The sequence below is a fragment of the Vipera ursinii genome, assembly GCF_947247035.1.
Source record: "Vipera ursinii genome assembly, chromosome: 4".
Lineage (NCBI taxonomy): Eukaryota > Metazoa > Chordata > Lepidosauria > Squamata > Viperidae > Vipera > Vipera ursinii.
In genome coordinates, this window is record NC_139514.1 from 50,119,486 (window position 1) to 50,263,664 (window position 144,179).

Here is a 144,179-nt window from a genome sequence, read left to right on the forward strand (position 1 = left end):
TATAAAAGTTAACATATGTGAAAGAATAATTATCCAGTATTTGGTTCCACTCTACTAGTAAATCCATAATCTAAAATAAGAGTTTAATTTTAATCAAAATCCAAATAGTCTTCCTCTTTTTATAAATAAGTAGAGAGCTGCACATTTATTTCTGAGGGAGGAATGCCATCTTCTGGCGGAAAAAGATGAAGTCTCATTGAAGCAATTTTTCTAACATAAATTATTGCATAGCAAGAAATTGGAGAATTTAGATAAATTCAGTTACCGAGCTACAATGTCTACTATACAGGCATAATATCGCTAGAATTACTTCATATATTCACATTTATTGTTTCAACCAATTAAAATATATCTTTATTTTATTAATTCTGTATTTCCAATATATAGGTACATTTTATTCCTATATTCAGATTTAATGCAACCGATGACACAAGAAGTGTGATGCTAATGAAAACCTGTTGCATAACCACACTTAAAATTCATTTGTGTGCAATCCAATAAATATTTCTCAATCTTACACATATGGTTAGAATGAAATTTTCATGCCTCACAAATATAGAATGCTTCCTCAACCCTTGGATACTGTGATTATCACACCTGAGCATGTTGTGAAATTAAATGTAAATGTCAACGCTGTTAACATCAGATGTTCTTGCTTTGACAACAGATGGAAATGCAGCCATTTTTCTCATAATGTGATTTATGAATGTTTATTGGAGGAGGGAATTGTGCTTTGTTACTTTGTATCCAGGGGGGGGAATTTAGTTTTTGGTTTTGACTATATAGTGCCGATACTTTGTTTCTGGAATAAAAAAATTCTTTAGGATAAACAATGCCTTGAAGTTCTTTTGAAGAGTTTCATCTGTCAGAACCATGACATTAAACCAAAAACTCCAATTTTTACCTAACTGTTGGGGTCCCGAGCCCCAGTTGCTGTCGCTGTCCCTAGAATTGAGGGATAGACCGACAAAGATCCGGGGAAGATCTCAACATGGAAAAGGAAGGAGTGCCTGAAACCAGCACCCAGGCAGTGGATGCTACCTCAGAGGAGGGAGCGCAGGCCAGCGCGCCAGTGGAGAAGGAACTTTTTCAGGTCTCTCAGATGAGGGCAAGACCCAAGCCACGAGGACATCTGATCTGGTCATCAGGATGGACCTTACCCAGTGGAGACTCTAGACACCTTGAAACGGCCTTGCCACAATCAAGTGCTTTGAAGGTGGACGAGGTCAAGCTTCAAGGAGGGGCTTCCTACGAGTCACGTTCCCCGGACCGGTGGAGAATCACAAAATTGACTACTACCGAGTACTTGGGTGAGTGGAAGTACCTGTCTGCAGTCTGCAGTCAATCAGTGGAGAAGTTGGTGGAAAGATTTGAGGAGCTAGAGATGAAAAGTGGAGAACAACTCTCCCGTTCTCCATATGTGAGCGATCATGATGACCAGTGAGACAGCCACCAACTCATGTCAAGGGGAAGTCCCAGCCCTACCTGCGAAGGTCAAGCAGCTTCCCCATCCTTGAAGCCACCTACCATGGCCTCCAGCCCCACGGGGAGAGACAGCTCCAGTCGTCGACCCTCCAAAAGCCCAGATCGCCGCCGGTAAGAGCCTGAGCCATCACTGGGACAGCCGAAGCCTGGATCGATATGCTTACTGGCCACCCAGCCCGGGGCTCATACAGCAATGGGAGATGTCACAGCCCCCACAGATGGGAGGCCAGCAGTCACTGGTGGTGCAGCAACCAAACTGCGGGTGGCCACAGCCCCTGAATGTGCAGCAGCAGATGGGGGTCTTGCACCAACCGGGGATGATGCAGCTGCCAGGGGGGGTCAGCAACCACTGGGAGTACAGCAGCAGCAGTGAGGCTGGCCGCCATCTCTGAACATGCAAAACTGCTGAGGGGCCCGCAACCAATGGGGATCCAGCAACAACCACCTCCAGGGCTGCAGAGGGGCCTACAACAAATGGGGATGCCACAACCGCTCATAGGTCAGCAGCAGTGGGGGTGGCAACAGCCCCAGCACATGTAGCAACCACTGGGAGGCCCGCAGCAACTGGGGATGTAGCAGCCATCATGGGGAGGCTAGCAACCATTGGGAATGCAGGCTCTCTAAGGAGTGCAGCAACCACTGATGGCGCCACCTCTTAGAGCAACCTTTGATGGAGACCCAGAGAAGCTGATGCTTTATCCAGACTGCCCCAGTACAAAAGCCAGCATGAAGAGGTTAATGAAGCAATAATTTCCACTCCACAAACTGCTTCTTAACTCACACCATGCCCAAGACTCTCCACCTTAATGCCCTCCATCAGGGCCATGATGTAAAACAGGCTGGGCTCTTTGAATATTTAAAAACACTTCACCTCATCTGTCAACAATTTTGGTTGCCGGGGTTGAAATGGGACATAGAAAACTATATCCGGAGTTGTGCTGTATGTGCCACCATGAAAAGAATTCTAGGGAAACCCTTGGGTTATTACAACCAGTGGCGGACCCTTCCTAACCATGGGAAGAAATTGCTATGGATTTTATAGTAGATCTATCTTAAAGTAAGGGAAATATGGTCATCTGGACTGTGATAGATCTGTTTTCAATTCAATCCTCCCCCCACCACAACTAAAAAATTGCAATTCCAATTTGCTTATGACTTCTTAGAGAGTAATCATCTACAGAAGGAAAAGAATCTACTCTATGGTATTAGCTAATCTTGTCTAATTTTGTGTCATCTGGATATTTAGGAAGCATTCCTTTCATCTCTTAATGCAAGCTACATATTGAAAAGTTGATGATCCAAGACAAGCACTTGTGGTTTATCAATATATTAGCCCATTGATAAACCCTCTGTGATTTTCAAGCTAATTAATTCCTTTGCTGTCAGTACTTAATTTAGTAATCTGAATGATATTGAGTCATTTGTGAAATGTTTTACTAAATTATCTTTTTTTAAAAAAGAAAAGAAAAGAAAGATTACTCTGATAAGACTTATTTTTTAACAAATATGTGCTGTATAAGTATTGGTAAACAATTAAGCATTGTTTTTAGTGTGCTTACAAATCAATCTGTTTAAGAATTAATGTACAATCTATCTTATCCTCCACTCACCTGGTACTTCAGAGGCCTGTAAATGCACTTTTATAAACCAGGTGCCCTAGTATCTAGCAATTCAGCCTGGATTACTTTTAGTTTAGTTACTCCTAATTTAAGATATAGAAAGATGTTAAATTTTCTTGGGTTGTGTCTGTTGTCCTTTTCATTAGGCATATACAATACTCTACTACAAGCTCTTTGCAGCCTAGGGTACTCAAGATAAATTGCTATTAATTCTGCAAATCTCCACCACAGCTTTAGAACGAACACAGTCCCAACATCTGAGATGCATTTTGGGTGTAGATCCAAGAACATCTGCTGCAGCAGTTAGAGCTGAATTGGGAATTCATACAATTCAGGCATTATCTAAAATTAGAGCTTATAACTACTGGTGCAAAGTTAATGAAATGGAGACTGATAGACTCCCCAAATTATGCCTACTAGAGCAAATAAAACTGCAATCACAAATCTCCTGGATCACCAAACTAACAAATTTTGTAAGAAGCTGTGGCCTTCCTGTTTCTTGCGTAACAGGAGAACAATCTAAAAAAAGAGTTGCCCAAAGAATTAAGGATATAGAAGCACAAACTGATATAGCTATCCTTAGTAAGGTGGGTAACTTGAAATGGCTGAGTAAATACAAATGTACTTTTCAAGTGGACAGTTATTTGAAGTTACAACTCCCAAAACATCTTAGGGAGATATTTACGAGAGCGAGATTCGAACAGCTTGATACAATGGTCAGATATGGGAGATTTCATGCTATACCGTACAATGAGCGTCTCTGCATTTGCGGAGCGGCAGAGGTAGAGGACCTGGCTCACATCCTATTTGACTGTTGTTTGTATAAGAGGGTGAGAGACAGGTATCTTGGTCTATATACCAAACGAATGACCCATTGGGATCCCCATATCAAAATAACTTACCTTATGTCCGGCCAGAACTTGAAAATAACATCCAACGTAGCACAGTATTTGAACAAAATGATCCAGTTAAGATCTGCATATGTGGGACTGATTGGGGTAGATTGTAAGGGCGACTCCGAAATATAATGTTTCCATATTTTATCTATATCTTAAATTTGCATTTTATTACTATTTTAACTTAAATTGTATTTTAATTCCATTTTAAATTGTATTTTATCAAATTCCATTTCGGATTGCTTTTATCTAGTTTTGGTGACGGTTTGTTGCTGGAACTTTGTATTTTGATATGGCCCAAGGGCTAATCAATAAACTTGTTGTTGCAAATCTCCAGCCAGTATAACTAAAATGTTTTATACTGAAATAAAATAAGAAAAAAGAACATGTTCCCCCAACATTTTTCAGCATTATTTTATTTGACAGGCATTTACAACGTTCCATTCATATGCCTAAAAACATAAAAATAGACTTTCTTTTAGCTTATAAAAGAAATATATAAGAACCTTTGACATTGACAGTTCATTATATTATGTACAAGAACAATGGCACCCTCCAAGCACAGGACGTCCAGCATTTCACAGGCTTATTGTATTCCACTAGGGACAGCAAAAGCATTGTAATGTCTAATAAGTTGGTACACAACTGATTTAATTTTAATATGATGAGATACACAGGGCTTAGAAAGCTTTTTAATAAAACGGTTAAAAAATAGTAAAAGTTGAGAGAATAAAACTATCAAAATACTGAATATAGTGCACTGAGAATCAAACAGGTGACACTCCAATACTGGTTGGGACATGAAACAGCAGATGGTACTGGGTAATATTTCCTGTTCATGTCACCAAACATAGCCATAGCTAATTATACAAAAGTATCCCCTAAAGCTACTACAAAATTTTAGATTTCTAATATACCTACTAATGTGTCAAACATCAGTAGGTCTGAAAATAATCCCACTTGAAAAACAAAAACCCCCAAATCCTCCCATTTTTGCAGAGCAAAACTAAAATGGGGAAGCCATATAAATATTTAAAAAGAAAAAAGTGCTTTAAAAATTATTTGGAAATCTTTGATTTGTACCCTGTTGTAGATGTTTAAATAGGAAGTTTTAAATGTAATTGAAAGTTGCCTGTTTAGTATATTGTATTATTTAATAGTGTGGAGAGGGAATCAAGTAATAATGTACACTAATCTCACATGGATGAGGTCAGCTTTTCTGGCCATAAAATATTTAATTTTTCCTGAGCCTAACTTGATCAGGCAGGGAGGATCAAACTCACCCAAGGTGAAATCCTACCAACTGCAACAAAATCACAACAGGGATTAACTCAACCTCCTTGGATGTTCAGCTCGCTGACATTGCTAACTTAATTCCAGTCTTAAATATGTGTAGCTGCCCACTGATATTTTACAGAAATGAGATTTTGTCCATAAAAGTTTGCAGTTCAGACTATAAAACCAACACCTTCAAACCCTTTCTGAAAAGTTTGTGGTTTTACAGCCCAAACGTGGAACTGAACAGCACAGTCCTTGGCATGTCTACTTGAAAGTCAGTCTTACTTTTCAGTAATTGCAGTTTAACACCATCAAATCTCCATTCATTTGTGCCTTTGCATTTTAGGTAACATAGAGAAAACTATTTTCAAGTGTTGAATTTTGATCTCTAAAGTTGGGGGAAAAAGATTTTGCATTGTTATATTTTTATGTAAAATTAGAAATTCCAACATTGACATTAAACTAAGCACAGACCAAAAAGAACTCAGCACAACATAAATTCCAGATTTTCCCTCACACATCCCTAAAATACACATTGCATCACCAAATCAAGAGATTTTCACTTCGCAACAGGAAGCTTTGTGAATGCTACTGCATGCAGCTACCTCAGCTACTAGAGATGTTTGGCACTATAAAGGCTATAACTTGTTAAAGAAGAAAAGAAAGGGAAGGCCGGTTCTAATTCCTGCAAATAAGCAACTGGACTACTCAGTGGGTGGTGATGTCAAACACCTAGTTAGCAGTGCATGTGCAGTGCAGATCATCCCTTCTATGTCCGTGAGTGTTGAATGCAAGTTATTCCCTCCATTCAACACCATTCCCACTTGTGGTACCTCAGAAAGAAGGAAATTCCATGTGCAGAATAGATTGCCCTTGCTGGATAAAGGTGAACAGCTTTGAGTTGAAGAGTGAAATCTGCTGCAGTCATGGACAATTGTTCCTTGTTCGCTGCAACTTTTTAAAGATGAACCTATGATTTTACTTATCACATATAAAATTAATTTGCTGTTGTGCTATCACTTAAGCTAACTTGCTGCACGCATATATTTCAAGAAAAACACCCACAGCATTGTGTTTTTTAGCAATATCTATGCAGCCCATTATATTATGCAGCCCCTGATTTGTTTTTAATAAATAAAGCCCTTGGTACTATATAGAGAAGGACTCGAGCTCATTCCATTTTCAAATTTTACTTCACTTCTCCTTTTTATACTATTTTAAAGGAGAAAAAAGAAGAGGCTGTAGTTTCAACCAGTTTAGCTGCCATTACTATATGTGCAAGTATGCATTCTAAGGGATGGTTCTCCACAATATATAAAGGATACATTTGGGGTTCACCTATACCTAGCATCTAACAAGAAAGTATTGGATCTAAAGCTCCGTGTTTAGTTTTCTTGATGGTACAAAGTCTTGACGGCGAACCCAGATGATTTCTTCACCATTGCCTTCCAGGCCACCATTAATTCCAGACAGAGCAGCTTGCTTCTTTAATTGAGCCATTCTGGATGCATGTGAGCCCATAGTGTACCGTGTTTTGTTTCCCCGATATGATTGGTTGTTTGTAATAGAGACTGACTGCAATTGCTCCTGGAGTTCTTTTTCAACCACAGTGCTCTTCAAAGGCTCACAACAGTCCTCCTCATCACTGAGAATATCTGTTTCTTTTATGTCCTCTTGTTCTTCATACTGACCAAGATCAAACTGCTCTTCTACCCAGCGGTCAGTGTCCTTGTTGTTGGATGTCTGATGGATCTCTTTCTCAGGACTGTTGGCAAAGACGGCATCTGAATCAATGGTAAATCTGTTTCGAGCTAGGCGGCGCCTTCTCCTCCCGAGTGACTTGCTTGGGGCGGACACTGCGCACACACAAAAATAAAATCCCAGATGCTTTTATACAGAGAAGTTTGAACATTTTAAAAATTAGCCTTTACATTCTTTTTTTCCCACAATAAAAGTAAAGGTAAAGGTTTCCACTATTATATCTGGTGATTATTTCCGTTTCTTGCCAAGGAAGCCAGCTTTGTCTGAAGACATTTCCATGGTCATGTGGCCACCATGACTATACACCAAAGGTGCATGGAATGCTGTTACCTTCCCAACAGATTGCTACTTATTTATCTACTTGCATTTGCATGCTTTCAAACTGCTAGGTGGGCAGGAGCTGGGGCAAGTAACAAGAGCTCACCCCGTTGCACGGTGCTCGGGTCTTACACCCAGGATATCAGCTTTCCAGCTGACAAGCTCAGCATATTTAAACCACTCAGCCATCATGCCCCAATGAAGCAAGTAAAATCTGACAAGATATGACTTGGGGAATTGATAAACATGAAGAAAGGCTAATAAATCTCCATGATGGAGATGGACAGTTTAGAAAAACAACATATAAGTATATTTATATAAGAAATACAAAATAAATTAAAAAATGAGTGCTTTGAATGTGGTAAATGTGTTAAAATCTATTTGTGCTGTATGTGTGCATGTGTGTCTGTGTACCTGTATGCCTGAAATAAATAATAATCATTGAAATTTTTTATACCTAAATTTTCTATGCAGACAAATGAAGTTGCATACAAGGTTAAAATCAGCCTTGTAATTTTTAAACTATGCTGTAGTTAACCACTTAGATATTATAATGGAAAATGAAGCTAGTACTTTTTCTTCCTCCAATAGATAGAATTGTCTCAGTTAGCTTTAACATCTGGACCACTGAAACTGAAACACATGAGCTCAGTCATCCTCTGTTACTTCTCACTTCATGGTTTTAAGATATGCTAATAGATAAGGCATCAGGGACGCGGTGGCTCAGTGGGTTAGGATGCTGAGCTTGTCGATCAGATGGTCGGCAGTTTGGTGGGTCGAATCCCGAGTGCCGCGTAACAGAGTGAGCGCCTGTTACTCATCCCAGCTTCTGCCAACCTAGCAGTTCGAAAGCATGTAAAAATGCAAGTAGAAAAATAGGGACCACTATGGTGGGAAGGTAACAGCGTTCCGTGTGCCTTTGGCGTCTAGTCATGCCGGCCACATGACCACAGAGATGTCGTCGGACAAGCGCTGGCTCTTCGGCTTTGAAACGGAGATGAGCACCGGCCCCTAGAGTCGGAAACGACTAGCACGCATGTGCGGGGGAACCTTTACCTTTACCTTTAATAGATAAGGCAATTCAGTAGGGCTTTAATAGCACTGCATGTCAGACATTTGAAGAGACGCAAAAGTAGCAGTGATGGGGCAAAATACAGACAGATGATATTTAATGTGATATCCTGACCTATGGAGGGACACGTGGGGTTTTTTGAATTCAGTTTCCTTTCACACGTCACAACATTCATCAAGTAAATACCGTAAGTCTGCTGCTATGGGAGTTAATTAATAGATACAATCTTATTACACACTTCTGAAGCTACAATAAGTGGGATAAAAATATTAATGAGGAAAAGCATTCTTTGTGTGGCGGAGCTTTGCTTTGTTTTGTTTTATAAATTCTCTCAAGGCTAATCTGTTCCAGGTACGTAATGTGAGAGGACAAAGTAATCAGTGAGTGGGGCATTGGGTAGGATCATCCTTCCTTGAACTCCTTCCCCCTCCCCCCTTTCTGGAGTGCTTTAACAAATTTTAACCAGGAGTACCTGTCCTGTTCATAGTTGGCCTTGCACCTTTCAGTGCACTTAGCCTTTTTCCTCCAAATGGGACATAGTGCTGTGCTGAGGGCAAACTTTCAGTTTTAAGAAGTTGTCTTCTGTGTTTGTCACGCAAAATTGAGTGCACAGCTTTCAGGAAATCTTTCCTGTGTTCTGAGGAACTGAAAAGAAGAAAGAAAGAGCACATACCAGTTAGATGCTGGTCTGGCAGCAGAATATTGACACTTATTTATTTAGTGCAGGGGTAGGCAACCTCGGCTCTTTTATGACTCATGGACTTCAACTCCCAGAATTCCTGAGTCAGCTAGTGCAAATGGTAATATAATTTTGCAAACCATCACTGCTTACCTACAACAAAGATGGAATGACCTCTCTGGCCTGCCTTCAGACTCAGATTTCACGTGAACTATCTCACAGACAGAACTGGTCTCCGTGTCTAGAGAAAGAGAAAGAGAAATTTAAAAACATAATTTTGGTTTATTTACTGAAAGCATTCTGTAGATTTCAAAAACAATCTCATCAGAAATTTAAAGACTGCTATGATGATTAGCTTTTAAAAGATGCTTGCTCCTCGGGAGGAAAGCCATGGCAAATCTAGACAGCACACTAAAAAGCAGAGACATCACCCTGTCAGCAAAAGTGCGTATAGTCGAGGCTATGGTCTTCCCAGTTGCAATGTATGGCTGTGAAAGTTGGACCATAAAAAAGGCTGAGCGCCAAAGAATTGAGGCCTTTGAACTGTGGTGCTGGAGAAGACTCCTGCGAGTCCCTTGGACTGCAAGGCGATCAAACCGGTCAGTCCTAGAGGAGATCAACCCTGACTGCTCTTTAGAAGGCCAGATCCTGAAGCTAAAACTCAAATACTTTGGCCACCTAATGAGAAGGAAGGACTCACTGGAGAAGAGCCTAATGCTGGGAAAGATTGAGGGCAAGAGAAGAAGGGGACGACAGAGAATGATGTGGCTGGATGGAGTCACTGAAGCAGTAGGCGTGAGCTTAAATGGACTCCAGAAGAAGGTAGAGGACAGGAAGGCCTGGAGGAATGTTGTCCATAGGGTCACGATGGGTCGGACACTACTTCGCAGCTAACAACAACATGATGATTAGCTTAGTGAACTAAATATCTAAGATTAATTGGTTCAAGAATTATAGCCCCAGGAGTGCTGATGTGAAATGATGGATTATTTCCATGTCATGCTGAATACACAGAATGACCATAACATGTAAAAGCTTCTTAATATGGTTGCAATCCATCACATCAAGCATCTTCCCATTAGCAATGTCCAATACTGGTACTACTTTTTTTTCCACTCTGACTTTTCTTACGTGGTGAATGATTCTAAAAACCATCACAATCAAACATTCCCAAGTAAACAATATTCCTTCCACAAAGATGTCTCTGCCTCTGTAGCACCATAAGGAGCTGCAGCCGGTTGCAGCATTGCGTGCACATCCTCCGTTCATTTCAGAGTGGACTGTATATGACCCCCATTCAAACCATTTTGTTAATAATCAAATGTGAACAATTTGAAGGGATCTTTTTAAGCAACTGCCATTGTATTTGGTCAATACATTTTTGCTCCTATGCTGTAGTTGAGTATACCATTACCAATGCTATTTTCTTTAAAGCCAAACAATGAAAATCTAAAAAGTAAAGTCAAGGAAGCTTATATAAGCAAGAATAGACAACTTTCACATTATCTACTGAAACTCTACAATAGTGAATTCTTCTATGCTCAGCATAAATCTAAACAGAGTCCTAAAAGTAGAGCAAGAGCTACCATTAGCCATAGCCAAAAAAAAAATATATACACACACATACATACATACACACACACACACACACACACACACACACACACACACACACACACATATATGCTGTTGTATTTCCAAAGAAAATATTGTCCATATACCTACAATGTCATCCCATGGTACAACATGAAAACAAACTACAATCTCATCGGCCATGAAACCTTTCAGTGTCTTAATTAAGGTACCTTGCTGTTTCCTTGCTTGATCCAGCTCTCATCACAATTAAAACTCTCAGTAGTGAATCTAAAAACTCCTACAGGCACACCACAGGGAGTGCACATCACCAACTCATATTAGGAATACATATTAGGAATTGAAAAGCATCTGCAAATTGCTCTATATTTTGAGACTACAAATTTTATATCAGAAAACAGAATTTGTGTCAGCTGATGCAGATACATACACACATACAGAGAGAAAGAAAGACATGACAAAAAGAACTACATGAGCATTAAGGACAATTTCAAATCTATTTTCATGTTAGAAGGATAATCTGACAGGTGAGACTCAACGTCCTTTATATTTTTAAAGATTAAATGTATCTGCATAAACAAGAGTCGTTGGGAAGGCTATGTTAACCCTGCTAATGGCCTGTTATCCCTCATGGGTAAAGGAGGCTGAGAAATAGTGACTGAGGCAAATTCCAGAAGAGATAAGGGCTGTGGGAGAGGGATAAAGAGGTTTTCTGGCCAGTTAGAAATAATGATGCTATGGATACTAATAAGCAATGTAAACAAAGAAAGGGGGGACCAGCAGAAACAGCACCCTGAAGCTGTGTTTAGCAAGCATTAGTTCAAACACTAAAATAATGGTGCCCCCCCCCACTCCTTTAAGTAACTTTGTTGACTATCAGAATTATTGTAAAGTTAAATGTTCATGTTGTGATTCAGGGTCAGCCTGTGGGTTCGAAATTTGGGTCGGACGATTCAGAGGAGGAGGAGGGGGGTGTTGGAGAGGTTGCTGAGGGGGTTGGAGAGCTTGCTGATGAGAGCCCTCAGCCAGGCCCCTCCCACCTGGTTACGACGCAGACCCAGCTGTGTGAGCCTGACAGCGTGGATGAAGATGAACCACAGCTGGCCCTGTTCAAGGACGCCCGACGCAGGAGGCAGTCAATCAGGAGTAAACAGAGGAAGGCAATGGGGCACCTCGGAAGGAGGCAGAGAGAAGCCACGCCCTGAACTGTTTAAAAGGGGAGTGCGTGGGAGGGCTGGTTTGCTGCAGGCAACCGTTTGAATAGTTCCTGTTTCATGGTTTGTGTCTTGTTTTGCTCTATTTGCTTTTGTGTTCATAAATTTGGCAGGCTTAGTTCCAGCCTCTTACCTTCTTGTAAAAGGGGTTGTCCCTGCCTTATCTGCAGGGCCAGTAGTAGGCTGGTACTGCAGGGCCAGTAGTAGGCTGGTACAGTTCAATCACTAAGAGTTTAACTCTCTTTAAAAGAAGAAAGTGTGAAAGCAACCGTGCTACACAATTCCTGCTCTCTTTAGGTTCCTGTGGTGAAATTCAGGAAATAGGAAACCAACAAGAATTTGAGCTAACACCCACATTTACCAAATAAAAGACCCCATTTGGGCAGTTAAAACTGTTATCAAATATAATCTGAATGGGACATCCTGCTATTTTTTTCTGCTATCTTTTTTTTTGTAATTCTTATTTTGATAAATTGGCTTTCCTGCTGGATTATATACTTACCAAACATGTAGTTTGGTAACTACCTGGGATATAGTTTTTCAAAAGAGAAGTTGTACAGTAACCAAATGAAAAAAATCGTAAACAAACCATTTAACCCTACCTGCACTTGCCAATGCTCGAACTTGCAAAGCTTCCAAGGGAATCATGTGTCGGAAACGAAATGGGTCTGAGTCGTCATAAATGGAAGCTCTATGTGATCCACCCTATGTAGGGAAAAACAATTCTTATTAATGGTATTATGAAAACTGCTTTATTTTACATCAAATGTTTAAAATATTTGCAAAAGCCTTCAATCTTGATCAATACACAGTGAACGAAAGTAATGGAATTAAGGAAGTTGATAGGAGCTTTCCTTAAGGGCTGCTTCATTGTTTCATCCCCTCATGATAATTTCTGAAAATTATTTCATGATAATTTCATGAAAAAATAACTTTATATTGTCATTCCATTATTCCCTTAATTCGATTGTCACAGCAACCATTATCGGTATACAAATAAAATTAATAATAATAATAATAATAATAATAATCATCATCATCATCATCATCATCATCATCATCATCATCATCATCATCATCATCATCATCTTCCTGAATGGTTTTTTCTGTCTCAGGCAGAAAAAAAGGTTAAGATCATACCAAATGTCACAGGGGTATAATAGAAGATCTCTGTTTCATTTCAAGAGTATTGCCTTGTGAATTATATTTGTACCGAAATTAGAGAACTGATAATGATTATATCTGACACAGCAAACAACTAAAAGTTTTCTGCATTAAATATAAGTTGGCAGGGTATTATCGCTGCAAAAAAAGGCAAGTGCAGCTTTTACATCAGCAGAACTATACTTTCATAATTATAGGAAGACACAATTTTACTTTATTTTACTTTGGTCAAACTTCTCTTAGAACATTATAACTATTTCAAGAACAATTCACAGATATTAGAACAAGTTCAGAAAAGGTCAGCAGGCATAATTAGAAGAAATCAAATCCTACGATGAGACAATGAAAAAAATAAAAATACTTTGGGTGAGGGGAGCATAGGTTAACCATCTAAAAATGTGAAGTTCTATTCTGCATTACCCCAAATAGCAGGGCAAAGAATAATATATTTAATTTACAAAACACCAAATTCTGGTTGGATGTTAGAAAGGTATCAATTGCCCAGAGAAGTGATTGGTTGTTCTTCACCAGATATTGATATTGATATTGATATTATTATTATTATTATTATTATTATTATTATTATTATTATTATTATTATTATTATTATTATTTCTATCCATCTGTTAATGCAGCCTAACACTGTGTTGGCTTTTTTAGCAGTTGCAGCACACTGCTGGCTCATATTTAAGTGATTTCAACTAGGCCTCCAAGATCCCTCTCACAGTTACTACTATTGAACAAGGTACCACCTATACTGTACCTGTGCATTTGGTTTTTCTTCCCTAAATGGAGAACCTTACTTTTTTCACCATTGAATTTCATTTTGTTAGTTAAACCCCAATGTTAAGGCCTGTCAAGATCCTTCTGTATCTTAAGCCTATCTTCTGGAGTGTTGGCTATTCCTGCCAGCTTGGTGTCATCTGCAAATTTGATGAGTTCTCCCTCTATCCCCTCATCTAAATCATTGATGAAGATTTATGAATCATTTGATATCATGGATTTTTACTATTTTAAAAATTTAGATTATCATATAGAGTGGCCCTAATAGCTCTTTCCAGTTCTATTAGATACAATTCTATCTCAAGCACAGGAGATTAAGATCTGTATGAGCATACATTAGGAAATTAGTTACAAAGAATGAAACAGAATAGGTATATCCGAGGTGTTTGCTTTTGAACAAACTAATAGTAATAATAAATCACTCTATTAAAAAAGGAAAACTTTGACTGTTCTTTCCAAGCATTAAATTTACAACTAAAAATAGTTTAGTGTAATTATTGCTAAAATGACCTATCTAATTATCCCAATCTATCTAATAGGAAATTTTATTTTTGTTGCTTAATGTTATTTACGGTTGATAAACTTACCAACTTTTTCTTCTGTTTCACTCCTTCTTTATATACAAGTACCACAGCAGTTTTGAATACTATAAGGTAAGAAACCAAAGATAGGAAGTCAGCAGTTTGCCAATGCACAACCAGGAAAAAATATCCGCTACTAATTCTGTGGAAAATGTTCAAAGTTTCTTCCTCTGCACCCAAAAAGTTAAGGCCTAGAGAAATATAGTAGTTTTCTTCATATGCCAAAAAGAAAGAGCATAATTTTCTAAACACATGATGGCCCAATGAAGAGAACTACATCTATCGTTCTGGCCAAAAAAATAATGCTCAGTGTTTTTAACAGACAATAGCATTTATTTCATTGATAAAGAATTATAAATTGTAATCACATATTTACTGGGATTTGAGGATCTTCCCAACAGAATCAGTTCATTCATTTAACACAATTTCTCTAGAGTAAGCCCTTTAATAAGCATCATTTAATATTTGTACCTGTAAATGGTCCATATAAACAATTAAAAATGTTCTAAAATATAAAACTTTCATTTAATGATTTTTCAAAACTATGAAGAAAAAGTTAAAAATTATATAGTGCAAAAAATTACACAAATTATCATGCACACTCCTAGATTTTTCACAGGGAATTTCTCTGATATAGCATTATGCATGGAAAGAACCGAAATCAGCATTTACATACAAGCAGCATTTCAGCAAATCTCCCTGAAGGATGAACTCTGAAGATGGAAGCAAAAATAAGAGCTACTGCCTTCAGCCATTTATTTTACATTTCACGGCTTTTCTATATTTCCTGACTTACTGAGCTTTGCAATATTACTAAGCTTGTAAGGCAGGGGTGTCAAACTCAATTTCATTGAGGGCCGCATCAGCATTGCGGTTGCCCTCAGGGGGACGGGTGGGCGTGGCCTACTGGGTGGGCATGGCTAGAATACGTATGGCCTACTGGGTGGGCGTGGCCAGCTCTACATCATTCACATCAAGGGTGCCTATGGGGGCCTGGGCAGGCGTGGGACAGATCTGAAGGTCTCTGGCAGAAGGAGGGTCTCTGGGCCAGGGCCAAGGCAGTGGGGGCCATTCCCTCCCTGTTTCCAGGATGGCTTCACGGGCCACATGAAACCACTTTGCAGGCCGGATCCGGCCCCCGGGCCTTGTGTTTGACATGTCTGTTGTAAGGCATAAAAACAGACTCCAAAGCCCAAAATTGCTTCTAAAAACATATTTAAAAAAACAGCTTAAAATGATTTCCCCCAATCTAATATGTTTTGGTTCTCATCCTTTCCAATATAAAGCATGCCACAGGAGGAGGGAGTGACCTAAAATACCTGACTGCAAAGTCAAATTTTGCTCAGTTATTTTCCAATGTTTTCGCATATTTAATCAAGCTTTCCTGTGACTCTAGGAATTATTTTGATGCTTTGAAATCCAATGTCATAACGGACAATCTGCCGCAAATATTAACACATTTTGTGCCAGAAACAGGGTTGTTTGCTGTGACACACATAAAACGGGGGGGGGGGGGGAGAGCTAAACAGTTGTGATTGCCATCTTGATATTCCCCCCCCCCGCAAGCACTCCCTTCAGTGGTGTCATTGGGAATTACATGTGCATGTTTTATTTAATTTTTATATGAAACACTCTCATTTGCTTTTTCTCTGAAAAGAAGCCCGTACCGAATGCTGCCAGTTCAGGTTCCTTCTTCCACTTTCCAAGTGACGCAGGAGGATTAAGCCAGATGACTGTGGTGTGCAATAGCAAGTCTCCCATAGAAAGATCTGCCACCTGCCAGTCACACGCCCATGCAAAAGAAAATGGAGAGTTTTTAAAAGGCATTATTTAATAAAGTGACTAAAAATAAATTTGAGCCTCCTTTTCCCGGCATTCTCTGACTTTGGCCGCACAAGTCTCAAGAAAGAACAGAGCAGCTCTGGGGTGTTGCAGTCGTATGCTAAGTTCATACATTTCAGAATGTGAAACAGCTTCATTGGATTCCCAATGAAGAAGTAAACAGGACCAGTCCTGCTTTGCTTTGTGAGATGGCAGGAATGGGCCAGGAGCTCACACACACACACACACACACACACACACACACACACACACACACTCCCAATTTTTTCCCTTTCTCCCTTTTTTCTCTAATCTTTTCTTCATTTTTCTTTTTCTTTTTGTTCCTTTTTCATGTTTTATCCAAATTATCTAAATATTTATCTAAATAAAACATGAAAAGGGAACAAAAAGAAAACAAAAAAAGGAAATAAAAAAAGACTAAAAGCCAAAGGAAGAAAGTCTTGCTTTTTCTCTTGCATCATCTCTTCAAACAAAAGAAAAAAGCAGATTAATAACAGCTTCCTATTGTATACCTTTTAATTTTAAATCAATTGTCCTAATAATTTCCAGGTACATTATGCCGTAGGTATTAAAACTGTTTCAAATGTGCCTAAAAAAATTCTAGCTGTTAATCATATCATTTCCTTATAGAATGTCTATCAAAAGGAAACTAAACCCCAAACCCAGTTATTTCACTGTGTAATTTTTTGCTACACTATGTATAACACACAAAGCAGATATTCACCAATGTGACCTAAATATGCCTATCGTGATTGAAGAAATGAGATTACACATGCAGTAATAAACGCAAAAAATACCGAGTCTGAAAATTAAGTTATGGCAACTGGATTTATTTTTGTTGACAGGTTTTGCTGCTCATCCAAGCCGCTTCCTCAGTCTGAGCATTTTAGTTTGGCAGAGTGTTGTTGGAACGCATCAAATTCGGGGTTTCTTCCCCAAAATGCGTGGCAATATGTCAGTGAAGACTCTCAGTCACCTGGGTAGAGTTGTCTAAAAATTGAGTCATGGCAACTGGACTTACTTTTTGTTAACTTGAGATGTTTTGCTGCTCAACCACGTAACTTCCTCAGTCTAATTACCTAGATGACTGAGAATCTTCATCGAAATATTAATACTGAGATTTTTATTTAAGCAACACACGTATATGGTAACAATGAGAATTCTTTCCAATTAATTTTCCCTTTCCTTATAATATATGAGCCCAGCTCCCTACAACATCCAGGTGGCAATATCTAATACAATCAAAGAAAGGTGTAAGCATCATTATTTACATCACTGTGAGAGAGGATTTTCATAGCTGGGTACCTCTTTCTTATCTCCTGTTTGTTCCGCAATGAGCTGATCAAACACAGCTCCATATTCTTCATGGATTTTCTGCATTTCATTGATATGGCTAGCAACCTTGTTCATTGTTTTTATGGCCACTAGAAAGCAAGCAAAGATATAAACAGATTGCAGCAGAGTTGACCTGATTATATTACCAAACGTGGAAAGCTCTTCTCTGAAATAGTCTTAAAATCGTAATTTTAACACTTCAGTATGGTCCTAGGCTGATGATATTATATTATGCTATGTTGGTCAGCAAGAACTTTATTTTCCCTTGCATTATTGGCTCAGTCATTTTTAGTGTTCTGATCATCAACTCAATGGAAATGTCTCCAGAGTCTCATCTAGCAAGCAAAAGAGCAGCAGTTAAAGTGAACAAACTGCCTTTTCAACCACAGTCTCATAAAATCTAAGGGCTACAGATATTAACAATGGTTCAAAGTTACAACAGCCTTGGGAAAACTTATTTCCATCCTGTTCTCACACTTATGATGGTCATACCAAGTCACAGTCACGTGATCACAATGTAGGTGCTTAGCAACTGACCCGCATTTATGACCAGCTACAGCATCCTTGTAGGTTGCAGTCAGTTTCTTGACAAAAAAAATTAACTGGGAAAGCTGGATTCATTTAACAAACATGGTTCGCTTAACCACCACAGCACAACTGTTTCTAAAATTGGGCTCAGTCACATGATTCGTGTTACAACTGCACTGACTTAATGAAATTCTTGTCTCAATTTATGAGCACAACTGAGCCCAAAATTTCCGTTGCTAATTAAGTTGTTAAATGAGTTCTGCCCCATTTTATGACTTTTCTTGACAGAGGTGTTGTTAAGTGAATTACTGTTAAGTTAGTAACATGGTGTCACGGTTCTGAAAGATGAAACTCTTCAAAGAACTTCGAGGCATTGTTTACCTTAAAGAATCTTTATTCAAGTAGCATGGCATCTGCACGTACATGGTCGAAGCCAAAATCTGAATTCTCCTCTGCTAAACATATAGTATCAAAGCACAATTCCCTCCTCTAATTAACAGTCATAAATCACATTCTCTAATTAGTTTGAAATGCAGACCTTCCCTCCAGTTCTCCAACCCAACATTTCTTATCATCTCTTATTTCAAACAACCTTGAAAAACACTCTAGTATGATGTTGTTATGTCTAACTCAGGGGTCAGCAACCTGAAACAGTGAAAGAGCCACTCAGAACCAGTTCCCTCACAAAAGGAAAAACTGGGAGCTGCAAAAAATGTGTACACATGCACGTACATGCGCGCATGCGCAGAACAGGGTTTGACTGAAGAGTGGAGCCTAGACAAGATATGCACCTACCCTGCATATTTGAATTGATTGGTTGAACTTTTTTAGTCCCACTTTTTTTTTTTTGGACTGCACATGGCAGAGGACTGGGAGCCGCAGGAGACGGCTAAAAGAGCCGCATGCGGCTCCGGAGCCGTGGGTTGCAGACCTGTGGTCTAACTAATTCCCATACACATTCTTTCTCCTCCCCCCCCCCCAGCATCATCTAATTCTAACTCTAAAAGTAACACACAAGTTAAGGGGAAAATGGCTGCATCTTCATATATTGTCAAAGCAAGAACATCTGATGTTAGCAGCATTGGGAAATGGTTGTTAAGTGAAGCTGGCTTCCTCACTGACTGTGCTTGTCAGAAGGTCAAAAAAGGTCATTACATGACCCCGGGACACTGCAACTGTTATAAATAGATGCCATTTGGCAAGCATCTGAATTTTGATCATGTGAACACGAGGATGTTGCAATGTCTGTAAGTGTCAAAAATAGTTAAAAGCTACTTTTTTCAGGGCTTTTGTAACTCCAAATGGTCACTAAACGAATGGTTGTACATCGAGGACTATCTAGCTATCTAGCTATATCTATATTTATATATCTATCTGTATCTATCTATATCTGTATCTATCTACTGTATATCTATCTCTATATCTGTATCTGTATCTATCTATCTGTCTCTGTGTGTGTGTGTGCACGTGTGTGTGCGTGTGTGTGTGTATACATTCTTCTGTGTTAAGAAACTATCAGAAACAATGGCAAAACCAAAAGTACAAATGAAAGAGAAGTTAGAATAATAGTTTACCATCAAGATGATAATGTTCTTCACTATCAGCATCCGTGAGAGTAAATAGTTCTTTCAGCAGAAGAGGGTACTTCAGTATCCTCTGGATTGGTTTGATGAGGTAAGACTCTAATGTTGATGAATGTTGTCTTCTGGGATTCTGGGCATCTAAGAATGCTTTAAATGCTGTGTCTGTCTTAGCTGTGTTTTGAAAATAAAAAAGATATCTCAAGAAATAATTTAATTACTCTCTCTATTACAGAATATTTCTACCATATTATTTTAACTGTTCTCTTTTTTTAAAGAGGTTGTCAAAATAGCATTGAGAAGTATTTTTTAAACTATGGTCCTAGGATGTCCAGGAGTACTCCACCCGAGAAGCTCTTATGAGGTCCACAAAATCAAAATTATTTGCCAGCTTAGAATATCTTAGAAAATAATACATTAAAATCCCATCAAACAATTGTGTCAAGCCACAGATGCATCAATTTCAATTTTTAATATGATAAATATTAATAAATATAATCCATACAAACAAACAAAAAACTCGTGATAGGCATTGACAGTCCCATTCATTGAGACTGAAAACACATTGGAGTAAAATGCTCTCCATGTTCACTTTATGTGTGATATTGTGTGAGTTTTCAACTGAGGAAGTCCTTAATTTCAAGTTCATTTCATATATGAAACAGGGTTTGGCTTACACACGCAAGTCAGAGTCAAAATGAGTCACTGTTTCTGCATTTTGAGTAATTGTTCATACTGAAATAAAAACATTCAAGATGATATTTTTTTGTGATATACCCTCAGAAGATACTAATTATAGATCAAACTTATTCCAGCTTTCATCTTTAAAATGTGATCTTTCCAGAGTACATTATATAAGATTGAAGAAATGGCCATTGGACATTCAAAACACAAAAATGATGTAGTTTAAGTTTGATCTACCACTTGTGTATGAATGATATAAAGAGACCAACTAGTAGTTTAATAATCATATGGGAAGGAATAGTGCATAGAAATTTATGTTACACTTACTCTCTTCCTTATATTTTTCAACAGAAAAGAAATCAGGCTCTCACATTTCATATTGCTAAAAAGATCTAGAGCTGAAATGTCTTCCATTTCAAAATATTTTTCAACCAACCTTACCTAATATAACCTTACTTATATGAATCTGTAATGTTTGCCGAAGTGTAGAATCTGAAGATAGCTCAGCTGCCATGAAGTACAGCTCTCTACTACACTTAAAGCTTGCAATAAAGAACTATTGACAAAAGGATGCCTCATCAACTCTCCAGAAAAGTAGAATTCCCCTTTCCCATTTGTCTTTTGAAGTTCCAACATCACTTAGATCTTCACACTCTGAGACAATTCTGTATTTTGAGAAACACTGTACTATCTGGGACAGAAAAAGTTGGGCATATCCCACTCTTACCTTTCACTAGGACTTTTGGAACCTTTGTGTGGCTCGCACAGAAGGCACTATATAGCTTGAAACGGTCAGCATAATATAGGAAGGATCCACCCAAGGAAAACAACACTTTCTAGGATCAAGAATATATAAATTAGAATGTTGAAATAGATTTGGGAGGGACAGCCTGCTGACCTTAACAGCATAAAAGAATATAAATATTCTCCAACTAGTAACTGACAACTTTTGACTTCGTATTTACTAAAGCAAAGTTTTTTGTTTATAAATTCTAAGAGACAAGGGGCAAGAGAGATCTCTTAAAACATTAAATACAAATCAAACACTAAGATATATATTCTGTTGCTAAAATCAGGCAATATTGCATAGAATTGGGTCACTAGGAAGTCCCCTCTTTATTAAACTAATCTTTATATTATTGATATGGAATTTTTGGCCATGCTCATTCCCACACATGGGAGAATTTTAATTCTACATGGAAAGAGGAAGCTTTTCTGGGTGGCTGCATTGTGACAAGCATCAGCTCCCAGATTAAAAATCTTACACAAAGAAAGTGATGACTGCAGCTAAGCTGGTCTTATTATTTATTTAATGCATAGTCCTACAAGAAACCCATACCTGGGGATCAAATATCATTCAAACATGTCACCTTATTGAGATCAGATGAACATTTTAAAAGCTAAACGAATTCAACTGCATTGAAATCATAATCACATTGAATTATAGAATATGTACCCATTGTCCTATTGTAAATTACTGCCTACAGTAATACCTAATGCTATTTTTCAATGCCTCCGATGTTTTTTCAGCCTATTTTTTACTATTTTTGTTTAGTTACCTTTTCCTTCATTTTAAATGATAGACAATTCCTGACGGAGAAAAAACAAGTGTCAAAGGCTAATAGCTTTCACCACCACTGTTTCAGCAGGCACTTTAACTACTTTTCTCCTGCTTCAGTGAGCATTCAAGCTACAATTATAATTCAGAGACGTTGTCTGAATTATTTTGTAGGCAATGATATGTTAGGGTTGCTGAACTAGGACTTTAGGCAGCAATGTTTCTGCTGCTAACTCTTCCTAATCAAAAATTGACATATGGAATTAAATATATAATTAGGTATGCCTTTACAGGCTTCGCAATTATCCGTTATTCTTTCAGTACTAATGTATTTTATTTTTTTAAGATATCATTCTCATCAAAGTTATTTCTTAGCAAATGATTTGCAAAAACACAAAAACTGTGAAAAAATGTTCATTTGACTACTGTGGTAATATTTCTGATTACTAGTAAAAGAATTGCAATTAAAGGCTTACTTTAAACTGGTCAACTTTTTCAAGCTTTTCCAGATCTGGCACCAAACTTACTCCATCTTCAAGTGTTTTCAAGAACTCCACTTGAAATGCCACCATTTCAGTCAGATTCCCAAAAAGAACATCAAGCTGGTAAGGCATAAAATTTTAAAAAATCATATTTTTCATAAAAACAATAACATTTAAGTGTTATGTTAGTCACATTTGGCTTTCTTAGCCATTGTTTTAAAAGAATACTTAGAAGTATACACATAAATCTATAGTACCTTTTTTATTATTATTTTGACCAACAAACAATAGATACTATACCTCTTCCTGAGTAAGGAAAATTTCTTTTTGTAGTGGTTTCAAGTATCTCTCCATTAGACAATTTAAATCCTGAAAATGAAAGACCATCGTTTTAGGAGTTTTCAATGGCAAAATTTAAAAACTTCAAATTCCAAATGCCTCTGCAGGGTTTTCAATCATTTAATATCCAACATTAATGCTGTGTTTGGAACTTTCTTGATCTATCTATTGGCTACTGTCAAATAAATTCTCTATTAGATAAAATATATTGCTTTGATTAGTCGTGGAATCCTCATTGTATTTTCTTTATTGGAGCATTAATCTAATGCATAGGTTCTTTTCCCTGCTGCATCTAATTCCTAATTCAATGTTGCATGATATAATGTCCCAAATACTCATCTATATAATTTGAAAAATAAGATGACAAATACTGACCTAAAAGTATGCTGGGTCATCAAAGGTGAAAAGGAAAAGCATCACTATTGAAAACATGACTTAAAGGCCTTAAATCAGCCTTCACCAATGTAAAACTAAATACTTTGGAACTGCAACTCCCAGAATTTCCAGCCAACTTGGAAGATGTCTAGTTGGGGAAGGCTGAAGCATTTAACTTATTGCATTTATCACAGTAAAGTACATTTTGTGGAAACACTAAAGTAGATTTAGAAAGTCAATATTATATTAATCTTATCAAGATTTATACTAGTTGTCTTAAAATTGTCTCCACTAAATAAAGATGATAAAAGCAAGACCCATGGGCAATATTTTTCCAGTTCAAAACTGTATATACCATTGTTTTAAAGGGAATAGTATATTTATTTATCTATAATTTATTTATAAAATTTATTGGCCACCCATCATACCCGCAGGGTAACTTTAGTTTAGGTCAGGGGTCTTCAAACTCGGCCCTTTTATGACTCATGGACTTCAATTCCCAGAATTCCTCAGCCAGTGTACCTGGCTGAGGAATTCTGGGAGTTGAAGTCCATGAGTCATAAAAGGGCCGAGTTTGAAGACCTCTGGTTTAGTTGGTTAGAGGCTTTGTGTTTACATTTTTAGGGCAAGATGGACTTTGAACTTAGTGTTATGGACTTGCCAAGTCATAGGGAAAAATCTGTCATGAGAAATATGTATTCCTGATATGCATTAAGAAACACAAGTGGTTCCCGCTTAATGACCACTTATTTAGCAACCATTCAAACTTACAACAGCACTGAATGAGTAGTATTTATGACTGGCCCACATAGTTGCAATCGCAGTGTTGCCACAGTCACATGGCTATAATCTGGGAGCTGGGCAACCAGCTCCCGATTATGACATTACAGCAGGCATGTCAAATTTGCGATGTCACATGATGTCGTGCAATGTATCGTGACTATTTCCCCATTTCCGGCAATGGGTGGGTACGGTTTCAGTATGATGCATCCGGCCCGCGGGCTGGCAGTTTGACCTGCCTGCATTACAGCTCCCACGGTCATGTGACTGCCATTTGCAACCTTGACTGATAGCTTCCCACAAGAAAGTCAGGGGGAAACCCGTCAGGAGGTTGCAAAATGTGATGTTGCATTTAATAATGGCATGGGATTCGTTTAAGGAGTACAACTGGAAAGTATCAGAACTGCAATTTCTCAGTGGCATGGTCATAGGAAATCATACTTTATGACTGTCACTTAGCAACAGAAACTCCAGTCCCAATTTCTGTTTTTAAATGAGGAATATCTGTGGTATTTAACTTTTTTTGTCTTATATTTGAGATCTGCAACTTACTCCCTTTTCTTCTGCAGCTGCTAACTCTACTCCAATACACCCTGATCATCTGGTTATTATAAACACAACTGCACTGGATGCATCTAACTTTAGATCTATTAGCAGAGTAAAGGACAGAAAACCTAACAAAGGCTAATTCTAAAGAGAGGAAATGGTGAACTGCTTTGATTTTTCTACCGCTAACAAAGAGACACTCCGATTGTACTCCAAAGGGCTTTTCCATAGAGCTGATGGCAGCAGAGGAAAGAGAGAACAGGAAAGAGATATAGCAAAGGACTCAGTCTTTTTTCTTTGAAGATATGACATTTAAAGAGTCAATGTTATCTTACTTCTGCTTGAGCTAAAGTTAGAAAAACAGGTTAGAGGAAGAGAACAGCAGATATGATACTCATGAGCATTATGGGTTAACTCTAGTAGAATGCTGGAACGGGTCAGGTTTGTGACTCTAGCCTACACTTCTTGACATGCAAATTAACACATACTATAACTGTGTGTTACCTTGACATACGTGCATTCTGTTTCAAGAAGTTCACAAATAACTTTGCGCAGTTTATCCGCATCAGTTAGCTGTCTTGTAACGGATTGCTGAGGTCCAGTAGATTCCTGAAGAGTAACACTGGAGTCGGATGGATTCATTTCACGAAGACTGCGACAAAAAGCAGCAACCTGCTCTGTACTCTATAAAATTAATACAAATGATTATTTCCAGAATTCAATAATATGGTAATTATAATTCTTTTGAATGAGCCATCTTAAAGTACACTTTCCTGTTCCAAGAAATGTAAATTAAAGCAGACCGTGACAGACTGTATCAAAACTTAAAAAATATAAATCATCAAAACGTAGAAAGCAAAAGGAAAGTAATTAAATTTGTTTACATAAACACAACTAATTATACATCTCCTATTTCTATACTTGCTTCCAGAATGTCTACAAATTGTAATTTGTTCTTTAAACTTCTCATCTCTGTTTTTCTGAGAATCTCTTCAAAACAATCCAAACTACCATTGTTTTCAGCGTTTTCCTTCCTTTCAATCCATTCACGCTTTCCCACTCCATATATTAGTTTTATAATTTAATCCTAATTCCTTCTCTATATATCATAAATGGCCAAATAATATACTTCTTTCATACTGGTCACTCACATTTGCATTTAATTCTTATTCAATTAGCACCCATTCATTCATGATGGTATACCTTCTGGTTTCACTATTCTCATTTTAAAGAAACCTATTTTTACTGCACACAATTTATTGTTTGTTTTCCTTGATCCACAATCTCTTGCTTCCACAAAACAAACAGAAGCATATTTTACAGATATACAGATTTAATAAAATCCAGAAATGATTTAACATTCTATATCTCCCATTTAAAAGAACAAGAAAAACCAAATATGCATTTCAACATATGAGAATACACGAAAAAGTATTCTTCATTTATACAAAGTATTTCTCAACTGCTAAATCTTGAATTAATTTCCTATTCCTAAATGCATCATTCTCCCTGAGATTACAAGGGGTGGTATAATTAAGCCAAGTGATTTATTAATGACCCAACTACTTAAAGGAAATTGGTCATAAATCATTTACTAAAGTTTTGAATTTTTTTCCTAATTTGCTATTTATGGAGCTTGAAATGAAACCTTATATAAGAAAAACTAAAAAGAAAGGAAACTAGATTCTTGAGAAATACTCCAAACAGTCCCTATGAAAGACAAGCATTTTTAAAAAGCACAATAGCACTAGATAATTTAGAAACTGTTCCAATTAATAAATCACTTTAAAAGTAAGTAACATCAAAGAAACAATGGTATGCTGCTCAAGCTCACACTAATACAACACAGGCATGTCTTAAGAAAAGTTAATATTTCTCTTCTTCCCTTTTAAACTTAAAACATTCAGCATCACTTACCTACAATTGGTTTTCCAAAAAACCAAGGACAAACTCACTGTCTTTTGCAAGACGAAGCATTTCAGCTTTAGCAGCTGGAATGAGTGCTGCAGCTGCTTCAAACTTGAGTTTGCCTTCTGCTAGCTCATTTCCACTGTCTAATACTAACTATCGGAAGAAAGGCTACAGGCTTATATGTCAAAGTGTAAGGAAGTCAGAGGCCAAGTGTGTTTTCCTTCCTTTCCACTCTGATACAATGGCAACAGTATTAGTGCATTACTTCATAGGTCAGACCCAACTCTCACAGGGTAAATTCATTACACTATTGTGTTTTCAAGTAGATATTCCCTCTCTCTAACAGGAATGATTTACACATACCAATGAATTTATTTTTGTTGCCATTTGTTCAGGCTTTGGAATATTAGCAAATATTTTTTCCTGCCTCATAGTAATATGCATTAATGTGTTCATCCCATATGGCAGCATACATATATGAGATGAGGCAGAAGAATGATGTTTATGTAAGGGATGAATATTGCATAAAGCTACTTGGGGTTGCATCACTTCCAAGTATCAGGACTGTGTATAGATTGAGGGCTCCAAGCAAGCAAAACCAGGTCCCAAATGAAAAGACCAATGGACAAAAAGTGTGAAATTTAAATTAAATTAAATGACTGAACTTTACTTTATTTAATCTGAATGTAAACAGAATAAGCTTTAGCCTTGATGAACATTCAATACTAATTACATTCCTAATAAAAATCCACCAAAGGTGGCACTTTATAATAAATATCACTACAAGATTAACCCAATGATGGTATTTGTGATACCAATGCAACAACACTATTGTTATACTATTCCAACTCTAAAAAATAAAGAGTAAACTCTCTGGAAGTAATGGAAGTGCTTAGTTGTAGCCATGCACATGCAAATGCCTATAAATTCATTCAAACTGAACCTGCTCTGGCCACTGAGCATGTTGGAGATTAGATGAAGTGGGTGTTTTTTTGCATGACCCCCCCCCCATAGATTAGAAAAATGCTTGAACATAGCAAAGAATTCTGTGAAAGTTGGATTCATCATGAAAAACACCTTTCACATATAATTCAGGGTGTCTTTCTAAAATTATATTTCACACACATGTACCTTTAGAAGAATTTCAAGATAAGAAACTTCACAGTAAGGTATTAGATAAGAAAATGAAATTGGCAAGCTCATACGCTAATGGTTAGCAATTAGAAATCCATTTGTTCAGTCACTTTAATATAATTGTGTTCTGCTTCAGTCAAAGGTAGATAGCCCTGAAATAACTTTCCAATTAGTGTTTCCATGAAAACTGTTGTTACATACAGACACAGACACACACGTCCCATATATTAAAAATGGAGGCATACGTACAGATGTGTCTAAAATTGTGCCAAATAAGCAGTGATACGCTAAAAAGGGGCAATATCAATATTTGAAACTCATGGTAGTTATTAGGACTTCATAGCTCTTGCACTTATTATGGGCAAGACAGAAACATTTGGATTTAGCAGGTGATAATGAGCTATAATGAAGGCACTAATTGGTTTTATTTCATATTAGTTGTAAACAGGGGGAAAAAAAGAACAATATTCTCCTGAAAGCAATACTCTAATCACAGTCTTGTGAATCGGCATTACAAGTATGAGCCAGCAGAGATTTTGCTATTTAAAATGTGAAAATGAAAGTTTCACACCTTGCTTCTTTTATCACTCTCATCAGAGGATTCCAAGATGTTCACTTCTGCCTCTTCTAGAGATATCTCAACACAGCTGTCTTGATCATTGCTGACCAAGGGTCCTCCTGCCAGGATGCAAAACAAGGGTGAAATAATGGGATTGGTAACATTTCAGTACCAACACACACACAAAAAGAGTTTATAAGTAAAAAAAAGAAAGAAAAAGAAAAGAAAAATCTCCTTGTCTCTTCTCTGATGTTGGCAAGACTCTTTAAAAAAAATGGATTTTTTTACTGGATCATAGCATCATGTCAATAGGATAGTCTCAGATCAAAATAAAACTGCCAGATATTTTACCATACAGAACTGGATATCTGGCATATTTCTCTCTCCCTCTGTGTGTGTGTGTGTGTGTGTTTGTGTGCGCGCGTGCGTGTATATACACAATATATCAAAATACTCAGCTTTCAAATAACAATGGGCTCCTTTCTAAAAAAAAAAGTATAAAGCATCTACAAAAATAGCTAAAACAATGTCATGTATCCTAGCTGTAATAGCTTCATTTGATATGGAGAAGTGACTTTAAGTCAAGTCAATATTAACTTTCTTAGCTGATGCTAATGAACTTTTTATAACTATCTGCACTTTCTTCCTGTTACACAAAAAAATATACCATACAGTAATCTGCTTCCTGCAACAGAAACATTATTCCCCCAAAGTGAGCTATTTTAATCTTGAATTATAAAGAACAACCAATAGTGGCTTCCATTCTAAAAACATAAATTCTTTACTTCAATTATTCACTAGCAATGATTAATGCTATTATTTCAAAATGCAAGCTATTCATACAATTTCTACCAACGGTAGTGGAACACTTGCCCAATTTTGTTGTATTTATTTTGTATTTATGGTTCATTTTTATTTATCTGTTCATGCTATAGAAGATGTAGTGTATACTTCAGACTATGAGCTTTCTTGCTTGATCATTAAAAAATAAATTATCTTTGGATTATATTAAAGGAATGAAGACTGGGTGAGAATTGGCAATGATGAAAAATTAGATAAAATAGTGGCAAGTGAAGATGGCAAACATAGGTCTTCTAATGTTTTACCTTCTAATATTAACTATAGATACAAGCCTCAATAGTTAGTCTTTTCATAAAATAAAAATATTGTCTGTGGTACTATAAGCTGAATAAGTTCCATTGTGTTAGGGTTGATTTGGGCTGCAGAATTTCAGAGAAGATTCTTTATATTAAATGTTATTAGTATAGTGAACCATGTTCTTGGAAAGCAATTGAGATTTAAAAATATTAACGTTTGATTAAACCTTATCACCCAAATTGAAAAACAGGATTTACCAATCTTGGATTGTTGTATAAAAATTGTTTATGTACTCATGGAAGAATATGAACATTACAAATCTAAGATTTTGCTGAGTGAAGTTGTCAATTCTCATCCTTCAAATTAGTGAATTCTCATCCTTCAAATTTTGAACTGAAAGAGACAAGACTGGGCAACGTGGTCTAGATATAATTCATGGTTGAAACTAAATAAAGTATGTAATTTTAAGTTTAATATATGTTTTCTTCTTTAAAGTAAGTGTGCTTATTATGTTATGTATGTGTATATGTAGATATAAATACATTAAAAAGTACATTAAAAACACTGCCATATCTAAACTAAATTTCAGGTAGCCCAAATAAGGCAGTGAGATAGTCCAATTCAAAATGAGTTTAACTTTCCAAGTCTTGAAGACTTGCAGTCAGGTTATTTGAATGAGTTCCTTTTCCCCAAGGAAATTTCTCTGAAGATTTCTCCAATTTATCTTATCAGAAAAAGCAAGGCAAATGGCTTCAATAGAAAAGTCCTTTCAGTGTGGAAGAATCTCTAAAAAAACATGTACACTACTAGAATTTATTAATTTTCCCACATCAAAAATACAGTAAAGGAAGATGAATAGCACAAGAACAAGTGATAGAAAAAGTCTGGCTTCCCAAAACGCATACCCATGACGGTGTGTGTTCTGAGGTCATAGGACCGGCAGTACTTTTGGTCTCTACAAGGAGTATATTTGACTGTTGTCTGGCTTCACCAAAGGCATGACTAGTGAATTCTGCTGCTAAGATAATACATGCTGTTCACATTTAAACATTGGTTTTATCCATGCACTTGCAATGTCCTCTTAGTGTGTTATATAACACAGGTACACTCAGAATTTATGTTGCCAAACTGTTCTGAGCCCAAGTTGCTTTATTGCTATGCAACAAACGTATGCAACTTGCTGTCATTCAAACGTGAGGGGCCCTTTGTAGCTTTAAATGTTTTTGGCCCTCAATAAAAAGTTCTATGCAGTGTATATTCTGTGAATACAAAGGGACTTGCTTCCCAAGTTGTATAAAAGGTCTATTTTGAAGGTCTATTTTCACTGCATTGTTAATAACCTTTTAGCTTTCTTTTGTTATTGTCAAGTATACTTAATGTAACAAATAATGCCTACAGTGAATGAATTTCCATATAGGTCGGTACTGACATCTTGTGGCCAAATATATTTTGATGTATGTTTTTGTTGGTATATATGAGACAGAGACCAAGCAGTGGTATCCTAAAATTCTATATTTTTATCAAGTTTCTTTAGATATAGATATAGAACAAAAATAACTGTGTAAAAGATAAAATGTCCTCAAGTCAAGATTGATTCCTAGTGACTTCCATATCCACGTTGAATTGCCTTTGCTGTCTTCTGTGTCCCAAGTACAAAATAGATGAGACCTTCTTAGTTTTTCAAGGCTGCTAGGTGCTGCCACCTAGCTGGGAGATAGATATATTGTTATCCACCTGTATTTTTATTATTTTATAAATATGGCCACTTCCGTTTTCAAAACCACAAGCCTTTTCTTTTCATACTTCTTTTACAGACATACTCTACATTTTTACACTCAGATTTATACGTTGTATAATTAAATTATTTTTAATTATGCAGAAAAATTCCCCACTCTTCACCATCCAATTGTGAATATCAATACACGTGAAGGATGAATCTCTTCAGAGAAAAGAATTTAAAAATTTGAATCTGTTCTTAACATTCTGTAGTCCAGCATATAAACAGAAAGTCCCTGTTCTTTTTAATCCAGCACTACGATTGATTATACTGAAACAACTAATATCATATATGACAAATCACTGTAGTTACTTCCAACTGTAGATCCCTTATTTTGAACTACTAAATAATGCTGATATCTAGCACTTTTACATGGTGAAACAACAAGCATAACCTGGAATTTGCTTACACAAAGGTCTAGAGTACTTTTTACTCTTAAGTGGTTACATACGGCATGCTTCAGTAGAGAAAAATCCTAATGTAAGCTAATCTCATGGCAATAAACATGGGTACCTTGGGCACTGCATACAGATTTCAATGGACTGTCAGTCAAGTCAAAAGAACCATCTGCCCGCCGAGGTGGTAAGTGCATTCGATGCTGCCCTGCCTCTCTCTCAGGATAAGTCTGTACAATAAGGCACAGAGAAGGCCGAACAAGAACATCTCTTAGCATGGCTGAGTTCAGGTCTTCAGCAGCCTTCTTATTAATTTCAACTATTTCATCACCTGCTTTCAGACCTGAAAAGGAAAAGGGACATATTAAAGCTCAACAAGGGTTGCTCTGTACCTAAATGTTAGGATTTTTATTTTCCTTAAGTCATAGACACCAAAGAACAAATCCTTTCATTTCCTGTACATTCTGTATTTTGAGATAAAAAGCATTTTACTGATCATTAATGAAACAGTTCCAGACAACATTCACAGATGCATTCTACTGTACTAATCTAGTCCAACAGTACCTGAATCGCAATAAACCTTGGCATATATGACAGCCAAATACTAAGCACAGTTTGCAAAGAAGTCACTGCAGCTATTCTATTCCTATACAAATACTTTGAAATTATAGAAGCACAGTGTCTCTGTGATTTAATGATGCTAGAGATGGTCTTTGCTACGGAGATTCGAGTTCTAGCACTGAGTGGTGGGGTGAACTCCCATCACTTGCCTCAGCTTCTGCCCACCTAGCAGTTCAAAAGCATGTTATACGAGAGTAGATAAATAAGTACCATTTGCAAGGTGACTTTTGTGAATAAGTATTCAATATTTTCCACATATAGGGATATAGGGTGAATAAATGAGGGGAGAGTATATAGTTTGGTCTCATTCTTTTTGGAATCAGTCTATTTCACAGATTTATTCATGTTGTTGTTGTTGTTGTTGTTAAAATTTAATGGAGCTTCCCACTCACATACACAATTGTTCAGTACTCTAGGAATGTTAAATTGCATAAGTCTGGATAGAGAATTTGTAAGATTATATATATTGTAATGTTTGACCAGAAACTCAGCAACTTCATGTACATAACTCAGAATTCAATGAACCATAGCTTTGTTACCTGTTAAATTAGGAAAGATGTTTAAAGGTACAATAAATTTAAGATCATGAATTTTCAATGGAAAAAAAGTATACACTAACCTGTTATTATATATAAAATAACTAAAATATGATGAATACATATATAATTTTAAAAGAATCGCTATTTCTTATAGAGATTCACAAATTATTTTTACACAGTAAAAATGGTATAAGGTATATGGTATATTCTTGAATACCAGAGGAGGGAAATCCTTGAATGCTGAAGATATTTTAGAGAAGAATGTATGACACAGGTTCTAGTATCATACCTTTTTTAAAAGCCAGACCTGTTTCTTTGACACTATTGACATGGAGACGACGAATCCCTTCTTCTTCTATAGAGGATAGAGAAAAACCTGTTAAAATATAAAAAAATAAGAATATTTGTTAATATTTTAAGCAACACATTTAAAATGAAGCATTTGATTCTCTGCAAGCAAACTATTTTTATTTGCTGATTCCCACACAAAAATGAAAAATCTTATTCAAGTAATAACAGAATAACACAATAAATAATATGAGTTATACAACCATTTCTTCAGATTATAACACTTCTCCCAGCAGTAATGTTTTTTTTTGCTTAAATGTTATGATTCTCTTCTTCAGACTTTGCATACATACAAAACACATATATGTTGGGAACATTGGGTATGTTAAATAGCATGTACACTCACTTGCAGTCATATGCGTATACATTATATAATAAATGCTGTAAAATAAGACTCAGATGTTGTATTTTTTTAATTAATGACACAAAACTTTCAAGTTTATGTAGAATCTTGGAAACAATAGCGTGCAAATTGGTTGACTTTGGTTTTAAAAGTTCACTATTAAAATCTGGCAGTCATCAGGAAAATCAACAGTATGTATGAGATAAAAACAGCTTTGCTATATTGGATGCTAGTTTGGAGATTTGGGTATAAAAATATTTATAGTATAAAAATGGAGAAACAGATATTAAAGTGGATCACTCATGGGATTATCGGTCTCAGGATTCATAGCAGAGGCTGTGATGCGATATCTAGAAGCTATACATACAATTCAAAGTATGGGTCCATTATGTAGATGACACCTTCATCCAGTGGTGGGATTCAAATATGTGAACAACCAGTTCTCTGTGTGGATGCTGCTTCTGGAAGTCCATTCTGGGCTTGGGCAACAAAAAATTAGCTACCGGTTCTGCCGAAGTGGTACAAACCGGCTGAATCCCACCACTGCCTTCATGGTAATAAAAAACGAACAATTACAACAGGTACATGAGACAGTGAACAAAATCTGCCAAGGAATAACATTGACAAGAAAAGATGAAAAAGAGCATATTACTCTTCCTGGATATCCTCACCAGAACAGAAAATGACGGCAAATTAGAAACCCACGTCTATCAGAAAATAACACAAAGCAACCTAGTGCTCAGCCACCAAAGCAACAACCCAACTTCTCATAAAAGAAGCTATGAAAGAACATTATTCAGATGAGTCCAAACACACTGCAGCAACCCAGTATGCCAGAAACAAAAAACAGACCTATAAAACATATACCAACAAAATAGATAACACAACTTTATCAAAAAGTGCATAGCCACATAATCTGCTTTAACACAACTAATACAACCTATGAAAAGGATTACACACCCATAAATCAAAAGGATTTCAGAAATAACCAAGAGACTACAACTACACAGTATCACTGTAGCACACAGCCAACTAAATTCCTCTAAAACATCTTAAGCAAACCAAAAATCCCAAGGAAAAAAAATCAAGAATCATTTTCAGTTTACAATGCAAGGACACTGTCACTGAAGACAAAGGAAGGAATTGGCCAGATGTATTATCTATATTATTCTACAGTAATATAACCTGAATTAGGCCTACCATTGACCATCTGCTGGTTTATAAAAGTGTGCAGGAAACTTAATTGACTTTATTAAAGATATCATTGATAGCATCATTACTTTCAAAGCTACAGTAGTGATTCATTTGCAGGATGCAGCTTTCCCTGGACTGTTAAATAAGATTATTCTTTCAGACAGACTATAAAGAGGGTGAAGAGTTGCAAACAAAATTTCATTTTTTAAAATTAAGGACGTACTATGAAAGTAAATTCTCTGAACATTGTTGTAAGGTCTGGAGTCAGCTATGTGTGAGCTGGGCAGCTATATAAATTTGTTTAATAAATAAATGAATAAAATAATCTAAATTATGCCTAAATATGCACCAAGCCATGACAAAATAGAGGAAAAAATGTTTTGGAGCTGACTTAGTGTAAAAACAAGTGGGATTCCTCAGAACACCATGATGTTGATAAAGAAATACAGCTAGAGGTCAATAACCCTAACTCTTTGCCAGCTGCAAAGAATATCATCTTGAAAGAATAAATGGTTAATGGTCCAAAAGAAAGCTTTAATAGATTGGTATCTTTTTCTTAAGGAACTTCCAAAGAAAGGTCAACTAGTGAAAAAAATGTTCTTCTTAGCATTTGAAATGCTACTTAGAGCTGCCACATGACATTTAAGAATGGAGAATACCCTGCTATATGATTGTACTTGTGCAAAGTTTATGGAATAATAGTTGACATAATTGTAGTGATGAAGCTGCACAGGAAGCAAAGGCAATTTTTGGCTGCATCAAGTGACATCAAGTATTAAATCATAAAAAGTAGTTATTCCATTTCACTCTGTTTTGATCAGCTACCATCTTAAGTGCTACAATTTGGGACAGATTCAGAACAACTAATACAGGCTCAGAGAACAACAAGGATGACGGGACTAGATATGAGGTCTCATAGAGAGAGACTGAAGGAGTTAAGTAAGTTTAACTTTGAGAAATGCTAGGTAAGATGGACTATAACACTTTTCTAATACTTGAAAATATATCACACCAAAAAAAATCAAGACCTTCACACACTCGAGTGCACAACAGGAATAGTAAATTTAAGTTAGCCAGACTGAAAAAAATATGTATGAAAAGGTTTCTTGAAAAGTGTTAAAAACTCCTGAAAGTTTGACAGTAAAATCAATTATAGAGAGAGATTGTGAATTAACCTTCACTAACTGGCTGAATAGCAATCTTTTGGGAATGCTTTAATTTGGAAGACCATAGGGAATGAACTCAGTGGCCTTTTATGATTTCATGAAATTGTTACATTTTCTGAAAGTTTCAACATTGAAGATTAATGTTTTTATACTTAGCAGTGCACAGTTTTATCCCCTACCTTCAGTATGAAAAGTTACTTTCTTTCTCCCCTGAAAAGTGGATTATTTTTCAGCAGCGCCTCTTTCTGTATTTTATAAATGGAAAGATGGCCAGTATAATCACAGTTAGCCACCTAAAATGATCATCCTCAGATCTGGCTACAGACTAGATTCAATAAGGCTTTTAAAGATTTCAGCTTCATAATTCACAACCCCCATTACCTGTTCAGAATGCCATGGCTTGCAGTCAACACTTCTAGAAACTACTAGATAGAAGAAAGTTGCTGTTGTGAATATTAAAGTATTTTATGATACATGTGTAAGGGAAAACCTGATATACAAATGTATACAAATATAAACTCACCATAGTTATCCAATGTGTCAGATTTTTCAAGCTGAATTTTCTGTGTAATTTTCTCACAGATTTCAATTTCTTTATATAACTGAAAAGCCAACACATTTTTAGAAAGAGTTAGTTACAGAGAATTATACTACTCCTTGCCATTTTTCATGCATCATCCTTTTTGAATGTAGAAAAAACACAGAGATGAGAAGAAAAAAAATCACAGTATGGTAAAGTTCTAATTGGGTTATGTGGACCTCAGCTCCTGATAACTACCATGTAATTTTCAGCTAATAAACTGAATTTGCACAATATTCCTTCTTTATCACATAATCTCAATCATTTCCTCTATGGATCAGTGTGTGTGTGTGTACACACACTGAGAGATAGATAGATAGATAGATAGATAGATAGATGATAGATAGATAGATAGATAGATAGATAGATAGATAGATAGATAGATGATAGATAGATAGATAGATAGATAGATAGATAGATAGATGATAGAGAGATAGATAGAGAGATAGAGATAGAGATAGAGATAGAGATAGATACATACTGCTCAAAAAAATAAAGGGAACACAAGATAAGACATCCTACTATTAAATACAGTACATTGTGTTGTTTAAGTGTTCCCTTTATTTTTTTGAGATATATGTGTGTGTATGTAACAAAGAATTAAAGGGAGAATTAAAGCAATCCAAAAAAATTACACAAATATGAGCTGTCACTGCTGTGACTACTGCCTGTTGATTGCCTTGGGTTAGGCTGAAACAGGAAATAAGATTTGTCCCATGTTTGGGGCCTAGCAAGGTAATCTAAATACTTAACAAACATTTAACACACACACACACACACACACACACACACACACACACACACACGTATATGTATATTTATATGTATATGTATATGTATATATGTATATATATCCCAGTCACATTACTTCAGAGCGCTGTAAGATTATAAAATGTAAATCTAACAATATTTTGAAGCATATCCTCCTACTTTAATTTATGCTCCCTAATGCAAGATATATTTTTTCTTCATCTTTAATGTCTACTTTCACTTCTTTCTTCCATCAATATCTATTTATTTTCCTCCTTTTCATATAGCCCATTTTTCTTCCCTCTCTCAATATAAGAAATTAGTGAATAAGAGTGACAGTAATGTCAGCATGTCCTGAAGTAGCTTATTTCTTAAATTTAATGTCATGTATTAAAACTACAATTCTCCAAACAGAGGGGTTGCCTTAGCTGGGAATTCTGGGTATTATAGCCGAAATACATCTGAAGGGCTTAGATTTGCTTATTATTATAAGCAAGGGGACTTGAATTCAAATCCCATGCTCTCTAGTGATATTAGCTCAGCTAATATTTATCTACTAGAGCAGAGCAGCCTATCTACTTCTGTGAACTCTCTGAAAGATGGAACAATATACTAAAACTAAGGATGCTCCTTTGTTCTACTATACACAAGCTCAATTTATCTTGCTCTATATTTAGAGTTCTTAATATCAAAAGGACACAAGATACGGTGATAGTAATCTCTTTTTTTCCTAAGTTCTATTTGAAACAATATATATAGGACATCTATATAAGTTCCACATTACCAATTCATAAATATCTTCTTCTGCCTTTGGTATGTACCATTCCATTTGTTTTCCTATTAGGAACTTGAGACGCAGATAGTGAGCTGAGTAATCCAACTGATGTGCCTGAAAGAAAAAAGAAAATAAATGTCCATATCAATAAATATTTTCTTTTAGTGCAGTGCATCTTTTAATGGAGGGAAAACTCTGCTCTAGTTAAAAGGAAAAGTTTACAATTATTGTCTAAACAACTCAAGAAAAATACTTTATTGATGCTCAAAAGAGAACTGGTCACATTTGACTCCCTAATTTGAAAAGGCAACAACATTATTCTGAACAGAAACATCACCATCTGGGTGGAAATACATGTACTAAACTTAATACTAAAATTAACCAGTTTCTTTCTCTTATTTCCCAATAAAAACCTCATGTTACATATAATACAACCTAGTTTGCTACTAAATGTATCCATTGTCTCTAAATAGGTCATTAAATATATTATAATTCTGAGTGTAAAGGGGAACATTAGTAACATAAATTCCATTTATTATGAAAACATTGTTCTGAAACAAACCATACTTGATGAATTCCCAAAATCTTTTCTCATCTAAAATAATTTATATAAATAAAAATTAATTAGTTATAATTAGCCATAAGTTATGGTATTTCCAAGTTAATTGCCCATTACTGATTAAAGTAGACTAAAAATAGAGTTGATCAATGATGACCAAAGGTACCATTCCAAAGTTATTTCTTAATGGGCTGAAAAAATTACAAAACCAAATCAAACAAGTGTATTTTCTTCTCATTGAAAACATTATAAGCCTAAATCTGCTATAATGTTCATTTAACCAATTATAGCAGCCAATGTCCTTATTATTGTACCGCTAACTTGCATATTTCTCTTTCCTATTCTTGAATGCCCTCAAACATTCTTTCCTTCAAATGAAAAAATATGAATCCTTTCTTTAAAGAATTGCCCACTGTGATTCAGCTATAATAATGCAATAGGAGGTTCTGTGCTGAAAAAAAAGCCACTTATTTTTCTTCTGGAATTAAAGGCCCAAGAAACATAACCAAGGGTAGCACTGCCATATTCTTGCTGAGATCAAAAGCCACATAACAGGAGCTGTAAGGCTGCATTTACAATATCTTGGCATTAAAAGGATGTTTGATAACTTACACACACACATTTTTCATTTTCTTGATTGGGCACAAAGAAAACGACAGTGTCTTGGATAAAAAAATCTGGGCAAATTAGGACTGCTATTTACCCACACTCCTAAAGACACAATAGTTATTCACATTAGGTAGGCCTGCACAAATTCTATTCTGATTCACACAAATCAACAGCAAACAACAACAGAAGTCTTATAGCATTTTTCTAACAGGTTTTAGTAAAAGGTTGCAAGTCATGAAAACGTATGCTTTTAGTATTTTGTTAGAGAAGGTGTAGTGGACTCCTATTTCTATACTACCATAGGTTAACACAGCACTTCTCCTACAACATTTTCTAATTAATAGTATCTTATGACATGAGTTCCAGTGTGACTTATTACATTTATACCAGGGGTAGGCAACCTCGGCTCTTTTATGACTCATGGACTTTGACTCCCAGAATTCCTGAGTCAGCTGACTCAGGAATTCTGGGAGCTGAAATCCATGAGTCATAAAAGAGCCGAGGTTGCCTACCCCTGATTTATACCAAACAGAAGATATTGTCTTGCCCAGAAGTACTCTTGATTACAATTTTCATTTGTAATCAATTCAGAGAATTCTAGGCTATATTCCATTATGATTGCAAGCACAACTGGAAGCCTATGTATCTTCTGGAATGCAGCACCCAAGACAGATGAAGATTTCTTCCTCTAAGTATAAAAAAAAAATCATATTTCCTCTATGTACTGAGCCTGAAATTTGCTCTCTGCTTTGTAAACCTCTACAGTAGACCGAAGAAAGAAAGCCATCTCATTGTGTGCAAGCAACAGTTCATACATGCAATATCAGGTGTTATCTTCTGCTTTATTGTTCTTAATGTCCATCCCTTCCAAAATAAATCCAGATAAATTCAAGCTACCAATAAGAAAGCAGATTAGATACAACATGTAATTGATGAAGACAATGTTTGAGAAACCTGAATATTTCTCAAACACATTAAAACAGAACTTCAGAGGCTAGGACAAGAACAAAGAAATAAAACCACATAAATGGAATTGATGACCTCCCAATAGCCTTTTGGGAGTTACTGATCCATGGGAAGCTTGTGTACATTCTGCACCTCATTCAACTTCTAAATGCAGAAGCCAAAAAGACATGGCAGGAAAATTCAATCTAAAGTGGACAGACTAATTAATGTCTTGGGAACATCATACTAAATACTGATATCTATCATATGCTGATTAAAGGCAGTTTTTGGACACCTTCTTATTGGAGGGTGGGGAATTTATAGTTCACTTTGTATGAGGGAGACATATGGGAAGAAAGTTAAGGTATTTCTTTTCCCTAGCACTTTAAACTTTAGGACTGATATTGTTAACATGGAATAGTCTCTTTTTTTGGTCTTGAAGCAGTAGACTTGTTATTAGTGGTTACAGGATTAAACTGCTTTCCAATGACTGAATTCACACATTCATTAAGCTAAGCTCATGCTTTGTTTAAACTTCGTCTATAGAATACCACAATCAGCTGGGTTCTCACAAGACAATAACATAGCATGATACAAAAACCAGATCAGAGTGACAGATCTGTTAAACTCTGCATTCTCTGGATTGAATAGTGGTAGGTTCAATTTTAGACAGTAATCTTATCCACACCTGCTTGGAAATGAGAGGGGTGGAATCCACTTCTTTTTATATAAAACTACATGGTGTTAAATTGAGTATTGGGTCTCCTTTTGTACGTGAATGGATAGTACATACCATCAAAATCAAAGCATATTTACTGCTAGCAGTAATTACAGTCCTGAACATTTAGCAAAGGTTAGAATTTTCATCTTTAGTTCCCATGATCCAGGTAAAAATTACAATATGGGAGTCTTTACAACATCTAGAGCATGAAGAAGCTATATGAACTGTAGAGCGTGAAATGTTTACTATACCAGAACTCGACTGATTCTCAGATGGCAGATGGCAAACTGATGTGAAATGATGTGGTTCAGAGAATTAAAGGAAAAAGAATGAGCTGAATGCAAGAGACAGAAGAGAAAGATTCATTAGTAGATGTTACAGGGAAGACAGAACCATCAGCATTTTCATGCATAGATAATTCAGAAAGAAAGAGACAGATACATAGTGTGAATCACAAACCAGTTTAGCCAGTGAATTCATTTAAAACAATTTAACACTGGTCTCATATAAAGTATGTGCTTACATTTTACATACTGTGAACTAAAGAAGGGGGGGGGAACTTCTCATGTTCTATGTTTGCTATGTATGCAAGTTACTACCTGTACAAAATTACTATTTATATAAAAGTTCTAAAAATAAAATTATTTCTAAGATCACTGTTAAATGTTTTCTATTGTGTACATTTTTTAAAAAAATATCATTTGATTTTTATAAATAAGTGTTAATGAAATATTTTTCTTCAAGAATATCCATTTATAGAAATCTATTTACTAAATGATATATGATTTAACTAAATTAGACCTTTTGCACACAGTATATGCAAATCTGCCTTAAGATATAATTTGAATACAGAAAATACAGAATATCATGTACATTGTACAATACTTTATGTTATTGGGGATGAACACCATGGATAACAGTGATGATTTTCTAAATTATAACTGTACATCCATTCCTCCTATACTTTTTGAATTACAATGCACATCATTTTCTAATTATTCTTTTCTCAAGTGTAAAAATTTAATTTGGAGAAAAATTATTAGTTCAATTTGTTGCAATACAGCAAATAGTCTTTACATTACATTAATCTTGAATTCTACTAGTAGAAATAACCTAGGGGTAAAGCTTGAGAATAAATTGTTAATGTGAAGGAACAGTATTGAAAAAGTTCAACAATTAAAAACCTGCCCATCAAGATTTATTTCCACATCTGTATACATCAGATCCCGCCTGAGAATCCAGAACAATTTTGGACATATAGATTCATGGGTTAATCAAAAACAGTATGCATAGTATATTGAATATACATATACATATCATACCGAATATTTGTTCTGTCAATACCATCTTGGAACAAGAGGTGAGTTGAAAGATACTTGCTGCTTAGAGAAACTGACATTTCACAGCCTGATGAAAAGAATGTTGACATATATGCACAGGTATACTTCACACAGTGAACATATTGACAGAAAATGATAGCCTGAAATTATTATTGACTTATATAGCTATAAACTATCTGAGGGCATGTTTGACTTTTTCCAACAGCAGAACTTGCTACAAAGAGCTTATGTTGTTTCCAAACTGCTATATCTAAACAGAGACTTCTGATTGCTGTTCGTATATAAAGCCAGGGACTGAACTAAGTTTCTGAATCTTGGTTTGTTTTGTATGAACAGAGCCACGTCATTTTCAAATATAACATTATTTAGTATCTACATGAATGAGTAATTCCTGCAGTCTCCACTGTTGTCATTAAGCGAGGATTGTGGATCATTGAACAAGCACCTTCTTGGAACTTCCGCAAAGTCAGTCGGAAAGCTGACAGGAAGTTGCAAGTCCGCTGCTGCCGGGCAGAAGAAGGAGTGAGAGGGTGCACAACTGGTGGGAAAGGTGTGACAGGGGCATGGCGTGAGGAGGGCAGGGCTTCAGGTGCTAATGGCGTGAGGAGGGCAGGCCTCCTCAGGGTGTCTCCGATCAAAGAATGTCGATTGGTGGCCCCTAGGGGGAGGGTGTTCTCTGTGGGCGCGCCAGACCTTTGGAACCGCTTGCCGGTCGAGCTCCGGATGGCCCGACCTTCGCTCCTTCCGGCGGGATCTAAAAACTTATTTATTTGAGCAATCCGGCCTGGTTTGATGGGTTGGGGGGTTGGGGTTTAACATGGTTTTTAATTACTGTATATACCGGGCATAATATTTAATTGTTTTTTAACTTTTGTATTTTGTTTTTAATATTTATTGCCCTGTACACCACCCTGGGTCCCTCGGGAGAAGGGCGGTATAAAAATTTAATAAATTAAATTAAATTAAATCAAATTAATGCCAGGTGTTGGGGAGGTTGCTGCAGGCAGGGGAGGTCCAGTACAAGCATAGTGAGGTTCAAGGAGGGTACATAAAAGTGCACAGGTAGCCGGGGAGGGTGCATGAGCAGAGGGGTTGAGGGAGGAGGCAGGGTTGGGGAAGATTTACCTGAGCAACTTGCAACTTTCCTTGCCATCTTCCCCATTGACTTTGATTTTGGGAAACTGGCAGGGAAGGTCACAAATGGGACACGTGACAGCAGAATGATGCAAACATTGTGTGAGCCAGTTTTCAAGCACCTAGATCATGATCACATGACCATAAGGGTGCTGGGATAGCTAAAACTTTGAGAACTGGTCAAAGCTACCAGTTGTTCTTAACTTCAAACAGTTGCTGAATAAGAGGTTGTTGACCAAAGACTATCTGCAGGCAGACATAATTAATATGAATGTCTCACACAATTAATTCCCTGCATGCAAAGAGATAGATTACAGGAAGCTGTGAAATGCAAGTATATCAGAGCAACTATTTTCTCCAATATTTATTGCCTTTAGAAATGTTTTCCACTAAATCATCTAAATTCAGATTATACTGACATTGAATTTAATTGCATTAAATCTAGTTGAAAAGATAAGAGTATAATGAATTACAGCTGAAGCATTTCTCCTTTTCCCATCTTTCAGCAATATATTAGGAAGGAAAGCAGATTTCAGTGTGATTTTCAAGCTCAAAATCTTCAAGTGTACACTTTCCATGCATTTATTAAAATACAGATCATTCAGATATGGAAAATGCACTGCTTTTTTATCCAATGTATTTGCATATAAGCGAAAAATTCACAGAACTGCTGGCTTTAGTGGAAATGCTTTGAAATTGGAGCCATCTATCAATAATTTCTTATCATTTCAAATAATACCATTTGAATAACCAATTGGATACCAATTCTATAAAGTTCCCCACACACAAACACACAATTGTATTTATTTATGTATAGTTTATTACTTTACCTTGCAAATAATTTCCAGGACATCTCTTGCTGTGTCTCCTGGGTGGATCACAGTCAAAGCCGACTGGTTATTTGGCAGGCAATACCATGATGGTGTAAAATACTCATGAACCCAGATGTCAGAGTCAGGATTATGAGGATGGACAGTAGTGAGGGCTACTTCTTTTTCTCTCTGAAAAAAGGAATGAAAAAATTTCTGATTAAATGTAACTCAGCTTTTCCAATTAAGAACAAGCTTATTGAGGTAGAGTTATTTTCTATCAAATTAAATTATAAAATCTAATGTATTTTATTACACATGGGGAATTAGTCACCTGGTGCTGAAAAGAAAAACCTAAGGACTGTCAGCAAATCGTCCAGGTGTCAGTTTTGTTAGCAATTTCCCAACATTTGGGGAAAGGATCACTTTCTTTGATGGAACAATTCCATACATGCATTGGATTCCCAATGGGAAGCCTGTTTCTCCTGAATTTCTTGCATGTGTTGGAGTTGGGCCCCTGAAGTTAAAGCTAACATTTTCTTGTATTAATACGACAGAAATAAATCAAGGTGATAAATTCACTATGGAATTGGCTGATTTAGAATTACGAATGTCCTGTGGCAAACTATAGCATTCATTTCAAATGTTTGCTGCTTTTGTAAGTTTAAACTAGACCCTGAGGTTACCATTTCTATCAAGTGATAGATGTATGGAATTTCCATTAGTTTTAAATGGTATCACACTGTTAAATCCCATTTGCTCAATTAAAAATATGCCCACTGGCCCTAAGTAATAATGTTTCAAAATTCAGTTTCAGTTATGTACATACAATACAAAAAAGATAAAACAGAACTGTATTTACCAAAAATGAAGTCTCACTAAACTATACATACTAATCAACTATAGAGAAAAATTAATTAGCTGAGGTCTCTATGAAGGTTCTTCAATATGAAATGGAACTATTCCACTTATGTTTAGACTTTATGATTGCATATCATATTACCTGATATTTTCTGGAAAAAAGTGTTATATGTTCAACTATATTTAATGTTAGCATTGAAAAATTCAGTATTGTCCTATTTAAGAAAGGAAAAGTATATTACTGGTGCACAAACAGACATAAAACCACATGTAATGACACAGATAGAAAGTTAATAAATGTTCTGTTGTGTGCAGTAGGAAAAGTAAATGCAATGAGGCTCTTAACATGAAGGAACACAAGTGGAATTCAGAAGTGTCCAGGCAGCAAAGTAATATGTGAAAGAGAATTATATTTACTATTGATGAAAGTCTCTGCATTTGGCTTTGCATGCATATCATTAATAATATAGTTTATTAATAAGGAATAGAGCCCTAGTGACTGTAATATGGTATTTTTTTCTTCTGAATTCTCTAGAAAATATTACAAATAGGGCTTTTTTTCTCATAGAACACTCAGAACAACGTTCCGGCACCTTTTTTTTTTTTTTTTGCAAAAAAAAGCTCCCTCTATTGGGTTTAGGAGTAGGCAATCTTGGCTCTTTTTTATGACTCATGGACTTCCAGAAATCCTGAGCCAGCCACACTGAAGGGAAAAAGAGAGGTTTCCAAGCTGAGCCATGCTGGCTTAGGAATTCTAGGAGTTGAAGTCCTTGAGTCATAAAAGAGCCAAGGTTGCTTACCCTGCACTAGAGAAGGACATTAAAATTATTTACAAGGTTACTTCTTTAGGAACTAAACTTTTAGAATCTAAAACAACTAATTCAAAAAAGCCAACAGGAAAGAACCTCACATTTTTCATCTGCTTCTGTCTTTTGGAAGGTAAAATTAGATAACAAAATAATCTATTTCCTATGTTAACATCTCTCCAATGAAATCAATAAAGGTAACAGGAAAGAAATGAGAAACATTTTTCTCAATGTAATATGTCTAATTTAGTTGATGCTAGAAAAAATAGTATCTTTTGTAAACTCTTGAAAATATTTTGAATCTATAACCATCTATTACAACTAAACCACTTTAAATTAAACAATTCTTAAGAATGAAATATTTTTAATTTGGACTTTACTTTTACTGTTTGGACTGTTGTGTGTTTTGAAAAATAGATTATTTAGAATCTAGTTATGTTGCACTTCAGTCTTTAAATAATTAACCTAGTATATACATAACAATATATGATGTTTTCCATGGTGAGCTTAACATCAATAACAACATTTATTAAAATGGCTAAAATAATTTCTGGTGGTATTATCTGTACATTAAAATTTTGTTTAGTCACAATCTTTCACTTTTCACATTCTGGACAAGCAGTGGTCATGTATCCTAGCAAAAGATGTTACATAAGTGTAGTCAGTAGTATATGCCTTTTAAAAAATATCAAATATGCAAAGAAACAAAAAATAAGTCCAAAATATCTGTATCACATCCAGAAATGCCAACTTTGCAACCAATATTTCTCATCCATAACTATGGCACCCTAAGGATACCTGCATACATGCAAATGCTTCTCTGGGATCAGTAACGCAGCAGGGATTGCTTTTTCCTTCCAGTAACAGATTGCTGGGAAATACCAAACATGGCCTTGAGAATTCCAATGTTTGTTACAAATTTTTCTGGATGTGGTTGGAAAGAGGCTGTTTGGCACCGGAGACCACTGCCACAAGGAACACAGCTCTGGGTTGGGGTTCGGAGCAGCTCTGGGTGGGGGCTCAGGATGGGCCGCAGTGTGACAACTGCGGGGAAGGGAATCCCCATGGTGGCTGTGGGGAGGGCAATCCCCGTGGCATATGGCTCCGAGCTGCAGGGGCGGGGGTGCAAAGGACGGGTGGCAACGCCATAGCAAGACACCGGTGTCGCTCCCAGTGACAGCACCTCTGAGTTCCGGCACCTTTTTTTGTGTTTTTTTTTTTAGAAAAAAAGCACTGATTACAAAAATTGGTTCTTTCTAGTAGCTGTAAGGCTGAGGGGTTTTTTTTTTGTAAAGTAAAAATAGTGCAGTATAAAAGCTCTTCACAGTTTAGAAAAGGTCTTGAAAAGTACCAAAGCATGTTGGATAAATAATGATATATACCGTGATGAAGAAAAATATCTTAACAACAAAAGTCAGTTCAACAAAAAATAAAATCAGCCTTATAAAATGAAGGTATATATTTATCCAGAGAGGAGAAAGCTGATCAGCAGAATACTTTGTCTCAAAAACATATATTCACCGGAACACATGGAGAATGCGAGGTAAAATGAGAACATAAGCACATGAAAAAGTCTTGTCTGTTTTAGGTCAGTTTCCATAATATTCAGGCCATACTCGTGAAGGAAAAGTGGATTCGACTCTTTTGAATGCAAATACAATTGCCACTGTAACTGAGCTTAACAGTGGAGAGCTGTATTCTTGTTTAAGTGTACACCCATTCAGCTTCACTTCAGGGTCCTTTCTGAACATGTGAATGCAGGAGAGGTGTGGGAACAGGACTGCAAAACCAGTCCATTTTCTATCCACATATTCAATAAAAGTCAAAATGGGACATAAAGTTCCTCTATGCTAGTTAAATGCTTGTTAAATCTGAGCTGAGATCTGATCTAGCAGAGTAAATACCCAAGTCTTTATGTTCTTATATAATCTGAAGGGGAAATATTTAGTTTCATATCTCTTCATGTAAAAGGAGGTGTCACCATAGATTTGAAAGCAGAATTCAATTCAACTTCAGCTAATTTCAACCTAATATGCATGAAAACCTGTAGGCTTCTCAAAATAGCAAGTTCTTGGATAAATATTTTTCATGGGAAGAAGTTTCTATCAATGATAGTCATGCTGTCATTTTTAAAATAAACAAAATTCTGATTACTTCTGTGTTCACCAACTACTAATTTAAATGCCAGCGAATATTTAGAAACTTTCATATCACTAGCAAATAGACTTTGAACTGAGCTGTCATCATGTTTCGAGCTTTGCTTCTTCTTCCCCTTCGCTTCAGATCTTCATTTCATATCATTTCACTCGGCTTCACTGTACTGGGTCACAAGCTAATTGAACTTCTTTTATGTGAATTAATTATATTCTTTTTTTTACCTTATTTTCTTGCACCGTGTCATCAAATATTCCTTCTAAAGATTTCTTTACAGAATCAGTTCCTTCGCCAAAAACCTTCAAAAGACAAAGAAATTGTGCTATTTTAAATACAATAAGATGATGCAAATAATTGCTAAATCTGGGAACACTTCATGTTGATAGAAGAAACGAAGAAGGGCTCAGGAGGAAAATTTGCATATCAATTATATTTGGATAAAATTAGTTTCTAAGTACAAAAATAGCTAAATTATGCTCATTACCTGGTCTTTTCAAACAAAATCCAAATTGTACTCATTCTAAACTGCAACTATTTGGAAAAAACGAGTTATGAGCAAAAGAAAAACTTTTTTTCAAGCCAGAAGTGAGGATGCTAATAGGCAGAACTTATAAATTGCAGCCAAATATTCACTATAGTTTATAAAGTAGTGTCTCTAAGCTAATCCCAGTCCCAAAGAGACTCTGTATGGACAACATGTTAAATCATTCATTAATACTTGCAACACATTATTCTTCTGTTGTGTTAAAATGCAGGAACTGTAAATTGATGAAATTATATTAGAGCCAAGTCATACATAATTTTATTAATCTCACCCAGGCTGTTCAGCACACAGAATGTGAATTCTGAAAAAGTATCTACAAGATGACATGTCCTTTCTTAGAAAAGCTAAGATATAGACTTGCTAGCAGTTCAAAGGCCCAGATTTCAACTTGCCTCCCTTTGCAAATTTAGATTTTATGGATAAAAGATGGATAAGAAAATCTTGTCATATTTTGTTGACATGTGTTTATTATAAAGTTAAGCAAGTTGGATACACTGCTAAGAACATAGCTTATTTTTAATAAACCTCAGACACTTGATTAACAATTAATCATACTTTTTCCTGCAGGAAAGATTACAAAATTACATGACCCAGGAATGGGAAATAGCTTGCATCAAGTAGATCACAGACAACAAATTTTCATCTGTTACATTTAATAAATCTTGGTGATGCAGAAAGCAGACATATATTCCAAGTTTTAAAAATTGTGGAGAAGATTGAAAGACAGAATACATACAATAATGGATTATGTTACTTTTGTTTAATATTATAGTTCATATCTGCCCTACATCCCGACAGAAAAGAAAAGAATGTAATAATAAAAAGACCATCTTCAAAGCCTCCAATTAATTATTAAGCCATGTGGGCTACCTGATTAATGCTTGGTCTCCCTTGCTTTTTCTTTGAAGCAGTGTCCAAGCCCCAAAGAGAAGAAAATCGACTTCTTCGTTTGCTTGCTGATCTTGACATTACCTGTGTTCGTCTTCTGACACCAGATTCACCTGTGCGAGCTGCCACCTATCAGCCATCAAAAAAAAATCCCTTAATTAAGAGATTCACAATAATGCCAAGAAATACACATCTACACATATGTATTACACAAACGATTATTTAGGACGAGATAGATGTGCTCAATCCATACTTGGGTTTCACATACATTGCACCTGTCCAGAAAACAATTGCACATGTGCCATAATAGCAGTGCATCGGTTTAAAATAAAAAGTTACATTTTTCAAAGATCCAAATCAGAGACAACAGAAGGCCTCTTAGTTCAACAGGTCAATTAAAACTGTTTATATGTGAGTTTTACTGACTCTGCCACTCATACTGTTGATCTTAATGGTTCTTTCCTTTTCTGCAATAGACATTTTTTTTCTTTGATTAAACTTCCAGAAACAGGAGCAGAATGTTTTTTTTTACTGTTTTCCCTTTCCTCCCCATTTCTCCAACTTCTCTTCATGCAGCCTTGGAATTATAAATTTATAATACAGAAGAAAAACACCTATTAAGGTAAATCTATGTTAGTCAGGAGTTTGGAAGAGAAAGAGAAACATTTGTCACAAAGAATACATTTGGCTTTTTATGGCTAGGGGAGCAGAAACCAGATGTTGCATAGCAACAGCATTCACTCTGCACTCTGCACCAGGTAATACGTAGTTTAACAAAAATAACCTTCAGGTTAAACTCACCAGTGCATGAAAAGAGGACACTGAAAAGATTCCAAGACGACCCATTGCATCTTTAGTTGGGCGACTTGCAAATGCAAGTAATGTTTTTGGATTTGGCAGTTCTCCTCCCTGAAGACTAGCTAAATAACAACGATATCGAAAGAGGTCCATCTGGAACTGTTCTAAGTTTTGTTCCCAAACAAAGATCTACAAGAAGACAAAATAAATTAAGGAGAAAAAGTATACCTTATTATCAGGGGTCTTCAAACTTGGCCTTTTTATGACTTGTGGACTTCAACTCCTAGAATTACTCAGCCAGCATGCCTGGCTGAGGAATTCTGGGAGTTGAAGTCCAAAAGTCATAAAAGGGCCAAGTCTGAAGAACCCTGTCTTATATCATACAAACAGATCACATTTTCCATGAAGAAGGAAGAATCTGATGTTCTAAATGAGAACAACGTAAATATACTTATTTTGAAAAAGCAAGTGACAGAGATCCTGAAACAGCTGTTACTTGGATGTTAATAAGATTACAATTTTAAAAAGCAGAAGTGTCTTGTCATGCTTTCCATAGATGTCCAGTTTCAATTTCTTCTTTATTGTGGCTAGATTCTTCACTCAAAGATCCAAAATCACTTAGAAACAGTTGTCATGCAACATCATAGGGATAGGAAGACAGCACTTCAATAGAAAAACTCTCTAGACAAGGGATAGGCAACCTTGGCTCTTTTATGACTCGTGGACTGGCTCAGGAATTCTGGGAGTTGAAGTCCACGAGTCATAAAAGAGCCAAGGTTGCCTACCCCTGCTCTAGACCTTAGGTGTCAAACTCGCCACGTCACATGATGTGTCGTGATGTATCACAATGTTTTTTACATTGCTGGAGCTGGGGTGGGGGCCGTCTCCATATGATGCAACCAGCCCGCGGGCCGGCAGTTTGACACCCCTGCTCTAGACTGTTGACACCATCAGTTTAAAGCCAATGTTTATTTATATAAAATAAATAAAATACTCTGGGGAGTAATAAATTTCACCAGCTGTATCATCATTTGTGTTCTTCACCTTGCTAATGGAAAATATTTCCAATAGCCTGGAAATTCCCATAATGTAGGTGGTCCTCATTTAATAACCAGTCATTCAACAACCATTCAAACTTACGATGGCGCTGAACAAATAGAACTTGCAATTGGCCCTCATATAACAGCAGAGTCATGCAGTCCCCTGCCAGCTTCTGTCAGTGGGAAAGCTGCCAAAAAGTTGCAAATCATGGTCATGTGAAGTCCTCCTCTAATGACCTCAAATTTAACAACAGCAACCAGAACTACCATCACTAAGCAGCACTCATGTGATTTTTTAAACTTATGCTCTTATCATTTAATGATGGTGTTTCTGATTCTGATAAGTGCTAAATGAGGACTATCTCTGTATGATACAGTTTTCTTCTGGATAATCTATACACATTTAGTAGTCCAAGATAACTCAGCACAGGAGGTCAAATCTGTTTACTGAATACATATTTGAATAGAATAGAGTTGGAAGGGACCTTGGAGGTCTTCTAGTCCAGTCCCCTGCTCAAGCTGGAGAACCTATACCAGGGGTGTCAAACTCAATTTCATTGAGGGCCGCATCAGCATTGCGGTTGCCCTCAGGGGGCCGGGTGGGTATGGCCAGGGTGGGCATGGCCTACTGGGTGGGCATGGCTAGTGTGTCTGGCCTACTGGGTGGGCGTGGCCAGCTCTACATCGTTCGCATCAAGGGTGCCTATGGGGGCCTGGGCAGGAGTGGGACAGATCTGAGGGTCTCTGGCAGAAGGAGGGTCTCTGGGCCAGGGCCAAGGCAGTGGAGGCCGTTCCCTCACTGTTTCCAGGATGGCTTCGTGGGCTGTATGAAACCACTTCGTGGGCCGGATCCGGCCCCCGGGCCTTGTGTTTGACATGTCTGACCTATACCATCTCAGACAGGTGATTGTCTGAAATTTGGTTGTTTATTTTTGTCGATGTTCCTTCAGGAGGTCAATATGGCATATGTTGCAATTTTAAACAGTCTCAAAAAAGACTGTGCTCTATGAATTTACGTATGATTTTAATCCTTAGCAAAGTCAATCAAAAGTGATCCCTTTCATGTGGGAAGCCTGTGTTTCAAAACAGAAACCAGACTGTTTCTTATTTACAAAATTCTGACATAACAAATTTTGAGAAAGAAAGTAGAAAAGACAAGTCTAACAACTTTTCAGTATTGCATAAGAAGTACTTTAGGTCACCTGAATTTAGTTTAGAGTTGCATATTGAATACATTAAAGTAAAACTACCTGATCGAGAATCGTTTTCTTTTTCTTAGAGTCTCTAACTGAAGACAAGCTCAGGAAATGCATTTCTCCCATTTTCTTCATCTTCTCATCCATATCAATCTTCTGCTCCAGTTTTTTAATTTCAGTTTTCAACAGTTTCACAGTATCTTCTTTGTGGTGTTGTCGTGCTACTGCTGTGGCACAAGCAGAATGAACTGCTGTGATCCAATTCTCTAATTCTGTTTGGCTAGAAGTCTATAAAATAGAGAGGCCAGAAGCATCTTGTTTAATATAAGCTGTTTTAAAAGATTCTGCTTCAGTAAACTGTCTAGACATTGTTTTATCACCTTGTATTTAGCATTAGAACCAAAACTAACAACTGCAGAATGTGTCATTAAAACTAAAGAATCATTGTGTTAAGAAAAGCTTCCTAGAACATCCCCAAAGGAATATTCAGTTATTTAGACTAGCGTTTTAGAGGCAACAAGTAAATATTTATAGTATAACTATTTGTTTATAATAATAAAAAACTACATATAGCTTCATTAATATTAGTATCATTTAGCAACTTTATAAATGATCATAATTATTCTATAATATCTCTATCAGCTTTGTAATTAAATTATGAAACAACTGACAGAATAACCCACATCAGAGAATAAGTGACATGAAGAGTTTTATTAGATCTATATGACTTTATTATATAATAGGCATTTATCTCCACCATTGCTACCACGATAGTTAGTAATAAATATGAAGAAGCAGGAAAAAAAGAAGAAATCAATAGAAGCACAATAGAAATTAGATTTATAAAAAGAAATGCTTATGTTCCTGACACAGCGATAAAACGATTTACCTGTTTTATTTCCTGGGAAGGTTGAGAAATGAACAAAATTTGATTTTAAATGCCCTTAAAATATAGCTCAGGACTGAACAACCACTTCTGGCTAGCTAGATTATTATTTTTCCAGAATATTATTTATCTATTATATAAATCCTGCAAAGTGAGGTGGGTGGAAAATAAAGAATAAATAAATAAGTTGCAGTTAAAATGAAGAACCAATTGCTTGGTTAATAAATTTTCATAAATTTATCCCCTGGCTACTGTTTTCCAGCATTATATCACTGCCATTTAAAAAAAATAAAAAGATGTATGAGATCTGAAACCCCTTTCTAAAACTTCAGTTAAGAGTAAGTTCTTATAATCCTTAACCAAATTAATTAATTTGTGTGCAGACATAACTTGAAGATGCATGAGAAAACTTGTAATTAGACCATGCGGGTAAAAAAGGGAACAGAGGGTCTATTTTGAAGATCTCACACACAAAATGTTACAAATAACTAAGATTCAAATTCCTACCCAGAAATCTGTTAACTACATACTAATATTTATTAACCCTTTCATCATTTTTCTTTCACCTGTTTTATATCTTAAAGAATATTTCACTGAATAATGTTTCTATTTCTATGTTGCCCACATACTTCCTTATTCATAGCTAAATATGTAATAACCTTCAGTAAACAAGCTAAATAATGGGGAAATAATAATAACAATATGACAAGCCAAGTTCTTGGGAAGGACTTGATAGTTGGATAAAAATGCCAAGTTCAGTCTAAACATCTGGCTGACTGTGTGGCCAACTATAATAACAATAGCTGTTTAAAGTGAATTGATATGGAATAACTATGGAAGGAGCACATAATAAGCTTCATTAGCTGGAAAAAGCCAGAACAATTCTGGTTGACATTGGCTAAAGACAGGGCTTTTTTTCTCATAGAACGCTCAGAACGGAGTTCCGGCACCTTTTTTGGATGGAACCTTGTAGGGTAGGCAAGGCGGGTTGTATGACATGTGTGAGTTCCGGCACCTTTTTCTTTTACAAAAAAAGCACTGGCTATAGACAACTGTAAGTGAAGTTTAAATTACAATGCTTTACTGCAGCAAAGAATTCACTTATCAGTTATGTCAGTGTTTTGACTGGTCAGTGACAGAAAGGGAATGTAACTATTATTTAAGTTGTCTCAGAATTAAGTGAAGTAGAGGAGGGCTGAGCTATTACAAACTAAGCAGAATTTAGTTTTCTCCAAAAGAAATGTAAAACCTTATAAAGAAATGTATGTACGTGAAACATGAGCATGCCATTTTAAGATGTCACAGGCATCTGATTAACACCAGATGTCTTTCAAATTTAATGGATCCACACAGGTATCCATGGTAGCTGCCTACCTAAAGAGGAAATCAGTAGGAGTATATTTGGAGGCAAGGCAGCACAAATTGTGACAGTTCTTTGAGGTAGGTCAGAAAATAGACACCAGAAGAACTGTACAAGCTCAGTGTTATTGTCATGTAATATAACAACAGAATCTTGACAGTGTTTTTTTTTTCCTTCCTTCTTACGCTAAAGAGAGTCAAGGAAGGACAAGCTTAAGCGTCTTCCTCATTTCCTCCTGTCTTTCCTTCTTTGATGCTTTTTCTAACTACTATTATGTGCCTTCTTCAAAGTTATCTCTGAACCCACAATAACAGCTATTCTTCGCTTATGCTAAGTAGCAATATTTTTACAGTTTTGTTTTGCACTTAGTTTCATCAGCAGTTTCTGCTACATATTGAAGTCCTGAATGAGATGAAAATGGCCAAGGAACTTTATATCTGAAATTATAAACAATAACATCTCATAAATAAGACCTTTCTATTAACTTTATACGCTACTTGACACCATGTATATGCTATTGTAAATATTCATGAATTATGTGGGCAAAGGTAGATTATTACATTTAAATTATAATGCATATTTTTATAAAATTTTACAAATCAAAATTGGGGAGGTATAATAATATGCAGATTAAGTCTACCATAATACGTTATATTTATATATTTCTTTCTACAGTTTCTCTCCTAAATCTTAGGAGAAAGAGAGGGAAGGAAGGCCTGATAGATATATCAGTGACAGAAATTACTTTATAATTAAAACAAAACATTATAATCGGCTTAGCACTAGGAGGGCCCCTATGTATTTAGCAGCTATCTGGCCCATTGCTTTCTAACTTTCTTTTTGAAAACATCTGGTTCACTTCTAACAAGTGACTTTGAATTTTGGGCTGCCCAGATTTGGGGATATTTCATCTCTAACCTTGCACTTCACCATTCAAGGATAGAGTGCCATTTGAACTGAACTCACGAGCTCCTGCTCAATGAGCAAGTGGCAACTGTGGCCAGGTAGAACTTTGCAAGGCTTCATCTGGTATGCCAGTTGTACCGTTTCCTAGATCAAGGGAGCCTTTAGTCAGTTACGACTTACTTACTACTACAATGTATTCTACATGAGGCTGCCCTTGAAGATCACCCAGAAGTGTCAACTGATCCACAAGGTAACAGTGAGGGCAGTGATGGGCATGTCTTGGGATATTCATGTAACCCTTTGCTTTACAAGCTGCGCTAGTTGCCAGCTAGCTTGCAGATATGATTCAAGGTGCTTTGTCATTACCCTACAGGGCATAGGGCTTAGTTACTTGAGAGACTGCCTGCCTTCTGTAATATCTGCCAGGCTGCTTCAATCTGGCAGGGCTGGCATGCTCAAGGTGTCTTTAACTATTATCATCTATCAAGACCACAGAAGTGGGCTTATCTGTAGCAGTGCCTACCCTCTGGAATGAGATTTGAATCACCCCCACCCTACTGGTGCCTTGAAGAGCTTGAAAGCCCAGTTGTTCATCCAGGCCTTTGGCAAGGATGGGGAAGGATGAGTAAAGTCCCCTTTGGATTGCATGGTTTCATTATGTTTCTGTCTGCTTTTCACCATCTTTACTTTTCTTTTCTTCCTCTTGTTTTTCTTATTTTTGATTTGTAAATTATCAGGATACTGTCAGTCATATGGTATATACAAGTATTTAATAGATTACTGTTAGTAATTATTTTTATTATTATATTGCTAAGGAAGATTAGTGGTGAAGGGCAAAGTATCCTTCAGAGAGTTTGCCTCTTTTGTTTCAGTGAATTTGCCTTTTATGTACCAATCTTATTCCTAATAAGTCTGTAAAGATACAAAATGTTTTCAAAAAGAAAGTTAGAAAACAATGGGCCAGATAGCTGCTAAATAAATAAATCAATCAATTACCGGTTGAGCTCCCGATGGCTCCTGACCTTCGCTCTTTCCGCCGTGATCTGAAAACTTACCTATTTGAACAAGCTGGCCTGGTCTAATGGGTTTGGGGTATTTTATTTAGTATTTTTAATTATTTATTGTAATGGGCTAGCTCTATTTAATCTTATTTTTAACTTTTGTATATTGTATTTTTATTGTATTTTTATTGCCCTGTACACTGCCCTGAGTCCTTCGGGAGAAGGGCGGTATCGAAATTAAATTAAATAAATAAATACATAGGGGCCCTCTTAGTGCTAAGCCGATTATAACGTTTAATTTCAGGGACTGTAATTTAATTATAGTTTTTAACTGCTTTTAATTTTTGTATGCTATGTATTTTAATTCTCCCTGTAAACCGCCCTGAGTCCTACGGGAATAGGGCGGTATATAAATTTAAATTTAAATTTAAATTTAAATTTAAATTTAAATTTAAATTTAAATTATAATAATAATAATAATAATAATAATAATAATAATAATAATAATAATAATAATAATAATAATAATAATAATAACGACAGTATCACAGTATAAGGGTCAAAAGATATAAATTGGTGTCATCAGCATACTGATGATACCAAACCCCAAATCAGCAAAGTGATTTAATGTAGATAGTGAAAAGGCAGAGAGAGAAAACAGGACCTGAAGCATCCCATAAAGGAGGATTCTAGGGAGCAATGTCTCCCTCACCCTCATGACTAGAACTGATCCCAGAGATAGGACGAGAACTATTATAAAACAGTTCATACAATCCCCAACCTGTGGAGCCAGCTCAGAAGGACATACTGGTCAGCAGAGTTGAAAACTGCCAAGACATGCCTAAGCACAAGTATAAATATGCAAAAAATGAAGAATGTCAGCTCTAGGATGCTCCTCAATTCATGCAGGCTATGCAAAAATCAAATAGGGTGAAACCCACATGAATTAGTACCCCAACTCAGTATTTCAGAATCTTCAGCAATATCCAGAGATTTTTGGCAGATGCACACACTGAAATTGCTTACTGGTTGGAAAAACAGTGCTATACCTATTCTTTAACAAAAGAGTATCTCTCCATCTAAAAAAGTAAACCTTTACAAAAAAATATTTTGTGATGTCTTTAGGCAATTTTTTCCCCTTTGATGCAAAAGATATATGCATACTTGAAAGCAGAGCAGGGAAGAGTTATAAACAATATCCCAAGTAGTGTTTATAGAACTGCAGTAAAATATTTTATGGGTTCTAATGTTATGTTAGGGACGCGGTGGCTCAGTGGGTTAGGACGCTGAGCTTGTCGATCAGAAGGTCGGCAGTTTAGCGGGTCAAATCCTAAGTGCCGCGTAACAGAGTGAGCACCTGTTACTCGTCCCAGCTTCTGCAAACCTAGCAGTTCGAAAGCACGTAAAAATGCAAGTAGAAAAATAGGGACCACTACGGTGGGAAGGTAACAGCGTTCCGTGTGCCTTTGGCGTCTAGTCATACCAGCCACATGACCACAGAGACGTCCTCAGAAAAGCGCTGGCTCTTCGGCTTTGAAACGGAGATGAGCACCGGCCCCTAGAGTCGGAAACGACTAGCACGCATGTGTGGGGGAATCTTTACCTTTACCTTTAATGTTATGTTTCCCCATATATTAAATGTAGGTATTAAAAACATGTTTTCTACACCTTTGAGGTCCAACATTATTATTATTGATCATCACACATTCAGCCAGATGTTCAGACTGGGTTTGGCATTTTTGTCCACCTATTGAATCCTTACCAAGGACCTAGGATAGGTAGAACTGGATATTTTATGGTGTTACAGATGTTGTTGCAGGATCGTTGACTGATGGCGAATTTGTCAATGCCAGTGGTGTCCAAGTGGTGCTCCAGTTGTCTTGGCACTGCACCCAAGGAACCTATTCCTATTGGTACTATCCTTGCTTGCCTTTCCCACAGTTGTTCTATTTCTACCGTATTTTCCGGCGTATAAGACGACTGGGCGTATAAGACGACCCCCTACATTTCCTGTTAAATTATAGGGTTTGGGCTATACTCGCCGTATAAGACTACCCCTCTTCCAACGCACACCAAATAAAAATTAAAAAAACATCAGATTTGATTTTGATATGGTAATTTTAATTTAAATGCTTATGACATGCAGGAACTTAGTAGGAAAACTGTCACTTATAAACATAAGGCTGTTTGTCATCAAACATGTAAACATAAAACAGTGCAAGTGGATTAAACTTTTCGTAATTCACTCTAAAGCTTTCCCTGCGCAGTAACACCAGCTGCCTGCAATTAGTGCAGGTTCGCATCCCACCAGGCTCAAGGTTGACTCAGCCTTCCATCCTTCCGAGGTAGGTAAAATGAGGACCCAGATTGTTGGGGGCAATAAGCTGACTTTGTAATAATGCTGCTTGGGGGGGGCGAAAGCCCTAATAAGCAGGCATATACACAGAATGAAGGCTATTGCTAAGCACATTGATTTGTGCTTTAAATTGTAAGCCGCCCTGAGTCTTCGGAGAAGGGCGGGATATAAATGGGATTAAAAAAAAGACCAAATGGGAGATCCGCTCCAGGTTTTCCAGCCAGCCCGCCCAGTTCCTGAGTCAAATGTGTCCTTAGAGCTAAGCAGCTGCTCTGACTGCTGCATTCCCCACCTGCCTTTCAAGTTGGGATAGACTACAGCTGCTCTTCAACTTTAGAAGGAAAGACGCCCAGACCCCAGCCTGTAAAAAATCACAGACTGCAGCTTCTTCTCCAATTGGTCCCGCTTTCCCTGCGCAGACAAAATGGGAGATCCGCTCCAGGTTTTCCAGCCAGCCCTGTCCCTAAAGTTTCAGCACCCGGCGTATAAGACGACCCCTGACTTTTGAGAAGATTTTCATGGGTTAAAAAGTCATCTTATACGCCGGAAAATACGGTATTTGTAGGTCTTTGTATTTTGTTATTGTCTCCAGTTCTTTCTCTTCTATTCTGTTTTCTCCAGGCACTGCCATATCTACTATCCAGACTTTTTTTGTCATTCTTATCAACAATTGTTACATCTGGAGTGTTATGTGGCAGATGCCTGTCTGTTTGAATTCTAAACTCCCAGAGCAATTTAATTTCTTCATTTTCTATGACTTTCTTTAGTTTATGGTCCCGCCAGTTCTTGCTTGCAGGCAAATTATATTTCTTGCAGATCTTCCAATATACCATTGTTGCTACTTTGTCATGCCACTGCTTGCAGTTGGTCTGTGCGATCTTTTTGCAGCAGCTTACCAGTGGTCCACTATTTCTTTATCTTCTTTGCATAGGAGTCACTTTACTGTCTGTTGCTGTCTTCTCAATTCTGGCTTTGTATACATTTGTCCTTAAGGCTTGGTCTTGTGCAGCCAGAATTAGTCCCTCAGTCTCTTTCTTCAATTTTCCTGCTCTTAGCCATTGCCAGGTCTTGTTATTATCTGCTTTCCCAGCAATTTTTTTTAGTGTATTGGCCATGTAATGTCTCTTCCCATGCTTCCATTCTGTTCTGCATTTAGTCTTTTTTGTAGCCCAGTTTGGTCTCTTAAGTAGTCAGTAAGCCTTCCTGATGTCCTAACTTCAGTGCATTTTCATCATTGTCCTTCAGATATTCTTCCAAAGACATTTTTTCTTCTTCAAGCATCTGATGTACTTGCAATCTTCCATGCTCGCCTATTTGCCTTGGTAGGTAAAGTCTGTCAGTGTCGCTGCAAGGATGAAGGCATGATTTATTTTTCTGGTCTTCCTATCTATTGCTTTTAGTTTCTGCTTGAGTCCAGTCCAGTCCAGTATCTTCCTTAAGATCTTTTTCACTCTCTTGATGTATTATTATTATTATTATTATTATTATTATTATTATTATTATTATTATTATTATTATTATTATTATTATTATTATTACTGTTGTTGTTGTTGTTATTGTTATTGTTGTTGTTGTTAGTACAGATAATCCCCTAGATACGAGCATTTATTTAGTGAGATTTCACAAAAACGAGGTTATTCAGAAACAGTACTTACATTAGAAATTCAAAATTGCGATCAAAAACAGGCCTCTGTAGCCATGTGACTTGGATTCAGTCTTGGCTGCCGCGGTGGCCATTTTAACTCTGTGACTTGCCTGGGCTGGTTCAGGCCTATGAGAAACCGGAAGTGAGGGTTTGGGGGGTATGTTTGTGCCTGGTCACATGGCAAAACAAGATCCAGTGATTATTGCAGGCCGACACAACTGTTTGTTTTTGTTTTCCTGGAGCCGCATGGAAGATCTGCTGCTTGCTGGGCTTGAGGACTACTGTAGAGTTAGAATTACTTCTGTAAGTATTTTAAAATATTCTACTGTATAGTATTGTATTGTAGTGTAGTGTATTGTTTGTAATCACTTTGGAAACTGCTCTGCTTTTTATTGTGCTTGTAAGTACAGTACTTAGCAAGATTGTTTGTTTGCATTTGCTTGAAACTTATAGCATGTGGCTGCTGCTGCCTCCTCTCCCTAGCACACACCAACCATAAATTCTGCCCCTAGAGGCTTGTGCTGATCAGGGGCAATGTTGTTCTTGTTTTTAAGGTTTTAAATTTAAATTGCCTCCAGAAGTTGCGGGTGTTCCTTCACTGGAGGCTTTTAATAAGAGACTGGATAGGCATTTATCAGAAATATAGTACAGTACTGTGCTCTCTTGTGAGAGCAGTGGGTTAGACTACATGACCCCAAGGTCCCTTCCATCTCAGTTACTATTGCAAGCCAACAGATCTGTAAACTCCACCTCCATTTCCTTGCATGCCTGCCTCCAGACGCTAAAGCTAATTACTTTAGTGGCAGCTGCAATCGTAGAGTTCTCCACCACACACACCCTCTGAAGAAGCTTGAGCTGCCTAGTAACAAATGGGGTATTTTTTAAGCCTACTGCCTGCTTGGGAGGCAGTTTACAGTATTGTAGTTACTGAAACCGGAAACAGCTGTTTGGCGGCTGGAAACAGCCTGCAGCTGCAGTGGGAAAAGTCTCTCAGTTCAGGCAGCCATTGGAGGAAATAGTAAGTCAAATCTTTTCATTTAACGACCCATTTGATTCAATTAATAAGTTTGATTTGAAAATGTTGTAATATTGAGTCTGATTCATTTGGCGATTATGAGCCTAATGGGCAGGCTCTATTAGGCTCGTACCTTGGGGACTCCCTATATTTAGTCTTCAATTCGATTCACAGTCTGGGACTGGTAAAAACTTAACAGTTCAAGTCCTAATCAAGGACCGTCCTAAGAAGTTAAAAGGGATGCAGTGGCTCAGTGGCTTAGGACGCTGAGCTTGTCGATCAGAAGGTCGGCAGTTTGGCGGGTCGAATCCCACGTGCCGCATAACAGAGTGAGCGCCTGTTACTCGTCCCAGCTTCTGCCAACCTAGCAGTTTGAAAGCACGTAAAAATGCAAGTAGAAAAATAGGGACCACTACGGTGGGAAGGTAACAGTGTTCCGTGAGCCTTTGGCGTCTAGTCATGCCGGTCACATGACCACGGAGACGTCCTCGGACAAGAGCTGGCTCTTTGGCTTTGAAACGGAGATGAGCACTGGCCCCTAGAGTCGGAAACGACTAGCACGCATGTGCGGGGGAACCTTTACCTTTACCTTTACCTAAGAAGTTAAAGTAATGTCTGAGTATATAGGCAGTTCTGAGTATGGAATGGAAGATATGAGCCCCAAATATATCACAGGATAACCATGGAATGATATGATGTAGACTGGTCTTGCCAAACAAACAACAACCTGGGAACAAATTCCTATCAGCTCTAAATTGCATAAAGTTCCCCAGCATTTGTTTACATCCTATCACTATGTATTTTGGATCAGCCCAATTTATAAAATGAGCCCACATTTATCTATGATATCTATCTATCTACAACACTTAGCTATGCAATGAAACTCTGGGTAGTGAATAAAGGAAAAACCCTAAATATCAATAGTGATTATAATTTATACAGTTATAAGTAATTAAGCAGGTCAATAATTAGGAGCCCTCTTCAACTGCTGATGTATCATCCAGGGCTTTCTCTGAAGGATAAGATCAAGAAGGAAATCAGCATCAGCAGCCACAACAACATGGATGGAACTAACCTGAAAGAGAAATGCATCTCCAAGAGAATTGCTGAGGCAAAAGACATAATCTTTCTTTGGATGTTCAGGTACTGCTTGCACTATGCTGTTTTCCACCCAGACTGCATGCTTTGGGGTGCTGTTGTGGTCTATCCCAGATCTGCCATCACTTTCATAGAAGAATAAAGTACAACCTTGAGAAAAACAGCAACTTATTAGCAACTTATGTATCTAACAAGACAACACAGCTAGCAGAATATAATCTTATGTAATGCCAGCATTCAGAATGATGAAACAATAGAAATAATAGCCCGTAGAAGCTCTAATAAATAAATAAGCAAGCAAGTATATTCTGCTGTGGAATGTGTATATCTACACTTAGCCATGTCCTCCTTTAGTATGTTCCATTTCATGCATTATAATATATATACAATATTTGCCATTCCTATTCAATCATTAAATTAGCATTCCATGTTCACCAAGCATGTTGCGCCTTCTATGGACTGAGAGTGTTTCCCCTAAAAACTTGAATTTTTGACAAACTTAAAAATCAATATCTTCATTCCCCACCTTTTGTTCAGAGCTGATGCCAGATTGACAATATAATGACCAGTATTAACAGAATTTTCTGCATACATGGTAATAATAATCATATTTCACATAGCACTTTTAGTAATACAGAGATGCATAAAGTATAATACAGAAACTATGTTACCAGTTTCAATAACTGGGCCATATGTAGCATTCTTTCAGAATAGTAAGGACAATGGTAATGGCATATTTTGGGCAGTAGGAAAAGGTTCAAACAAAGCCCAATTTTACACTGAGCATCCTAATACTACAGTATATTATGCAAGCTTAAATCTAATTTAGAGACAGTCTTTTTCTCTACATCTCAACAGCTTGAGATACATGCAACGCATTTGTTTAAAGAAATCTTTGTGGGAACCCTGCATTTGAGTTAAAAACAATTGCCATGAGCTTGACATGTCCATGACTTTCTTGATTACTTCACAAATTTATAAATAAAAGAATGCTATGACTGCATTGCATTTTTGTATGCAGATGATGCTGTATTAAGATAGAAAATTTTAATTTTTTTTAAGATTTAATAGATAGCAATGTGGTTTGTTGTAAGAAATGACTGTCCATAAGAAGTAAAGAGGGCCTTGCATAACAGTGCACCTCTGTCCACTTTATTATATTAAAGTAATGTGGACTGTATAAAAGTGAGTGACCAGCATGAAATACAGTAAGTACATTGAAATGGCTTGGTCATACAGAGTATATGAATGAGGACTTAACTGCAAAACAAGTATATGAAAGAAAAACAAGGAAATGGATGGATAGGAAGTAGAAGACTGAGAAAGTCATATTGGATGGAGTGGATGAAATCCTCAAAAGGAAGAGGAGAAATATAAAGAACAAAGTTCTTCCATGAAACAATTATTCAAGATTTCTCATGAGTTCTTTTTTTCTTTGGAAATAAATTAACTTGATACAGTTCTGGTCCTCAAAGGAGTATCTAATTGCAAAGGAATGCATAAAAGGGATTGCCACTACTAAGCAAAGATAAGACCACTTCATGTGAGGAAAGGAATCTGAGTCAGACTTGTTATCATAATTTAAAAATCTACATTACACTGGCAGATAGAATAGATGAAAATAGATGAAAAACATATGTGCATAATTCTGAAGGAGTCCTATATCTCTTTAATACACCTCTTGATTGTCATTAAATTTTTGGGACTAGAGCCCATTTGGTCAGTTAGCAAGGGGAAATAGAATGTATTTTCATAAGTTAAACAACTTTTTTTTGTTTTTACCCATCTGCACAAGTAATATTGTCCTGCCTTTCTATAAATGAAATCAAATAATGGAAGAACCAGCAGATATAACCACTGGTTCCTAAAACAAAATCATTTGGGGGTAATTAGACATGCAAAAGAAGATACACACCCTTGAAACATATATTCCAAGCTGATTTAAAGTAAATAATGAGAATTTTCTGGGGGGGAAATGTTGTGGCCTGATCTAGCCTCACTGAAAGGGAACAAAAACTAGCATAATCTTTTAGCTAATGATAAGTTTCAAGTTTTTTTTTAAAAAAACCCAATTTTTCAGTTAAGCTAATAGCTTGGAAGGATGCAATTAAAATTTATATTAGTTTCAGAGTTTCAGATCATTTTTTTCAATTTACCGTAATGTATATTTTCTACTTTCAAGTTATACGGTTACCAGGTTAACCCAAGACCTCAGAAAATTGTCAGCAAGAGACAGCAGTTGTTAATTTCAAAGCTTAAATACTAACTTTACTAAACCTCAGTAATCCAATCTGAGTCATCCTTTAATACCTCTTTTCTAATCATCTTTTCCCTTTTCTTTCTCTCCAGATGGCTGGGTTTATTTGTGTCACACTATCACATTCTTCCTGCACACTGCTTGGGTTAACCGAATCACTGCTCTCTCCAATCCTTAACTGGCCATAGCTGATCAGTTTTTCTGGACTCAGCTGTAATGCAAGCAAAGCTATTACAGATAGGCCTCAACATTACTACAGCTTAAAGTTACAATGACACTGAAAAAAGTGACTTATGACTGTTTTTCACACTTACAACTGCTGCAGCATCCCATGGACATATGATCACTTTTTGAGACCTTCTAACAAGCAAAGTCAATTGGAAAACCAGATTCACTTAACCACCATGTTACTAGCTTAACACCTGCAGAGATTCACTTAACAACTGTGGCAAAAAGGTTGTAAAACAAGACAAAACTCACTCAACATTTGTCTTTCTTAGAAATGTTGGGTTCAATTGTGGTTGTAAGTCAAGGGCTATCTGTACATACATTCAGTTTCTATAGGCTTCAGGCTGTCCTTGCTATGAAATAATGGACCCACCATCCATCCCTTGGATCTGGCTATTAACTAGCATTTCAATGCTGATTTTTTTAGAATAATTCCATAGAGAAAATAGCTGCGGTGTCCCTTGTTCTTTGATCTGCCTTGAGCCATATTCCATTCTGATGCTCTCACTACCAGCATCACCACCTCCTAATATTACAAATACCATATGGGAATCCTCTCATTTAGGGCAAGGTGATATGAGCTTCACCTAGAGCTTACTCAGTCTTCAGAGGGAAATAATAAGCATCGTTTGGTTCAAAACTGTGGATCCTATTCTGTTTCTTTGAAGCTCTTATGGTTCCTATTATCTGCTGCATCTTAAGTTGTAGCTGAAAAGGTGCTCTTGGGAAGGAAAAGCAATGGAACCAAAACTGCAATTACGCACATATTGCCCATGTGAACAAAATATTTATACTACACTTGCTTAAGATAGTAGTAAAACTGTGAGAGTTATGTAGCTAGTCTTATTCAGCAATCCGAGGGGAAAAACAACTGTAATCACAAGGAAAATCAGAAAAAAAAAATCAAGGCTAGGCATATGTATTCCAAAACAATCACCACAGGTTATTGTAAGTATAATGAGTAGGAGGTTATTTCCAAATAAATGTACTTTGGATTGGGATCTAATGTTAATTCACACTATTTATCATTCATCACAATCTCATACTGTTTCTGCTAAGAGCCTAGGTGGAGCAGTGGGCTGATGCCTCCTTAAGTAACACCAGCTGCCTGCAATTAGTGCAGGTTCGCATCCCACCAGGCTCAAGGTTGACTCAGCCTTCCATCCTTCCGAGGTAGGTAAAATGAGGACCCAGATTGTTGGGGGCAATTAAGCTGACTTTGTAATAATGCCGCTTGGGGTGTGTGTGAAAGCCCTAATAAGCAGGCATATACATAGAATGAAGGCTACTGCTAAGCTTGTAAGCCGCCCTGAGTCTTCGGAGAAGGGCGGGATATAAATGGAATTAAAATAAAAAAAATAAAGCAAAGGAGTTTTTCCCAATACAAAAATACATTTTAATCCATGGATAAAGGTACTTTAAAACCTTTGATTGAAATTACTACTATCAAATATCAGCTTGTAACACTTGCTTTTTTACAGATAAAGGAATTGAATTTAAAATATTGCTGATTTTGAGATAGTGTTTACCCAGTGAAAAACCAGCAACTGAGGCCATCATTAAAATCATTGGTATCCAATTATCCCCATTTGCATTAATTTCTACTGAATGTTTATGACTTATGATCAGTGTCTTAATGACATGCAAAGTTCTGACAGACCTCTCCCTAAAGTTACTCATGACCTACTTTTGAAGTTACAACAGTGTTCATACATTCATGCAAACACACAAACATGTGACTGCATTTTGGGCACTTAGCAACTGGCTCACTTTTATGGGCCTTTGCAGTAGCCCATGGTCACTTTACTACAATTTGCAACATTTTTTGCTGGTGGCATTTACTTCCAGTTTTCTAGCAAAAAATACCCATTGGAGAAAATGGATTTGTTTAACAACCATGGTGTTTGCTTAACAACTGCCACAAAAAATGTTGAAAAATTGGGTCTGGCCATGTGATGTCTTAATTTGCAACTGCAATGACTTACAGCTGTAATTCTGGCCTTAATTATGGTCATAAAGTTGAAGACTACCTGTACTAACATATTATGTTACCTCCAAACATGTTAAGAAAGAAAAACCCAGACAACAAAAGACTCTTGCTTGCATTTACTATACTTAACAGTGCTTGACAAATTAGTCATACTGCCTTTGACCAAGCCTCCCTCCAAGCCTCTATGCTTCAGTTGCAATCTTGGTGGAACTGTTGTCTCACCAAGCAAGGTGGAAATACCTTCAAAACAGACATGTACTAAGCCTTCAAGAGTGTGTAGCCTTTCAACACCTCAGTATGTTCAGAAAAGAATATTGATCGTTTCACAAAATGAACCTGCAAAAGGTATACACGGTTTGCAATAGTGGTGAATATCTGTACATTGGGGTGTAGGATAAGGGTGAAGGTTCGTTTTCCAAGCTTGTGGGTTGGTTTCTGAACATTTCCTTACCAGGCTAGGTAACATCTTCAGCAGAGTTTAGGGCAGGGGTGTCAAACTGCCAGCCTGTGGGCCGGATGCATCATAGCGAAACTGCGCCTACCCCATTGCCAGCAATGGCAAAAAAAGTCACGATATGTCGTGACACGTCACATGATGTTGCGAGTTTGACACCCCTGGTTTAGGGGATGTCAGTGTTCACTTCCCAATGACCCTGACTTGATGTAACCTCCCCATCACAAGATCCATCAGAGGACTCACTGATGACTCACACCTGACTCATCAGAAGACCCATCACAAACCCTCACTTCACACACCCACATCTGAAGCCCTTATAAGCAGAAGAACATTAACATCCCCCTAAACTCTGCTGAAGATACTACCTAGCCTGTTAACAAAACGTTTGGAAACCAACCCACAAGCTCAGAGAACGAACCTTCACACTCAGGTATACACAAGTTTGATATCTGTTTACAAATAGCATGCGACACACAATATTTCTCACAAACACACACACACATAAAACTTCCAAGCAAGCCTTCCTTAATTCTATGTAATTTTTAGGCACTCCTATATTTTTGTAATGTGCAGATAAACAAAACATATCCATTGTACCTTTCAGGGAAACCCAATACTGTTTCCATTTCCTCCGTGTGGCCAATTCCACCTTCTTGTTCTTTTTATGGACAAGGAAGTTTTTCACGGCAAGAGTTCCAGCCTTCCTTACGGTTCCCTGCCCAGCTGTAAGAAGAATATCCGACTGTCCTGGGGAACTCAAAGTCCCACTGCTCTGTTCATCACTCAGGGTAGAGCCAGCCTCGTCCAAATTGTCATTGGTGCTGCTCAACTCCAACTCTCGCCGAAAGTTCTCATAGACTCCCTGACGTGCCCCGTCTCCAGTTGAAGAACTGCCACTGTCACTGCCAGCAAAGGCTCGGCTGGTGGTTGGTGAGTAGCTGGAGTTTGTCGCATTGGAACGTCTAGAAAGGAGGTCTGTGTCTGTCGCTGCACCCTCAATTCCACTGTCAGCAAATTCACTCCCATCTCCCGTATTAACATCCTATTTAAAATAAATAAATAAAAGCAACATGAAGAAGTTCTCCAACTCGGTCTAGTTACTAAAAGCTTCATTTTTTGCAGTTAAAGTCTATTCTTTGTTGTCTACATAGAGTAGTTTCATCTAAATTAGCACTCATAATGACCACCTAGTAGAGGAACCTTCATTCAGAAATCAGTGAGCATATCATTTATAGTTCTACATAAACTATATTTATCTTAATTGCTAGTTTTTTTTTTTGTTTTTTAAAAAAACATTCCTTGGGTCCTAAAAAAACCTGTTTATAAAAAAAATTAACAATCAAATAGTTTAATAGATTTATTGGAAACAAGTGCATTTTAAAAGTTTAACTTTTTTAAGTCTTGTGGATTTTCAGAAGGAGAGATAAAAACCATTTGTCCTTAAGTTTCAAGCTATTCATTCAGCATTTTAAATTGATCTGAAATGGTAATATAAGCACAGAAAATGAAAATCGAAGCTCCTCTGGTCTTTGGTGATGCTGAATTTTACGGTTGTTTTCTTGCAGTTGCTGATGATACTCACAATCCAGAGGTGGCATTGTCTAAATAACAGTAGTCATTGTATACTAAATTAAAACAGTATTTTTAAAGGATAGACAAATTCATCAAATTTAAGTACTCTAAAATCATATTTTGTATTATTTAAATATATTTATGCTTCTTCTATGTCATCAGGTAAAAGAAAAGAAAATTATTAAAACAAGTAAAATACAGTCAAGTGATACAAAATTCAAAATTACTATAAACATGAAATGAAAGGAAGGAAGGATTTATAACATACATCAAATATTTAAGATCCTTAGCCAAGCAGGCATCTAAAAACTAAATGCAGAATATTCATTTTTTGGCATCAGAACATTTTTTTACAGTTTATTGCAATTAAAGCTCATCAGTTGGTCATATATTTAAGATCACAGCAGCAAAAAAATCCATACACTGGGAAGTCTGGATAACACAAGTGATAACAAGAAAAACATGTCTTTTAGAATATATATGACATATATATGTACAAATAATTTGTTTAGAGATCTTATGTTCCCTTGCAGAGATAATTATAAAGGACAATAAAACAAATAATGATTTTTAGACTGGAATTGGCTCAAGTAGACTGTCTCTTCCTGCCAGAAGGATTTGATGGTTATCCCATCAGTCACTGCCACTAACAAAGATTGCTTTTACGGTTAAAAAGGTAAAGGTTCCCCCGCACATGCGTGCTAGTTGTTTCCAACTCTAGGGGCCGGTGCTCATCTCCATTTCAAAGCCGAAGAGCCAGCGCTTGTCCGAGGACGTCTCCGTGGTCATGTGGCCGGCATGACTTGACGCCAAAGGCGCACAGAACGCTGTTACCTTCCCACCACAGTGGTCCCTATTTTTCTACTTGCATTTTTACGTGCTTTTGAACTGCTAGGTTGGCAGAAGCTGGGACGAGTAACAGGCGCTCACTCTGTTACGCGGCACTCAGGATTCGACCCGCCAAACTGCCGACCTTCCGATCGACAAGCTCAGTGTCCTAACCCACTAAGCCACTGCGTCCCTTTTATGGTTATATTTATTTAAATAACAGGCCATCTGGTACAGTAATCTATTTTCCACCACCTGTACCATGTAGCAAATTCAAAAATTAGTATAGTTTGCCTTAATATGCATGTATTATAACAATACCCCCACTATACACATATAGACATCAGCATGTAGGGGTTAAGGTTTAGATTTAGATTTAGATTTATTTGATTTTTATACTGCCCTTCTCCCGAAGGACTCAGGGCGGTGTACAGGGCAATAAATATCAAAAATACAAGATACAAAAGTTAAAAAACATTAAATAATTGTGCCTGATACAGTACATTAGTTAAAATCAATGTTAAAACCCCAAACCCATCAGACCAGGCCGGCTTGTTCAAATAAATAAGTTTTTAGATCACGTCGGAAGGAGCGAAGGTCGGGAGCCATCCGGAGCTCAACCGGTAAGCGGTTCCAAAGGTCTGGCGTGCCCACAGAGAACGGCCTCCCCCTGGGGGTCACCAGTCGACATTCTCTGACCGGTGGCAGCCTGAGGAGGCCCTCTCTGTGGGAGCGCACTGGACGGAGGGAAGTTGACGCCGGCAGCAGGTGTTCCTGTAGGTAATCTGGACTCATGCCATGTAGGGCTTTATAGGTCATCACCAGCACCTTGAATCTCACCCGGAGGGCAACTGGAAGCCAATGCAGCTCACGAAGCAGAGGTGTAACATGGGAGTATCAGGAGACCCCCAACACAACTCACGCGGCTGCATTCTGCACCAGCTGAAGCCTCCGAGTGGTACTCACGGGCAGCCCCATGTAGAGAGCATTGCAGTAGTCTAAATGAGAGGTCACGAGCACATGAGTGACTGCACGCAAGGCATCCCGGGCCACAACTGGCGCACTAGGCAAACCTGGGCGAAGGCCCCCCTAGTCACAGCTCCTATATGATCTTTTAAGGAGAACTGTGAATCTAGGAGGACACCAAGTTGCGAGCCCTATCTACAGGGGCTAATAACTCACCCCCCATAGTAAGAGGTGGAATAATCTGAATTTCCCGAGATGCCGGCACGTACAACCACTCAGTCTTGTCAGGGTTGAGCCGAAGCCTGTTCCTCCCCATCCAGACCCAGACCGCCTCCAGGCAACGGGACATCACGTCGAGGGCATCATTGGGGTGGTTTGGGGTCGAAATGAAAATGGACTAAAGGCTGTAGTTCTTCCTTATGAGTAGAAGCCAGCTGGGTGATTTTCAACCAGTTAGTCTCTCCCAACTTTAAGCTGAGAAATAAAAAAAGGCTACCTAACAACCCTGATTGGGCCAGAGAGATAAATTATGGTCTACAAATTTCAATTAACAGGCATTCATCCTGAAATGGAGTTATTTGGAATGATAATAATGATGGTGATTGACACATGCACACATGAGTGTATGTACAAATGGACTACTTAAAGTGAATCAGCAGAGAATTATTCTTTCTCTGTCTTAAATCTCCATCCATGCTAATTTCCAAATTTAGAAAGCAATTCACAGATACAAACTTAAACCAGAAGTGTAAAGAGTTTAAAACATTTCTTAAGGAACTTTGTACTGAACTTGTTTGTTCTTTATTTCATGAATACAAATTACTAGAATATAAAACCGATAAAATATTTTATTTTGAAATAATTTTTGGATTTTATTAATATTCAACAACTGTAACATATTGCTAATCATCTTTAAATTAAAAATCACCCTCATAAGAGCACATTTTTTTTGAGGTGGGGTTGAAATCAACCTTAATATAGCAAGGATACCTGATATATGCTACACATTTTAGATGCATGTGTAAAAGCTGCAGAATTTCGGTATACATTTTCATATGGCTAATTTTGTTGGTGAATTATATATTCTTACAATATGACCATAGTAATGGAGCACTTGGGTTCAAAAATAAAAGAAGCAAATTCCCCAACAAAAGGATCAAAGTTAATTTCTTTCCAATATGACTGAATGCTGTGAATAAACCAAGTGCTTGAAGTAATCCTTAGACAGAATTCCATTTGAAGTAGTGAGGAATAAAGACATAAATTGCAACCAAGACATTTCTGAATGCCTGCAAAACAGTGAATCCTGTCTGGCTGATTAGGAATGTTTTCAAGAACAAATGCTCCCCTTGCATATCCTGAAAACATTTTGGAAATCTGATATAAACAAAATAACTCAGACCCTTGGGATTATCATACAAATGATTCTCACAAAGAGGCACAGAAACAGCAAATATGAACTTTCAGGGCAAATTTCCATAAATAGCAGTGGATAACTGTGGGAGTGTGCTACATTCAGTGAAATTAGAGCAATCAGCTGTTCCCAGACAGTCTGAATGACCTTCAGATAGACTGTTAGGGACTAAGTCTGGAAATGCAAACTGCTGCATTGTCATACTTTTTCCATGCATCTAAACAGGAACAGGCACTTGAAGAATTGGAGCTTTGTTCTGTTCAGTTCTGGTCACTGAACAGCAAAAATTACAGTTGTATAAAAACAATTTCTCGGTTCCTGGAAATAAATTATTTTAAATTTTTGTTCCCTGTCAGATACAGATTGAAATTATAACAAAAGTTTTTAAAAGAGGCAAATAGGAGGTGGTGAATTTATTTTAACTATTTTGTGGTATCAGGATCAGAGGATTCCAATTCTGGGACTGGACAAGTGGCTGGTGATTAGCCATGAATATTCTATCAGCTTTATTTCAATGTTGGATTTATGTTCAGCTTTTGAGCAACACAAATCCTGGAGCTTAGATTAGGCCAAACTGTCAAAATTGATTAAAAATGAGAATCTCTCTGTGGATTATATATTTCTTGTGGTTAGTTCTAAGGAAAAATGTGTCGACTTTATAAGTAATTAATTTATGATTTTATCACTACAGTATATAACCTTTACTTGAATGATTTAAACATTTCCGGCTAAATATAGATACGTTAATAACATGTCTCTTCTTATTTTGATAAAGTTTTTCAGATGTTGATTTTTTTTTTCATTTTTCTAATAATCCAGAATATTATCTAGAGAATAGGCTACTAGAGTTAGGCTATAAATATTCAAAATATTAATTAGAAATTTTAAATGTAATGTTATAATGGAAATAGCAATTCAAAATGAATTGCGTTAGCTTACAAATTTGAAAATTGTGTTAGCATCAGTTTTTAGTTCTCCCTCCGGAATTCAAAACATAGTTTAGTATTGGATCATACTGTTTTAGAAACACGTTTTTATATTGAACTAGTAAGCAGAAGTCCTACTTGTTATTCATAAAGAATTATTTTGTTCTGCTTTAAGATTTTAACTTCTATTTTGTAATAATGTTAAAAATGAAAAAAAGTAGAATGAGGAATGTCTATAAAAATACCAATCAAGTAAACATTGTTCATTAACTGTGACTCACTTTAGAATGTCCAGATGTAGTGTTTGGAGAACTTAATCTCTTTTATGAGAAAAGTGGTCTAGCACAGTGTTTCCAAGTTTGTGATGCATAGATCATAATGCAGAGTTACAGCAGACTGTCTCCAGTGCAGCTATCAAAATAAACTCAGGTCTATATTTTTAAAATAGCCAAAAATCTCACAAGATTGCTCATTATCAATTCTAAATATTTAATTTTGGAATCTAATGGAAACTTCTTGTGCCAGGATACCTATGTCATTATGTTGCTGATTCCTGGTTTATGTAATAACCCTTGACAAGTTTTCAATGATAATGTAGTGATCTATCTAAAGAAAAAAGTTGGAATTACTAGTCTAGAGATTTAAAGAAAATGTACTTGACCCATTTAAAAAAAGTGGCATTGGTTAATGGACACAGATGTTTTTAAAAATGTGAATCTATAACTTGCTCCTCAGCTGTGAAGCCATAATTCATTCATACCTTTCCAGTTTGAATAACAGATGTAGATAAAACTACATCAAAGGCTGTTTCAGCTGCATCTTATTCCAACTCAGATGCTTCAAGTAAGCTGTCAATCACTGCTTCTCTTTCTATTCATTTTCATGAGTTGCCTCATTTTTTTAAAAAATGGCCTTCAAAAAAAGTGTATTGCAGCTTCAGGCACCAAGTAACTTTGATGTGATACTGTACTCCATAACATTGTTTAAACATTATATTAAAATTAAGAAAACAATTACATATTTCCACTGGCATTTCAATATGTTATGATTAATTATGTTGAATTGAAAGGGGTTCATTAGAAGGTCACATAAAACATTACACTTTAAAATATATGTATAGTTCATTTATTCTCCACCAGCCCCAGCTGCTATGACCAATAAATCACTCCATCCAACAAAGAGCCTTGGTGGAGCAGTGGGCTAATGCCTCCTTAAGTAACACCAGCTGCCTGCAATTAGTGCAGGTTCGCATCCCACCAGGCTCAAGGTTGACTCAGCCTTCCATCCTTCTGAGGTAGGTAAAATGAGGACCCAGATTGTTGGGGGCAATTAAGCTGACTTTGTAATAATGTCACTTGGGGTGTGTGTGAAAGCCCTAATAAGCAGGCATATACATAGAATGAAGGCTACTGGTAAGCTTGTAAGCCGCCCTGAGTTTTCGGAGAAGGGTGGGATATAAATGGAATTAAAATAAAAATAAAAAATAGTGGTGGTTTTCTATTTCAGCTTGAATGGGAAACTCTGGCTTGTTCTTTATTCAAGCAAGCAAGAAAGAAAGTAAAACTTATTTAAGACAAGGTAGAATTAATTAGCTACTAAACAATCTCTGATCCCTTACCAGATTCCTCAATGCCTTCAACAATGATAGAACTTCTAATGTACCAACTTTACTGGAAAAGCTGGGATACATTTAGAGATGTTCATGTCTTAAATAAATAGTCCATGTTGATCTGTATCAGCAGATGTCAGCACAGGAAATGTTTTATGACATTTTATATTATGTCATAAAGTGTTTAATGACAATTTTTAGCTACTACAGTTTATTTTTGCTCTGATGTACAGTATATTACTTCACTGGTAGTAAATATCCAAAATACAGGATGGAAGCACATGTTTTCAAAACTCACATATTTCAATCCTTGCCAAATAGGGAAAAGTTACCAGGTATTTTATAGTTTTGGGAAAGGAATTTCAAGCCATGGCCTTTAAAAAAATATAACCACATAAATATACCATCTCTACTGCCCTGTGTGAAATTTAACAGGTTCTAGTTCCTCATTGCATTATTGGAGGAATTTCTAAAATAGAAAGTTAATACAAGATTATCTTGCTCAAGTCATTTCGTTAAAAATAGCAAAATTGGAATATTTTTAAAAAAATATTTACAAAATGAATGACGGCTCTAGGCTCTTATTCCAACATTTGTGCCCTTGTTTGCTGTTAATACATTAGTCAATTGTGCAAACAATTTCATCACTGAAGCACGTTACATGGTTTATGTTCTCTGTGACCAAATCCATAAAATGTATAGAAATATCCAGCATGTAAAAATGGTAAATATAGCTACAATTGAATCACAGGTTTACATGAAATGTTAACTCAGAAATAAAAGTATACTGCTCAAAAAAAATAAAGGGAACACTTAAACAACACAATGTACTGTATTTAATAGTAGGGTGTCTTACTTTCTGTTCCCTTTATTTTTTGAGCTCAAGGTTGACTCAGCCTTCCATCCTTCCGAGGTAGGTAAAATGAGGACCCAGATTGTTGGGGGCAATTTTTTTTATTTTATTTTTTTTATTTTAATTCTATTTATATCCCGCCCTTCTCCGAAGACTCAGGGCGGCTTACAAGCTTAGCAGTAGCCTTCATTCTATGTATATGCCTGCTTATTAGGGCTTTCACACACACACCCAAGTGGCATTATTACAAAGTCAGCTGAATTGCCCCCAACAATCTGGGTCCTCATTTTACCTACCTCGGAAGGATGGAAGGCTGAGTCAACCTTGAGCCTGGTGGGATGCGAACCTGCACTAATTGCAGGCAGCTGGTGTTACTTAAGGAGGCATTAGCCCACTGCTCCACAAAGGCTCCAATTAAGCTGACTTTGTAATAATGCCGCTTGGGGTGTGTGTGAAAGCCCTAATAAGCAAGCATATACATAGAATGAAGGCTACTGCTAAGCTTGTAAGCCGCCCTGAGTCTTCGGAGAAGGGCGAGATATAAATGGAATTAAAATAAATAAAATAAATAAATATTTCATATTGAAATGTAACTATAGTCTGTGTAAGAATCATTAATAAAAAAAGAAAGGATAATTAAATATTGTCCAGATTGTACATGCTTATGCAGTCAGCCAGAAGTGGCAAATTTCCCATCAAGTTCTTTTCTTTCCCTTGAAATCAAAACCAGTGCTTTCCTTCCAAGTGCATATTTGGACTAAATGCCAACAAGTGAATGACCACATAGACCTTCTCCAAGATGATCTGTACTCAATCTGGCAGTTCCATTCATTCATTCATTCATTCATTCATTCATTCATTTATTAAATTTGTATACCGCCCTTCTCCCGAAGGACTCAGGGCGGTGAACAGGGCACATATAAATAGAAAATACAAAAATTAAAAGAGAATTAAATAATTGCCCAGATAAAACAGTAACAATATAAAAACCCATTAAAAACCCTAACATCCCCCATCAGGCCAGGCCAGCTTGTTCAAATAAATGGGTCTTCAGACCGCGCCAGAAGGAGCGAAGGTCCGGTGCCATCCGGAGCTCAACCGGCAGCTGGTTCCATAAAGCCGGAGCGCCCACAGAGAAGGCCCTCCCCCTGGGGGCCACCAGCCGACATTCTCTGACCAGAGGCACCCTGAGGAGGCCCTCTCTGTGGGAACGCACAGGGCGGAGGGAAGTTGACGCCAGCAGCAGGTGATCCCCGAGGTACTCCGGACCCATGCCATGTAGGGACTTAAAGACCATTACCAGAACCTTGAATCTCACCCGGAAGACAACTGGTAACCAATGCAGCTCGCGGAGCAAAGGTGTAACATGGGAGTACCGGGAAACTCCCAAGACAACTCTCGCGGCCGCATTCTGTACCAGTTGGAGCCTCCGAGTGGTCTTCAAGGGAAGCCCCATGTAAAGAGCATTACAGTAGTCCAGCCGAGAGGACTGAAAGCTTTATTATGCTTCTTTATAATTACCGTACCTCACTGCTTAGAATTTCAAACTTGTTATTTACATTATTCCAGCAAACCATACTAAACCAGTACTAAGACTGGTTTTCAACCATGAAAACTTCCAATTCTGTTGTGAGTAAATGAATTAAATCAGCTCTTTTTTGCATAAACCTTAGCTTAGAAACATCAGTACTAACTCACTGCTTACTCCAGGAGTTCGATACTGACAGGGCTCAGGGTTGACTCAGCCTTCCATCCTCTCAAGGTCAGTAAAATGAGGACCCAGATTGTTGGGGGCAACAAGCTGATTCTCTAAACCACTTAGAGAGGGCTGTAAAACACTATGAAGCAGTATGTAAGTCTTAAGTGCTATTTTTGGAAATTTAAGATATATAATAAAATAATAAATAATAAAACCTTTATTGTCAAAGTACAACATGTATACATTGAGATTAGCTGAGCCTCCCCCCATGCTCTCTCCCCCCAACACACAGTGACAACAAACCCTCCATCCTACCACACCATGTGAACCAACTACACCACACACCGGCCTCCCAAGTCAATATGGCATCAAGATAGTCAGTAGAGGCCTTAATACAAAATATAAGCAATTGCAGGCAGCTGGTGTTACTTAAGGAGGCATTAGCCCACTGCTCCACCAAGCCTTATGTTTATTTATTCAAGCCTTATGTTTATTTATTCAATATGTTTATTGAACTAGTTGAAATCATTTATTTTGTATTACAATATCAAGCCTTTAAAATCAAAGCTCTTTTGACCATCCCAATAATTTGGAAACACTACCCAGGCTGACAGCCATGGCTCTTGGTAAAAAAAAAAAAAAAGCCTTTGGGGTTAGCTGCTTATAGGCTGGCCATTACTTTCTTCTGAGAAAGAAAAAAATATAAGAGTGCATATAAGAGTTCTTCCCAGTGGAACTCTGCTCAGGCAAGAAAATCTTGCGATACTCTTATGAGCATATAAAATTTCTGGTGTTTTGTACGATAATTCTGGTTTCTTCCTCTGGTTTGTTCTCTGACATCTATCATTCTTATTCTGAACTTCCAGTTTCCAGCTTCTGAGTTATGCAGCTCTGTCAATCATCCTACTTACTTACTTGGTTTATTGTATGTCTCCAGACTTTAAACCATTACCACTTATTGATTTTTGTTACATGTGCAATGGTACTCACACTTGAGCATTAGAAATAGAAAATACGATGAAACTCCAATCATTTCAAAATATTCTACTATTAAGATAACCGAAAAGGTTTTCAGGTATCAAATGATGTTTATGAGCAATAACTTTTAACACTCCTCTCTTCACTTCCTCCCTTTTTTCTCTTCAGGTCTTTGAAACCTCTTTTTCTCTTTAGTTCTTTGGTGGTAGAGAAAAAAGCCAACCTACCATTTGTTTCACAAGAGCAGCAACAACGATATTTCTATATTCCCCAGGTGAAAATTTTTAACATCTAGCCTAGCAAAAGTGCAGATTCCTGCTGAATCTTCACAGGATTTTTTTTTAAAAAAAAAGGGAACACTGCTGCCTAGTAAATCTGAACACCAGCTACCTGGCCAATATATGATTTACACACCATTTTTAACTTTAGCCATAATTTACATTCCTGCTAACATATTTATTGCATTTGGAGAGGAAAGGTATTTTAAATAAGTCCTTGAACTTTCAGTTCAGTTGAATAATGTATCCAAACATAGTACAATGAGCAATTTGCACAATACAGTAGAATTTCATGTTAAATTAATGAAGGAAAATGGTATTACTGTTGTTAATTTAATATTTTATATTGTGGTCTTTTAGATCTAGGTTAAATGCCCAAAAATTAAATGTCAGAGAGTGATAAATATATGGTTTATAATAGCCACTAGGCAACCTGTGTCTCGCTGAGTCGTCATATCAGATGAGACATTTCCTTACCAGATTCTTCAATGCCTTCAGCAATGACAGAACTTCTAATGCAAAGGTCCTCAACTTTCTCCGTTGGCGGACTGGAGGGAAAGGATTTTATGCGCACACATGCGCAAACAGGGCCATGAGCTTGCACGCAACACAAATGGGGTAGTGGTAGTGCCCACGTGACACTTGTTAGCCCTGCCCTGTTTTTGCTGCACGGGTGCTAGCTCCATCCCGTTTATACCGCATGATGCCCCATTTTCACTGTGCGGTGCCCCGTTTTCACTGTGCTGAGCCTCATTTAGGCTGCTTGGTGCCCCATTTAAGCCATGCGGCACCCCGTTTCCCTGTGAAGAGCCACATTTTTGCCGTGTGGTGCCCCATTTAGGCAGTGCTTGCCATTTAGGCCACGTGACCACGGCACTAGCGCGAATGGGGGTGAATGCATGCAAACACATGTGTGCACTGGCCAGCCTGTCCTGTGGCCTGGTGGCCAGCAGGCCATGGCCTGGTAGTGGACCAGGGCCTACAGGTTGGGGACCCCTGTTCTAATCTGTTACTTTCACTAGAAATGTGGAGATACATTCAAAGATGTATCTGCTTTAAAAATAGTCCATGTTGATATGTGCAGCACAAACATCAGCACAGGAAATGACGTTTTGTGTTGTTTTATGCTAAGTTTTATAAAATGTTTTATAAAATTTGCCAAATTTCAATTCCAGGGAAGTCACAGATTGTGAATTTTGGACATATTTTCTAAGTTAGCCCATTTGAGGTACCTTGATTTTTTTTAAAAAAAAGAAGAAAAAGAAAAGCTTTCTTCTTTCTAGATATATTGCATTTCAGTTTCCATAGTCTCTATCCTGAAAAGCCAGTGACTGAACAGCCTAAGGATTATGGAAGTTGAGACTTTATTTTAAAACCATATAACACAAATTTTGAAGCAATAATTGGGCCTTGTTTCTAAATTGTTGATGAAATATGACTCTCTACTTTGTCTGCTGTAAATTCCAACAAAGCAAGGATACGGTTAAATGAAGAACTTGCAACAATAATTAATAGTTGTTGTGAATGTTCCAACACTGCAAGTTTTTAAGAAGAGACTGGACAACCATTTGTCTGAAATGGTATAGGGTTTCCTGCCTGAGCAGGGGGTTGGACTAGAAGACCTCCAAGGTCCCTTCCAACTCTGTTATTCTATTTCTATTTCTATTCTATATGCAACAATGGATATTTCAATGGGAGAAAAATATTTACTGCGAATATTAGAGAAAACTGATGTAACATGTTTTAGCGCTGGTATAACAATCCAGTCTGATCACTAAAAAGGGCAGTTCTCTTAATATGGTTTGAAATATAATGAACAAATCTGAGGATTTTTCCAATTTGATCACAATGTTGGAACACTCAATAATTTTGAAAAAAGCTTTTATTGAATTTTTTTTCAACTTTTTTTTTAAATTAAATTTTACCAAACCCTATATGCCTACAATTATATATTTTTATTTTTTACCAAAAAAATTGGTAAAAAAATAATTTTTGTAATGTAACAATTATGGTTTACACCTGTTTGAAAGTACACAGAGTTCTTTCTCAGAAGAAAGGTTAATAAACTGGGGGTATGCCTTATTGTCCATAATAATTTTATGGTTCACAAATAAATCTGACACAGAATTTACTTCAACCTGAAACCATTTCTGGAGAGGAACTCTATAAATGAACTTGTATTACATCTAATTGTATTGTATTAGGTTTCTATTAACATAAAATCAATCCCATATTTTATTATGTTCCAGTTACGTTTAATAAAATATAATAAAAAACTCTAAATTTCAATCTTGACTTCCTGAAAACTTGTCCAAGAAACCCTAAGTACAATATATGGACCTGGGATGCACATGGCTATATGTTTATTGCTATGGACTTTCTTCCTTTGGTTGATAATTCACTGGGGGCTACTACTAGTCTTGTCTGATTGTTTCCTAGACTAATGAAATGTGGGAATGACTTTAGGAAAAGAAGAGAAGAGATGCTGTCTAGACAGTAATCAGACAACAGAGGCAGGAGCCTCTAGTGACTTAACAATTAGAGAAAGAGAAAAGATTCACCCTAATGAATCAAGCATTAGTAGTGGGAAATTTTATACTTTCAGACTTGCAAGTTACCATTACAGTAATGTAGCCATACAATCAAGTAGATTTAACTCATCAAGCTATGTTTCCTCCTTCGTATATCCAGAGGTAAACACCTTTACTGAGATCTTTGCAGCACCTCTTTCCCTTCTCCTCCAAGGTCATCTACATATTCCATTACAGCCCAGGACATAATACAGAAACATCATTGTTCATGCTTGTGGATGACCTTTGGATGGCTCAGCAATAGTGATGGTGCAACTGGCAGGCATGGCTAGGGGGCCTTTGCACAGATATGTCTTGTATGCCAATTACTCCCATTCCTAGAATGGGAAGCCTTGCACTCACTCACACTTTGGTCGCATTCCAGTTGGACTCTTGCAACATGCCCCACCTAAGGTTGCCCTCAAAGATCATCTGGGAATTATAGCTGCTCTAGAGTACAACTGCTTGTACTGTATGGAGTGCTTCTTGATTCACCTATTTTATACTATTGCTGTGTGAGATGCCCTGGCTCTGAGTTTCTTTCTGGATACAATTCAAGGTACTGGTCATTGCCTTTAAAGCCCTATATGACATAGGAACAGGTTAACTGCAGCACCAACTCTCTCTGAGGGTATATGCTCATCCCACTATGTCAGATAAAGTAGCATGCTCCAGGTCCCTTCCCTCAAATGTTGCCATCTAGTGGGACTCAGGAAGCATGTTTTTTTTCTATGACAGACCCTGTTTTGTGGAATACTTTCCCCTTTGGCAGTCTCCCATCCTCTTAGCTTTCCAGAAAATCATTAAGAATTGGCTTTTCCATCAGGCATTGGAATAGCAAAGTTGGAACTCAAGGGACTCTATAGTTGGATAGATGCCTTTGACTGAGTAAGTGCCATGTTTTTCTTGTTTGTTTGCTGGATTGTTTTATTCTTGTGCTATTATGCTATTAGCTGCCCAGGGATATGTTTCACATGATGGGCAGGCATACAAATCTTATAAAAACTAAATCTTTGCCTGCTTCAATGCCTAATAAGAATACTTAAAATATAGACTTCCGGTTCCTGTTTCCAGTGGAGCAGTCGGAAGATTCGGAATGCCGAACTCTTCAGCTGAAATTTCTTTTTGTTAGGGACCCTAAGGGGCCAGAACCAACCCTGAAGGGGTGGAATGAAGGAAGGAAATCCCAGGGACTTAGGAGAGATGGCGGTCTCCCTGAATGGTCCAGGAGAAGCCTCCCAGAAACCAACAGAAGAAAAGGCTGGCTAACTCCATTGTCCAGTCATAGCTGAAAACAATGGAAGTCATAAGCTTTAAACTAAGCGGATTTTAAACAGCATGCTTGAATCTGGGTAAGAATATTGATTTTCTCTATCCTACCTATTTTCCTGAAGAAGAAAGTCCCCAAAATAAGAGATCTCCGGGGGAAAAAAGGAGGGGGATTCTACTTCCTCCTTTTGGTTACCGGAAGCGGCAAAACTTACCCTTTAGAGAGAGAGAAAAAAGACTAGAAAGATCTGAAAAATGAGCAAACGCTGACACCTACTGGTGGGTGAGGATTTTTTTTCTCTGACCCGCAAAGCTCTTAAAGAATGCAGCTGTGTAAACAAAGTGAGAGTAACAAATCTGAAGCAATGAATACTTTACAAAAGGAAACATATGATAAGCAGCAACAATTTCAAAGGACAATGATTTTAAACCACAAAGAAATACAGAACAACCTTGAGAGTATGAATCAACTTATCTCCAACTTAATTTCACTCCAAGAAATTTCCCAGGAAAATACAGTAGAGATGACTGAACATAATTCCGAGAATAGAGACTTAAAGATGGAACCGTATAAAATAAAATGATTTAATTCAAATGGGAAATATTTCAACATGTCCAAGCAACTTTGAAGATAAGGAAAAGAATGAGAAAAAATACTTTACAGGTAAACGAATGATGCAACAAAACATACTGATTAAGAAAGGCAATGGCCAGAGAAAAAAGATTAAAATGGAAATCTAGAAAATAGATGATGGGACTTATCAGAGAGAATACTTAAAAAAGAAACATTTGTTTGAATATGGCTAAAAATGGAAAAACATTGGAATATATTACTCTTAGAGAGATGTTTTTTTGTTGTTGTTAACTAACACAATAAGAAACATTTGTCTGAATATGGCTAAAGAAATGGAAAAACTTTGGAATACATTACTTTTAGAGGGATGATTTTTTTTAACTAATACAATATGTTTTTTCTTTTTCCTTTCTGTAAAAAAAAAGTTGAAATGATTTAAACAAAGCAAACATTTTAGTTATTTAATTGTGATGATAAGAAAAGCATAAAAATGTGTTTTGAATGAGAGTTAAAGGATTAGATGATTAGATCTATTGAATGGAATGCTTAAAGTTTAAATAGATTAAATACATTCTCAGCTATGGTCAAAAAGAATAAGAAATTGAGGGAATAAATATATATTAAATTAGGAGGGATACATATTTTAAGTAGTATGTTATTTTTTGTATCTCAGTGCTTTTGTCTTTTTTTCTCTTCTTTTTCTCCTCTTTTTTGTCTCTCTCCTCTTTTCTCTTTCTACTTTTTTACCTATTGATTAAGAAATATAAAAGTATGAGAGGGCTTATATGGAAAAAATAGAATTAAATCCACCAATATAAATGTAGTTAATTGTTGAGAAAATTGTCACTAGTAAGAATATTTAGAATTTGGGGGGAGAAATAAGCTGAAATAAGCACGGTAACAGGATTTACGATAAGGCAACTAAAATGATAAATAGGAATATTGGAAAAATTTACATACTTAATCGTTGTTTATCAGAATAATGAGAATTGTTTTAATCTAATGTTTGCAAAGAAAGATACTTTGGGGAAAGGGGAAATCAACTGAAATTAACATATGGAATATAAATTATAGAAATCAGTTGTTAAAGATTATCTTATAAATGTTACCCAGACAACATACTGTTTACAAATTACTGAATGATTTATGTTATGTTAAAAAATACCAATAAAATATATACAAAAAATAAAATAAAATAAAGACCAGCCAAACCAGGCCCAGGACAAAAAGAAGAATGCTTAAAATATAATCTTTCAACCTCATTCAATTAACCCTAATTTGGAAATAAATGTCACTGGTTTCAATAGATCTTTCACCTTCCTTTGGAATCCCAATGTGGCTTTATGCTCTAATATTTATATCTCAATGTTCAAGCTCTAATTAGTGCTGCTAAATACACATTAATTACCATTATTGCAAACCCAGAGGGATTAGGGTACAAAATCTCTTATGAGGCAAGTCACTAGAAGCACAGACAAATCCCTTTCCATGTAGGTTATATCAGGAAGGTTCAAAAACCTGTCAAGGGACATTTCAGATTGTATTCTTCTAATCTTTATTATTTTTAATAAGATTGGAGTTGGGTCTACTAAGTTAAAAGCAGATTTGTCAACAACTGATGGCTATCTCACATATCCAATTTACAATTTGTCCTTTTCACAGCTGAAAAACTAAGGCTATGGATATCTCGTTCAGAAATGTGGATAGTATACACTTACTTAAAAACATTTTTAACATTCTTCTATGCTGTGTGACAATTTGTTCCTACTCCCAGTAGGAGGGAGGGGAGGGGGGGAGATAGGGGGGAGGTAGGGAGGGGAGGAGGGAGGGGGAAGGGGGGTTTTTTTAAAGGAAAATTGTATTTTATAAAACTTTTCAATAAAAAAAAAAACAATTTAATTTTTTATTTTTTTAAGACCAGTAGAAATCTATGGAACTTCCACAAAATATTTATAGTTAAGTGGTAGTTGTGTTTTTTTTTTAAAAAAAAAGTTTTGGGATGCTATGTATGGTAATAGATTTTTTTTTTAATTTGGAATTAATGGACAACTTACTACAGAGGAAGAGGAAGAAAGTTTTGTGGGTTAATGTGGGTTAATTTGTGTAAGAACTATTTATTAATGTGCAAATGAGAATATGTTAAGGTAATAGTGAATTGTGGAAGAACATAGATGGGAATGATGCTAGTTTTCTTTTATTTTAGTTTTTTATATATATTTAGTATTATTAAGGATTGGTTTACTATATACAAGCTAGAGAGTGATGGATTTTAGAGTTTATAATTGTTAGTATATGATTGTTTATGATTGCCTTTTAGATATATACCTTGTATTTTGCTCTGGGAAGTCGGGGGGGGGGGGGAGGGGGGAGGAGGGGAAGTGGAGGGGGGGAGGTAGGGGAGGGAGGAGGGGGAGGGGGAGGGGGGGAGATAGGGGGGAGGTAGGGAGGGGAGGAGGGAGGGGGAAGGGGGGTTTTTTTAAAGGAAAATTGTATTTTATAAAACTTTTCAATAAAAAAAAACAATTTAATTTTTTATTTTGAAATATAGCTATTTATCTTGTAATCACAATAACAACTTAGATATCTGCTCCCATTATAAGCAGTTATTGCACATGGACAATTCATGAGTGTCAGTAATGAGCAATTGATTGCAGAACAGCAATGCCAGCTAAAAATGCATTGATGGTAATTGTTAAAAAGAATGCAATCATCTAAATAATTTTTTTCAGGAGATACATGTAACTATCATGTTTTTGCACACCCACATACATACACACACCCAACAAGCTTAGTAATAGCTGCTAAAAATGAAAAACAACTAACTCCATTCTATAACTACAGACCTCTAATTTTCCTTTCCTTTTTAATGAGAAGAAATGGTTGTGGACCCAATCTGAGTCTTTCAGAAAAGAAAGGAAGGCAACAGAGGTCAATCAGTCTTTCTCTCTCATCTTCAAGGTCAGTCCTTGGGGTAGTTTGCATAGGCAGCAGTTCTTAAGTGGTATGAAAGGACAGCAAAGGGTCTAGAGATCACTCTGGAATAATAAAAGTTTTGTTTGAAAAGGAAAGGATCAGAAAGAAGCTCAGAACCGTGGCTATCTAAAAGGAATATTTATGTTAAAGCAAAGAATGCTACCGAAAAGCTGGCTTCCTTCAGAGCTTTTATGCCAACATAAGCTGCAAAATCGAAGCGATATTTCCTCCCCCTCTCCAGGGGATCTTTGTCAGTTAGGCTGAATTCTTAAGTGCTTTGTAGTTACCCTTACCCCAATATTTTAGATGTTAATCACTTGCATCCATTCACATTCAGAGCACTCAAAAAGCACTCCAGTTCTCAGAAGCTATACTCCTGCTTAATCTAAATTAAATAAAGGAAACTAAAAACTTTTTTATTTGAACCACAAAGCAATTTTCATATGCCTGTTCATACTTTCGGTGAAATTAGGAACAAGGTTTGTATAATTAAGTTATAAAAGTTATTTGCAGCATTTCAGCTGGATTTTGTATTTCAGAAGCAAATTTGACTCATGGATCATCTACCACAGAGATTCGGTATACGATGGATCGGTTTTCTCCACATCTGAAGAAAATATGAAAACAATATGTAGAGCTAATCATTCTGAGGAAAGCTATGTCTTTAAATCATCCCTTTATTTATTACTTTTCTATAGCTTAAAGCAAAGAGAAATGTCAGTGCATTCAGATTTGTAGCTGTTTTCTCTTTTCTAGAATAAACTTCTGGAAAGTATCAGCAGAACAGTATATTAGAACAGCCCAGAATTGAAAGACAAGCCTAGGAATAAAAAATCTTCTGAAAGCACATCACAGAGTAAGTCCCTACTGATATTAGACTTAATTTTCATAGATATTATCTTAGTCAATACAAAGAAAAAAATCTGCTTTGAACTTTTCCATATTATTCCCAACGGATAACCTTACAAAGCTAAAAAAGAAACTCAGACGTTATTCTGTGTTCTTTGTTTTATAAAGACTGAATTATATATGCTTCAAGACAAAACTTTTTTTTTAATTTTTATGTTCTGTGTTGAACATTTGTTTGATAGTAGTAACAAAGCATCTATTTCAGAAATAAGCTTTTGGAGTTCTGAGATTGTTCTGTCAATGCCAACAAAATGGCTGCTATTAGGAAACTTGGTGACTGAGTGTGGCCCATCATACATTTATCAGAAGGCAAACTGCCAATCATTATTATTATTTTAAAAAATGCCCACGGGGCATACAGTGTGTGGATTTAAGGCAATTCCGATTTTATTTTTATTTTTTTGGAAAAGTGTTAAAAGCTGGCACCATGTTTTGCAGTATGTTCCCTTTCTATTTTTAAGTAAAAGTATTTTAAAAATTAAAAGGGACGTGGTGGCTCAGTGGGTTAGGACGCTGAGCTTGTCGATCGGAAGGTCGGCAGTTTGGCGGGTCGAATCCCGAGTGCCGCGTAGCAGAGTGAGCGCCTGTTACTCGTCCCAGCTTCTGCAAACCTAGCAGTTCGAAAGCACGTGAAAATGCAAGTAGAAAAATAGGGACCACTACGGTGGGAAGGTAACAGCGCTCCGTGCGCCTTTGGCGTCTAGTCATGCCGGCCACATGACCACGGAGACGTCCTCGGACAAGCGCTGGCTCTTCGGCTTTGAAACGGAGATGAGCACCGGCCCCTAGAGTTGGAAACGACTAGCACATATGTGCGGGGGAACCTTTACCTTTACCTTTACCTTTATTTTAAAAATTACTCCAAGGGGAAGATAACCTAGCAGACACCAAGGTAGATATCTATAAGGACTTTTCTGTTTGTTTCTGATCTTTAACCAGACCTTTGATCTGTCCTGGATAAAAAACCTCAAAAAGGAAAGAAAGGTTAGTATGATTTTTTTTAAGCTTATAGAGCTTCTGCTGTGAAAACAGCAGCATCTGTTTCAAAATGTCACAGTTATATATAGAAGCAGCATATCTTTTCAGACAAAGCACAGGCAGCAAATCCAGAAACCCACCTCCAGCTGCCTGAGTGTCAATGGAGACATGTGTTCCCTGCCTCCTGCCCAAATTCTCTGTTTGTTGAGACTTATTTTCATTACTCAGTGGGCTTCTCTATCTAATGCATTCTCTTCGCAGATTCCAAGCACTTTGCAGGATGTTTAAAACTCTTAAATCGAACAGCATTTAGGAGAGCTGCATCGCCAAAGGCATCTGGGTTGCCAATCCAGAGATCTCTCTCACCCCACTACCCCACCACCATATTATATTTATATTCAGAATGTTTCTTTTCTGGGTCATAAGATGCAGTCTGCATTCCCTGTCACATACGGTTAGTTTGGTGCTACCAAGATGAAGCAGATAACTTGATAACTGTATGGGCAAATGTCATCTCAACGTGTCTCCAGTAATAATCCACAGCCCTTCTAAGAATATTTCAGTAACCTCTATAATTCCATATGTCCACAGTCTTACCTTTCCCTCTCCTATGCCAAACACAGATAGTTTTCCAAATGGACAGGAGACAAAGCATGGGAATTTCTGCTTACTGATAGTTGCCTCGAGAAACAATTGGCATTTATTTTGCTTCAGGTTGGTTCTTCTTTCAGGCATGGTACTCTTACTATCCTTAGCAAATTGCTGGAATAACTGAATAACTGAAAGGTATCACTTTGGTCTAGTTTTCTCAATATCCAGCTTTTACAACCATATAATCAGTGGAGTTCAAACTTTAACTCTTCTGAACTTTGTTGTAATAGAAGTATCCTTATCCTTCATGGTCTTGTCTAAGTTATGATTATCTTCCTCTCTAGCATTATATAATCTTCTACCGACTTTCCCAGATTGTTGTGCTCAGGATAAAAAAAAATTTCTATACTTTCACTTGTTTCCTATAAATTGTAAGTTCGCTAAGTGTCAGACATCATGCCCGGTTCAGCAATAAATTTCCACCCTAAAAGACTAATGAATTCACTAATGGTAAAGCGCTGGCTCTTCGGCTTTGAAACGGAGATGAGCACCGGCCCCTAGAGTCGGAAACGACTAGCACGCATGTGCGGGGGAACCTTTACCTTTACCTTTACCTTTAAAGCCCACAGGAACAACATGACTAAACAAGTGGCTTTATTGCCAACAAAAGAGAAACCATACTGTATGCTGTTAATATCAACATTATCTTCTTAATATTTAATGCTAAACAAGATTTCTCCTCTTCACTTTTACTTTAATAATGAGAATCTCTTAGCTCTCTAAGCTTTCAGTTAACAAAGTGGTAACATTTGCAGACCTCAGTTGTTAGTGTTTTGGCGTCTAATTTTGATAATTCCCCTGAGGATACAGATAGAGCCCTCTCTCCTAGTGTTCTGGAAAGCACTTAAGACCTGGCCTTGGTCTTAGGACTGGGATTATGATGTTCGTGAGGATTCTGGTTTGGTTTGTTATTGTTGATCGTTTTAGTCTGGGTTGCCAATGGGTTGTATGTTTTTAATGCATTCTATTATTTGTAAGCTACCCAGAGTCTGGACTATAATAAATTTATAATACATGTAAATAATAACAATGAGGACATTATTACTGGAAGAAAGTAAACCAATGTTGCGTTGTTGCCAGGAGAATAGAATAATGGTTTGCTTTCTTCCAGGTTGATTCTGGAGCTCCATTTCCTAAGTTTGTTGGCTTCCCTCATACTGTATAGTCCCATCTGCACTCATCTGATTGTTAATTCCTTTAGCTTCGTACCTCTCCTTTTTTACCATGCTTGCATGACCCCACCAGGGTACTATCAGCTCATGTACCCGCCACTGTTATTCACAGGACCATTGAAGTCCTCCCACTATATCAAGGTTGAAAATATAAGAAAATCAGAATACTAGGAAACTATACCGAGCCTTGACCTATTTGTTCAAGTTGTTTTCCTGGACTATTGTATCCTGTTTCACACTGCTGGCTACATTTCACATCAAATGTTGAATGAAAGCAATTAGAGATTACTCAAAAACATTTTACTAAGATTATCTTAGCACTTATTTCTTAAATCTGTACTCTGCAAAGAATATTTACTGAAAACATTCCAATTGGAAGAGTTGCATCTTGAGCATCAATTGCATGGGATATCAATTTCATTTTTTTTAACCTTGACTCATATACCATTTCAGCCCAGAACATTGAAAAATGTTAATCCAAAGCAAAACTTACAATACAGATGCTTTTGAAATGACTATTTCTAAAAATGTTAACCTGTCAAGCTAAAAGGAATTAATAAATATTATTAAAAATGGAACACAGATCTACGTTTTTCTTCTTTTCTAGGTTTCCAATATTGTTTGCAAAAGCTTCTGAAAACTTTTTTTTTTACATTTGGCTATTAATTCATATTGCATGTCTAGTATGAGAATAAATTCCCAGAGTGCTTCCATTGATCAAATACAAATAGTTTAAAAGTAAGATTACTGAAAGCTTAATAGCTTGCAAGGAGAAACAGAAGTTCATCAGGAAGTGGCTGCTGGAAATCTTATCAGGTAATCATCATATAGTACTTCTCATAAAAAAAAAGATTCATTTTTGTAATCAGCTTTGTTGACTGTGACTTCCAGGGCTTTTTTTGTCATAGAACACCCAGAACGGAGTTCCGGCACCTTTTTTGGATGGAACCTTGTAGGCTAGGCAAGGCGGGTTGTATGACATGTGTGAGTTCCGGCACCTTTTTCTTTTAGAAAAAAAGCACTGGTGACTTCTATATTGTTTCATTCACCATCAAGCATATTTATTTTTAAATAAATTTTAAAAAACACAACAGGAAGCATGGACAACAGCACTATTTCACTCCACTGAACCATTACTGTATATAATAGAGTAAATTCTTTTTCAGTACAGGACAAAAAATTTCTTCTTCCAAGATTAGTAGTAAAATGCAAACATCATGGACTGTGTATAAATTGATAACTAAGCAGGTAATTTTTTTCACCATTCATGAATTTTTCATGGGGCAAAAATGCAGTTCTTTGAACTATAAGAGTTATGGCTATTCCAATCTTAGCCAACATAAATGCCTTCTACATTTGTTGGGACATACCTTTGGCAAGCCCAGCTGTAAAATTTGGGACTTCATTGCAAGGTATCTGACAAATTCTAGTTTGGGAAATGCTGTTCTCTACTATTCGGCTTAAATTCAGTTACCATCAGGGATGTTTTGAGAGTCTTATTCTCGGAAAAGTTTTCATGTAAGATAAGTGTTGGAAAACAAAGTTCTCTTTAAAACATAGCAATTGCTTCAGTTCTGTCAATAACTATATTGCCCTTTTATCGCCTGTAAAGGTTCTGAAACTAAACATAACTTATCTGAAGTTATCTACGGTAAGTAAAAGTGTTATCAGCCAACCTGGTATTTGTCTATGTTGAAAGGCCTCTTACCTGAGTTGTTTTTGCTCGTCTGCCATGCATAGTGTTGCTGTGGTTCATTTTGATGCGAGTGATTCCTTCAGAAAGGCAATGAGATTTCCGACAGGGAAGTGTGTTGTAATTACTATAAGAGGACACATTATCCACTGTGTTTGGTGATATTTTGTGGTTTTCCATATCTGGGATATGAGACCCTATATTCCGACAATACCCTCCTAGCATGTTACGTGGTCCACCATTTATTGTAACAGTTGAACTTTTAGGAGAATACAAGTCACTCATGGAATTGGCACGCTGGCATGTGACCAACGCTGGACGACTATTACTAGGTTCTCTCCCTGGAGTCTCCTCACCATCCTTTTCCTCAGGAGAGCCTAGGATCTCTTCATTGCTTGTCAAATGTTCTTGACTAAGATCAGATAGAGAAAATTCCAAACTGTCCTCCCGCCAGATATCTGCAGACTTTGAACGTTTTTTCTTGAAAGTCATAGGCTCCAAAAATGTGGTCCCATTTGTTGAATAAGAATGTTGCCTACCACCTACTTCAGTCAAATATGTTGATTCATCTCTGTAGAGTCTTCCACCTTCGGTATCCGGCATGCTTTGTACCGAGGCTGCCATAAGGGCTGAACTGCTATCCATGCTAGGAGTGACAGAAGAATCAGTGTGGTAAGAAACTGGCCTCAAGCCCATATCCATTCTGTCCATCCAAATTGGGTTTCCAAAATCCCCTAAACTGGATTCTTGAGTAAAAGACTCCAGACAATTGTCTGCTAATGATTGAGGGATGCTGGGAGTACTGCTAGATCTTGTGCTTACTTCTGAGTTTCTGTGAATAATTTTTCCTGAGGATGCATGTCTGGCCCGGCGAGCTGTTTTGTTTGAAAGGCGAAGAGAACGTGATGTATGCTTTCGTCCCAAACTAGCATGTTTCTCTCCATAAAATTGGTGTTCTACACTTTGGCTCTCTGCATTTCCCATTGTTTTAATACCTGCAAGAATGCAAAATGTCATGGTTAGAAACTGAATATACAGTGGTGTTTGATCTACACTCTATAAACTTGAAAATATTACTTTTTCCTTTTTTTGTAAGCCTGGAATATGTTATTGTGTATCACTAGCAAATAGGTAACTTACATAACTTTGTCTGCATAGATATAATTATAAGCTCTCTTTTTTCTTCCTGGAAAGTAATTATTACTTTGACCAAACTGATTGTAATTATTAATCATTTGGATAATGCATGTTCTTACAATATTTCTTAATATCCTTTTGCATGTTAGTATGGTTCCATATGATGTACCTTCTTATTATTCCTATTTATTTCAAACAAGTTTGGAGTTATATGTGACATTTTTACATTACATCTTAGCACATAATCAATAGTTATTTAATTTGCACCTTAAATAAAAGCTGCAAAATTTAGCTTAATTGAACAAAAATGTGGGCTATATTGGTTCCATTTTTTATGTTTAAAAGCATGGTATAAACACAATTGTTGGAAAATCTGAAATAATAAAAAACAATAGCCTTATCAGAAGTAACCCAAATATTATGTACAAGCTACAAGCATCTTTTGGGCAGTAAAGTTTATCTATATACCCTACCTAAAAAAGTGAGGTTTTATACCATCCAAAGTCCATTAGGATAATTCACCCTGCCAGAAGGCAAAACTAACCTGATTGAGTGAGACTTTGGCCTCAGGCAACAGATTTCAGTAGTGTCTGAGCACAGCTTGCTTCTTCTCACCCTTGTCTATTCGCTCCATGCTTGACAGAATCATAGGTCCCTCCTCTCCTGGTGTGTCTCTATTGCTTGGCCTATTGCTTGACCTATCAAACTTTTCAAGATCAAGTTGGATAATTATGTAACACAGTAGGTCACCTGCACACTGGCCTGTGCTGCTTGACTGACTTCTCATTTTTGTATTTCTCCTTTTGGCATAGACTCTAGCCTGAAACTAGTTGTTGATTCATTTAGTTGAAATAGTTTGCAGTTGGTTGGGGAGCACCATCTTCTCTTCAAGCGGTAAAATATCTTCTGCTATCCCTGATAAAATTATATGCCAAGTTTTCCCAAACTAGTACTGTGTTTCCCTGAAAATAAGCCCCTCCCCTAAATTGCCCTGATTTGGGGGGGCTAATATAAGCCCTACCCAAAAATAAGCCCTAGTTAGGAGCCTGCCCACTCCGTCCCACCTCGCTGCTGCAATGGGGCAGGAGGCCGCGTGGCACATCGCGCTGCTGCCACCACAACGAGGCAAGGCAGGTGGGGGAGGAGGTGGAGCTGCCTCACATGCCCAGCACCTGCTTACCAGTACTTCAGCCCCCCCCCCCCCCGCTTCCAGGCCATTCCTTGATCATCAACCTTTCATTCCCTTCCCGAGCCAGACTGCTACTGCAGATGAGATGGGTGAGGTAGGCCTGGTTCCCCTCTGCTGTTTTGGAGCCAATGAGGTGTGATGGCAAATCTTTTTTTTTCAGCGAGAATTTGGAAGATCTGACTGACCTTTGTTTAGTTCCACAAACTCCGTTTCCCTGCAGCAGAAGAGAAACATGCCAGAGCTGGAAAGCATGTTAGCGAAGAAATACTTTTGGGAAGAGGGAGGAGCTCGCCGGGAGGAGAAACGGCAGGAAAGGGGGCTGTCATTTCCAGAAGAGAGAAGGGAGAAGGAAGACGTGGGGCAATGCAGGCAGCAATCAAGTGCTGTTCTCTGCTCTGCATCCCTGCACAGAGCTGCTGCATTCTCTGTTCTCCATGAGACAGGTGACAAAGGACTGGTGGAGGCAGGTGGCCAGGAGAGTTGATGGAGAACAAAGCGCAGGTGATCTGTGGGGTGAAGCTTAAAGAAAGGCCCTCCAGCAGCGCACAGCAGCAGCGGAGCCATTTGCCGTCACTCCCCCTGGCTCTGAAATGGCGGAGGGGGACCGGGCCTACCCCGCCCATCCCATTTGCCGTAGCATGGCAGTCTGGCTCGGAAGGGGAGTGAAAGGTCACCGATAAAGGAATGGCCTGGCGGGGGGGCTGAAGTACCAGTAAGAAGGTGCAGGGCACATGGGGCAGCTCCATCCCCCTCCTCCACCTGCTTTGCTTCATGGCAGCAATGGCGCAATGTGCTGCGTGGCCTCCTGCCGTGAGTGGAAGCAGCAGAAGTGGGCCGGTAGCCATGCAGGCTGCTGGCCGAGGCAGTTGGTGCCACTGCCGCGAGGCGAGGCAGGTGTCACAAAAAATATAAGACATCCCCAAAATTAAGACCTATGCCTCTTTTGGAGGCAAAAATAATTTAAGACAGTGTTTTACTTTCAGGGAAATAAGGTATCCCCCAAATGTATTGATTACAGTCAGTATGGTAAACTTCTGAGGAAAGCTGCCCCATGTTCTTCTTTCCGACAAAGTTTATGAATGATGCTCAGAATAGTTCTTTTACATGTTTCACACTTTTAAATGTTTACTGGAAAATGTTATTCTCTTTCCAACCTCCAAAAGTTCAAAAAACAAAGAATATATGCATCGCTATTTAACAATCCTAAACAGAAGCACACAAGTTTAGTTTTAAAGATTTAAGATAACTAATTTGAATCAAAGGATGTTAAGTGTGTATTTCTTAGCTGCAATTATTAGATTTGAGACATAATCCTCGGTCTCCTTTTCAGAAATTCCACAATATTCAATTGATTCTATCCCAAGGTTAGTATCTTTAGAGGATTAGTCTTCACTCATTTTTTATCTTGAATTAGGGAAGAAGCAGAGATAAAATTTGAGAACTACCAGGCATTGTTTTTCAATAGCAACCATATTTCATCTTAGTTTTTTAAAGCTGTAAAATCTGTTCTGTGATAGATCACCCTCAAGAATATGAGATCACCGTGTGAGAAAAAGTTTTCGAAATTACTCATTCTAGACTGAATAAATACAGAAGCTCCATCCCTAGACATGTCAAAACTTGTTCTCAGAAAGGCAACTGGAGACAATGTGCTGTTCAATTAAGGCCTACCATTTATTTATTTATTTTATTTTAATTCCATTTATATCCCGCCCTTCTCCGAAGACTCAGGGCCTTCATTCTATGTATATGCCTGCTTATTAGGGCTTTCACACACACACCAAGCGGCATTATTACAAAGTCAGCCTAATTGCCCCCAACAATCTGGGTCCTCATTTTACCATGAACCATGCATAAAATATAAATAATGGACATAAATGTACAAAATATAAAAAGGTTCTTTATCCCCCCTCCACACAAAGTAATCCTAGAGTAATCTATGCTGGGTGAAAAGCAGCTAAGAGAAAAGTGTACTAATGCAAGCAGAAATAGATTTGCTACCACATAGAATCTCAGATAATAGTTCCCTAAGTACTACTATATTTGGGAATACAAACAGAGGAAATAATGAAAACCCTTTAGCCACCAATATCAAATGATAACAGGATAGTACTCTGACCTAAGCAGCTCTAGTACATTGGAGCTGATATAAACTCGGAGCCTGTAACGTGCCATGGATAGTATTCAAATAGCAAAACACATTACTTAATTTTTGAAAGATTTCTCACAATCCCCAAAGGTTATGGGGACAATATAAATGTTAATCCTACTACATTTTTGCACTGTTCAATTATTTAAAACGAGGTAAAGTACTGGTCAGGCTACATACTGTCTATGTATCTGAGGTAAAACAATTGAAAAAGCAAAGTAAGCAGTATTGCAAACCCCCCCCCCCCAAATTCCACAGTCTCTCTTAGGGCAATACATTTCCGAGGTGAAATGTTTCAGTGAAAGGAAGTATATTGCTATGATATGTCTGTTGGCTAAATAAAGGTATAAAATAAACATTGAAGTAAAACCTGTGTAGCGTAACAGGCTTTTAAAACTAATATAACAATGGCCTTTGTAATTAAAAAAAGGATGGTCTTTTGGCCTGCACAATTCCCTGAAGCTTTCACATTCAAAATTCATAAAGGAAAAAGAATAATTGTTTGCTTTTTGAATCTCAGTTATGCAATTAATTTGTTAGGAAACTCACACAGTCCAGTTTTGACCATTCTTCTGTAATAAGGAATATTGGTCTTCTTTTGGTAGTTGTTATGACATATGACAAGTGTATGACTTCCAATATAGTGAAATAAATTAATAAATGCTAAAAGAAATAAAATGAAAATACTAGACCAACTTATGTTTGTTCCTACAAACAAAAGTTGCCTCCTCTTGAAGATACTATTGCTTCCTTCCTTTCAAATATTTCCTGTTTAAGGATGAAGCTTTCCGTGTGATTCTGAATCCCTCCCTCTCCCATAGGATTGTTCAGTTTATAACTTTGAAGTCCTCAAGGGAAAATGGAATGTAAAACTAATCAACATCAACTAATACAGGGGTGTCAAACTGCTGGCCCGCGGACCGGACATGTCACAAGTTCACCCCATTGCGGACAATGGGGAAAAAGCTCCAATACATCGCGCAATGTCATGTGACGTCGCGAGTTTGACATGTCTGAACTAATAGTAATAATTAAAGTAATAAAAATGAACTGAGTGCTTTCTAGATTATAGCTCTTGATATTGTTGCTATGATATCTCAGCTGTTTATGTAGTAAATCTTTACAAACCAATACCCTGATATATTAATTACAAATTAAAGCTTCTGGTTTACCCAGCTCTTGCTTCCTGACAAATCATCTCTTTATTAAGTATTTTGCTCTTTTTCCTTATTAACGTCACTCAAAATTACAAGCTAAATTAAAATCCCCAAAGTTTTAGCTCTCCTGATTTTACACCACCACCATTAAATGTGAAGTACCTTACAAGACAACAGATTGCAAACTGAAATTAGATTCTGGTGGGAGGCTATTACCATCAGATCTGTGCTTTCTGCTGCAAGCTAGGTTTTAAGACTGTGAAAATGAGAAGAAAGGTTCAACAATACAAAACTTCCGTCCCCTGAACTGAATGTATTCTAGGCTCAAGCTATATATGATAGCAGCAGGCTATTTATTTTAAAGCCAAGTCTGTCTCAGCTACTTTTAACCACAAAAGACAAGGCGTTTTCATAGGCTAATAATGTGCTAGTTGATACTTTATTTGAAGACTCCAGGGCACTTGCTCCAGTATCTTTAGCTCATTCTTTCCTTTGATAGTTAGCCCACTGCAAAGCAAAGCATGAGCATCTACCACTTCTGGAGCTCTGACATAGGCCCCTATATGTATTGTTACCAAATTGGGGGGGGGGAGAAATTGTGAGTGCAACTCCATGTTTTCTTTGGAAGTGTGTTCATTGCCCTTTCCCTCCCCTCCACCCAAAAATGGGCTGGCAAACTGAAGTGAAAGAAGAAGTGACGGTGGTGGTGGTGGTGACTTTTTCGATGTATCTTGTAGCAAACCTGTATTTTGTACAAAATGAAAAATCTTCAGAAGTCAAACTAACTTTGTGTTTTTGTGTTGCTTAATTGTAATGCACAACGCTAATCTTTATCAGCATACCACGGCAGCAATATTTCAGTTTGAATGGTCTGTGGCCATTTATTATTTACTATTTATCCATTAAAGGACAAAATGCATTCTAAAATTGGCTGGCAAGCAATTCAAATCTGGAGGGGGAAGGGAGGTGCCATCAGTAGTCATTGGATGGGAAGTCAACGGGTATAATGATAAGTTATGCCCTAGTCTCAAAAGTTTCATTCCTGATAGGAAACTCTCAAACAAAAATGCGTAGAACCCACATACCTCTCCCAGCAAGTTCTGAAGCGCGGTACTACTCTCTTAGGGGAAAATGTGGAATTTAGATTTCTAACAAAATGAGCAGTTACTGGGGCTGCATGTATGTCATCACCTGCCACTCAAAGGCTTCATTATTGTCTTGTAGGAGCCTGTGAATATATGCCAAAATCCTGGTGGGGAAGAAAAAAAAGAGAAGCAAAACAAAGGTTTAGCCAGAATGGGTATAAAGTTCCATTTTCATCATTTATGTTTATCATTTATGTGCCGACGTTACAGAAGCCACACTGCAGTAAACAATAATTATCTTTCTGTTGTATTCTAAAGATTGGGGGGAGGGGGTTGACTTATAGGAATTATATTTTTTTTAAAAAAAAGTCTAACGCAAATGCAAACCTAAAATAGTATCTTTAGATTTAAACAGAAGGAGTAAAACACAAAGAGAATGAAGGAGATTCGAATTGGAATGGCCCTTCTTTGCCATTTCCACAAATCGCTATATGAAGCAATTCTCACACAGCCCCCTCAATAAGAAAATAAACCCGTTGAAATGCTCTTACATTCACATGAATTTCAGAACCTGAAAGTTGAATTCAAAGGGCAGCACTTGGAGAAACAGGTTTGACTGGCTTCACTGTCATTGCACAATTTATAAAACGACTAACAGTATAAGGTGAAACTGAATGAGACATGCATATGACCTGATTTTTCCATACACTTTTACTTTAAAGGCAACATTTACATTTGTTAAAAAAAAATTCCCAGTAGAAAAGAATTATCCAAAAATCAAGAGAAGGTGTGATATTTTGATATCATTGTTACCTATTACACTGAAAACACCAGCTGTTCCTTAAAGTCTAACAAACAGGCAGATCATTCCTATTTAAATAGTTTCATTATCATATCAGTTCCCAACTATCTTCAAGGCTAGATTCACAATATTTAGCAAGTCATTCACCTAGATTTGAGTATTCAGTTTACATTATTATTCATACATTTCATAGATATATACATATGGATGACTACGGAAAATATTTGGCATATGCTACCTTGAACCAAATTATTTGGGAGCAGGATATTGTAACTATTCCCCCAGATTATTGTACAGATTTGTTTGATGTACTGCTCGAAAACAAATCTTCAGGATGCAATGATTCCACAAACCAAACTTTGCAATTATGTGACAGAGTGGTGGACCTAGGTCTCCTTCCTGTGACTCTTTTTTCCTAAACGAAACACTAATTTACAAGGTAGTTGAAAATACTTTAAAGTTTAAAGCGTAAATGACAGGATATGATTTGCCAAAAAGCAGGAATGTGTGAGGGGAAAAAAAAGAAATCACCAGGAAACAACCACATTAAAAGGTTTGTTGCAGGATCCAATATGAGTCTTGTCACCAGACCAGAGATTTATTCTTCCAAGCTTTCCGGCTTGTGCTGGAACCCATCATCAGAGAACTTCTCTCTCTTCAAATTATGTGCATATTCTGGGGAGAGAGAAGTTCCCTGATGATGTTCTCCAGTCCGAAACCTTGGAAGAATAAACTTTTGGTCCTGGTGACCGATTCAGATTGGATCCTGCAACATTATCCTAGGACAGGGGTAGGCAACCTTTAGCTCTTTTATGACTTGTGGACTTCAACTCCCAGAATTCCTGAGCTAGCATGGCTCGGCTTGGAAACCTCTTCCTTTTTCCTCAGCATGGCTGGCTCGGGAATTCTGGGAGTTGAAGTCCATGAGTCATAAAAGAGCCAAGGTTGCCTGCCCATGTCCTAGGACATGCATATTTACCTTCATTTGCTAAGGGATTTGTGTTTGAAACCAGCTATATTTCAATTGTATATTAAGTCTCACTGACTTCAATGGAAAGCTGCAGTCTTAAATTATGGCATTTTGCTGAATAACGCTTGCTGTGCTAATTTGGCCCATCCCTAAATCCAGTGACAATAATTATTGGCCATGCAGATTCAAGGCACTGTAATCTCGCCACTTCACAGGTACCCATTCTATTATCACCTCTAAAGTCAACTACTGTCATGTACTTTATTGTGAGGCTACTTTTGAAGACTACTTGGAAGTTGCAGTTGATATCTGCCTTTAAATGCTCACCTCCAGAGACAGCTATTACTCAATTGCAATCCGTATTTAGCAATCAAGTATACCTGAAAAAGTCTGCCATGCTCAAAATCTAAACTTTTATGAACAACTCATTACTGTAGGACACAAAAGGTCTACTTCCCAAGCCAACACGTATCACCTCATCTCTGCTAATTAAAGGGTTCTTGAAGAAATGCTAAGGTTGAACTATAACAGTTATTAATAAGAAAGATCACTCAAAGCTAAGCACTTCTGGTTTCTCAACCTCAAAAAGGGATAAGAAAAAACCGTTCCCTCGAGGAACAGAGTAAACCCACTGGAGAAACTTTCCAATTAGACCAAACAGCTGTGTTCCTCGGAAAGATTAATATGTTTATATGGCATTTGACCATTTCACTTAGCTGGAGGACACCTGTGCTCAAGTGCTGTGCTTATATTTGCCCCAGGCCAACCCGAGGAACAGAGGTTCCTTTTTAGAAGCATGCACAGTAATTTCTTTCTAGTGCATTTCTTTCTAGTTTACCATACAATAAAGGCCTTTTAATCTATCCATTTATAAGAAAAACTTTATTAATATCAAGTGGAGGATTAGCAACAAAAGCCATTTTTCCTCCTTAGCCAGTTACTCAGAAACTAGAAAGCGTTGTACACAGAAAGTGAGATTATTGTGTTCATTTTCCTATCTAACAGACAGCTAAGCTGAGAGGTCAAACAAATTTATGAACTACAATAGGTAGGCAATTATGCAAAGGAATTGTCCAAAAACAGGCCAATATCTGAACTGAGCCAATTTAGCTAAATTCCAAATCCAAAATGGCATTAAGTGAAGACAAAGTCAAATATACCAAAGCAGAGACTACAAGGTCAGCAGGATTTCAGGCAGCTGTTTAGTGAAGCACATCAAAGATGAACCCAGCTCTGACTCACATCAGATGGTAAGCTTTTAGGTCCAGATTTCAAATCTCTGTTCTTAGCCAGCTGGACTGCATTCACTCAACTCAGAATGCCAGTTTATTCCAAGAGCACAGGAACCGTCCAATCTCACATTCCTGATATATTTCAGCTCTGGGACATACCTGGGGTTGATCTCCAAATCATCTTCCACTGGAGGATGCTTTCAATCAGAGCTGGGCCCATGAGTATTTTGTTAATGGGGGTCAAACCTTCCAGCCTTGCCCTGTTGGGCCATTGCCTATAGATTCCATTCTCCAAGATCTCCCCTGCTCTTCCCCATCCTCTGAGCATGGGAGGTAGGGCTATGACATCGAGAATCGAAAGGCAGATTTGGCTAGTTTGCTAGTATTTCTTCCTTCAGCCAATCAAGCAAGTCCTTGAGCAAAAGGTTTACTTGCATGCTGAATGTTTATACCATGGATTATACCAATTAAATATACACAATATTACTTGCATCTGTAAAATACATCCTTAGCAACAGTACATGAGTTTAAGAAATAGGTTTTACACTATTTTTATTTTACCATTTCTAAGATACGAGCTCCCAGCTATATTACCATAGCATGAGTGTTCATTTGCCGTCTAATTTTATTTTATTAAGCTGGCAAACAATGGCAATTATATGGCATTGGGTAAGTAGTTCACTTGAAACTCAACATTAAGAAAAACAAGATCATGGCATCTGGCCCTCTCAATTCCTGGCAAATAGATGGGGGGAAAAATGGAGGTAGTGACAGATTTTGTTTTCCTGGGCTCCAAGATCACTGCAGATGGGGACTGCAGCCAAGAAATTAAGAGACGCTTGCTCCTGGGGAGGAAAGCTATGGCAAATCTAGACAGCATACTAAAAAGCAGAGACATCACCCTGCCAACAAAAGTGCGTATAGTTAAAGCCATGGTTTTCCCAGTTGCAATGTATGGCTGTGAAAGCTGGACCATAAGAAAGGCTGAGTGCCAAAGTATTGTGTCCTTTGAACTATGGTACTGGAGAAGACTCCTGCGAGTCCCTTGGACTGCAAGGTGTTCAAACCGGTCAGTCCTAGAGGAGAACAACCCTGACTGCTCTTTAGAAGGCCAGATCCTGAAGCTAAAACTCAAATACTTTGGCCACCTAATGAGAAGGAAGGACTCACTGGAGAACAGCCTAATGCTGGGAAAGATTAGGGGCAAGAGAAGAAGGGGACGACAGAGAATGAGGTGGCTGGATGGAGTCACTGAAGCAGGAGGTGTGAGCTTAAATGGACTCCAGAAAATGGTAGAGGACAGGAAGGCCTGGAGGAACATTGTACATGGGGTCGTGATGGGTCGGACATGACTTCACAACTGACAACAACAAGTAGTTCACTCCCTTTGTTTCCTTTTTCCCTTTTCTCTCAATTACTGGCTATCCCTGCTCTCTCTTTCTTCATCCTTGCTCTATCTCCACCTCTCACTTGTCCCCTGAATTCTTTTATTTATTTGGCTTGTTTGGGTTATGCTCATGATTTAGAGCATGGAAAAGTGATATTCAGGTATTTCAACAGGTGCAATCATCGTACAATCCATCTCATAAAATGTATTATCATCATCATTGGAACTTTCAGATTATTACCAGGCAAAAAAGTGCTATTTGAGATTACTTTTATGTTGATAATGGATTTCAAAATGTAGATGTGATGCTACTATACTCAGTGGTGGGATTCAGCCAGTTTGAACCACTTCAGCAGAACCAGTAGCTAATTTTTTATTGCCCAGGCCCAGAATGGACTTCCGAAAGCTGCATCGCAAGAGAGAACTGGTTGCTCCCATATTTGAATTCCACCACTGACTATACTTACTCTGAGGAAATTCATGTAGAATATTACATTGCAGAAACAATGTGGTTGGAAGATATGGCTGAGAAGTTTGAGTATACAATGTGCAGAGAATCAAAGTACATACATAGCAAAAATACATTTTGCAAACTATACGTGATATAAATCTGGTTTAATATCCAGGCCTAAAGGAGAAACTTATCACAGGATTCTTTATAACTCCCCACTGCATAAATATATTGATGGAATTTTCATTCAGTGAATACGTAGTAACAAGTAGATGTTCTGAAAGAATACGTGATAAGCTTTCCTTTTCTTTCCCTTCCCTCCCCTCCCCTCCTTTCTCTTTTCTTTCTTTCTTTCTTTCTTTCTTTCTTTCTTTCTTTCTTTCTTTCTTTCTTTCTTTCTTTCTTCAAAAAGCAGCTATTGTTCTCAGCATATTGGTCTATTCATGGAACCTTCGCAAACAAAACTGTAGATAAAACTGTCAAATAAATGATTCATCCCAGTATGAAGATCAATCCTACACAAAATTATAAATAGAAAATTAATTATCCCTCCCCAAAGAACTTGGATCCCTTTGTAACTGTCATGTCACATCCTCCAAACACAATAAAATCACCAAAATGAGAAATAGTTAATTAATAATGTAGAAAAGGAGGAGTTTGGAATAAACCCTATGCATTACAATACCCTCTAAGGTCATTAGGACAGCCTTCTTCAACCTGATGACCTCTGGACCTTTGGATCTCCAATTCACAGACTCCCTCATCAGAACAGACAATGGGAATAAAACACAAAGGAGAAACAAGGAAGGAGCTCTGTGGGATTAAGGAAAAAGCACTGGAGAATTTTTCTCATCACTAGTTCATATCTGTTACTTTAGATAGGAGAATGACCATCAATGGCCTTTGATGTTGTAACACAGTAGGGTACAATGAAGAGTGATGCAATTAAAAGATGCTACTGGATCTACAGTTGTCAATAATGGTAATAATTGTGCTTTCCCCCCCTTTTTATTATGTTAATATAAGTCTTGATCCATTGTTATTTCGGTACAATGATATTTATACAATATACTTAAGTCATTAACATTCTATTGTTTAGATACCAAATGTATTGGATGTGGCATGGTAACCTAGTGATGAAGAAGCTCGCCTTCCACTCAGGAGGTTGAAAGTTCAATGCCAAGTATTGGCACATGTTTCTCTCTTAGGGCACCAAAGAAAAAGTATCTGCTACAAATTAAGGAATTAAAGGATTGTAAAAAGAAAAAAAAGTGTATTGGATACAAAACAGAGGGAGGAAAGCTGGATATTCTTTCATATTAATTATGGTGTCTTAATTACCAGTGTTATTACTATTAGAATCATAATGTTTTAATTGTAATAATAATCCAAAATATTTTTATTTCTTGTGCCTATGAAAGGAGGGGACTAAGAACAAAGATGAAGTTCTACTATTCTGCTTCAATAAATGGAATGATTGTTACACTTCTTTGCATGAATTAGTTCTTCAAATAAGGCAGAGGAGACCAACAAGTGATCTCCAGATCACACATATCTCCAACTGCTTCTTTTGCAGACCACTACCTAAATTTGGAGGTAAAAACACTTTCACCAAAGTAATGGTCATTTTATATTTTAAAACTAGGCTCAACATTAAACTAAGATTTAAAATAAGCCATTAAAACAGGGAAAATCCTAGTCTACCAATTTTGACAATCTTGTATGGTGGAGAGAAGGGCTGAGAGAAGGAGAAAGCAAGAGCAATTCAAGTCGTCACAGAGCCATCTCTCTGCAGTGTTAGCTAAACGTTTTCTCTCAGGACTGCTTAAATAAATTAACAATCCCAACTTTAATTGAGTCAAAAAGCATCTAATTATGTATTTTTTCGGGGGAAAAATCTCCCTTCTCATAATCTACAAACCTCCCAAATTCTATCCTGGCTCTAGCCTCCACCTACCAAGATCTGGATTTCTGATCTGGGCATTTTCAAAATAAGTTTCCTAGTTCTTTATCAGCTATAAACAAATGTCAGTAAATAAACCACAAAACAAATCTGGAATCATTTTACAACTGAAATGGAACTGGCCTATGATTAGTTTAACGCGCATTCAGAATAACTGAAGAACAGATTGAGATGGTGTAGAGCAGCCCAGAGAAAGAAAATATGTAGCAACCATTAGGAAATGTGAACTTAGTCCTGGAAATAGAAAAGCATGAGAAAGTAAGTCAAGATTGTCTCACATTGACTCTCCTTGATATGAGGAGGAGGAAAGGAGAAATTCTGTCAGGCTTTAACAATTCCACCACTACAGCCCATAGCAATAAAGTTCTAATATTTCTTGGGTGTCTTAACATGGCCTACCTCAAGGGGCTTTTACTTTGATAATGTAGTAACCAAATACCTGCATGCCCTCACAACAAAACTGACATGAAAAACCAGACAGAATTGTGAGCATCTTGCAAGAAATCAGGATATAAATATAATCAAAATATTAATTTATGAAGAATTTATGTCATAGAGTGTGCCAGGTACAGACTCCTACAACTCATTTCCAGCCTTATCTGTATTCTGAACCCCAATTCATTATCCAGTAAATAGTGTGATGTTAACTATCCTTTCAGGTCCAATAATCCAAAACTATGACTCCACAAAGCTACTAGTTTATAGAAACTTTCACATGCAATATATTAATAATTTCATTTTTTATCTTTAATGGAAGAAACAAATAGTCACACAAGTGTATACACACACACACCCCTACCAACAGATTTGAATTCAGTGAAATCAATGGGTCAACCCTCTGAATTTAGAGATTTGTAATCCAAACACATTGGAAGGTGGCCAGTTTGTAGAAAGCTGATCTACAGTATATGGCAAATTGCACATTAGAGCACATCTACATTCTACATTAAAGTAAATCACTTTAACCCATTGCTGAATCTGAATCTACTTACATGTTATATATAAATATGCAGTATGGTAACTGGACAATACACTTTTTCCTTCTTTAAGGCTTCCTTAAAGCTTCTTTAAAAAAATCTATTCCATAATTATTTTAAAGGATATTTTGAATTATGTGTATGTTGGCTTGTAGGGAGCTTAATTAATCTTTCTATACCTATGCTTTTGAAATAAAAACTATATCTTTTCCCAACCTGTAGCAGTAATAAAAAGTATATCTTGCAGAAGATTGGTGAAATATCACACAAGCGCTAATACTGATTTTCTCCATTCTCCTTCCAAAGTTCATTTGTTTAAAATGCTTATTTTTCCTTGGAGAGCAAATAGCTTCTAAATGTTTAGATAGATGATAGATAGCTGAGATAGATATTATATACCATAAAATGCAACCATGATAGAGGGCTAGGCAAACATAACGAACACTTTGACAAAGTACAACTTCATCAACATATATTATTATACAAAAGTTTACTACTTGAAGGAGGAGAAAGAAGGGAAGGTAATCAAACGAGGGCTCATGAAATCTGATATCCTTAACCTATCTAAACAAAGATATTCAAGATATTTTATTATCAGGCTGTAGCATGCCTATTTTTTAAATTATAAACAAAAACATATAAAGGAATGTTAATCAGTTACTGATGCTAAGGAACTTTTTTTTAAACATATAAGCATATAAGCCATATGTAGAATATAAGCCATACCTAAAGGCATGCTGTGAAATACATTTTAAGCAAACTAAGAAAGATCCAACGTCATTTTTTGCACTGAACATCTCCTTTAGGCAATCTAAGAGTGTTTCACGTTAACAAAACTAGTTCTATGTGAATTCTACAATAGAAAAAAAGGCCAATGTGATGCAAGCTTTGGATAACTGAACAGTTTTATTGGCACTAAGCTATTTTAAACCAATAGCAAAACAGGTAATTTTCCAGCTGTCTGTTTTGTAAGTGTTCCTTCTGACTTGCATCCATATGAAATAGGCATTTATTTAGAAGACATTTTTAATAAAATATAAATTTTGTATGTACTTTTGCCTATTTTCCTAAAGGGAAAATGTTATACTATATATTTCTACAAAAGGTGAAAAAGCAGTGTTTTCATCTGCCTTTTGAACCTCACTGGTGCTAGTAAAGATTCTGAGTTGGGTCTTACAAGGTGGCTTACAGACAATTAAATGGTATATCCAAATCTTTTGAGAAAAATTAGCACTGTATACAGTGTAGAACTATTAATTTTAAATTTATTTAAATAAATTTATTTATTTAAATTTTAAATAATATGTTACAAAAACAATTTAAAAATTAGCTAGCAATAGTTCTTAGTATCTAGGCTGCTGTAAAAGTATCAACCTTTATTTTGGTTACAAGTAAGTGATTCTGTGTGCACTCTCCTAAAATAAATATTATCAACGCTGCTAACTTTGAATGTTCTTGCTTGACAAGAGATGAAGAAGCAGCTATTTCATATATTAAACTTGTGTATTAGTATAAGAGCTAGAATTAGATTATTGCTGGGAGGAGGGAGGAGGAAGATTGTACCTCAAGGCTGTCTGAAATAAGAGAAGATAAGAACTTGGCGGGTTGTCTAACAGAAGAGAAACTGATTCTTCAAATTAATTGGAGAATGTGATTCATGACAGAAATAGAAAGGTGGAGAATTGTGGTTAATATATTGTGCAAAGGGGAGAGGATTCAGATTCCAGCTTCCTCTAGCAAGCTTTTGCCATGTATAGGGCTAAATAAAGGACTTTTAAGGTAAACATTGCCTCAGAGTCACTTTGAAAAGCTGATCCATCGGAAACTTGACTAATATATTTTAAAAGAATAATAACTGTTTTGACCCATGACTGAAATACATGGCTTTATTCTTAGACCTCTGTGGTTCTACTTCATCTCCTGCCTTTTATGTTATACTTTTATGAAGTGAGTTTGTTTATTCTGTCTAGACTGCTTTCCCCCCTCCCTCAGCATTCTCAATTTAAATGTTAATAGCCCTGGTTAGCTGGAAAAGATGCAGGTGTTCAGCCATGATGCCATTCATGATTTGCTTAGATCTTCTTGGCCCTTGGGACTTGTGGCTCAGACACCATGGAGATGCGAAATAATCTATGAAAGCAGACTAAAACAATCTGCTTGGTCTGAGCCTTATTTCTCTGACGCCACACCTAGAAATTTTAAAAGCATAATGAGATGTCATTGTAATGCTTCCTCACTGTCTGACTTTTTCATCTCTTGCTTCCCAGCTAAACAGAGCAAATTACAATCCACACAACAAACCTACTGTCACTGTAAACCAGAGCAGTTACTAAGAGATGATCACCACCCAGGAAAAAAAGGGGAAAAAATACATAGGAGAACAAAGCAGAATGCCAGGTTGCCTAAGGTCAGCATGTTATTTTTATATAGAGGGATGCAGGTGCAGATTTAGAAATAATTACTATAATTTAGCAAAAAAATGCAGAACATTTCACTATGGTGGGAAAGTGCAGCCAGCAAATCTTCCCTTTGCTGGCTCTTTTATCTAGGTATTGATGCTGATGGGCAACTTTTAGATTAAAGTTTGCCTTTTTATAGCCTTTTTATAAGAAAAAAAATCAGGTTTGAATTGGACACCCCTTCAAATAGAGGCATCTTCAAATGAAGGATCACCTGATGGAAAGTAAATCACAGCCTTTGTAGATTCATTTCAAAAGTTATATACTTTATAAAAGATAGCAGTTCTGGGGTTTTTTTATTTTCAGTATGTCATTTGTAGCAGTTGTTGTAGTAATAGTAGTAGTAATCTACAGTTAGATTCACAGTCTAAGATTTGTAAAAACTTAATAACTCAAGTCTTAACTAAGGATTAAGAATTATTAAGGTAGTGACTAAAAATATAGAAAGTTCCAAGTAAAGTGTGACTTTTGGGATAAAATTAGGATGTGCAGATCTGATAAATTCAAAATTTCCAGATAGTGATAATCCTTTAGGTATTGCTCTAAGCATATTTCTTTTTCCATTAATATTATTATGGTTGGTCAACCAATCAGCCAGATGTTTGAACTGGATTTGGCATTTTTTGTCCACCTATTGAGTTCTTTCCTTATTAAACAGATGTTGTTTAATAATAGTAAAAGTAATACCATAGAATGTTAGCTGTAAAACTGCCTTTTGCAACTGACTTCTGGTGTTTTTGTTCTAGTGGTGCTATTATTAAGTGCAGATAATCTAGTGTCAGATTGATAGTCTAAGACTGTTAGTGAAGATTACTGTAATAAACCCATGACATGCCAGAGGAGGGATTTTGGTAAATTCAGGTCTAGATGCAGAAGAGTTATTATAGCCCTTCTCTAAAAAAATAAAACTAAGAATAAAATTAATGCTACTTTTTAAAATACATGAGTTAAAAGTCCTTTATATAATTATAAGAAATTCAGAGTGTGCAAGAATGCTAATTTCAATCAAAATATTGGTTTCCATTTTTTCAGAAAGAGAAAATGACAATAGACACAGATGAATGGCTCTATGCAGATTTTGCTACAGCAAATCAGCATTACCTTCTTAGGCAAGCCTAATCAAAGGTGACCTATCAGAAGCCCTTCATGGCCAATATTCTAATCTCCATGTATGTAGAAATGTTCCTATTAAAATCAGTATCGACTGGGAATATCTTTGTTAAACTAGCTAAAGGTTTACAAGATAGCCAGGAAATATTGAGTTCTCAATATATGTAAATCAGGCAAGACAATTAAAAGCCAGCCAGAAAAGGAGAGATTTGGTGATACTCCAATTATGAATATTCCAGTTTGTAGTGAGGAGTCCTTAGTCTCTGGAATGATGAAGGATGCAAAATAAATTTGATTGAGATGAAGGATACAAGATAAATTTGATTGTATATAGTAACAAATCTCAAGATAGTGTAAATTATTGTATTAGATCAGGGGTCCCCAACCCCCGATCAGTGGACCAGCACCGGGCCGCTGCATGCCAGCAACCAGTCCACACAAACAAGCAAAGCCCCATCTGCTGGATGCAGGCAGCACATGAAACAACGCCCCCTCTGGTCCACAGAGAAATCTTTTTCCACAGAACCACTCCCTGGTGCCCAGAAGGTTGGGGGCCTCTGTATTAGATGATACAAGTCAGTCTCAAACTATTTTGGTAAACTTGCTTAATACTGGGACAGAATACACTTCAAATAATACATATGAGATAAAAAATACTCTTTCCTCTGTGTTGTGCAACAATATTATTTGAAGGTGCATTTTCTCCCATAATTAGAAAATCCTTTTCAGTTTAGCTTGGATTTTTTTACCTATTATAAAAACAGTTGACCATCATCACCTACATTAGGTAAGCTTTGCTATATTATTTAAACAGATCAAAATGCCATCTCTCTTAGATATATAAAGGCTAAACTTAACATGCTGTAGGAATTGTTCTGTCGCTATCCACTATTCAGTTGTGATAAATAATGCAACTGTTTCCTAACAGGTTTTCTGAAGAGTGAAATTAGTATGTGTTGATATCACTACATAGCCCATGAGCAAATTGCTGTTCAGGAATTATTCAGACCCTGATTACAAAAAAGGAAAGAACTCCACAAACTTTAATATGAGATTTCTTGTATAAGATCTACCAAACTAAATCAGAATCTATGGAAAAATAGATAAAACCGTGGCTTTTTTTGTCATAGAATGCACCAGAACGGAATTCCGGCACCTTTTATCAATGGGTTTTCCAAAGTTGCATTCTTTTCCTATTGTTTGTTTTCCTATCCTTGTTTGTTTTTGAAAATGCCCCGCTGGCGGTACAGTACAAGCAGGATCCCCTCCGGCACTGTCTGCCTCCTCTAGGAGGAGCCATGAGGCGCCAGAGCACCACAGCCAGAATGTGCCTTGATTGGCTGGGTCGGACCATCTGGTGTGGAAGCCAATGGTGGTGGTGGGAGACACATAAACATGGAGGTCATCTTTAACGAGGGTGAGTGAGCCTTTTGCCTTCCCTTACAGAAGATGGGGTGTGAGGTTAAAAAGAGGCAAAACAAGAATAAAGAAAGGCGGCTAGCGTGGAAGCTTTCCCGACAGCGAAACTTTGCTGTTTCAGGTCCTTGGGTAGTTCAAAGGCTGGGATGTCAACGAAAATCTCTTTTTAGTCTTTTATACTTTATATTCAAACTGCAGAGGGGAAGAGTAAGAATAAAGCCAATGCCTTGTGATTTGGAGGTATTCGAAATCCCATGCACCACCTGCCCCACCACATACATCGGACAGACCAACAGAAGAATAAGTGCACGCATTGAAGAGCACAAAAACTCACTCAGAAAGGGAGAACAAACTTCATCCCTGGTCCAACACTTTGAAGCCACGGGACATGAAATTGATTTTAAAAAAACCAAAACTATTGCCAAAATTGAACATTTTAACAACAGAATAATCAGAGAAGCCATTGAGATAGAAAAACGCCCCCACAGCATGAACAAACGAGATGATACCTCTCGCCTACCAGCTATTTGGAAACCCGCCTTGATTGACAGACAAGTCCCAACCACCAAGAATGATACCAGACCCAAACTCATGATAACATCACATGACATCACCACCACACAACTATTCAAAAAGCAAATCCGAACCCACAATGATGGGGAGGCACAACCACAGGACAGAAACCTAACTACAGCTGCAACATCAGCCACTTTAAACCCCTCCAAACCACATAATAAGCAAACTGACACCCACTATAAAAACATGGCACCACCACAAACACGAAGGCAAACAAAAACAGCACAACTCACCAGCTCAGATCTAAGGCTGGCAGCTGAGACCAGCCCATCCACTCAAAACACACCTCCACCCAATCAGAACACCCCCACCATTCAAAACACACTCCCACCCAATCAGAACACACATAATCCCCACCCAATCAGCACACTTCCACTCACGGAACACACCCCCTCTGGCAGTTTAAAAAAGAAAAACAAACAGCCACATACTTCTCCCAGAAGAAGGAAGCAGAAACCACTAGCCTGATGATGACGGATGGGATTTCGTCGAAACGTTGCGCCTACACCTTTAGTTCTACGCGGGGAAAAACCCGAAAAACCAAGGATCCACATATATATATATATATATATATATATATATATATATATATATATATATATATATATATAAATTATGCATTGGTCAGATGTAAAGGTAGATCTACAGTATGAGGTTTAATCAGATCTATTTATTAAATTGGGTTTAACTTAAAGGTAAATTAAAAGTAATCTGTTCACTGACCAAATTTCATCTTCAATTTGTTTCAAGTCAATATCCATATTAAACTCCAAATGTAAATTTTTCCACCTTGTTCGACAACTTCTTAAAAATAATTCGTTCTTTTACAAGCAACCAAATCTTGTTTTATTGGGCCAATTTCAGTCCACATAGAAAGCTGACATTTCCACTCATTAAACTAAATGGGTATGCCAATGGTAAATGTCCCAAAAGATTAATAAAATGCCTTCTTGTAATTTAAAGCCGCACAGTGCATGGTAACATTAATAGCATTAACTTACCTTGAACAAAATCCTAGTCTTTTAGTTACACTAAAAATTGAAGGGTTTTTTTTTCAATTACAAAAGTAAACTTTGTAGGTTAGGCAAGGCAGATTCTAGACATGTGTGAGTTCTGGCACCTTTTTTTTTCAAAAAAAGCACTGGATAAAACCTTCTAAAAATAACAGTCTATCAATGAGGATCAATATTATTTCATCCATTTCTTCATGATATACTGAAATCCAGATTTATTTAATAAACTCATGTTGTATATTTGCACCAAACCATATCCAGAAATATATGCTTGCTTCTTACAGAGAATTCTCAGAATTCTAATGTTTAGTATACTTAGTTTAGCATTTATTGTTGTTTTCTAATGGCAGAATCAGATTTTTTATAATTTGAAGATGGATGGAAGGAAGGAAGGAAGGAAGGAAGGAAGGAAGGAAGGAAGGAAGGAAGGAAGGAAGGAAGGAAGGAAGGAAGGAAGGAAGGACAAGATTTTATTCTGGCAGAAGGTTAGGGAAGGCAGAATTGGACTTATACAAAACATAGACAATAAAGGGAGTTATGCCTATTTTATTGACAGTAACTATTCACAATTATTGGGTGCCAATTAATTCACAAAATTAAATATATTAATACTTTTGTGATCATTACAACATGGCTGAAATTATATCAAACTCTCAAGAACTCTCTGGTTTTGCATGAAATTTCCCAGGTCAGTTCTTGAGAGAATGCATGAAATTACAAGATGGAGACTGCCACTTGAAAGATTAGTGATTGCAAAGAAACTGCAGTCCCAATATGAGCACTTTTTACAAACCAAGAATTGCAAGTAATGTGTGCCCACATCAAGATAAAGCAAATCATAGAAAATGTTTCCAGGGTTGTTGTTTTTTAGCTGCTTCCACTGGCAGGGAAAAAAACAAATGAGGCTCATCAAACAGATATAAGCCAGGATTCCTCAGGATTCAGCTTAACCAGAGAAACTTTTACTAATATGTTGCTGAATGCAGGTCTCCTCTTCTGTAGATATCTGTGATTCTGACTATGATTTATTTCACCAGGCTTCATGTTTTTAATTCTCACTCTGTCAACATTACAGTCACTCCATTTGACAGAAATTAATACGATTGCATTCTTCATCTCTGCTGAAAAATCAGCTAAATTATGTTTCTAATGTTATGTGCCTAAACAAGAGCTATGTTAGCTTGCCCTTGCAGGACTGGCTCAGATATGTCAAGCTTTCTCAATGTTGCTGAATAAAAGGAGTTCACTTACTAAAAAAAGAGGAAAACGAGTCCAAATTTCTCCACAGTGTTTTTATAATGTATTCTTTATAAGGTGTTCTTCTTGAGGCATGAATTTGTTAGAAGTTTTGTGCTCTGGCTTCTTAACAGACTCATCCAGACCATTTGTCTGAAATGATATAGGGCCCTGGTGGTGAACCTATGGCACGCATGCCATAGGTGGCACGCAGAGCCCTCTCTCTGGGCACGTGCGCTGTCACCCGAGTCCTAGGCCTTCAGCTAGGTTTTATAAAACCTTTTCACTTTAGGCCTCCGCCGCCGTGTGCAAAAAAAAAGGTTCAATCAATCAATCAATTTCAATTTCTCGCAGGGAAAAAAAGATCTCACAAAGTTGGAATTGATTGATTGAACTTTTTAGTCCCACCCAGTCTGCCGTAACCACCGCGGCCACATCTACCCAATGGGCCACGCCCACCCAATGGCCACAACCACCCAATGGGCCATGCCCACCTGGCATCCGACGATACATAAGTGGGTTTTGGGTTGCAGTTTGGGCACTCAGTCTCTAAAAGGTTCACCATCACTGGTTTCCTGCCTGAGTAGGGGGCTGGACTACAAGACCTCCAAGGTCCCATCATCATCATCATCATCATATTATATTATTATTATTGTTGTTGTATTATTATTATTATTATTATTATTATTATTATTATTATTATTATTATTATTATTATATCATCATCATGAAAATGTTTTGCAGCACAATTAAACCAACAAAGAACCTATCTACTGAATTAAAGGAGTGAACACGTCACTTCTGTTTATATTATTATATAATAATATATAATGTTTATATATGCTTATATTTATATTATTATTATATTATATTAGGTTATAACCACACAACCATTTAAAAGAAAGATGCTTTTGGAATCAGCTAGAATCTGATGTAGTCTTCTCTACCATCTTTGACTAAAGCATAAATGCTTCCAGGATTCCTAAACCTGTTCTCTACCCATTTCCCTCCTCACTGATCCTGGAGCATTGTAGCCTGGCTGTGTTAATCTTGAACTGAACATTCTGTCTCCTGACTTCCCTTAAAAGCCCAGTGCTGAAACATTCAGCTCTATTAATAATTTATCACTCTCATCTAGCGATGGATTATTCTTCCATAAAAATCACTGAAACATGCTGGAATCACCCATGCACAAATATCCAGAAAGACATTCTGAAGAAAACGCAGTTAAACCAATGTCTGCCCCTGCACATTCACAATTTTAAATATTAATCTAAAGATCCAGGATATAGCAGTGATTTTTAAAAACTTTTTCTGATTAGAAACAAAGACCGGCTAAGGGTTGCAACAGTTGATAAGCTGGTGTTTCATCTATGCAACTTTATTGCTACCTGCGTTGGTTTACTTGCCCTGTCAGTTTTCATAATAAAGCCAAGGAGAAGGGTATACGATGAAGATAAATTAGTTCTCCGCAAGCTGACCTCCTCCAGATATGCTAGGACTGGAAATACTGGCAATTTCAATCTTGACCATGTGTGGAGGAAAAGTTGAAGAAGACTAACCAGTGCTTGAGACAACACTTATTATTTATACTTTCTTGCATAATTATAGCAAAGACACGGTAGATAGATAGATAGATAGATAGATAGATAGATAGATAGATAGATAGATAGATAGATAGACAGACAGACAGACAGACAGACAGACAGACAGACAACTTTTATTGTCATTTTTTACTGTGGGCCCAATGGCACACATTAAAAATGAAATTTAGTTGCTTGCTCTCAAAGCATACATAACACACATTTAAGCATACTATATACAACATATGTATAGACCTACACCCTTATATATAAGTAACATATAAATATTAATCACTGTCCATCTTGAATATATAATGGAAGGAGGAAGGAAGCTTTAGAGTTCACAAGGTTAATACTGTTATAAAACAAAACTGTGACTGAATCTGGATGTTCTGCTTCGGGTACCACGGAGCCTCCTCCCAGAAGGTAACAAAGAAAATGGGTTGTGAAGAGGATGTGTAGTGTCCCAGACAATCTTGCAGACCCTATTCAAGCAACACTTAGATGCTATGTCCTGGATGGAAGGGAGGGAACTGCCAATGATCTTTTCAGCCATCCTCACCACTCTCCGCACCGCCTTTCTGTCTGAAGCAGTGATGCTTTCAAACCAGATTGTGATGCTGTATGACAGGATGCTCTCGATTGTCCCTCTGTAGAAAGTGGTAAGGACAGGAGAAGGAAGATGTGCTTTTCTCATGCAACGCAGAAAATGCAGGCGCTGCTGTGCCCACCTCACCAATGTCTCGCTGTTGAGTGACCAAGCCAGCCTACTTGTTAACTGCACACCCAGGAATTTGATGCTGGTAACCATCTCCACAGGTGAATCATTAATGCACAGAGGAGTGTGGCTGTGCCTGCCTTTTCTGAAAACAACAATGATCTCTTTGGTTTTTCTAATGTTTAAAACTAGGCTGTTCTCCTTACATCAGTTTACCAAACTTTCAACCTCCTTGCGGTAAGCACCCTCACTGTCATCTTGAATAAGGCCCACTACTGTTGTATCATCCGCATACTTCACAATATGGTTGGTGGCAAACCTAGCACAACAGTAATGGGTCAACAGGGTGAATAGCAGCAGACATAGGACACAGCCCTGAGGAGAACCTGTGCTCAAGAAAATGGTGTTAGAAATATTTGTTCCAGCTCGCGCATACTGGGGCCTGTTAGTAAGAAAATCAAGAATCCACTTACACAAAGGAGTGTTTAGCCTAAAAGGCCCAGTTTTTCTACTAGATGCCGGGGAATGATTGTGTTAAATGCTGAAATTGACAAACAACAAATGCACATGAGTATTTATTTCCTCTAAGTGCTCCAAGCTCAGATGGAGAACAGAAGAAATAGCATCCTCTGTAGAGCGATTTGCTTGGTAAGCAAATTGAAGCGGGTCAAATGCTGGCAGGAGGCTAGATACAATAATGTCCTTTATCAGCTTCTCAAAGATTTCATAATGATGTATGTCAGTGCAATGGACAGTAATCATTGAGGCCTGTAATTGTGGACTTTTTTGGCACTGGCAAAATGATGGCCATCTTAAAGCATGATGGGAGCAATGCCTGCTGCAATGAGAGATTTAAAATATCTGTAAGCACACAAGCCAGCTCATCAGCACATTCCCTAAGAATCCACCCAGGGATATTATCTGGGCCAGCTGCCTTCTGAATGTTAAGTTTCCGCAGTGTTTTCCGGACAGTGGTGACATCAAAGCTAAGCACTTGCTCGTCAGGATGGGGCACAGCTTTCCTAGCAGGAGTGCTATTTGATACCTCAGTGTGGAATCCTAAAAATGAAATGATTTCATGTTGGAAGAGAATTCATGAATCATATCTAATAAAGATGGCTCTGGTCCATGACATTATTTCACAATAAATGTCCAAGTTCATTAGGGTCACAAAGTCCTTGTAGTACATTTCTTTCTTGAACATTATTAGGTGTGCCTCATATTGCTTCAAACAACCAAGTATGTGCAGTTTCTCAGGGAAGTAAGAGATAACATTATGAAGAACATCAGAGAAAGCTATGTACAAATTTGCAATGCAAAGAAAGAAGAGTGTTGCACTGCTCCTGATATTCAATCTTGTCGTTTGGGTTTAGCAACTCAACTTTTGTTCTCGTTTAACATATTACATAAGATTTGCACAGACCATAATTTGCTCTATTCTGGTGCAATGAAGTTTGTCATGGATCATATTTGGACTCATTTTTTTCACTCATGCTTCAGTCTTCACTTGTTCATTCATTTACTAACAAAGGGAAGGGAAGGGAAGGGAATATTGAACACTGACATGTACTGGAAAAAAATTATTTCCAATGTTTTAAAATAAAATTGCATGTTTAAGATAGTTGTCAGCATTTTGCATCAGCTTTTATTAAGGCACCTCATACAATCAGTAGCATTCATGCACTGAAGGCATAAGGGGGGAAAACAAAAACATAATCTAAACAGGGATATCCATGGAGGGAGTCAATGACACAAAATAGTGGGTGGGACTAGACAGTTGACAGCCTGTGATTTTTTTTAACATTCATTACTTACCTGTAAAAAATGTGGGGCCTTGATTGCCCAGTCTCACCTGCACTTTGATATCATTTACACCCTATGCAGATTAAAGCTAAAAAAAGTATGAATCTGCCAACTTCCTGCCCAAGCTTCCTGAAACTGATGGACACCAATATAGAAAATTTGTTTTAATCATGGAAGAAATAACAAATCGAGAAACAATGCTATTTTTAAGAGTAAATACTGTACACTAAGAGTACAACTATGACAGCAATTTTCAAAGTATTTCAAAATGAAATCATGATTGCTTTTAAGGTCAAAACTAACATATTCACAGAAGCCTGGTCCAGAAAGGCCTGTTATGTTAATTTCACTTGATCATTTAAATCAATTTTGGAAAGCAACACTTCTAAGACTAATAACAGCTGCAACAATTGGAGATAATATAATGAAACAACCCAAGCAGCACCAGTGCCTTAATAAAGCTAAAGAAAATGTATTTTGTTTGTGTAACCTTGAGAAATTATTGTGACAAAATGGACCAGTGCCTGAACTTCAACATGCAGCCCATTTATTGCTATAATATCTGAGTCAGAAACAAGCAAAAGCTTTAAATATCTCAACCTATTGCTCTCCAGATACTTGGGATAACAACTTTTTTTTTCATTTTCAGCCAGTAGCACCATATTGGAGAAGACTGGCCTACACCATTCTATCTTAATTCACTTTTATTGCATTTTGATAATGATATCAACTTACAATTCATTTTTTGTACAATACACTTTATTGCACGGTCCAAGTAATTTCTTTCATTAAACTTTGCTATCAATTGATTGAACATGATCCAACTATTAATAATTAAATTTATATCCTACCCAACTTCCAATGACTCTGAACAGTTAGAAATAAAAACACTGAAAACAAGAAAAAATACAGAAAAATGAAGAGCGAAGATAGCAAGGTTGACTAAAAAAAATAGGAATGAAAAGAAACACGGCTCAAAAACCTTTGCTACTCACATTTCATTATTTCCTAAAGGAAAGAAACTTTAACTTGAAAGGAAACATTTCAAATTAATGTTAAAATTTGTAAAGAAAAAGCTGTCGTAATTGCCCAAAATGATTTTAAACAGCTGTGCTTTGGAACACTTTGCAAATCTAAATGGGACAGACCCAAGCCCTTCTTATAACTAGAATGCAGCTTTTTTCCCTAGGAAGAATCCTTTTAGATGCCATGAAAAATATCTTTGGAACCATCACCTTGCTGACTGGGGATAGGCTAAACCTCCTGAAGATATCAAGGTGCAGAAAGCTAGTATAAATATTGCAGAATCACATTCCCGGTTTTCAAAGGTTCAGTACTCACAGCAGAATCTTGACTGAAACTGGAAACTTGCACAATGCAAGTTTTAAAAGTTACTCAGGTGATAACCTATAATTATACAGGCAAGCAGCTCAGGGGAAAGGCACATCTTTAATATGTCATATGAAACTTACTGTCTTCTCTGCCTCTCTGGAAATACGTTTACTCAATCACTCCCTCCCGCAGCATCAAATTTCCTTTTTCGAAAAAGTCTCACATTTCAGGTCTACAGATAAATGATGAAAAGATTGGGGGGGGAAACGAGAACTAAGACCTATTTGTATAAAATAAACAGAAAAGGGCAGCTTTTCAGCTTCTAGCATGGAGGAAGATCGGACATGGAAAACACAGGGAATACTCTGTAAATAGCATGCCAGTTATGACAGCAACCACCCGCATACATTTTTCCCCAATCCCACTTTTTTGCATAGGGCTATAAGCACACCCCATAGGAGAATATCTGCTGGTAGCTGCTTACCTCTTTCCTCAGTGACAGAGAAACATATTCTCTGCTCTCATTTCAGAAAGCAGCCAATTCTAGCAACAAAAATGAGGAAGCATGAATCTTTCATTCCGTTTCTGGCTCAGAAAGTGGGTGTAACTTGTTAAGTTCCATGCTAAGTGGGAATGGGTCATTTGGGTGTATTTGTTAAAGTTTCCTCTCCTCCTCCTCCTCCCTCCTTTTCTCTAGAATAAAAAAAAGCTTTTCTTTTTTTTCACCCATTTTGTCACATAGAAGAAAGCAGGCTGGGGGGTCCTCCTTCAGTTCCCTGAAATCTAAATACCTACAAACACAGCACCTCACAGCAGAGACAAAGAAGCTTAGAGACAACAGCAGCTTTAGACAATCACTGAAGAAACACAGTGAGCTGAATAAAAGGCCAGGTCAGCCTTCTTAGGCAGTTGCTCTCCAGGAGTGCTGGGTTGCCAAAGATGTTGACAGCTGTAATGCAACAGATATAGAGAGGGAAGCCTGGTCCGCAAGTGAGAAATTGCACCCAAGCGTCTTAAACACATGGCAAAGCAACAGGTCGATCAGGAAAGTCCATACAAAGAGCAGGCAAAGGCAGTTCCTGACTCACGACTGGATTAGGATCACAATGTCTCTGCCAACCAACTGTAAGAATAAAGAATGTCTTCCTGCCACACCCTTTTCAATTTATGCTCTTTTTAACAATTGAAAGACCATGAGAAATTTACCAAGACAAGCACCTTTTACGAAAGGGGAATTATATAAATCCGTTTTTTTTCCCTGCTAGAAGATGGTCATATAAAATACACTGTATAAGAAAAAAAAATTGCCACTTTTACTCAGATATATTGTCTTTCCCACATAGACCTAATATCTGTGACAAAAGCAACAATTTACCTGTTACTCTGTTTATCTGCACAATAAATCTTTAGGCAGAATTTTAAAGGATACATTTTCTTTAAATGTAAAGAAAATGCAACCTTTAAAAACCTGTTATGCTTCTCATTAAAGGGAGTCCATGGGAAAAGACATGGGTCCACTCTGTAACTTCCAAACTTCCTTCCATCTGTTACTGGTGCCACCTAATTTAGACTGTGACACTCCAGTCAACTATTAGATAGTAGAGAGAGCTGCACAAATTATTTGTTTCTAATTTTCAATCATCAGAATTTTAAATGTTACCGTAACTTCTTTTAAATGAAAGAAGTTAAATCCCACTGCATCAATGTACATGGTACCAATATACCATCGTTTTTAACACACCCTGAAGGGAACTTCTGCACATGTCCTTTTTAATAGTTGCTGTTTGAATTTAGCTTTTACAGAACGTTTCACTTCTAAAGTCCAAGAATGCTTCCTCCCAAACGTATTGCTGAATTGACAGAGTGTCATTCAGCAGCCCTGTTTAAGATGGCCAATTTCCTTTCAGACAAGAGGCAACAGGTAGATCTCCATCTGGTTGTTGTGGCCAGTTACCACAGTACATCGCTGAACACTCAGATTCACTAAAATTGTGGATAAAATCTAGGTGACTAGATTTTGCAATTTCCTTCCATATTGTCTGGGACTCCTTATGGCCTGTGAACTCTGATGGTGGATAAGAATGGTGAACTGTTGTTTTGTCCCTGACCGTCTGTGTGCTTGTCCCCTGGTTCCTTCAGAAGAAAGCATGACAGCTTGGATCTAGGAGGTGGTCTATTCCTCACTTTGGAGGTGGCAATGTTCTTGAAATCTTGAAAGTGGTTGTAATTCACCCACTCCTGGATCTATCATATATTTGACAACAATTGCCCAATCTTGAACATTCTCTTCTTTGGGAAAGTTTTGGTCGGTGTACAATTACATAGCAGTTTAGAGAAATCAAGTTATATACACTCCCAGGATATGGTGCATGAGATGGGTGTGAAGAAAAAAAAAGAGGAAGAAAAAGAGGAAGGGGAAGGGAAAAGGAAAAAGGAAAAAGAAAAGGGAAAGAAAACAGAAAAGGAAAAGGAAGATATAAAGCAGCTCAAGCTTCTCCAATTGTTGATCAACTACTATTACCCATGGTAATAGTTACCAGTAATAGTCCAGCAAAATCTGCAGGATCACAGGTTCCCCACTCTGGCTCAGAAAATAATGTCACGTCATATTTGCAGTCATTAGCAGAATTACATGTGGAGAGGCTGAAGCAGCTGTCCATGTGTAATATTGAAGCTCTAAGGCAGTGGTCCCCAACCTTTTGGGCACCAGGGACCAGTTCTGCGGAGAAAGGTTTCTCCAAGGACCGGAGGGGGTGTGGTTTTGCATGCTGCCTGCATCCCACAGATGGGGGTTTGCTTGTTTGCGCAGCCCGGTTGCTGACATGCCAGGGACCAGTGCCGGTCCATGGGCTGGGGATTGAGGACCTCTGCTCTAAGGTACATTTGCAATTTTTCTACTTTTTTTGCGCTTTTCTTTATTTCTGTAGTTTAATTTTTATTGGCAAGTACTATTGGCTTTTACTATTGTACTTATAGGGACACGGTGGCTCAGTGGGTTAGGACGCTGAGCCTGTCGATCAGAAGGTCGGCAGTTTGGCGGGTCGAATCCCGAGTGCCGCGTAACAGAGTGAGCGCCTGTTACTCGTCCCAGTTTCTGCCAACCTAGCAGTTTGAAAGCACGTAAAAATGCAAGTAGAAAAATAGGGACCACTACGGTGGGAAGGTAACAGCGTTCCGTGCGCCTTTGGCGTCTAGTCATGCCGGCCACATGACCACGAAGACGTCCTCGGACAAGCGCTGGCTCTTTGGCTTTGAAACGGAGATGAGCACCGGCCCCTAGAGTCGGAAACGACTAGCACGCACATGCGGGGGAACCTTTACCTTTACCTTATTGTACTTACGATAATTAATCAAAATAAATAAAAAAACAAAATAATGATCAAATTCAATGGTAGGTATTATTAAGCCTTCACGAAAGTGTCACACATTCCTGAACATCACTGATTTCCTAGTGCGGATACAGAATTTTAACAGAGCAGCTGTATTACTTTGTCGGATTAAAAATCAAGTTGTGTCTTGGACATTCTTTAAATGTAAACAGGCAAGGTTTAAATCTTCCATTAATAGATGCACGTGTTTTATAAAGGCACAGTTCAGCATCATGTTCAATTTTTAATGAAATATAGTCAAAGCAATTTGACAGTTCTAAAAAAAAGCCCATTAGAAGATTGCCTGACTCGTTTTCACAGTACCCTACATCTCTCTCTTTCTAATCATTCTCATGTTCTTAAGAGGTCATAGGTAGAAGTCTTTAATCATCATATTTTCCCCCTCTCATATACATTAGTTGAGGGCAGGCTACCACTTGGCCTATCTGATCCATGTGCCTTTAGGGAATGGGCAAAGAGACCTGCAATTACTGGGAGGAATACCATCAGCAAAATTAACATTGCAATGTGAACCTCACAGAGCTCATGAAGATTTATTCTTTAAGGTAGAGAAAAGGGACACTATTATTATCTTGATATCTTGGCACTGAAGACATTAAATGTATAAATCTCCACTTACATTTCTATTACAAATTAAATATATGGAATGTGCAAAATATTCCATTAAAAGAGATAAACCATAGCAGATGCTTTGCCATTCTTAAACATGCTTAACCCTGACACTTGAAAACCAACTGTAAACAAAAAGAATCTTCCAAGTATAATAGATCACTGACTAGTTCTAATCATACTAAAGGCAGCAAAATCTTATAATGCACATGGATCACAAGACCACTTCCAATATTTGCAGCAGTGTTCCCAATGCTTCTAAAGGGTACCATGTTGGGAAAGGCTGGCTTAGAAGATTACACAGCTGGGAAGTATTATTAATGATTCAGAAATGCAGATGCTAGAATTGCATGGAGTCAGCATTCTATTCTTAATCAAAAGCAATATCTAGCAGACACAGATATCAAACACAACTAATTATATATGTAATTCTAAAGAGTTAGCTAGAAATAGTTAGCTAACTGCAGTTAGCTAGAAATAAATTACTGAAACTTTGTTTTAAATAGTTTTACAGAGTTAAAAGACATTAAGTGGTGCACACCATTTTGCTGTCAGCCTCTCTTCATGTGCACTCTGAGATAATTTGCAATACTGCATTATTTTATTTAATTACTACATGTTTATACAGGCATTACATTTATGTTCTGCTATCTACACACATTTACTTTCATTTGAATTATTTTAATAAGATAACGAAGGAAATGGAAAATTTCAACTTAGAGAATAAAATATACACAAAAATTAAACAGATGCATGGAGAAATACAAGTCACTGATTTGAGTCGATAATAGGCAATAAACAGAATTTGATCTTATTTAGCAAGGATCCTAAAATTTCTTGTGCAGAAAATCACTTTTTCTTTAGTCATGCATTTCAACTATTTAGTCTTCCTCTCTAGTAAGAATCAGCTGTAAATGAAGTAGACAATGCTTACAGTTCAGCCCGACTGAAGGAGGTGACTCATGGAGATGACATATTACAGTCTAAGCATATTCCAAAATCACAAATGGCGCATACCAGTTCAGGAAAATTCACAGCGTCTGACTGACACCTTAGCCAATAGCCCTTGAAGGCACAACAGTGGCTTGTCAACTCACGCCCACTACATTTTGAAAACAGGCATTTCCAGACTCTGGATCACTCTCTTAAAAAAACCAGTTAAGTTGAGAAAGTCCAAAAGAAACATTCACATTGTTTTAAAATGAAGAGGCAGAATATTTTGCCTGCTGAAATACATTTTTGATAGAAATACGCACATTTCACATTTTTGCAATCTTCTCTCCCAACAAATGGCTATCAACAAATCTCACTTTAGATTTCATGGTGGACACATTTTTTTTTAATTCCATTTATATCCCGCCCTTCTCCGAAGACTCAGGGCGGCTTACAAGCTTAGCAGTAGCCTTCATTCTATGTATATGCCTGCTTATTAGGGCTTTCACACACACACCCCAAGCGGCATTGGCTAACAGACATTAGTCTCAAAACAATAAACTCCTCAATATACTGCTTCCAATAACAGGTCTGTAATTTGGAATTTTATTTTTCAGGGAGACTTTAGGAACAGCAATTCAAAACTCTATTCTTCAATTGCTTAAAAGCAGCAGCAAGAGAGAAAGCCATTCCCACTCCCTTCCATTAATCTTTAGTCTTTAAGCAGCAACAACAGATTTGAGAAAATTTTCTGGGAAACCCTGGAAAGGTTCTTATCCTAGCTTTTCCTACCTCTATGCAGCTTGACTGTCACGTTGCCACTACACTCCCCCCCCTCCCCGCTTGAAAGCAACAAAACTAGTTCTCACCATCATTACTTGCCCTTGGTCACGGGCTTATCACTCTCTGCGTGTGCTGCTCACAACTGTGGAGCCTCCACATCTACAACTTGTAGTTCAGCCCTAGGAGAATTTAAAGTCTAACCCTCTGCACCTCTAAATATTGAGGATAAATTAAACAGGTAAGGAAGATAGTTATGGGACAGGTAGATCACAATTTTAATCAATTCTTCCTCATTTTCTCCACTGAAACTGCAAATCAGTTCTCTCTCTGCCCATTTTTAAAAGTTTCGGTGCCACTTTTTTTTTACACTCTTCTTTCATGCTAGGAGGTTCCTCTACTCACTTCCCATAAAACCAACCACATTCTATTCTCCCAGTTTCACATCACTGATTGAAAATGAAATAATATTCTCCTTTATGTACATACCAAACTCCACACATTGCATTCAAATGAAGCATTATTCGTTTTCATGCAGATCTCTTCTTATCCAAATTTACGTCAGCGAAATGGAAGAAAATCCTTTTAACCTCCCGTAAAACAGGAGGCAACATGCTCTTCAAAATTAGGCAACTATCGTAGATTTTGGAATTATTTCTCCAGAGCAAAAGCAGAAAGGCTTATTCAACAGTTAAGCTGCCCATGCCATGCTGAAGAAAGCAGTATCACTGCTGGATAGGCAGGCTGAAAAAACAAGAGTGGGATTATGACATCTACTTGTAGTAGATGCAAACAAAACAGAGCACTGGGAAGATGCACTGCTGAACCCTAATAAACTTCAATGAGTTGCCACACCCTGAAGCACCTGTTAATTAATGCCTGCATCATGAGTTAACCCATTGTAGAAAAAGCCCTGTAAGAGGCACAGTCGTTTTATGAGAAACCTGCAGTACATCCAAAATAATTTCTCTCAGTTAACAATGATTTTTTTTTCTTTAATGATTTAACCATACAATATAAAATCATATTATAAAAGGAGAAAAAGCAAAGAGTTTTCAAAAACAGTCACGGCTTTAGAACTGATGAGGAAATATTCTCAAGTGTTATGACTTATGCGTGTTCCCTTTTAAGTCAGTTGTTGGCCCTCGGCGACTGTCTGGATGAATACCTACAGTTTTCTTAGCATGATTCCAAAATTGGTTTGCCATTGCCTCCTTCCTAAGGCTGAGAGAAAGTGACTGGCCCAAGGTCACTCAAAAGGCTTTGTGCACAGAGTAGAACTAGAACTCACAGCCTCTCAGTTTCTAGCCTGAGAGGCTGGCTCTATTAGCTGAAAGAGTTAAAAAAATAACTGATGGTATATATTTTTTTAAATACAACTGGAAACTTGCAAAAGTAAAAAGATAGAAGGGTCATGGCTGTTATTCGGAATCCAAGTTGACAAGCAGAAAGAGTTTTCTCCTTACCTTCCCAGACGTTAAAGATCCTCCAACCTTCAAAATTAAGCATAAGCAGGAATAGTTTTGCTCAATTTGTTTTGTAGAATTCACTGTCTTTCCACTGCAGTATAAGCCTCTAAATTGCTATCTAATATTATAAAACTCATGCAATGTTACCAAAACATCTGGAATTATACAATATTGGATTCAAATTTCCAGCAGTTTTTAGACCTACAACAAAATACTGCAGTATATCCCCAAAACCTAGCAGGATTGAAGAGCAGAGAAGACTTCAACCTACCTGAAATAATCTTTATAGTTGGAAGCTGACAGGTAGCAAAGAGATCTCTGCAGAAGAGGGAAAAGGTAGCGGGGGGGGGGGAGATGAAATATCAAAGAGGCTAGAAGAAAAAAGAGAAGCATAAAAATGCTATATTCTACTATTTTGAAACCTTGCCCACCGTTTTACATCGTCTCTTGTTTCTAATATATCAGAATGTGGAGACTTTAGAATGATAACTAAAGGAAAGTGAGGAGAATGGATAATGGAAACAGAAGAAATAATTATTTTACAGCAGACATGTCAAACACAAGGCCTGGGGGCCAGATCCGGCCCGCGAAGTGGTTTCATGTGGCCCGCAAAGCCATCCTAGAAACAGTGAGGGAACGGCCCCCACTGCCTTGGCCCTGGCCCAGAGACCCTCCTTCTGCCAGAGACCCTCAGATCTGTCCCACTCCTGCCCAGGTCCCCATAGGCACTCTTGATGCGAACGATGTAGAGCTGGCACTCTAGCCACGCCCACCCAGTAGGCCACACCCACCCTGGCCATACCCACCCGGCCCCTTGAGGGCAACCGCAATGCTGATGCAGCCCTCAATGAAATTGAGTTTGACACCCCTGTTTTACAGGAACAATGCAAACACAGTTCTTCATTCAAATTGGAGTTGGGTTCATTCTCTGCCTTACAAAAGAGAAAAATCTATCGTGAAATAGTGAAGAAAACTTGGCTTCTTGTATTAACCAGAGGGGTGCACAACTCTAAGAAAGAGAAAACCAATGATTTCCGAGTGCAGAACTATAACTCCCATTGAAGTCCTGAGAGATGTGCTATATGATTCAATTCTCAATTCCTCCTTTTTAATGACTTAAGTGAAAAGGCAAAAAATACTTATTAAATTTGTCGATGTCACAGTGTTGGATGGTATAATTAATCCCATAAAAGACAGAAATTAAATTCAGAATAAAATTGTACAATTTTCTTCTTTATGCTTAAACTGTTCATGCTAGGAACTTTTGAAATGAATTTATTTGCTGCTGTGTTTCCAAAAGACACCATATGTACCCTGTAGATATAATGGAATCAGTACAAACTGCCTCAGTTCCTCCATACTCATAATTTCCCACCAGCACAGTAATTATTGTAATCTAGCTAAACAACAGTAGCCTCCACAACCAAAAGAAAAACTTGGTAAGTTAAAAAAAACAAGATAAATTCAGGAATGAAAACTGAGAAATATCTAGCTCGAAAACATTGCTTCTGAAAATGATCTTGGAATAGCAAGAGCACTTAGACTTATATGCCTTTTCACAGTGCTTTACAGCCCTCTGAGTGGTTTACAGAGTCAGCAATTTGCCAACAATCTGGGTCCTCATTTTACTGACCTCAGAATGATGGAAGGCTGAGTCAACCTTGAGCCGATGAGAACCGAACTGCTGGCGGTCAGCAGAATTAGACTAGTTAGCAATATGGTTTCAAACATCATGGGAAGTATAGTTTCCACTTTGAGTGTTCTATCCTGGGCACAAGACTTTCAGAAAGATCAGTGTCACCTCAACAGGCTCAGAGAAGAACAGCAAGGATTATCAAAGGATTAGAAACTAAGCCTATGAAGAGAGATTGAAGGAACTGGGAATGGGTTCCCATCAGAAAAGATTGAAAGGGGATATGAGGGGAATTCTTGAAATACCTGAAGCAGTGTCACAAAGAAAATGGTCTTGACATATTTGTCATAATTCCAGAGCACAGGACAAATGAATTAAAGCTACGGGAGGGCAGATTCTAACAGTAAGAGCAACTCAACAGTGAAACTATTAATCTGGCAATGAATTGGGCTGCTTTTCATTTAGATGTGTTCAAGTGGAGGCTAGGTAATTTCTCAGAGGAGCTTTAATTGGTATTTCTCCGCTGAACTGGAGTAGGAATTTATAGCCTAAACTGCAGCTTCTAAATCTATGATCCAAAGATGTGGCCTTCCAAAGGTTATCTACCTCAGTTTTCTACTTTCTTCCCTGAAAAACCTGATACAGCAAAACCAACTGGGACACAACTATCAACCACAAAAGCTGCTGCTATTGTTTTCTTTCTCTATTTTGTTTTGTATTTATAAAACTTCATTCCTAAAGACAGGAGGAACTGATGTCCTTAACGCAGCTATAACACTGTTGAGCATTTAATAATTGTAACATTAGGAGAGGGGGAGAAAGAAAGTTCAGGCACAAATCCCCTGTTCAGAATCATCCTAGGGCCGTGGTGGCGAACCTATGGCACAGGTGCCACAGGTTGCACGCAGAGCCCTCTCTGTGGGCATGCACACTAACAACCCAGTCCTAGGCCTTTAGCTGGGCTTTATAAAACCTTTTCGCTTTAGGCCTCCACCGCCATGTGCAAAAAAAAAGTTCAATCATTTTCAACTTCTCGCGGGGGAAAAAAATCTCGCAAAGTTGGAATTTATTGATTGAACTTTTTAGTCCCACCCAGTCTGCCATTACCACTGCAGCCACGCTCCCCCAAAGGGCCAGGCCCACCCAATTGGCCACACCCACCTAATGGGCCACCCCACACCACCCCAGCACCCGATGATACATAAGTGGGTTTTGGGTTGCAGTTTGGGCACTTGGTCTCTAAAAGGTTCACCATCACTGTCCTAGGGTATAGAACAGGGGTAGGCAACCTTGGCTCTTTTATGACTCATGGACTTCAACTCCCAGAATTCCTGAGCCAGCATGGCTAAGCATGGAAACCTTTCCCTTTCCCCTCAGCATGGCTGGCTCAGGAATTCTGGGAGTTGAAGTCCACAAGTCATAAAAGAGCCAAGGTTGCCTACCCCTCGTATAGAATATGCCCAACTTGTCTGTGTTAAGTGGTCTTCAGCCCAAATCTAGGGCTCATTTGGGTGTCAAAGCCTTGTGCCCCATTAGTTCATACCGACTGTAATGGCTCTTTAGATGTTAAAAAACAAATATTCAGAGAATGCAAACCTTCCCTTCCCTTTCTCAAGTCTGTTGCCCCCAAATCAGGCTAAACCAAATTTTTAATTTCTTCATTTTTTTTCCTCCTCAGAAGAGTAATGTAATTTAGAGGTTAGATGAACTTTGAAAATTACCTAATGGGTAAAATCAAGAATACCTATCAATTATTCTTGCCAATCCATTTTAAGGTGGACATTTCCTAATAATGCACATTTCTTTTAATGTCATTACCACTGTTCCCCTTAATACACAGGAATTATGGCAATACTTGGCCCCTATTTTGAAATTATGTCAAAAAATAATTCCATACATCTAAAGCTGTCAGCAACTCCTTGAAGAAGCAGTTTTTAAAGATGTTGCCATCTTGTGCTCTATGCATATCCATACACACCTTAAATTACCATTTCTCCTTTGAATGTAGATCATTGCACAACCCTCAAAATATATATTAAAGTAATATTTCAAGCAAGGTGACTGTCTTCCACTTGGCTTCCTCATATGACCTCCCATTTTAGATATTTCAAACTTATAGATATGTGAAAGGATGGATGGATTATATCTAAATTTCAGTAATTGCTGTGCCACTACTTTTGATCCATAGGTAAGATAAGGAGGGATACATTAAATTAAGGGACTGCTGCTATGGATGATGAGTCTGTATACAGATGAGTCTCTATTTTCAGGATTGCTCATTAAATATGTTCATTACAAGAACAGTAGAAACTCCTAATTGTTAGTTGGAATGCCAGATTATTATTACTTTTTCATCTTTTAATCTACTATTTCCTAAAAATAAATGAAATAAATTGCTTCAAAAACACTTTAAAAGCTCCAGGAACATTAATCACTATAATCAACTCTCTCTTTTAAATCTTTTGTTGAAGAAATATTTTCAGGTGTTGAAAGCAAAATTTCTGACTCTTAAGATCATTTCTCTTTGAATACAATCAGTTGGTTCTTGACTGCCTCACTTCACCAAAAGAAAGACATTGGGAATACATTGGTCCTCGTTAATGAGAATGGAATCATTAGCTGTAATATAAACAATGTTGTTAGACAACCTATTAAAGGGAGGTTTTGACCTCTGTTTTCTTGTTCCCTTTTACTTAATGTTGGTTACATGTAGCAGACTTCAAGTTGGATGTCTAGAAAACAACTGTACTGTAGTTTAATCCATATATACGGATCAGTTAAGCAGTTAAGTAAACACACAAAAAAATGAAACTAATCCATCCCACTCCAAACTCAATGTTTGGGATTTGTAATTTTTTTTTAAAGTCAGATTCCCGTTCACTACTTCTTTACATATTTCTTTTTAATTTGTCAACTAAAATCTCTATTGAGAATCCCTCATCTGTGGCTTTCAAAATGATAAAAAAGAACCCTGCTGTGTGCATTCAGTTCCTTGGCAACAAGTAAATGGACTCTCAGGATCATGGCAAAAACCCAGCAGTGGCACATCTGCCTTTTGCTATTTAATCATTATAATGAGCACAATTTTGAACATATTAATCCAGTTTTGTCATGAAAAGTATTTTTGATATAATGAAAAATGAAGCTGTTTTACAGAGCTTTCTTGCCTTCAGACATAGAAGGGGTTTTTTTTTGTTTCTTCATAACTATGATCTTGTCTAAGGAAAGCAATCCTAATCTTGGTTCTGAATGTTGGTGTTAAATCAGATCTGACTACTGCAGTGTCATCCATGTGGGAAGATACTTTGGGAACCTGAACTGGTATTGAGCACTTGAATGCTTGAATAGTTGCTAGGGCTTCATCAGCAAAACTGAGAGAGCAAGAAGTTCCCTTGAATCAATTCAGTGCTAGCTGTTAATACATTTTTGCACACAATTCATTGTAATTATCATAAAAAGTACTTTCAAAGTTTAATAGCACAAAAGTCAGAAGAACCCAAAATATCACCAATAGTTCATATTTTCAGTCATCACTCTCTTCTTTATAATATGTATGAAAGTATCCCATTTTACTCATTGCTTACTATCTGAAAATAGTCCCGATATACTTCTAGCTAGGGCTATTCCAGATGTTCCCAGGGGCTACCAATCTGTTCGTATCCTTTGCACCATGGAATAAACCATCCTATTAGAATAAAGAGACAGGATTTCTTTCTAAGAAAAGAACTGGAAATCCCATTCTGTTTTAGAAATTAAGCAGCAATACAGATTAAAGACCTGCCATCAGAAATGCAGATAAAAATATGGAAATATATTCTAATGAAAGAGGACTAGCTCCATAGAGTTGATTGGTGAGATACATTCTGTTCATATTAAGGATTTGCAATTCTAGGCCTAGAACACAAACATTAATTTTTTATCATATGATGACTTTATTTCAAACAACATAAATGACTTTTGGTTCATGATACATGTAATTCATGCACTGCAACCAGTATTATAAAGCTATGAATATCAGGGCCAGCCCTACAATTAGGCAGAATGGGGCAGCTGCCAGAGGCAGAAGATGTTAAGAAGCAGGAAGAAGCTAATGTTGGAGGACAGAGCAAAGTATGTTTTGCAGCCTTCCTGTTCCCCTAAGCTACTCTCTTTACACACATAATGTGGAGGATATTTGTCTCTGAGATGGGATCTGAAAAGAGCACCATGTAGTCTTTTGCCTCAGGAAATATAATGTTAAGTCAGCCTAGATAAATGCAAAAACCTTTTGACTTGCATTCCTCACAAGCTTTCAGGTGTGATGCTGCTTTAGGAATCAAAAATAAACAGCCCTTCGAGTCTAATGAGTCTTTTTGTTCTGATTTTTAGCATGGTACTCTCACAATCCTGAGAGGGTTCATGTGAACACTTGAACACCTCTGGTTCAGAAAATATAGAACGAACAGCTCTGATTTTTCTTTTACTTAGAAGCCAGTCCTGATCCAGATCATCACTGGCTCTTGAGAAAGGTAATTTGGGGTGAGGGGGTTGTGTTTTGTGGTGATTTATTTGAGGTGAAGAGGGTTTTGCTAAAGAAAGGTAGAATGATCTTTTCCTGCTAACCTATTATCTTAATCCAGAACAGGCCAACCCCACACTGAATTTTAGAAAACTCTGAGGTGCATGGTACCCAATAACATGCCACATAGTTTGATTTTATTTCCTGAATGAAGAACAGTACGCTACACTGAAGTGCTCTGGAATACAAAAACAAATTGTTACAATACGGATTCACTGCCATACACCCATGAAACCATTGCTTCTTGAGCTGCACAGGCTGCCAATCAACTTCAGGATTCAAACATTCAAGATATGTTTGAAAGGGCAGTCATACAAATTTAATGAATTGGATGAGTAAAAACAAACAGACAGAGAAATAAATTTAGCGGTTTTTAACCTTGCAACTGTTTCTGAATGTCTGTACTCTCCTTTGGCCTTTTCTCATCTTTTTTCTATTCTTCTAAGGCATTTATTTCTATCCACTTGACCAAAAAAGTTGGGACTCCAACATTCCTGCCTGGATTCAGAAGCCATTCCTGCCTGCAGCTTGATTATTATCAAGTTCTACCAGTAGCTTAGGGAATTCCTGTCTCCCATTTACAATACTGTATTTACAATACCATTTACAATACTATTCCCTGAAGACAATTTTTCAAACAATACCAGTCAAGAAATATGGCAAAAACAGGCTACATTAGGAGCACCTGAAAAAACTTCTCTTTCTGTTCAAAAACCAACTAAGATATGCAGAAATGCTCATCAGATTTATAACCATATAATTAGACATATACTGTAATTAATTTAAATCTAAACTCCATATGTGAATTGAATTTATTATGAATATAGGACTTCATTTTATCAGCTCCTGGCCAATTTATAATTAATTGTTAAACTTGAATGAGAAAATAGTGACATTTATAAGGAATGTGTGGGATAGGCTTGGCAATAGTATCAACAGACAAGATAGACAAATAACTTTAGGTATATTTATTCAGAAACATGACTTGCATTCAATACAGTTTATTTCCTGGTATGTTTTAGACCAGAGCCTGAATAAAAACAGAACTTTCAGGTGTGCTTGGATGCATGCTTCAGATGAAGGAATTCATGGGGAAAGTGATGAAAATGAATTACAGTGTCATAGCACAAATTCTGCCCTTAATGTACTTCTGTGCAACTTCACAATTCAAATATAAAATGTTGAAGCTAGACTTAAGACAGCACAATGCATGTTTTATTATTTTGGCATGACTCTAGTCATGCCAAATTACCACAAATGTCATTGGCTTCAGATTACTCTTTTTAATTGTAAAGTGTTGCGTCTCCAATTAAAAATTACAGTGAAAGAAATTTATAGAGGAAGGTGTATATTCAAATCACAACAGATGAATACTGTAACAATTATCTCTACTCTATGAAACATTGGTTGATGCATAGAACTTTATTATAAGACGGATTGATCTGTACTGAAAATGATATCAGATATTCTATGAGATGTTCTATTTAACATTTATTTTAATAAATAGTTATCTCTGAATTCCAATATATCTTAAGATATTAGGACTGAGAATCAGAGCACTAAATATGCGGGGGGGCCCTGTAACATGGGTTTCCAATCAGCCAGAAGAGTATGACTGTGCTGAAGCTCAGATACAAGTAGCTGAGTGGGGAAAAAGACAAGGCCTAAATGCTTCCCCTTGACAATTAGAAGGGCTAATGTATTTGTTTCACACATGAGAGAATACATTCCTCTTGTTCAACATATACTTTATTTTTCTCATTAACTGCTCCTGACTACCAACTTGGTCTCCCTGATTAGAAAATTATGAATACTTGGATTGTACCTTTAGTATGTTGCAGAGGCATGGCCAAGAGGTGTTTTTCCCCCTTTGTTTCCCAGGGTGGTATACCAAGGAATTCAAGATTTTCAGTGTAAATTTAATCTGCTACAAAGAAATCACCCAATTATTTATTTTCTGAGAAAACTGGGACAAATGCAGATTGTTTTAAAGCCTTAATTCCTACCTATTTAAGAAGAGGAAATCAGCTTTATCTGAAGCAATAATATAAATCCCAAATAAATAAGTAAAACCAAACATCTGCAAAAACTGCAGTTACCAATATGCCTTAAGAATTATTAAAACGTTTATATGAAATCCTTCTTACACAGATAGTGTTTTACGTGTAGTCCCGAAGAATATGGTGCCAGGGCCTGAAGAATCTATTACTCATGCTGGGCACAACCACAGAGATAAATATGTATGGGCAATCTGTTTGCCAGAGGCGTCCTCCCAAGGTATTGGTTCACTTCTTGTAGCCCTCGCCCAAATTACCATAATTTAATTTCATATTGAGTTTTGGCAGCAAATCACTACACCGAGTGTTAGGGGCAAATTGCTCGGAAGCAGTTTTAGCAGTTAGAAAAAATTAAAGGCTGAAGTTAGAAAGAAGTTGACAAATAAAAAATATTGAGGACAGTATCATTAAACCTCTGGATAAGAAATACTGAACATTTGATTACCGTATATACTTGAGTATAAGCCGACTCGAGTATAAGCCGAGACCCCCAATTTCACCCCCAAAAACTGGAAAAAGTTATTGACTCGAGTATAAGCCGATCCGCCGTTCTGCAAGCCTCTGCCTCCAGCAGAGGCTCGATCCGCCATTTTGCAAGCCTGAATACACAGGAATACCCTGTGTAGCCGCGGCTCGTCGGCAGGTCTCCGTTCCTCCTGCCGACCTTTGGGGAGGTTTGGGCGCCTCCCCAAACCTCCCCAAACCTCTGCAGGTCTCCGTTCCTCCGCGCAGACCTGCCGACCTTTGGGGAGGTTTGGGCGCCTCCCCAAACGTCCCCAAACCTCGGCAGGTCTCCGTTCCTGTTTGGGGAGGTTTGGGCGCCTCCCCAAACCTCCCCAAACCTCGGCAGGTCTCCGTTCCTCCGCGCAGACCTGCCGACCTTTGGGGAGGTTTGGGCGCCTCCCCAAACGTCCCCAAACCTCGGCAGGTCTCCGTTCCTGTTTGGGGAGGTTTGGGCGCCTCCCCAAACGTCCCCAAACCTCGGCAGGTCTCCGTTCCTCCGCGCAGACCTGCCGACCTTTGGGGAGGTTTGGGCGCCTCCCCAAACGTCCCCAAACCTCGGCAGGTCTCCGTTCCTGTTTGGGGAGGTTTGGGCGCCTCCCCAAACCTCCCCAAACCTCGGCAGGTCTCCGTTCCTCCGCGCAGACCTGCCGACCTTTGGGGAGGTTTGGGCGCCTCCCCAAACGTCCCCAAACCTCGGCAGGTCTCCGTTCCTGTTTGGGGAGGTTTGGGCGCCTCCCCAAACCTCCCCAAACCTCGGCAGGTCTCCGTTCCTCCGCGCAGACCTGCCGAGGTTTGGGGAGGTTTGGGGAGGCGCCCAAACCTCCCCAAAGGTCGGCAGGAAGAACGGAGACCTGCCGAGGTTTGGGGACGTTTGGGGAGGCGCCCAAACCTCCCCAAAGGTCGGCAGGTCTGCGCGGAGGAACGGAGACCTGCCGAGGTTTGGGGAGGTTTGGGGAGGCGCCCAAACCTCCCCAAACAGGAACGGAGACCTGCCGAGGTTTGGGGAGGTTTGGGGAGGCGCCCAAACCTCCCCAAACGTCGGCAGGTCTGCGCGGAGGAACGGAGACCTGCCGAGGTTTGGGGAGGTTTGGGGAGGCGCCCAAACCTCCCCAAACAGGAACGGAGACCTGCCGAGGTTTGGGGAGGTTTGGGGAGGCGCCCAAACCTCCCCAAACAGGAACGGAGACCTGCCGAGGTTTGGGGACGTTTGGGGAGGCGCCCAAACCTCCCCAAAGGTCGGCAGGTCTGCGCGGAGGAACGGAGACCTGCCGAGGTTTGGGGAGGTTTGGGGAGGCGCCCAAACCTCCCCAAACAGGAACGGAGACCTGCCGAGGTTTGGGGACGTTTGGGGAGGCGCCCAAACCTCCCCAAAGGTCGGCAGGTCTGCGCGGAGGAACGGAGACCTGCCGAGGTTTGGGGACGTTTGGGGAGGCGCCCAAACCTCCCCAAACAGGAACGGAGACCTGCCGAGGTTTGGGGACGTTTGGGGAGGCGCCCAAACCTCCCCAAAGGTCGGCAGGTCTGCGCGGAGGAACGGAGACCTGCCGAGGTTTGGGGAGGTTTGGGGAGGCGCCCAAACCTCCCCAAACAGGAACGGAGACCTGCCGAGGTTTGGGGACGTTTGGGGAGGCGCCCAAACCTCCCCAAAGGTCGGCAGGTCTGCGCGGAGGAACGGAGACCTGCAGAGGTTTGGGGAGGTTTGGGGAGGCGCCCAAACCTCCCCAAAGGTCGGCAGGAGGAACGGAGACCTGCCGAGGTTTGGGGACGTTTGGGGAGGCGCCCAAACCTCCCCAAACAGGAACGGAGACCTGCCGAGGTTTGGGGACGTTTGGGGAGGCGCCCAAACCTCCCCAAAGGTCGGCAGGTCTGCGCGGAGGAACGGAGACCTGCCGAGGTTTGGGGAGGTTTGGGGAGGCGCCCAAACCTCCCCAAACAGGAACGGAGACCTGCCAAGGTTTGGGGACGTTTGGGGAGGCGCCCAAACCTCCCCAAACAGGAACGGAGACCTGCCGAGGTTTGGGGACGTTTGGGGAGGCGCCCAAACCTCCCCAAAGGTCGGCAGGTCTGCGCGGAGGAACGGAGACCTGCCGAGGTTTGGGGACGTTTGGGGAGGCGCCCAAACCTCCCCAAACAGGAACGGAGACCTGCCGAGGTTTGGGGACGTTTGGGGAGGCGCCCAAACCTCCCCAAAGGTCGGCAGGTCTGCGCGGAGGAACGGAGACCTGCCGAGGTTTGGGGAGGTTTGGGGAGGCGCCCAAACCTCCCCAAACAGGAACGGAGACCTGCCAAGGTTTGGGGACGTTTGGGGAGGCGCCCAAACCTCCCCAAAGGTCGGCAGGTCTGCGCGGAGGAACGGAGACCTGCCGAGGTTTGGGGAGGTTTGGGGAGGCGCCCAAACCTCCCCAAACAGGAACGGAGACCTGCCGAGGTTTGGGGAGGTTTGGGGAGGCGCCCAAACCTCCCCAAACAGGAACGGAGACCTGGGGAGGTTTGGGGAAGCGCCCAAACCTTCCCAAACGTCGGCAGGTCTGCGCGGAGGAACGGAGACCTGCCGAGGTTTGGGGAGGTTTGGGGAGGCGCCCAAACCTCCCCAAACAGGAACGGAGACCTGCCGAGGTTTGGGGAGGTTTGGGGAGGCGCCCAAACCTCCCCAAACGTCGGCAGGTCTGCGCGGAGGAACGGAGACCTGCCGAGGTTTGGGGAGGTTTGGGGAGGCGCCCAAACCTCCCCAAACAGGAACGGAGACCTGCCGAGGTTTGGGGACGTTTGGGGAGGCGCCCAAACCTCCCCAAAGGTCGGCAGGTCTGCACGGAGGAACGGAGACCTGCCGAGGTTTGGGGAGGTTTGGGGAGGCGCCCAAACCTCCCCAAACAGGAACGGAGACCTGCCGAGGTTTGGGGACGTTTGGGGAGGCGCCCAAACCTCCCCAAAGGTCGGCAGGTCTGCGCGGAGGAACGGAGACCTGCCGAGGTTTGGGGACGTTTGGGGAGGCGCCCAAACCTCCCCAAACAGGAACGGAGACCTGCCGAGGTTTGGGGACGTTTGGGGAGGCGCCCAAACCTCCCCAAAGGTCGGCAGGTCTGCGCGGAGGAACGGAGACCTGCCGAGGTTTGGGGACGTTTGGGGAGGCGCCCAAACCTCCCCAAAGGTCGGCAGGTCTGCGCGGAGGAACGGAGACCTGCCGAGTTTGGGGAGGTTTGGGGAGGCGCCCAAACCTCCCCAAACAGGAACGGAGACCTGCCGAGGTTTGGGGAGGTTTGGGGAGGCGCCCAAACCTCCCCAAACAGGAACGGAGACCTGCCGAGGTTTGGGGACGTTTGGGGAGGCGCCCAAACCTCCCCAAAGGTCGGCAGGTCTGCGCGGAGGAACGGAGACCTGCCGAGGTTTGGGGACGTTTGGGGAGGCGCCCAAACCTCCCCAAACAGGAACGGAGACCTGCCGAGGTTTGGGGACGTTTGGGGAGGCGCCCAAACCTCCCCAAAGGTCGGCAGGTCTGCGCGGAGGAACGGAGACCTGCCGAGGTTTGGGGAGGTTTGGGGAGGCGCCCAAACCTCCCCAAACAGGAACGGAGACCTGCCGAGGTTTGGGGACGTTTGGGGAGGCGCCCAAACCTCCCCAAAGGTCGGCAGGTCTGCGCGGAGGAACGGAGACCTGCCGAGGTTTGGGGAGGTTTGGGGAGGCGCCCAAACCTCCCCAAACAGGAACGGAGACCTGCCGAGGTTTGGGGAGGTTTGGGGAGGCGCCCAAACCTCCCCAAACAGGAACGGAGACCTGGGGAGGTTTGGGGAAGCGCCCAAACCTTCCCAAACGTCGGCAGGTCTGCGCGGAGGAACGGAGACCTGCCGAGGTTTGGGGAGGCGCCCAAACCTCCCCAAAGGTCGGCAGGAGGAACGGAGACCTGCCGAGGTTTGGGGAGGTTTGGGGAGGCGCCCAAACCTCCCCAAAGGTCGGCAGGAGGAACGGAGACCTGCCGAGGTTTGGGGAGGTTTGGGGAGGCGCCCAAACCTCCCCAAAGGTCGGCAGGAGGAACGGAGACCTGCCGAGGTTTGGGGAGGTTTGGGGAGGCGCCCAAACCTCCCCAAAGGTCGGCAGGAGGAACGGAGACCTGCCAAGGTTTGGGGAGGTTTGGGGAGGCGCCCAAACCTCCCCAAAGGTCGGCAGGAGGAACGGAGACCTGCCGAGGTTTGGGGAGGTTTGGGGAGGCGCCCAAACCTCCCCAAACGTCGGCAGGTCTGCGCGGAGGAACGGAGACCTGCCGAGGTTTGGGGAGACGCCCAAACCTCCCCAAACGTCGGCAAGTCTCCGTTCCTCCGCGCCCTGCCTGCCTGCTTCTTTCCGCTGCGGAAAGAAGCAGGCAGGCAAGGCGCGGAGTTTGGGGAGGTGCGCGCGCACCTCCCCAAACCTCCCCAAACTTCGGCAGGTCTCGGACGGCGGTGGCTTGGGAGAGGTGCGGGCGATCCCGGAAGCACCAAAGCCTTGGCCGCGCACAAGTCCTCGGTAAGTTTTTTTTGTTGACTGGAGTATAAGCCGAAGTGGAATTTTTCAGCCCAAAAAGTGGGCTGAAAAATTCGGCTTATACTCAAGTATATACGGTAGTTTATTTTTAAGTATTATTTTTTCTTCTTTTCAAATGCCCTCACTGATTATTTTAAGAGTATAGAGCCAGTTTATTTCATTTTAAATGTATATAGTGTTTAGATCCTTTAGCCATGAATAAAAATTTATTGTATTATAATACAATAGAATTATAGAATATTTATTGTATTATTGCATATATTCAATTGATGAACAATCAGCAGCTGGCTCTGTTGTTCACTCCAGCTCTTTTGGACCTCCTGTTTTATTTTGGCTCCATCTACTTTTGAGTATAATCCTCAGGAAGCCACCCAAGAGCAAACGTATCCCTTAATCCAGGAAAAGTTACTCACCTTATGGCTGCCTGCCCAGCTTCATGAAGCTGGAGGAACGGTCTTAGAAGGAACGCAGAACATATTGAATGGAAATTATGGGAAAAAGATGTTAACAGGCAAGAAGAAAATGTTATCTTTCAAATTGCTGGAGAAACCTTCTTATAAACGGAACAGAGCTCCAAATATACCTTATTATCTTGAAGACTTATCATGGGAATCCATGTGGCTTTGTTGGAGTTCCTATATACCCAGTGGTCAAATAATTCAGTAAATTACTTTCTTCAAGTTTCCTATCTACAAAAATGCTGAAGAAAAAGCATTGTCTTCCTTAGAACAATGCACACTGGCTGGAATAAAAACCTTGTGCTCCTCTTTTACTAGAACAAACTTAAATTATCCTTCATTGTCAGCAGATACAGTTAACACTTCAGCGTTAAAATTCTTCCAAGGAATAGCTACAGATCTCTGCATTCCCCATCTCTTATTTTATTCTCCAATCCCACAGATCTCTCTGCAGAGAAGAAGCAGGCAAACAACATTCAGTATCTATTATTCCCCAGGCGGCCACAAATAAGCAGGGATTGCAGTTGGTCCTTGAAACATTGTTCAGGTATGCTTTACAACAGGGAAAAGAGCAAGCATTTAAACCAACCACATTCTCACATTGGGAAAAGGGGGAGCGAATGACCCAAAGTTACAAGTTTAAGTATGCAAAGAATGCTGCCCTTGGTGACCTGAACAAATTGCCTCTAAATCAAGAGCCAGCTCTGTCATGTCTACACAGCACACCAGCATGAAGTAATTATCAAATTAAATGAGCAAGTTCTTAATATGTATACTTTAAATTTTATAGGGAATCCAAGACTCTAGAGACAGCAGCCCCCAAAATATATTGCCCATATTAATTGCTTGTGCAACATATCTCACAGCTCAAGATAGTTCAAAGGTTGCAGAGCTCAGAGCATGAGGTAATTCCTAAATGCACATGTACAATTCTCCTCACAAACTTGCTCTAAGTTAACACCATCTAGAGATAAACATGGTTTCATGCAAAGCTACAACCTAGGTTGTAACTAAAGAGCTCTTTAATTACTTTTCCAGTTAAAAATATTCATATTCAATTCTACTTTTAGTTTCCTCTTTTTATTTCTCTAACATTTCCAGTACAAGCAAGTCATATTATTTTCCACATCAGAACATTTAGACTAGAACAGCAAAATAGATTGTCATTACCAGGGCTTTTTTTGTCACAGAATGGCCCAGAACGGAGTTCCGGCACCTTTTTTGGATGGAAACTTGTAGGGTACGCAGGGAGGGTTGTATGACATGTGTGAGTTCCAGCACCTTTTTCTTTTACAAAAAAAAACACTGGTCATTACTGATATCTGAATAAAAACAATAAAAAGTGGTCTTATAACCATAATTACTAAGTTGCTGTACTTGTAGGTATTTGTAATTTTAAAACTTTTTTATTTTTATGGAATTTGGTAAGACCAGGATATTTAGTCCCATTTTAGCAAAGTGGCTTTGCAGTAGTTTGAATCTTTTGCTTCTCAGCCATTCCTCAGGGCGACCTGTGCACGTGCAGGCAAGCATGTCCCCATTATTGTGCACATTCATATGGTTCTATATTTTCTTTTTTAGACATCTTTTTAAAAAAATAGCTGAGATCTAAAGTTCTCTCCTCTTGTTTCCTGCCTTAGCAGGGGTTTGGACTAGATGACCTCCAAGGTCCCTTCCAACTTCTTCTTCTTCTTCTTCTTCTTCTTCTTCTTATTATTATTATTATTATTATTATTATTGTTGTTGTTGTTGTTGTTGTTGTTGTTGTTGTTGTTGTTGTTGTTAGCTCCAAGGGTTCCCTTTGTTTCCCTTCCCAACCACTCCACTCCCTCTTGTACTTTCCATCCTTTCCTCTAACTCAGCGTAATATTAATACATTGAATTCATAAAATATTTGAATATTTGAAGTGACCTGAAACCACTGAGGAAATTTTCAGACAGTTCTTCCAAGATAATTTTTAATTATAAGTACAACTCTAGGAAGATGTACACTGCTGAAAAACTGCTTTATTTCTTTAAGTATGCTAATGCATTCAAATATAATTTAAGAGTAAATTTGGGAGAATAGGAAGCACATATCTGTACCTTACTACAAAAACAAATACCGTAAGTATAAAGCAGATATAGTGTTTCTGTGCATGCTGGTATCCCTGTTTTATAAAATAACTTGGGCATTTCTGAGCCCTAGTACAAATCTAACCGATATATATGTCTAAATATGTATCTAACTTTAATTCAAATGAAGAAAGAAAACCTTTCTGGGCAAAGGAATTCAACATTGACACAGCAGAATAATATCCACAAGAGATTAAAAATGCCTGACTGAAAACAATGTATGACCAACAAACTGCCTTCAGAACAAAGAAGCAAAAATCAAACAAGCACATATTCCCAACTTCAAGCATTTCAGAAGTATAGCAACCAGAAGTCAGGTTCTCAGGCACCATCTTATGAAAGACATCTTGTGAAATAACAGATTGTCTGTAGTTACCCCTGAAAGGTAATCATTTAGGCTGTGCAAATCCTTCAAAATGGCTGCTCTGTAACTTACAGGAGTGCTCTCAGTGTACCTTGTTGTTGTTGTTTTTAAATCATTAAAGCAACCATATTTTTTTTCAAGCAGGTGCAATTACTTTGAAAAATTGTTCCAATTGTCTCCATGTTACCCTGCTTTCAATAATTTAATCAAGAATGATATTAAAATAAAAGTAATACAGGAACCTTATAAAAAATACAAAAAATATTAAAAAGTGTGGAAGAAAGGGGGGGAAATTCCTCCCAAAAGGAAATGGTAAGAAAAAGAAACTTCATCCCCAGCAAGTATATTCAATATAAAGTAATTTATCATTGTGTCTTAACATATAACCATATATATCTTCATACCCCCACCCCATTTTCTATTATCTCTAAATCTTCGCTTCCCATTAATCAAGAAAGGTCCAGTAAAAACAGAAATATGTAACAATATAAATATATAATACTCCTTTCCATTTAGTCTAAATCCCTTTCGTCTTTCTCTTTAATAATCAAAATCTAATCCCAATTAACAAGTAAACATTGTAAAAAATTTAAATGTTTAAACGGATATTATCCTGTTTTAAAAGAAGTGGTTATGCATGGAGACACATTCAAAGATAGCCAAGTACAGCCACACAAGTTTGAATAAAATTACACATGTTAATTGATTTAAAAAGAGCTGCATCCCATGTTCTCCTACATATTGAAGGACTTGCACAGCTCTAACTTTTAACCATACTAAATGGGAATTCTGGAAGTTATGTTCCAATATATCTGGATGCTTCTTGACTGGAGAGGGCTAATATAGTGTATATAGCTGTTTTCCCCAAAATATATATATAAAAGATTTAGTATTGGTAACAAATCAGTTCCCATTTTTATTATAAATGTCATAAAGATAGAGTTGTCTGTACTTCAAAAGGAGATTTGCCATTGTATTCCAGCTGATGAAGAATAATTCTTTGAATGTGCATTGTCCTTTATCAATATCTCAATATTAAGTTATACATTTCTATATTTGTGTCTGTTTATCACAGAAAGGAAAACTACCCAAGGCTTCAAATTTACTTTCCAACACTATTGACATTCCCAGCAGATCTGGAGACTGCTAATACCTCATATCTTTCTCTCAACTTGATTTTGTTTTCATCTTGTTACAAATAAAACCTTTTTATTCAACCAATATTTCAAGAACAATATGACTCAGCTGCCAGCTTTCAATATACATGCTATGTAGCATGGCATAGGTTTTATATATTATACTTGTTACAGAGATATAAAAATGTGTTTGAGTGAATTAAATTGTCAGCTCCTGCCCAGAGCCAGCTTGGTTAGTGGTTAAGGCACCAGGCTAGAAAGCAAGAGTCATTGAGTTCAAATCCTGCCTTAGCAATGAAAACCAGATGGGTGCCCTCTGCCAGTCAGTTTCTATCAGCCCAACTCGCTTCACAGGATTGTTTTGGAGAAAATAGGAGAAGAATGGTGGGTTGAATGTGTTCGCTGCCTTATTTGTAAGCTAACTAAATAAATAATCCCAATGCATAATCAGCTTTTTTATTTTATTTTATTTTATTTTATTCTATCTATCAACTATCTATTCCACTCATCTGTGTGACTCTGGATGCTTGGTTAGTTGGTTTGCTTACTTGATTTATATAGCCACCATCTCAAATAGATAGTTCTGCGAAGCTAACAATGAATAAAAACCAGATTAAAATAACATAACAAAATAAAGAATAACATATACAGCAGCCAAGATAAAAACCAACCAACACAATCAACATATCTATGATATGGGCTCACCCACAGATC

At 38.0% G+C, this 144,179-nt stretch overlaps 1 protein-coding gene across 2 annotated transcripts; it reads right to left on the bottom strand.

The window, feature by feature from the left end:
• Positions 1 to 4,407: 4,407 nt before the first annotated feature.
• TIAM1 (TIAM Rac1 associated GEF 1) lies at positions 4,408 to 92,181 on the bottom strand (the record flags this gene model as incomplete). 2 transcript variants are annotated; one of them, XM_083361810.1, is made up of 25 exons in its annotated part: positions 4,408 to 7,134; positions 8,902 to 9,074; positions 9,262 to 9,349; positions 12,518 to 12,620; positions 14,450 to 14,508; positions 16,111 to 16,219; positions 17,591 to 17,709; positions 19,723 to 19,902; positions 21,140 to 21,248; positions 22,447 to 22,572; positions 22,753 to 22,821; positions 24,997 to 25,176; positions 28,109 to 28,212; positions 31,485 to 31,709; positions 32,816 to 32,902; positions 36,101 to 36,179; positions 37,692 to 37,796; positions 43,821 to 43,991; positions 47,845 to 47,919; positions 49,035 to 49,181; positions 49,854 to 50,039; positions 52,141 to 52,374; positions 62,331 to 62,503; positions 67,883 to 68,327; positions 91,213 to 92,181. In XM_083361810.1, the coding sequence occupies 25 exons, from the start codon at positions 92,179 to 92,181 to the stop codon at positions 6,650 to 6,652; spliced, it is 4,800 nt and encodes a 1,599-aa protein (XP_083217936.1). In that variant the 3' UTR covers positions 4,408 to 6,649. The 2 variants fall into 2 exon arrangements, with proteins under 2 accessions (XP_083217936.1, XP_083217935.1); XM_083361809.1 differs by having other exon boundaries at positions 28,109 to 28,215.
• Between the last annotated feature and the right edge of the window lie 51,998 nt (positions 92,182 to 144,179).